The sequence below is a fragment of the Pan troglodytes genome, chromosome 3 (genome assembly GCF_028858775.2).
Source record: "Pan troglodytes isolate AG18354 chromosome 3, NHGRI_mPanTro3-v2.0_pri, whole genome shotgun sequence".
NCBI lineage: Eukaryota > Metazoa > Chordata > Mammalia > Primates > Hominidae > Pan > Pan troglodytes.
Window position 1 is genome coordinate 38912943 of NC_072401.2, and position 144179 is coordinate 39057121.

General features: G+C 43.0%; 3 protein-coding genes across 17 annotated transcripts; 1 reads left to right on the forward strand and 2 right to left on the reverse strand.

Moving 5' to 3' along the window:
- Positions 1-5393: 5393 nt before the first annotated feature.
- Positions 5394-81761, reverse strand: LOC134809783 (uncharacterized). Of its 15 annotated transcripts, none has more exons than XM_063808695.1 (11): positions 75482-81761; positions 41185-41266; positions 38719-38782; positions 36288-36448; positions 35137-35997; positions 30796-30886; positions 25370-25453; positions 22070-24004; positions 15649-15789; positions 13246-13430; positions 9127-12986 (listed from the first exon to the last, which is right to left on the reverse strand). In XM_063808695.1, the coding sequence occupies exons 1-4, from the start codon at positions 75901-75903 to the stop codon at positions 36396-36398; spliced, it is 621 nt and encodes a 206-aa protein (XP_063664765.1). In that variant the 5' UTR covers positions 75904-81761; the 3' UTR covers positions 9127-12986; positions 13246-13430; positions 15649-15789; positions 22070-24004; positions 25370-25453; positions 30796-30886; positions 35137-35997; positions 36288-36395. The 15 variants fall into 15 exon arrangements, with proteins under 15 accessions (XP_063664766.1, XP_063664767.1, XP_063664772.1 ...); XM_063808698.1 differs by having other exon boundaries at positions 9130-13430; positions 22070-22147; positions 23929-24004; XM_063808696.1 differs by lacking the exons at positions 9127-12986; positions 13246-13430; positions 15649-15789 and adding exons at positions 5394-5618; positions 6091-6240.
- LOC134809784 (putative uncharacterized protein FLJ13197) lies at positions 45956-75482 on the reverse strand. Its single transcript, XM_063808708.1, has 3 exons — positions 74863-75482; positions 46647-46749; positions 45956-46063 (listed from the first exon to the last, which is right to left on the reverse strand). The coding sequence occupies exons 1-2, from the start codon at positions 75221-75223 to the stop codon at positions 46703-46705; spliced, it is 408 nt and encodes a 135-aa protein (XP_063664778.1). The 5' UTR covers positions 75224-75482; the 3' UTR covers positions 45956-46063; positions 46647-46702.
- On the forward strand, positions 74708-111694 carry KLF3 (KLF transcription factor 3). Its single transcript, XM_016951446.3, has 6 exons — positions 74708-75148; positions 91288-91383; positions 99287-99773; positions 100433-100583; positions 105406-105566; positions 107732-111694. Exons 2-6 carry the CDS (start codon positions 91327-91329, stop codon positions 107911-107913), a joined length of 1038 nt encoding a protein of 345 aa, XP_016806935.1. The 5' UTR covers positions 74708-75148; positions 91288-91326; the 3' UTR covers positions 107914-111694.
- The last annotated feature ends 32485 nt before the right edge of the window (positions 111695-144179 follow it).

Below are 144179 nucleotides of genomic sequence, written 5' to 3' on the forward strand. Positions count from 1 at the left end.
GGTGATGAATGAAGCCTCTTGCCCATAGCCAGCACCAAGCTTGCCAATGGCCAGAGCCAACCTATCATGTTGAAAGTGATCGTCCAACCCTGGTCAAGGCTTCCGAAGACTGTAGCCTGCAGATTCATAAGAGACGTCAAGCCAGAACCACCCAGCCAAGTTGCTTCACAATCCCTGGCCCATAGAAACTATGAGATGATACATTTTATTATTGTTTTAAGCCATGAACAGTTGAAGTAATTTGTTACACAGCAATAGATAATGTATACAGGGAGCTTTGGATTGGATGAGGGAAGGCTTCAGTAAGCTTCATTAAACTTGGGTTATTGTGAGGATTAACTAAAAAAGTTAAAAAAGTCCTTAGCAAAGGGTCAGGTTTTTAGTCCATGTGTAGTAAACCTCAGCTATTGTAATTTTTATGCTTTGTGGTAAGATTAATCTTCATCCAACACCCTCATATTGCAGATGAGGACCTTGGGACCTAGGAACTTCAGACATTTGCCCATATCCTACAAAGCAAGTATTGGCCAAGCTAAGCTGGAGGCTAGGTCTCCTAGGTTCTCCTAGGCCCTAAGCCACACTTCTTTCTTATTCTACACTCTGTTGCTTCCCTCCTTGCATGAAAAGCTGCTGGAACAAGAATCTGACAAATCTGCACAGAGATTCAGACTCCGCTGAGTCTGCTCCATGCCCGTAGACATGGAGACAGAGCAAGCGACAGAGAGAAGATGGATGTGGTATATGTGGGTCCTCCGACTCCACAGTTGCCCTCAAGGACTTCTTCAGAAGCCAATAGCCATGGCCAGGAGAACATTTCTGGATTTCCATGGAATGCTCTCTTCCTTGCTAATTGCTGTTAGGAGCTCAACAGCTGTTTTTAATATTTTGATGCTAATCTCCTGAAGGGCCATGGAGAGAAGGAAAGAGAGAAAGGCAGATTGTCTGCAAAGCCTAGGATCCCATCAGTACCTCAGCTCCAAAGAGTTTAGCACAGGCTGGTTCCCATGTGCTGTTGTCCTCATTCTTCCCTGGGGTCAAGGATGCAGCCAGCTTTCCTCTCTTGGTGGCCGCCACACCCATTTTCTCCCTGGGCGTTCTGTCCTTCCCTCCACCCCTACGACCAGCTGTGGAGTTGTACGTGACCCATGCCCCTCCCTCCTTCCTTACATCCTCTCAAAGATGAGCTCACAGGCTCTGCTTGTTATAAGAGATTCATTGCTAGTCACTATAGAGAAACAGACAACAGACAATGAAAATAACTGAAGTGGGAAAAATTGCAAAACAGTAGAATCTTTTGATGTGACCATGCCACTCCCTTACTTAAAACCTCTGGGTCACTCCGTATCCCTACAGAGCAAATACAGAGATCTTCAAAGAGGCACAGAAAGTTCTTCGAGATCTTGCCTGAGTTCAAATCCTTACTCTGTGCTTGACAGCTGTGTGCCCATGAGCAAGTTATTTAATCTCTTTGTGCCTCATTTGCTTCTAATGTAAAAAGGTAATGATAATATAGGTTTGCTGTTAGAATTATTTAAATGAGTTAACATATAGAAAACCTTAGATCCACATTGGCATATATCAAGTGTTCAATAAATGGCATCTATCCCAATGATGATGATGATGATGACACCTCTGCAAACTTACCCATTACTTCCTGCTTTCACCTGCTTGAAAAGCCCTCACATATGTACCATGCTATTCATCACCTCCATGTTTTCTTGTTCTGTTTTCCTGTACCCAGACAGCCTCCACTTTCCCTCAAGCCTGGTTCACATCCAGGTCTATAGAAGTTTGCTACTCAAGCCAGCCTTCTTTGGAAAGCATTCAATGCCCATCCCATCATCACCACAGGCTGTCTCTGGGACCCCTCGTCTGTGCTCCTGTAGCATCCTATGTGTATCTCTATCATTATCTAAGAATATGTGTGTGTGTTTGAATGATCTATTAGCTGTGTCACAACCTACCCCAATACCTACTGGGTTCAGATGACAACCATTTTATTTGTTCACAATTCTATGGATCAAGAATTTAGGCAAGGCTTGGCTGGTCAGTTCTTCTGCCCCACAAGGCATTGGCTGAGGTTCATTCCCTCAGCTGCATTCAGCTAGAGTCTAGGTCCATGAAATGTTCACTCACATGCCCAGTGCCTCAGGTTCTTCTCACACTCTCACTCCATGTGGCTAGCTTGGGCTTCCTCACAGCATGGTGGCCTCCTTACAAGTCAGGCTCCTTACAGGGTGACAAATGCTCCTTACAAGCAGCATTTTAGGAGTGACAGAAGCAGAAGCCGTAGATCTCTTAAGTCCCAACCTCAGAAGTTGCACTTTTCTTCCACCACATTCTATTGGTCAAAGCTAGTGAGAGAGAGGGTCAGTCCAAATTCGAGGGAAGGATTAGAGAGAATGTGTGGCCATCTTGAAGCTACCACCACAGGTTCATCTCGTGTTAAGATTCTGAGCTCCTTGAAGGCAAGGACAGAATTTATTAGTCTTGGTATCCCCAGCACCTAACTGGGACTAGTGCCTGGTATGGAGTAGGTGCTTAACAAGTTGTTGAACTGAACTCCCACACAAACACAGGAAAGCTCTAGAGGAGGATGAGACATTCTAACAAAACCCCCGAGGAAGCTCCTCTGGGAGCTGCCAAAGCCTCCCCGCCCACAACCTCTGCTTCTTGTCAAATCCATCTTCAGTTCATTCCTGGCACAAGGTGTGTGAGCAATGCCAAAGTCACTAATTAAGTACCGGTGTCTCTAACTGGCTTTAACATGGATAAAGGACAGAAGCGAAAGACATGAGTGTAGTTGGAATGTTCTACAGGCCTATCCAAAGAACAGATAAAATGTGAAGTGCATTTGTATAAACATTTCCAACTCTAGCACTGTGCAGGTCAAGAGCATCCCCAACGAAGAGGACTTTCAGGTCTCCTTATTTGGGAAAACCCTCCCCCAGCCTCATGCAGTAAAAGCCAGTGGCTAGACCGTGAGACTCACTCCTGAATTCCCTAAAGAAAGTCCTGTTGTTTTTGCCTATGGCTCATGGTAGCAGCCCGAGATTGCTGCAAGAATGCAAACCTCCCAAGACCAGGCGCCAAGGGCAGAGCCATGTGAGGTGAGGGCGTGAGGGTGAGTCAGCTCAGACCACCAGCAAGTGTCTGCAGAGAGAATGTCCAGGCCTTGCCTAAGCCAGCATTGGCATAGGCACTTAATTTTTAATGAGCAAACCATTGGGAGAAAAACAAATACAACTTTAAACTGAGTATGCAGGTTTGCTTCTTTGTTCATCTTAGTGTCCACATGTCCTTGGCAATAAGATGGATTGGGTTCATTCCTAACCTAGGATCTCAAACAGCTAGAAGCACCAGGGGCAAACAACTGCAGACAGAGCCCACCTGACACCAACAGGCACGGGAAGCAGCTGTCCTTCCCTTGCTGTCACTGGGGACAACTTGACAGAGTCAAGCCAGACTGAAGAGAATCACTTACACAAGTTAGAACTGTTCCAGATGATGAAAAAGTAACCCATTTAGCAACTTTCTGGAATCCTGAGAGTGAAATGTATTGCCCAAGTCCCCATGTTGTCTTCTTATGAGGCAACCAAGGGCGTAGAAGATTCTGCAGGGAGAGGAAAAGTGCAAACCCCTTTCCTTCACACTGCAAGCTGGCAGAATCCTGGCAGCGGTGACACAGGTGAGGGCATGTGGGGTGCGTCCATATTCCCCAGGCTCCCATGTTCCTTTTTCAGTGTTCTTCATTTCCCTCCAAAACTAGGTTATAAAGTAGAGTCCCATGCCAGACACCCACGTTTGCAACCAACAGATACCTAGTTGAGCACATTCCACATACCAGGCCCCGATCCAGGTGCTGGAGACAGCAAAGAACCTAAGAGATGAGGTGTCTGTTATATTGGAATTTTCCAACAGGCAAATAAAAAGGCAATTTCAGATCACGATAGGTGATGGGAACAGACTAAACTAGGAGAGCAGGAAGCATCATAGAGAATGTCTTCTTCAGGTAGAAAACACCTCACTGGGCCTTCGATGATGACACAGAGAGAGCCATAATCTAAGACAGAAGAGGCTCAGGCAGAAGGAGCAGCAAGTGCACACAATCAGAGATAAGCCTGGTGTCTTTAAGGAGCAGAACAAAGGCCAAAGTGAATATAAGGAGTGCAGTGTGAGAAAAAGTAGGGCTACAGTGTGCAGGGCCTCGTATATTACAGTAAGGAATTTGGACTGATTTTACTCCACATTTTCCCTAAACATTGCTAGCCTTTTTTTTTTTTTTTTTGAGACGGAGTCTCACTCTGTTGCCCAGGCTGAAGTGCAATGGCATGATCTCGGCTCACGGCAACCTCCACCTCCTGGGTTCAAGTGATCTCCTGCCTCAACCTCCTAAGTAGCTGGGATTACAGCCACCCGCCACCATGCCTGGCTAATTTTTTGCATTTTTAATAGAGACGGGGTTTCAACATGTTGGCCATGGCTTGTCTCGAACTCCTGACCTCAGGTGATCCACCCGCCTTGGTCTCCCAAAGTGCTGGGATTACAGGCATGAGACACCACACCTGGCCTACTACTCTTAATTCTTTAGCACTATGAGGTTTCATTTGTCAGAGACTATGATGTTCCAAAGCAGTGGTCCTCAAAATGTGGTCTTCAGACCAGCAACATCAGCACCACTTAGGAATTGGTTAAAAACACAAACTCTCAGGTTCCGACATGGACCTGCTGAATCAAACACTCAGGAGGTGGGAGCCTGGCAATGCGCCTGTCATAAGCCCTCCACGTGATTCTGATTCATGGTGAAGTTTGAGAACCACTGTTCCAGAGAAAAAGGACTTCCTAGACTGTGGAAACATCCTTTAACACAAACACATTGTTAAGGAAGACAAAGATATGCGTATTATATGTTTTAGTGTGGTTTCTCTGTAAAAGAATGGAAATAAACAGTATAGTACATAGATTCTGATTGGCCTTTGCTGACTTATGACCCCCCACATGGCCTGTGATACAATGAGGCTCTTAGTATCGAGGAAAGCCCACAAAGCTAGTTGCCCCTAAACGTAATGGCCCAAGGTAGCTATTCTTTTGGGGTTTAGAGGCTTCCTTTTTATAGCTGCTCTATAGCTCTCTCTGTTCTTAAGCATTCACTTTACTTAATAATAAATATAATAAAAGTGAAGGTAGCTATATATTAAGAAGTTACTAAATATCAGGATGCTGCTTCAAGAGCACTGTAAGTAAATATTATTACCATTTTGAGAAAACAAAACAGGCTCCAAGAGATGAAGTCGTATGTTCAAGTACACACCTAGTAAAGGGCAATGATGGTATTCAAACCCAAGTGTATTATGTATCTATTGCCAAGTAACAAATGACTCCAAACTAAGTAGTTAAAACAGCAAACATTTATTACATAGTTGTGTAGCATCAGGGATCCAGGAGGGACTTCGCTTTGTGGTTCTGTCTCAGGGTCTCTCATGAGGTTGACGTCAAGCTACAGTCATCTGAAGGGTAGAACTGGATCTTCCAAACTCGTTCATGCAGCTATTGGCAGGAGGCTTCAGATCCTTGACAAACAGGCTTCTTCATAGAGCAGTTCATGACATAGCAACTGGCTTCCTCCAGAGCAAGTGATAGAAGAAAGAGAGATAGCAATCAAATTAGAAGCAACAGTGCCTTTTATAAGCCCATCTTATATATAACATGCCATCACTTCTGCTGTACTCTTTTGGTCGTGGAGACCAATCCTACTAGTGTGGGAAGGAACTACACAAATGGAAGAATATCAGGAGGTGGAGCCCTTGGGTGCCATCCTGGAGGAAGACTACCACACCATGTCTGTCTCACTTTGAAACATATAATCTGTTGAATTATTCCTTCAGTACATATCAAAGGATCAGTCATTTCCAGATGCTGTTCTAGGCTCTGGGTATTGTTGGCAAAAGAAACAAACGTAGGCCTGGCACGGTGGCTCATGCCTGTAATCCCAGCACTTTGGGAGGCCGAGGCAGGAAGATCATGAGGTCAGGAGATCGAGACCATCCTGGCTAACACGGTGAAACCCCATCTCTACTAAAAAATACATACAAAATTAGCCAAGCGTGATGGTGGGCGCCTGTAGTCCCAGCTACTCCAGAGGCTGAGGCAGGAGAATGTCATGAACCCGGGAGGCGGAGCTTGCAATGAGCCGAGTTTGCGCCACTGCACTCCAGCCTGGGCGACAGAGCGAGACTCCGTCTCAAAAAAAAAAAAAAGAAACAAACATAACCCTTACCATCCTGGAGCTCATAATCTAATAAATAAGTAAACAAACAAATACATATATAATTATAATTTGTGGTAAGTACTATGAACAATATAAACAGAGTTCAGTGGGAGGAAAATGGGGTGAGGGTAGCGGGTAGAGACCACTTATCCAAACTGGTAAAACTTAGAAGGCAACTTTCCAGAGGCAACCCTAAATAATGGTCACCAAATTTTTGGGACTAACCAATAAAAACTTTTGAGTAAGCATTCCTAAAATGTATATATTTTATTCAGTTTTAAATTTTATATATGTATATATAATATAGACATTGTACACTTAACATATAGAAAACACAGTATATATAATATATAGAAAAAGTAAAATGATGAAAGTTGAAATATAAAATATTTCACATTTTTATAATGTTATTAATGATGCAAAAACTATTTTGTGCTTACCTTTGAAATTCTCATTAATAATATTTTGATGAGAGCTGTGTGATTGAATATGCTTCACTATTTAAACCTCTATGAATAAAAGGTCTGATTTTACATTCATTTCTTTTGGTGCTTGGTTTCTTTTGTTTTTGTTTTTTTTGTTTTTTGTTTTTGAGAGAGTCTCACTGTCGCCAGGCCGGAATGCAGTGGTGTGATCTTGGCTCACTGCAACCTCCACCTCCCAAGTTCAAGCGATTCTCCTGCCTCAGCCTCCTGCGTAGCTGGGACTGCAGGCACGCACCACCACGCCCAGCTAATTTTTGTATTTTTAGTAGAGACGGGGTTTCACCATGTTGGCCAGGATAGTCTCTACCTCTTGACCTCTTGATCCGCCCGCCTCAGCCTCCCAAAGTGCTGGGATTATAGGCGTAAGCCACCACGCCTGGCCTGGTGCTTGGTTTTAATAGTTATCAGACATGGAAAAGATACTTCCAAAATACTTTAATTAAAACAAGAAAAGAACTTTATTGCTTATCTCACTAAAGTATGATACTTGTTTTTCAACCCTATCCATCAATTAAAGTTTCCAGTAAAAATTGGATAGTAAATTTTTATCTTCCCTAATGTCAACTACTTGTTAATACAAACTTTAAAAAAGTTGATTCAAAGTCCCCTAGAACTGTTTATTTATCATTTTTAAAAGGTTAAAAATTCCATTTCCAAGTATGTAGATACGAGAGTTTTTAAAGAGGCATATTCATTGCATTTTTGGCAATAAAAATACATAACTATTGGAGATTTCCCAAATATCCATTTTCAAAATGCTCTACTCATAGCATTAAACATGGTTACTTCCTCATTTATTGTTAAAAGATCACATTTATCTGAATAATTTCACAATTTTTTGGCCAAATTATTTTGTTCATGGCTTTCTCTGGTAACGTAACTAAAGAAGTACTTATATAAGGGGCTAGAAAAATGTCAGCCCTGCCCTTTCTTGTTGTTCAATTAAATTTGTATTATTAGGGAAATCTCCAGAATCAACCTCTTTTTAGAAATATTTTCATAATCACTTACTCATTAATGGAGATATTTGGTTAAACCTAGATTATATAAGACTTCCTGTTCTAGGAATGGAGAACTAGGTAATTCATACCATCCCACCTACTGAGGACAATCAGCAAAACAAAATATACTTTAAAAATCTACTCCAGTGTGCTAGACAGCTAACAAGATAGTGCAGAATTACTGGGTTAGTATCAGGTAAAGGACAGAGACCAAGGGAGTTGAGTCCGGCATGTAGGGCAATTTTCTCTACAATATATGCCAATACGGTATATGCCAATTTCTTTTTTCTTTTCTTTTCTTTTTTTTTTTTTTTTTGAGACAGGTCTCACTCTGTTGCCCAGGCTGGAATGCAGTGGCACGATCTCGGCTTACTGTAATCTCTGCCTACCAGGTTCAAGTGACCCTCCTGCCTCAGCCTCCCAAGCAGCTGGGATTATAGGCATGCACTACCGCACCCGGCTAATTTTTTGTATTTTTAGTAGAGACAGCCACCATGTTGGCCAGGCTGGTCTCGAGCTCCTGACCTCAAGTGATCCACCCGCCTCAGCCTCCCAAAGTGCTGAGGTTACAGGTGTGAGTCACTGTGCCTAGAAGCATATGCCAATTTCTAAAAGCAGGACTGAGAGGCCAAGTGGCTGAGCGGGAAGGTGGTTAAAAACTGTCTCACAGAGCTAAGGCCAATTTTGGGGCCCAGCATCACCAAGCCTGGATAGCTCTGGTGAATCTCTTTGCATTTGGATGGGCCACTGAAGGACAGTACCCTAAAAACAATGATAAACCAAAAGAAGGTTCTAGAAACTCAGGTTCACAGTACCTGGAATTGAATTAACATGATCCCATAATGCTAAGGCCCCAAGTACCTAGCAGAAGTAAATATAAATTCACTTTGGAGAATGACAACATCATTATAGAATTCTAATTATGTCTACAAATAATGTTTTAAGTACAAATATCTGAATACAATAAAAGAAAAACAGAAAAACAAGACAAGACCACACAAATGAAAACCAAGAAATCACAGACATAGATCACAAAGGCTCAGAAATTAGAGTTTTTCAACTTAAAAAAAAAAAGTGTATTGTCTTCAAATAATACTATATTTAATTTGCTCAGAGAGACAAAAGTCAACCTTGAGACTTTTGGCGGAGAACTGAAAACTAATTTTTTAAAAGAGCCAGTGAAAATGCTAGAATTAAAAAAATAACAATTAAAACACAATAGCTTTCACATTTAATTACAAACAGATGAAGAGAGAATTTGTAGTATGGAAGAAAATATCCATACAACAAAGCTAAAAGACAAAGCTAAAAAAAAAATTATAAGAAGGTTAAGGAAGCTGGTAAAGCACTTTCCAAACTTAAAAAAAAATCCAAAATGTCATAAAATGATATCTTTGTAAAATGTAATTTAAATGAATTATTAGAACAATGAAATAATAAAAAGACACTGAATATATGCCCAAATTTTTATTGGATTCAAAGGACATAAAATTACTCTGCCAGTTGGTTTCAGAATATTTATTCTCAATTTTGTACTTCTCTTTTTCCAAATCATGACACTGATATAAAAGATCCATGAAAAGTTCTGATATATATTTAACTGAAATACTAAACGAAGAGAGATAATGGAACAGAAACATAATTTACGAGTAATCAGCTGAATCATTTCTAAAACTAATTAAATACATCAATTGATGGATTCAGGAAATCAAAAACTAGTTAAATAAGGGAAAACCTAGGTGCACTTTATAGTAAAACTGCTAAAAACAAAAAAATGAACGAAGAAATTATCTTCAACACAACCAGAGAAAAAGATTGCCATCAATGGAACAATAATCAGACTCACAGCTTATTCCTCAACAGCAACATTCTGAGCCAAAAGACAATGGAACAACAGCTCCAAAATGCTGAAAAAAAATTACTGCCAACCCTGAATTCTGCTCTCAAGATATAAATATATGTCAAGAATGAAAGTAAAAAGAGACATGTTCAGACAAACCAAAACTGGGAGAGTTCATCCCCAATAGACTTGAATTTATTTATCTACATATATATAAATCTGTCTTCAGGCAAAAGGAAAAGGTTTCAAGTAGAAAGTCAGAAATGCAGAAAGGCATGATAACTACAAATGAATATTGACTATATAAAACCAAAAGTAAAATCTTGTGGAGAATTATATAGAAAATTATAATACACTGAAAAAGCATTAAGTCAGGAGAGACAGAGTGATAGTGTTTTATAGTACATACATTCCCCAGAAGAGAAAAAACAACCAAATGATATTTTATTTTTATGTCAGATATACATATTGCAATATTTGGTGTAATCACCACAAAAATTTATAGGACTCAAATAACTTTTAAAAATTTTCAATCAATGCAAATGAAGGCAAGAAATGAAAAAACTGGAACATAGAACAAGCAGTACAAATTGAAAAGCTGAGCAAAATGGTAGATTTAAACCCCAAAATATCAGAAATTACATAACATGTAAATATTTAAATTCAGTGATTAAAAGACAAAGGTTGTTATCTTGAATAACACTGAATTTGATATGCTACTTACAAAACACAAGACTAAAATATCAGAATTCTCAAAGATTTAACAATAATGTCAAACTAGACACTAAGGTTAAAAGCATTCCTAAAGACAAAGAAAGTGACCTCATGATGATGAAAATTAGATTTGTCAAGAAGATACAACAATTCTAAATTTACATGTAACTAATAGCATAGATTCAAATTTTATTACTCTCTCTGAGATCTAATAGAATAATAAGACAAAAATCAGTTTACATTTACAGGAGTATACATTTGTAAACTTGACTTAATCGGTCTTCATAGAATACTGCACCCAACATCTGCAGAATACACACTTAGTTCATACACCAAAATTACAAAATGCTGGGCCATTAAGCAAGTCTCAACAAATTTCAAGAACTGAAATCAGAGTATGTTACCTGACCACAGGGGAATTGAGCTAGAAATCAATAACAAAACTATATTCACAAAGTAGCCATATGTTTGGAAGTTTCAAAACATACTTCTAACTAAACCTATAGATTCAGAAGGAAATCACAATGGGAAGTTAGAAAACATTTTGAACAGAATAATCATGAAAATATGACAAATCAAAATTCGTTTGATGTAGCTAAAGCTGTGCTAAAAGAAACCGTATGGCCTTGACCATCTCTAATCTGAGAGACAATGTCTTCAAAAAACCTATGGAAAATATTATACTTATTAAAGTAGTGCTCATTCTCATTAATAATCAGGTAAATGTAATTAATGCCTCAATGATATTTTATTACAAACTCACCAGAATGGCTAAAATTCAAAAGACTGACAATACCAAATGTTGAAGAGGATAATTACTGCCTATGCTGCTGGTGGAAATGTAAACTGGTGCAATCACTTCGGAAAATTGTTTGGTGTATCTACTAAGCAGAAATATACGTGTGTGTGTGTATATATATGTCTGTGTGTGTGCATGCACGTACTTTTTCTATCAAAGGTCCTGCCCCTCATGTACCTCTAGGCTCACAAGGCAGAGATGTTGAGTGCCTTGTGAGTCTCTAGGTGCACAGGGGGAACAGGACATTTGATAGAAAAAGTGAAGAGATTGTAATACTACAAGGCAGTCTTTGTAGTGCTTTGTCTTTTCTCCCTGGAGACTTTGAATAGAAAAATGTTGTGACTGAGTGTTTTAGAGGTGATCATCTGGGAGCCTTTAAGGTTTTGGTAAATGTCTTAGTCCCTTCAGGTTGCTATTAACAAAATATCTTAGACTCCATCACTTATAAACAACAGAAATTTATTTATTTCTGACAGTTCTAGAGGCTGAGAAGTCCAAGGTCAAGGTGCCAACAGTGTCTGGTGAGGGCCACTTCCTCATAGACAGGGCTGTCTCACTGTGCCCTCACATGGTGAAAAGGAGCTAGCTAGCTCTCTGCAGTCTCTCCTATTTGACAGGGCACTAATCCCAATCATGCGGGCTGCACACTCATGACCCAATCGCATCTGAAAAGGTCCCACCTCCTAATAGTATCAACTTGGGGGTTAGGATTTCAACACATGAATCTGGAGGGAACACATTCAGACCACAGCAGTCGGTGCTTTGAATACTGGGTCTAAAATCAGGTACTCTGAATATTGGCTCTACATTCAATGTCCTGCTTTTGTCTTTTCTAGTTGTGTGAATTTGAACAAATTACTTAACTTCCCTGGGGCTCATTCACAAAACGAAACAATGTAAGGCTGAAATTAGACCATCAAGGGGCCTAATTAGTACATATATTAAGACATTTTCCCCTTCTCTCAAAGCAGGTATAGAGAAAAGGAGGTAGGATTTGCCTAAAAGAGGTTTAGGCAAGAGAGTCTCAAGGGATCTTTGAGGGTGCAAGAGGTATAAAAATAGAAAAGATGTCGAGGGTGCAAGAGGTATAAAAATAGAAAAGATGTCTAGGGTGCAAGAGGAGATGAGTCACAAAAGCAGAGTAAGAAACTAGGTATATGTGCTGAGGACAGAAGGGAAGGTTGACTGGGCAGTCCTCAGAGCTGCCAAATGAAGATTCTTTACATTATCCCTGACCAGCTATTACGGTCAAGTGGCTCTAGAAATAAGCAATGGAAATGTGCCAGGACAGGAAACCAGACAAGGCATTGCGTAACTCCTCCTGTGTGTGCACACACACCAGTAAGAGTGGGTTTTTCACTTCATCTGGCCTCCCATGGCATCCCGTATATTCCTCTATTTCAGCACCTGTCAGTGTCAGGCAATCAATAGTCAATGGCATTTCGGTCCACCTCCCACTACACTATGAATTTCTGAAAAACAAGGAAACAGCGTTTTATTCATCTTTGAGCCCTACCACCTAGCACAGTGAGTAGCATAAGAGACTCTCAATAAATGTTGACTTAACAAATAGATGAATAAAAGAATGAATGACATCATTCTGCTTACAGAAATCAGAGCCCTGGACTGCACAGGCACTATGAAAAACCTGCTAAATGGAGCACCCTGAACCTCCCTCCCACAGTTCTCACCCACCTGACCCATAATGTCTCTTCCATCTGACTTGCTCCCACTTTGCCTCCTCCAAATTTCTTCCCAACCTTGCAGGGAGAAGCCCAGAGCCTGACGGTACATGCCTTGGCTTCTCATACTTCATCTAAAATATTCCAACAGTTGACTGATGTTAATTCGAATGTTGCTTCTGTTTTCTTCTTCAGATCTAGGTGAAACAAGATTTTTTTTTCCTCAGACAGGTTCTTGCTGTGTCACTCAGGCTGGAGTGCAGTGGTGTGATCACAGCTCACTGCAGCCTTGACCTCCCAGGCCCAAGCAATCGTCCCATCTCAGCCTCCCGAGTAGCTGAGACCACAGGCATGCACCAACACACTCTGCTAATTTTTGCATTTTTTTGTAGAAATGGGCTTTCACCACGTTGCCCAGGCTGCTCTTGAGCTCCTGGGCTCCAGCGATCCACCCACCTCGGCTCCCAAAGTGCAGGGATTACAGGCGTGAGCCACAGCGCCCAGCCTGCAACTAGATTCTTGATGGCGACTGTGACAAAATGATGTTGCCCTCCTCAAGCTCTGCCCCGGCCTTCATTCGTTGCTTCCAGACCAATAACTGGGGTTAGCTCTCAGGGTAGTCCAGGTAGAGAAATACAGACCTGGATGCAGAAGAAAACACCTTATGTTCAGAAAGAGCTGCAGGGCTTGGCTTGGTATCAGCGTGAACTAGAGGGACACAGTGGGGACTGTTTGGAAGGATGATAAATAGGAGAGGGAGGGAACTACTGACTCAGGAACTGTCTTGGAGGTAGTATTAATTTGTTTCTGAATGGTTCCTTGAGGCTTGGACATGATAATGCCTTACAGTAAGTTACAGGAAGAGGCTGCAGTGCCTTGGCAGAAAATTGAGGAAGGGGTCAGAATGCTCAGGGAGATAGGATTGTTCGAACAAACTTATTATGTGACACCTGGACTTCCTGGGAGGGTTCAGGGACATTCCCTTCAAATATATAAGTGAGGGGCAAGAACATCTATCGGTGTAGGGGTGACAACATCTTTGGGAAGCTTAGTAATGATTGTCCACTGTAGGCCAGCGTAAGAATAGGTGATTCTGCCATTTAACTGGGCTCCCTAGCGTCAATGAAGATGCTAGGATTTCAAAATAACAAAGACCAGGTGTCTGCTCTTAACCATCAGAGTCAAGATGAATATAAACCATAACAGCCAGCAAGGCCAGAGTACTTCAGTCCACAGAGTTTTTGATGATGGCTAATAGAGCATGGTGTTCCTATGAGTGAGATAGACAAGCAGCCAATGAGGGTACTGCATGACTTGTATAACAATTTAAAAAATCAAGAGCTGTCAAGAAGGTTGATGGACCCACAGTTTTCAGATCCGAGCCAGTTCTCAGACCCCACAGGCTGCACCCTCTTGTGAAAGGATCCTGCAATGTCTCCCATACTAGTGAAGTGTTTAGGGGTTCAATGGTCTAAGGCATGTTGGGACATGCCCGGTAAGATAAAGAACAAGTTATTAGCCAGGTGCAGCGGCTCACGCCTGTAATCCCAGCACTTTGGGAGGCCAAGGCAGGCGGATCATGAGGTCAGGAGTTCGAGACCAGCCTGGCCACCATGGTGAAAACCCATGTCTACTAAAAATACAAAAAAAAAAAATTAGCCAGGCATGGTGGCACGTGCCTATAGTCCCAGCTACTCAGGAGCCTGAGGCAGGAGAATCACTTGAACCCGGGAGGCAGAGGTTGCAGTGAGCTGAGATCGCGCCACTGTACTCCCTCCTGGGAGACAGAGTGAGACTCCATCTCAAAATAAATAAATAAATAAAAATAAAACAAGTTATTACACCCTGTACTTACTAGGGCTGAGAAAGGGATACAGTGCTTAGTGAGCCTCTTTGGATTTTGGAGAACTATAAGCTGTATTGGGGAATACTTCTTCTACCAACGTGTTGAGTGACTTAAGAGGCTGTCAGTTTTGTGTGGGGCCCAGAACAGAGAGCTCTGGAGCAGATCCAAGCTGCCACACAAGATGCCCTAGCTCATACGATCTGCTGATCCAATGATGCTAGAGGGATTTGTGACAGATAGGGATGCCGTGTAGACTGTTTGGCAAGCCCATCGTAGAGTCATAGGCGAGGCTCCTAGAGTTCTTCGTAGCTACCTGCTTCAAAATAGAACAACCCACTGTTTGAAAACCAGCTGTCGCATTGCTATTGAGCCATTTTAGAGACTGGTCATTTCTCCCACCAGCAAATGCCTCCATTTATTTCTTCTCTTTATATAAAATTCCTTAAAAGAATTTCCATATTCACTATCTCCACCTATTCTTTTTCCATTCTGTTTTGAAACTACTTCATCTTTCATCCTCACAATTCCACTAATACCACTATTACAAACTCACCAATGACTTCCATGTTGTAAATGCAGTGACCAATTTTAAGTCTTCCTCCTACTTGATCTGTCAGCAGCATCTGACCTAATTGGACACTCCCTCATTGAAACAGCTTCTTCCCATGTTCCCCAAGACACCATTCTCTCTCAGTCCTCTTCCTGTCTCACTGGTTATCCTCATCCCCTTGGCTGGTTTCCTCTCATACCACAAACCACTAAATGTTAGAGGACCCAAGGCCAGTCACTGATTTCTTTTTTGCTTTTTCTTTCTACTTATACTTTCTTGTGAGGTGACCTTGTCCCATCCATAGCTTTAATTTTTGATGGACTGCCCACTTCCAAGTTTGTATCTATGGCCCCATCTTCCCTCCTGAACTCTAGATTCCTGTATCCAGCAGCCCATTAGACAGCTCCACTCTGTGAGGCATCTCAGGCTTAACAATTCCAAAACCAAATTTTGAATCCCCTACCTCCCAACCTGTTCCTCCACCCGCTTTCTCCATCTTAGTAAAGGACAGCGTCATCCCTCCGGCTGCTCAGACTGAAGATGTTGACTCATCTTTACTTCTTTCCTTCCAGTTCCATCCATCAGAAAATCTTGCCAGGTCTTCCTTCAAAATATTTAGAATCTGGTAAACCCTTAGTCTGAGGCACCATCATCTCTTGCTTAGATTATTGTATCCTGTTTCCTTCCACCCTTGCCCTCTTCAATTTGTTTAAAACAGCAGCCAGAATGATCCTGTCTTGCTTCTGAAAACCCTCCACAGGCTTCCCATCTCATAAAGAGAAAAAATTCAGATCCTCAGAGTGACCCATGAGGCCCACAAGGTCTACACGGCCTCTGCCTCTGATTCCCCTCTAACCTCACCTTCTGCCACTTTCCCTCCACCCTTTCCAGAACACCCCCTCTGCTTTGGACGGCTTCCTTCAGCGGGCAGCAGGCTCGCTCCCTCACTTCGGCTCCAATTGCCCTTCCCCAGAGATACCACCCCTCTCTCATATCCTCTTCATTTTTATTTTATTTTTCTGGTAGCAAGTCTTGCCAACTGACATATCATATGTTAATTTCATTGTTTGCCTCCCCCTAGCCCGGGTAGATTAAGTTCTGGAGACAGCAAGAGCTGATTTGTTCTGTACATATCTATGGCCCCAGGACTTAACACAGTGGCTGGAAGAAGATAAATACCCAGTCGATTTTTGCTGAGTGCATGCATGAATGTCAAATCCTTTGCTAAGCCGAAGGTAGGGGAGAGGAAATGCAGATCGAAAATGATCAAGACCTAGCCCCAACCTTTAGGACCTCCCAGCTTAGTACCCTTCCCCAGAGCACAGAGTGTGGTCTTTCATAGGCCACAACACACAGTTACAACCAGAAAAGTGTGATTAAGCATACCAAGTAACTGACTGTTTTGCTTTTGCCCCCTCTCAACTCGGGAAATTACTTTACTTCAGAGACTTGCCAGAGATCCGTTTGCTACAGCAAATTCAGATGTTAACACCCAAAACCACCTATATTTTCTGCCCTCCTGTCAACGTAAGGATTTCATGTGGCTGACCTGGTCTTAAAGATAGACCAGGTCAAGAGTTTCCTAGGTGTCTGAGTGACACCACCCATGCTTCTCCCACCAACCCCCTCAAAAGTCTCCTGACCCTGCATAGGCAGATCCTGAAATTACACAATTTACAATTCACTGACATCTGAAAGAGCAAGTCACGCTCCAAAGAGGGCTGCAGACAAAAGCGTTCCAAGCCAGATTCCTTGTTGACACTGGTCTCTGGTTACACCCTAGGCATAAAAAGCAAGGAAGTTCTTCAAAGCCAGCGAGTGCTTCCCTACCTTTGTCTGTCCCCAGCAGAACCTCTTCCCCCACTCCACCCTCCACAGAGGGACTCACTATAAGTTCAACAGTGCAAGTGGTGCAAGGGGAGGCATTTTCAGGTTACACACTATATATAGCTAACTTACAGTCTCATGTTATTCGCCTTGGCGAGGGTTGAAAGCCTTAATACCTCCCAAGCATGCCCTGTTGTGAGTCCCCTTTCCTTTCCAAAACCCTTCCTTGGCCCAAACCCTGGGAGTCACCTTTCTTCTTCCGGCCACTCCCCACTCATCCTCTTTCAGCCTCATCACAAAGCAGGGACTTTCCCATGAGTCTAGGTCTGCCCTGGAGTTGCAGGACCACACCACGGCCAAGCAAGGCCTCTCCTTGGACCCTTGGTAGTTTCCTGAACTGTGAGTGTCCTGTTTTTTCGAGGCTGGTGTCAGAGGGAACAAATGCAAGACCCGGATGAAGCATCTCCCCCACCACATGCCAACAGCCAGTTCCGCCCCTCCGCCCGGACACCTGCCCTGTTAGCCTTGCCATTCTTCTCAACACAACTTTCTGAAACAGGAAAAGTTCCCTTGTCCTCCTCAAAGGGTGTGCAAAGAGGGCGTGGCTCACTTCTTCGGTGCCTGCTACTCAGACCCCTAGTGGGAGCAGGCAGATGGGCAGGTCACGGGGAGCGTGGGTTCCAACCCCACAGCAGCATCTAGGGTTGAGTCTTTACAGCTCCTAAGCCCCAGTGGGCGTGTGTTACAGTGCGCTCTTTCAGCTTTGCTATCTGCCGGCAGCTTGTGTTCACCACCTCAGTTAGACCCTCTGCGTTATCACAAGGACAGAGGGCTTTCTGTATCCCGGGTTCTTGCCCTAGTGCACCGGAAAAATCGTATCATGTGTGGGCTTAGAGAATGAGTGCAAGGTTTTATTGAATGGTGGAGGTGGCTCTCAGCAGATAGATGGGGAGTCAGAAGGGGGATGGAGTGGGAAGGTGGTCTTCCCCTGGAGTCGGGCCGCTCAGCAGCCAGGCTCTCCTCCGACCACCCTCCGCGTCATTCTGCTGTTGATGGTCTGTCAGCGTCTATGTGTTCTTCTGCCAGTGTGTTCCTGTCGATGTCCAGCCACTTGTGTGTGCTTCTGCCGGTGTGTTCCTCTTGACGTCCAGCTGTTAGTGTATGTGCCCGCTAAGGTCTTGGGGTTTTTATAGGCACAGGATTGGGGGCGTGACGGGCCAGGGTGGTCTTGGAAAATGCAACATTTGGGCAAGGAAACAGGAGTGCCTGTCCTCACCTAGGTCCGTGGGCTCAGGCACAAGGGTGGAGCCCTTGTCAGGGACCCTGCCTTTCTCTACCCATCCCTGTACCCCTCCCATATCACTTCCACACAGCCCTGGACCTGGGCTAAGACATAGCAGTATTTGCCATTCCTAGTTGGTGCTGTGGGGTTCATCTAGGCCAACTTCATCATTTTCACAGAGGAGAAGACCAAAGCCCAGAAAGTGGAAGCCATGTGTTCAAAGTCAAAGAACCTGTTCAGGTCAGAGCTGGGGCAGGAATCCCTGACTTAGACACCCCAACCAGGGCTCCTCTGCAGCACCTACCTCTTCACTCATGTTCCTTGGAGTTTTTCCGTTCCTGGTTCTTGCTCTTCTTGTCCCACTTTTGAATCTTTCTTGGAGTTACTGCTTCCAGGGTTTCCATCCAGGCCCAACTTACAGGAGCAGCTCAGTAGCTTCCTCCTGTTAGGATTCAGCCCCCAACCCTGTTCCCTCCCAGCATCCTCAGCCCACGTTCTGGGTTCAGCCTCCTCCACTGCTCCCTGCTTGCTTTCCCATGCATCCTATTGTGAAGAACTTTTCGTCCTTACAGCACGTCTATGTACAGTACCTCACTGACGACTACAAAAAATCTCATGAAGTCATCCAGGGAGATGGATTATTTTCTTCACTTTTACAGACGCAGAGATTGAGATGCCAGGTGAGAGCGAATAAGTGGTGGGACCTGCCCTGGGATCTTCAAGCCCATCACGATTTTCAAAGGTCTTCTATTCCCAGTGTCCTCTCCTTCCGTGGAGTGGTCCCCAGGACACCAGCATCACCTGACTTCTTCCTCTACACATTCATTTCCTAAAGTCCATTATCATATGTCAATTTTCAAGTTTCCAAATGTATATGATACTTTTTCCCAGGCATCTCCATGCTCTCCTGGCACCTCAGGCATCTTAAGACCTCTCTGGGTATGCTTGCCTCCCTCACTAGGGCATGCGGTCAGAGTTTAAGGGTTAAGATTCTGAAATAAGGCCAGGCCCAGTGGCTCATGCCTGTAATCCTAGCTATGTAGGGGGTCTGAGGCGGGTGGATCACTTGAGGTCAGGAGTTCGAGACTGGCCTAGCCAACATGGTGAAACTCCATCTCTACTAAAAATACAAAAATTGGCCAGGTGTGGTGGCTCACACCTGTAATCCTAGCTACTCGGGGGGCTGCGGCAGGAGAATCACTTGAACCTAGGAGGCAGAGGTTGCAGTGAGCCAAGATCGCACCACTATACTCCAGCCTGGGCAACAGAGCAAGACTCAATCTCAAAAAAAAAAAAAACAAAAAAAAACTGAAATCATACAGACCCATATCCTGGCTCTGCCTCTTACCAGCAGTGTGACCTTGGACATGCTATTTCACCTCTGAGAACCTTAGTCTCTTCATTTGAAAGTTGAGAGTATGATTATCTATCTCTTCAGGCCATTGAGAGGATTAAATAAGAACAGAGTAGCACATAAGTTCCACTGTACGTAAGTGCTTAATTAAATATTCACTGTCATCATCAACATCATCGATATCTCTTGCCTTCTAACTTCTAACTGTGCCCCCACCCCCAAGCATGCCCTCCCACACACATAACTAATTTCCCAGGCCACCTACAAGTTACCTTTCACACATACACATATGCCTAGAAGAAAAATTTAGGAAATTTTAGGAAAAATTTTACTCCCATATAGAGATAAGCAAAAGAATTTTTTAAATCACTAAAGTTTCACTTGTACCCTCCCATCCCTCATTGGCCACCCACTCCAGAAACCCCAGTTGCAAAATTCTGATCAGGCTTGTGATTAGGAAATATATCACTTCCCAGGTAAAAATCCAACAATCTCCCACCTAGGAAGCAGGCTAGGCTCTAAGTTTACCAAGCTCCTTAATAGGGCCCAAACAGAGCAGATCCTTTCTGCAAAAACAGGTTAAGAGACTGGACTCTGAGATTCAAATCCTGGTTCTACCACTTACTAGCTGTGCAACTGAGGGTAAGTAGCATAGCCTTGCTCTGCCTTGATTTTCTCTGGATTAAAATGGGGATGAAATTGGACCCAAAGTTTTTTTGTTGTGAGAATTTAATGAGATCATCTATGTAAAATAGTTAGCAGAGCAGCTGCCTGTAATAAACTCTCAACAAGTGCTAGGCACTCTTATTATTATTAGTTTTCATATGCTTTTTCCCTTTGCCCAAACTAGTTCCACAGGATCCCGTCACCACCACTTCCTCCTCACTTCCTGTTTATCTAGTTATTTGCAAAACACCTCCTCAATGAAGCCTTTCTGGATTGGCTGCCCTAAGTGTGGCAGGTACACACCCTTTCCACAGCCCTTTCCACCCTGGGCTATCTGCATTTGTTTGTTTGGAGTCCTCCTTTACTCTCACACAAGCATCACGAAGAAGCCATATCTCAAACCACTGTAAAGGAGAAGAGGGATCAAAAAGAAATTCTGATGCCCGTGCTGAAAACTCCCTAGACCTTAACTCAAGCCTCAGTGTGATCAAGAAGCATCAGACTGACCCATGCCTCCTCAGTACTATCTTTCCAATAATTATTTTAGAATATTTAAGAACCCCTATTGATGTATTACATCTGCCTCCAGCTCCACCCCTCAATCAAGAATCTGTTTAAGGGTGGGTGCTGTTTTGGCCACATGTTTTTCTGCCATTCTCTTTTGAAATGGTTTTTTAAAGAAATTAAATTGTGGCTGGGTGCAGTGGCTCATGCCTGTAATCCCAGAACTTTGGGAAGCTGAGGCCAGAGGATCACTTGAGCTCAGGAGTTTGAGACCAGCCTGGGCAACATAGGGAGATGTGGATTCTACAAAAAATTTTAAAACTTAGCTAGGTGTGGTGATGCGCACCTGTAGTCCCAACTACTCGGGGGGCTGAGTGTGGGGTCCTGAGGTGTAAGGATTGCTTGAGCCCAGAGGTCAAGGCTGCAGTGAGCCGTGCTCGTGCCACTGTACTCCCGCCTCCGCAACAGAACAAGGCCCCATCTCAAAAAAAAAAAAAAATTAAAAAAATTAAATTATTGACTCCTATGAATTTGTTTATCTGCTCTATTCTGCTTTAGCCTGGTCTCTCAATGAGCCACAGTTGCCTTGGAAGAGCATACTGTACAGGCGGAAGAACCACAAAAGCTAAGGCTAAAGACAGCCGTAAAAGCATAAGCCTGCATCTAACAGTGACAGGCTTATAAAGCACACTCACACAACACAAATCTTGGCGCCGAAGACCAGGAAATTTTATTTGCCATTAACCGTGCTCTTTCCAGGAATTGGATCCTCACGGCAAAAGAGAGAGTTGTTTTCCCACAGCACCTCCTCCTCCCCACCCCCCACCCCCCCCAACCCCCGTCATTCCCACCGAATTCATACTTTCTCTCTGTCTCCTACAAACAGGGCCATAGTTCACATAAACAACTCAAGGCAAAGATGAAGGAAATGCAACGTCTCCTGGAATTGATACTTCTGCATTTTACCAAACAATAAATACATGTCATATCCTCTTTTGTTTGTCATGGCACTAAAAAGGGAGGAAAATCTCAATTCTGCTAGTTTCGATCTGGAATACAAACGACAGGCGCCAGGCTTCCCATCTCACAATGAGTGCCTTGGAGAGATGGTGGTGTGCTAGGGGTGGGGGAAGAGCTGTTTTTAAAGAACCCAAACAAAAATTGCAGAAACTGCAAAACCCAAATGTTTGCAGTATCTAAACTGGTGGAGAAACTGTGGGGTAGAAACTTACAGTCTGCACTAACAAGTACCTGAGTGGCCCGGAAGTACGGAGCTCTCCGAGCTGAATCCTGTGAACTGCAGGTGCAGGTTACAGACGGGAGGTTAGGCTGTGGGAATGTGCCAAAGACATAACAACACTCAGTTGAAAGGAACCAAGTTTACCATCACAGCCCAAACTTAAATACAGGAGGCGGCAAATTCCACAGGATTTAGGCATAAAAGAAGAATTGCCATGTTTTTCCATATGCGTTCATTCAAATACACATAATACCGTGTATGGAAAGGTGGCATGATGTTTGCTTTTCACTGAGTGCATTTTCATGATAGAGTTAACTCTTCAGAGACAAAATTCTGTGTATAATTTAGTTCTCCAAACATTATATCAGAATCAGTCTGATCTTCTTCAAAATAAAAACAGATCTGTTTTGTTTTAGGAATGTTTACAAAAACTTGTGTATTTAAAATACAAGCATAAAATGAAGCAGTCAGAAATAAACCACCACTCAAACAACCCCATCCTAACGTAGATCACAGTTTTGCCTATTTTAATCTCTAGATTGACTTGTAGTGGTGGAATGAATTGAGGAAGTTGAGAAAGGAACTAATATATTCATAAGCCTTTACAATATGTAGGCACCACTGAGATACTTTACAAACACCCACAGCAGCCCCATGAGCTAGGTATTATTATTTATTTATTTATTTATTTATTTACTTTTATTTATTTATTTATTTACCTATTTATTTGAGGCGGAGTCTCACTCTATTGCCCAGGCTGGAGTGCAGTGGCGAGATCTCAGCTCACTGCAACCTCCGCCTCCCAGGTTCAAGTGATTCTCCTGCCTCAGCCTCCTGAGTAGCTGGGATCACAGGCGCCTGCCACCATGCCTGGCTGTTTTTTTTTTTTTTTAAGTAGAGACGGGATTTCACCATCTTGGCCAGGCTGGTCTCAAACTCCTGACCTAGTGATCCACCTGCCTTGGCCTCCCAAAGTGCTGGGATTACAGGCGTGAGCCACCACGCCCGCCTCTGAGCTAGGTATTATTATTCCTGTTTTACAGATGACACTGAAACTCAGAGAAACCAGGTAACTTACCCAAGATCACACAGCTAGTGAATGGCAAAGACAAGATTTAAATCTTTATATTTGGAATTTTTCCTCCCCATGTTTAGAGAGAACCCTTGTACATCACTGGGTATCCCAGAGCATATGATGAGAATCTTGGTACTATTTAAACCCTTGTTAAAATGACATGGTTTTAGTCAGCTTTTACTATTCATTAGATAATAATTTCTGGGGAGATATTTATATATTGTATTTTTTATGTGTCCAATTTTAACCTTAGAATTTATCATTGAATTTGCAATACTTTAAAAATATCTGCTCTAATATAAAGACATTTTTACATTTTCCTTTTTTTTTATGGCATAGTTCTAGAATTGAAAGTGAAAAATTCTGTTTCAGCATGTTCTCTGCACCTCCAAATTTTCTTGGCTATTACCAGTAGTTCCTTATACGCAAACATATGAGAAATCTCTGAAGAGCAAATTCAGTTTCGAAAAACAGCTAATGATATCAAAGAAAAGTAGGCACTGGTGGATACTTTCTAGAAGACAGTATTAATATAGCAATACTTTAGGAATAATGATGAATCTGTTTAAAGGCAAAACATCACTAACCTAATCAGATCACTTACAGGAATAAGTGATTTTCTCTGTCTTATCCTGAGATCATATAGCCATTTAACCTATCTTCAAACAAACAAAAATTTTTAAACATTTTCTATCCTTTAAGAAAATCTTCTTTGCTTGGCTAAATGACAATGTTCAAGAAATGCCTGCCACAGAAGCATAAAAAATCCTTGGCAACATTCCAGAAGAAATTCACCCTGCATAATGTGTTCCAGCAAACGCTCAATAGCTTTCTGGTGAACCTGCTGGCTCAGTGTACACTTGAACAGGATCTAGAGAGAACAAAAGAAAAACTGATAGACATTTTCCTTTTTGTCAGTCTGGTGAAGTAGCCCTCAGCTCATTTTAGCAAACTTCCCCAGCTTGGAAAAATGAGCATGTGTATGGCTAACTTACGAACCCTGCCCTGGAGTCTGGTGCACACGCTGTTGTACTACTTTTGATTCCCTGAAATTCAAGTATAATTATGTTGTTTGTCTTTTCATCCAATAAAATGTGCATTAGCATTTGGTTCACTTTGGAGTGTATTTGTTGAGATGAATCTATTCTTTCAAATGACAAGTTAGCGCTTTCATAATGAGAACACTTTATATAAAACTCTTAATATTAAAAAGAGGTAGACTGGAGGGACAGACTTCTTTAAAACATCTCAAAAGTGTGTTCGTAATTGGCTGAAGCTATTAATTCTCTACATATTTATGCAAAAATGTCGCCAAGTACAGACATAAAGACTTTAAAACGAGATCCATTTCCCTTCTATAAAGTGAAATAGATGCATACTTTTAATATTTATGTCCCTTTGCAACTTTTTCTCAGGATGAACATTTCCTGCTCCAAAAATAAAATGGTTGGACATTTTACAGGTCTATTAAACTGTAGTGATACATTTGGCCCAAATTCTCTCCTTGGGCATGGTGGGAGGGAGAGTTGGGTGGAGCGGGCACAGTGTGTGTATTAAAAGCCTGTTTGACCTTAAATGCCCTGAATTGAGGGCGGGGAGGATGGTTAGGAAGGTAAAAAATTTTTCCATTCATTGTTGTAGAACAGCACATAGTTCTGAAATAAACCCATTTTGCAGGAGAGAAGTTCTAGATCCAACTGTCAGGCCTAGGAGTGAATTTACACCCTGGGGAAAGAGCTGAAGGCACTAGAACATGCCTCTATCACCCTCCCATCACCAGTCAGCCAGCCTGTTTTATACAAGGCCTTTTTCTGATTCCTTGGGGCCAGCAGCAGGGCCACTTGGAGGAGTGAGCGGGCCGACCATTGGCTCAAGGTATAAAATGTAGTCTTTGGATGGTCTCATACAGACATGCCAACAAGAGTCAAGGGGAAGGATTCATCACACAACTTTAACAGTTAAATATAAACATTAAAAATATACTGTGCCTGTGCTGGCTGTAACATTCTTTTGGCTTTCTTCATTTTTTACTATGCTGGAAACTTCAAAAAATGGAAAGACCCAGCTCTCTGGACCTCTGACTACCAGGAAGTCATGTGGTCTATTAGAAGAAGGCAGGATATTTACAAAATCCTCAACTGCTTTCTGCAGAAGAAAACTGGGTTTCCAGACTCCTAGTCACCAGAGTAAAACACCAAATACAAAACCAACACAAAACACGTCAAACTAAGGATACCTTCGACTGGCTCCTTCATCCTGGTCTCCTCTCTCTCTCCAAAGGTTAACCATGATCATGAATTCAATGTGTTTTCTTCCAGAGCTTTAAAAGGAAACACAGACACACATACTAAAAATAATATTATGTGTGGGTTTATAAAACATATTTTGTATAATGGTGTACATATCCTAAAAGTTGCTTTAGTCACTAAATAATTTTTGAGACCTATCCATGTAACTACACATAGATTTAGTTGATTACTTCTGAATGCTGAATAATATTCCACCATTTGAAACCACCACTTTCATCTAGCCATTCCTCCTATGGATGGACATTGGATATTTGTCTGTTGATGATCTGATGTATTCTTCTGACTTCCCCTTCTCTGATTGTACCGGATTACTCCTTAGTTGTTTCATGTAAGTGAGATCTGTCTCCCAGACCAGAAGGTAAACTTCCAGACCTCCATGTCCAACATGCATTACAGAATAATTTTTTGAATGAATGAACTTTGTGTTTTTGACTGCCTCGTAGACTAATAGTAGCTTTGGATTCAACAGAGGCTCAGCAAATTCTATTTATTTATTTATCTTTTTCCCTTTTTAAAAGAGAAGTTTTGACCGGGCGCGGTGGCTCATGCCTGTAATTCCAACACTTTGGGAGGCCAAGGCAGGCAGATCACCTGAAGTCAGGAGTTCGAGACCAGCCTGACCAACATGGAGAAACCTCGTCACTACTAAAAATATAAAACTAGCTGGGCGTGGTGGCACATGCCTGTAATCCCAGCTGGTTGGGAGGCTGAGGCAGGAGAATTGTTTGAATCCGAGAGGTGGAGGTTGCAGCGAGCCGAGATCGCGCCATTGCACTCCAGCCTGGGCAACAAGAGTGAACCTCCGTCTCAAAAAAAAAGAGAGAAGTTTTGTATTTTTAAATCAGGTTCATCTAAAATCCACTTCCTTTCCCAGTCTAGATTTATGATAGTCAACATCTCCTTAAGATGTTCCACATCCTGACACTAGGGATATAATAAAGGTTGTGCCTTTTATTATTATTTTTTTTTCATTTGAGACAGCATCTCACTCTGTCACCCAGGCTGGAGTGCAGTGGCCCAATCTCAGCTCACTGCAACCTCCACTTTTGGGTTCAAGCGATTCTCCTGCCTCAGCCTCCCAAGTTGCTGGGACTTCAGGTGCGTGCTACCACACCCAGCTAATTTTTGTATTTTTAGTAGAGACGGGGTTTCACCATGTTGATCAGGCTGGTCTCGAACTCCTGACCTCAAGGGATCCACCTGTCTTGGTCTCCCAAAGTGCTGGGATTACAGGCGTGAGCTATTGCGCCCAGCCCTGGTTGTGCCTTTTAAAGATGAGTGTGTGTGTGTGTGTGTATGTGTGTGTGTGCATGAGAGAGGGAGGAGGAGGAGGAGGAAAAAGGAGCAGGAAGAGAGTGAATGGAGCCAAAACCACATTAGGGTGTGGCCCTGGGGCCCCTGCTGGCCTTTAGGCAAAGCCAGACACAAAGGACTTATTCTCTTTGCAAATGAAACCTGGAAAACAAGCACTTTTCCTTCTTTCTTTTTTTTAATCTCTTCCTGCCACTTCTACTTTACACTTTTAGGTTGTTGGTGTCAAAATCAATTTTCTTTTTTTTTTTGCGGGGGGGGATGGAGTCTCTCTCTGTTATCAGGCTGGAGTGCAGTGGCGCAATCTCGGCTCACTGCAACCTCTGCCTCCCAGGTTCAAGCAATTCTCCTGCCTCAGCCACCTGAGTAGCTGGGACTACAGGCACATGCCACCATGCCCGGCTAATTTTTGTGTTTTTTTTAGTAGAGACGGAGTTTCACCACGTTGGCCAGGATGGTCTCGAGCTCTTGACCTTGTGATCCACCCATCTTGGCCTCCCAGAGTGCTGGGATTACAGGCGTGACCACTGCGCCCGGCCAATCAATTTTCATTTATTTCCCTGGAAACTTTACTCTCTGACACTTTAGGCTTCCTGTAAAACAGCAAAAGTGCCCTTTCTAGGGACAAAGGGAAACACGCAAAGTCTCCACATCCACTCACCAGTGATCCTCCAGACCATTCAACCAGACCCTGGGTTATGTCATAAAGAGCTATCTGAAACCGTGAAAACCTTGCCAAAGAGACTTAACCATTACGTTGTGTGTTAGAGGGAGCAGAATATGTGGAAGTTGTATGAAAGCTGCAGAAGTAGATGGGTACTTAGGGACCTCCCTGTGCCTGTGTTATGCCATCTTTCCATCTTGTGACATCATTTTTATTCTTCCCTAGTCTGGGACACTTTCAGCAGCAGTTCTTGGCTTTTTTGTGTGTCGTTGTTGTTGTTGTTTTGAGTCTTATCCCTTTTCTCTGGCCGGCATTCTTCCAAAATACAAATATGCTCATATACAAGCAATTCTGCAAAGAATTTCGAGGACATGAAACATCTCCTAGGAGAGAGCCCAGGTAAAGAAGATCTAAACTAAGGTAGGAGTCCAGATATTTGCAGAAACAATAAACTTGACGGGTGTAATAAACACTGATAGTAGCTGCAAAATAAAGCCAAACTTCATATTTGAGTATTGGAAAAAAGAACTGCTTATCCTGGGTTGGTCTTTTCAGATACATTCGTCTCTATATGGATAACAAAAGTAACCATATGTGATATCGTTTGGACATTTGTTCCCTTCAAATTTCATGTTGAAATCTGATCCCCAGTGTTTGGAGGTGGGGCCTGGTGGGAGGTGTTTGGGTCATGGGGCCCAAACGTGAATCTTGGCTTGGTGCCTTTCTCTTGGTAATGAATGACTTCTCCCTCTATTAGTTCCCTCCAGATCTGATTGTTAAAAAACAGTCTGGCAACTCCCTTCTCTCTCTCTTGCTCCTCCTCTTGCCATGTGATCTGCGCACTCCAGCTCCTCTTCACCTTCTTCCATGAGTGGAAGCTTCCTAAAGCCCTCATGAGAGCAGATACAGGTGCCATGCTTCTGATACAGCCTACAGAACCATGAGCCAAATAAACCTCTCTCTTTCTCTCTCTGTCTCTGTCTGTCTCTCTCTCTCTCTATATATATATACATTACCCAGCCTCAGATATTGAGTAGCAATGCAAAATGGACTGAGACAATATGTCATCAATATACCATCTTTTTTCAAAAAAAAAAAACACATAAAAAACAGTCTCACTGTCACCCAGGCTGGAGTGCAGTGGCACAATCATAGCTCATTGCAGCCTCAAACTTCTCGGCTCAAGTGATCCTCTTGCCTCTGCCTCCTGAGGAGCTGAGAGGATACAGGTGCATGCACATCAGCTAATTTTTTTTTTTTTTGAGACAGGGGTCTCACTATGTTGCCCAACTTGGTCTCCAACTCCTGGGCTCTAGCGGTCCCCCCATCTCAGCCTCCTAAAGTGCTGGGATTATAGGCATGAGCCACCATGCCTGGCCAATCACCATCATTGAATACAAAAAATGACTATATCCAGGAGATAAATCATGGACAAGGCACAAAACTGATAATGAGATTTTCTCATCAAAATATTGACACTATTACAAGTGTATACATGGGTAATAAATGAATAAATTATCTTGCCCATCAGAGCCCCTCAACTGAATTTTTTTTTTTTTTTTTGAGACAGAGTCTCAATCTGTCACCCAGGTTGGATTGCAATGGCGCAATCTTGGCTCACTGCAACCTCTGCCTCCCAGGTTCAAGTGATTCTCCTGCCTCAGCCTCCCAAGTAGCTGGGATTACAGGCACCCACCATCATGCCTGGCTAATTTTTGTATTTTTATAGAGATGGGGTTTCACCATGTTGGCCAGGCTGATCTCGAACTCCTGACCTCAGGTGATCCACCCACCTTGGCCTCCCAAAGTGCTAGAATTATAGGCGTGAGCCACCGTGCCCAGACTCTCATCTGAATTTTTAAAATCACATCCTTTGCATCATTTATTTCAGTAGCTGCTCTACCCTCAAAGTCATTCTCAGCCTTGCTTTAACTTCAAAGAATTCTGCATATGTCATCTTCCTTAGATCGCATCTATTTCAAACCCTTAGCTAGTCCAAAAACCATGTAGCCACAAGTAATCATAAGATTACTGTCATCCTAGTAACTTTTGCCATTTTCAGAATGACTGCTATGTGCCAGCTAGGCTTGTAGCACCTCAAATGTATTATGAACATGTACTAAATCTTTACAACAGTGCTGCTCTGTAGATAGCAGTATTTCCATTTTAAAGAGGGAATCCCAGCCAAGTGCCGTGTCTCATACCTATAATCCCAGCACTCTAGGAGGCCAAGGAGGACGGACCACTTGAGGTCAGGAGTTCAATACCAGCCTGGCCAACATGGCAAAAACCCATCTCTACTAAAAATACAAAAAAGTAGCCGGGCATGGTGGCGCGTGCCTGAAATCCCAGCTACTGGGGAGGCTGAAACATGAGAGTCACTTCAACCCAGGAGGCAGAGGTTGCAGTGAGCCCAGATCGCACCACTGCACTCCAGCCTGGGCGACAAAGCGAGACTCTGTCTCAAAAATAAATAAATAAATAAATAAAAAAGAGACAGAGAATCCCAAGGCTCAGACAGAAGTAATTTTCTAGGGGTTATGGAGCAAGGAACTGGCAGAACTGGGTTCAACCTTAATTTCATTTGACTGCAAACTCTCCATCTTAGTCCTGATGGCTGGTGCCAGGGTGCCATTTTTCCAGATGAATCTTAAAATTACAGAATTCTCAATTTATATGTGTTCTTAACCTTCTTTGGCTCAATGAATATTCGAGCAGAAAAGGATCTTGGAGGCAATTTTGCCTGACTCTCACACTTTACAGATGAGGAAACTGAGACTTGGCTGCGGTAGGTTACTGCTCCAGTTATGGCCTTCCCTTTTCTGGTTCTGAGGAGGCAGGACCCACTTCCTTTGGGAGGTGATTTCACGCTTCTGCTAGCATAGCTTTAAGTGCACCAAAAGTCTTTATGCAGACCTTTGAGGACCTTCCAAAAGGAGCATAAAAAGTCCAGAACATGTGAATGACCCAAGCAAAGGAGACCCATACTCAGATGGCATCTACTGCAAAGGGAATAGAGCAAGTTTATTCAATCCACAGCCCTCAGCCTGCATGTGGCCCAGGACAGCTTTGAATGTGGCCCAATACAACTTCATCAACTTTCTTAAAACATTATGAGATTTTGTTGCGATTTTTTTTTTAGCTCATCAGCTATTTTAGTGATAGTGTATTTTATGTGTAGCCCAAGACAATTCTTCTTCTTCCAATGTGGCCTAGGGAAGCCAAAAGGTTGGACATCCCTGGAATAGAGCAATCCAAGATGTGTCCCACCCCACTCCCCACAGGGCAAGCCAAGGATGTTGGCTGATCCACAAAGCTGGTACAACAACAAAACAAGACATGCAAAATTCCAGCAAAGGAGATCCAAGAAACCAGCACCTGCATCCCGGAGCAACTTCTAAGGACGGCAATGACATGCAGCCCAATTAAGCAGGAAATTTCAAAGCCCTCCACTTTAGGTCCATAGCAGCTGGAATGAGGAAGAAAAGGACAAATCAGTGCTCAATAGCTTGCCCTTAGATTTGTTATCGAGCTAGAATAACAAGCAATTGTCATATTTCAAGTGTGTTTTAAAAGTCCTGAATCAGATAACTATCATGCCTTGCATTGTTCTTGAAAATGCAAAAATAGAAAAAGGAAGAAATTATCTAAGAGCAATAAACCAAGGAAACAGAGACCAGGCAGGGGTGGGGCTGCAGATCATCACTACTGATGCTTATGAACATTTACTACATGACAATAGTTACTACATGACAGAGTTAGACACAGTTCCAATCTCTCTGTCCAAGAGAAAGAAAGAATAAGAGAATAAAAAATGTAGCTATTTAAAAGAATGTAACGAATTAATAACAATAGAATAAGAGAATAACGTAACTAATGAAAGAATGTCACATTTGTATTTTCTAAAGAAGGCAGTTTAGGGTGACCCTAATGTTTTTCAACATTAATTTTTTTACTTTATTATGTTGTTAGGGAACATCAAAAACACAAAGTACTGTACTAAATATATCACATGTCATAAAGACAGTACACATTGGGTGGGTCAATGACTGAGGCTTGCCTGAATTAGCTTTAATTGATTCACTTAACATCTCCAAGCTTTTCCGGGCTGTTTTGTAAGTAAGTATGATTATATACAAGGTGATACATAAATATTTAACATAAGCATATGTATATATCTATACATACACATGCATATGTATATATCTATATGTACACATGCATATCTATGTACACACACATATGTGTATGTATGTATATGCATGTGTGTGTATGTTTTTATATGTAATATATTGAGACCATTTGACATACCCAGGTACTGAGCCTACCATCCCACTGAATAAGTTAATTTACTGGGCTCTCAGAGTATGAATCCTTAGCCTTCTCAGAGCACATGCACTGTTTGCTCAATCTGAAAACACGTAATTATTTAACTTGCCTTCTAAAGTAACACCACACCCTGGATATGATGCAAGACCCAGCATTACAAGATAAGCTCTGTCTCAAGTTTCTGCTCGTTATAGTGCCTGAAGTATTTGCTCATATGCTCAGGGACTGAAGCAGAAGTAAACAGTCAGGCCAGTATTATAGGGACACCTGTGTTACAAAATTGACTTTCTTATATTGTGAAAGCAATGAATGAAGTTCAGCAGGCCTCCTGTAAGGATGCCGATTCAGCCCACATCACCTTGGTCAAACAGGACTTCAGCCTTATTGCCGCCCTCCCTAACACACCCAGGTCAGTCTACTTTCCTCAGGTATCTGATCCAAGCTACAAGTCATGGGTCTCCGCTGCAGCACCTCACCTCCTGTTTATCTTCTGTTTGCACCCGTCTTCGGGGAAGTTAACCTTGCTTTCTCTCAATGTGTGCTACCCCTGGATCTCCAAAGAGGTTTCTGCATGGTGTGTTTAACAGGCCTGGACTCTATCTTTACAATTCTACAAAATCAGGCCAGGCGCAGTGGCTCATGCCTGTAAACACCTAACACTTTGAGAGGCCAAGTCAGGCGGATCACCTGAGGTCAGAAGTTTGAGACCAGCCTGGCCAACATGGTGAAAACCCGTCTCTACTTAAAAATATAAAAATTAGCCAGTTGCAGTGGCGGGCACCTGTAGTCCCAGCTCCTCAGGAGGCTAAAGCGGGAGAATCGCTTGAACCCAGGAAGTGGAGGTTGCAGTGAGCCGAGATCATGCCACTGGACTCCACCCTGGGCGACAGAGCAAGACTCCATCTCAAAAAAAAAAAAAAAAAAAATTCTACAAAATCACTTCGTTTATGACTCCCTCTCTAATTAAACAGAACACGGTGTCCTGGAAAAGAGACTCAGGTACAAGTTTACATTTCTTTAGGCTTGATGCTTCATATCTTCCCCACAACAGGAGTACTGAGATTTGATATAGCTGAGTGATTAAGAGCAAGAACTTGGAGAACTAGTTAGCCAGGGTTTGAATCCCGGACCACCACACACTAACTGTGCCTCACTTTCCTTACCTTTATTTTTATTTATTTATTTATTGAGACAGAGTCTTACTCTGTCACCCAGGCTGGAGCGCAGTGGTGCAATCTTGGCTCACTGCAACCTCCACCTCCTGAGAATTGAGGCAATTCTCCTGCCTCAGCCTCCCAAGTAGCTGGAACCACAGGCACGTGCCACCACACCCGGCTAATTTTTCTATTTTTAGTAGACATAGGGTTTCACCATGTTGGTCAGGCTGGTCTCAAACTCCTGACCTCAGGTGATCCATCCAGCTTGGCCTTCCAAAGTGCTGGGATTATAGGCATGAGTCACCACACCCAGCCTATTTATTTTTTCTTTGAAACAAGTTCTTGCTCTGTTGGCCAGGCTGGTGTGCAGTGGCCTCAGCACAGCTCACTGCAGCCTTGATCTCCTAGGCTCAAGTGATCCTCCCACTTCAGCCTCCCAAGTAGCTGGGATTACAGGCATGTACCACCACACCTGGCTAATTTTTTGTGGTTTTTGTAAAGACACAGTTTTGCCATGTTGGCCAGGCTGCTGGAACTCCTGGACTCAAACAATCCACCCACCTGGCTTTCAGAAGTGCTCGGATTAAGGCGTGAGCTACCACACCCAGCCTTCCTTACCTTTAAGATAGATAGATAGGTAGGTAGCTAGGCAGACAGATGGAAGGATGGATGGATGGATGGATAGATAGATAGGTAGATAGACACAGAGATAGATACATACAAAGACAGATAGACAGATAGACGGATGGATGATAGTTAACCAAAGTGCTCAGACTAGTGCCTGGTATGCAATAAATGCTACCTAAGTGCAAGCATAACAAATGTGATGATAATGGCACTTCCTATCTGCCTTGGTGTTCAGGAGAGGATGAGGAGGGACGGGGCCACCCCCGTGGTAAGCAAGTGAGGGCATCCCTGAAGTGGCTGCAGCTGTGCTGCACTGTTCTGTTGTCTCCATGGAGGGCCTGACTTGGTGTGACCAGCTCTGCACATTTTCAAGAGAAAGCAAAATCCAAATTTCTGCATTTTAAATTGTTGGTTTACATTTTTAAAAATTAGTGTTTGAGCCAAAGAAAGCACGTCTAGAAGCAGATTTTTTCCCTTAAGTCACCATTTTGTGACCTCAGACACATATGAATCTATAATGTGTGGGTTTCCATTTTTCTTTGCTTATCATCCATACTTCTTTCTCAGCTGAACACCCCAGGGGCAAAAGAAAGCACACAGAAGGCACTCAATGAAACCCAGCTGAACAATGACTTGGTTTGTTAATAAACAAACACCAGTGGGCTTTTCTGCAAGAAAACAATGAGTAACAGTGTCAGCTACATTTAGGAACTTTTTTTTTTTTTGGTTGGAGTCTGAGTCTCACTGTCACCCAGGCTGGAGTGCAGTAGCTCAATCCCGGCTCACTGCAACCTCCACCTCTTGGGTTCAAGTGATTCTCCTGCCTCAGCCTCCCGAGTAGCTGGGATTACAGGCATGCAACACCACGCCCAGCTAATTCTGTGTATTTAGTAGAGACGGGGTTTCACCATGTTAGCCAGGCTGATCTCAAACTCCCCGCCTCTGGTGATCCGCCCGCCTCGGCCTCTCAAAGTGCTGGGATTACAGGCATGAGCCACTGCGCCCGGCCTAGGACCTTCTCTTAAAGTGCATCTTTAGGTCAAAAAACCAGGCCCTGGGAGCACACATCTGAACAAGATGCAGCCCCTGATTCTGAGGAACTTACAGACTTGTGGGGGACACGAAAGTGCAGACAACTGGCTAGGCGCAGTGGCTCATGCCTGTAATCCCAGTGCTTTGGGAGGCCAAGGAGGGCAGATCACGGGGTCAGGAGTTCGAGACCAGCCTGACCAACATGGTGAAACCCCGTCCCTACTAAAAATACAGAAATTAGCTGGGCGTGGTGGCACACACCTGTAATCCCAGCTACTCGGGAGGCTGAGGCAGGAGAATCACTTGAACCTGGAAGGCAGAGGTTGCAGTGAGCCGAGATCGTGCCACTGCACTCCAGCCTGGGCAACAAAGCGAGACTCCATCTCAAAAAAAAAAAAAAAAAAAAAAAGCGCAGACAATTGCAATGTTTACAAAACACATTGGCATACATTATGTCATTTCACATCATAAGAACCCACTGCAGTAGGTACCGCATGTGATTTTATACCCAATAGAAGAGAAACTGAGGCACAGAGAGGCTAAGTAACTTGTCCAAGGAGGCTAAGTAACTTACCCCACTAGTAAGAGGAGTTGTAACAAGAACCAGTTCTGCATACTCCAAGCCCAGGGCTCTTTCTGTTGCATTCTAATGCTCCAGCATAATGTGCATATTTTCCGGTGCCTGTGATACTAGCAACATCAGACTCATTAACATGGCCAATATCCTGTGAGCTGAAAGAAGGCACTGATAGCATCATGGAATGCAGCCCTTAAACACACCTGAGAATAGTTAGGAAAATTTTTTTCTTCTCACGAATTACAATTTCCCTTCTACCAAAAAGAATTTGAGGCCACTTGCAACAAAATGTAATGCTGTTTTTAAACAGTTAAAAGAACAGGTGATGAGGGGAAACGGAGATGAAATCGCTGCTTCAGGAAATCAAAGTTAAGAATAGGCAGCACGAGTGGGCACAAATCGTAGCTCTGAGCCTCCTGAATGACAAGACAAACTGGGAAGTGACAAAGTTCTTGTTGTCTATAAAAGGAGGCATACTAATTTTAAGTTTAGCATATATTATCACCATTTGTTCTCTAATTTCTAAAGCACATAGCAAAAATCCCTATTTTGGAAAACATTGATTAAAAAGTAGAGCATTTGGCCAGGCGCAGTGGCTCACGCCTATAATCCCAGCACTTTGGGAGGCTGAGGCAGTGGATCACTTGAGGTCAGGAGTTCAAGACCAGCCTGGCCAACATGGTGAAACTCTGTCTCTACTAAAAATACAAAATCAGCAGGGCAAGGTGGAGTATGCCTGTAATCCCTGTTACTCTGGAGGCTGAGGCAGGAAAACTGCTTGAATCCAGGAGGTAGAGGTTGCAGTGAGCCGAGATTGTGCCACTGCACTCCAGCCTGGGCAACAGAGTGAGACTCCGTCTAAAAAAAAAACAAAAACAAAAAGCAAATATATATATGGAGAGAGAGAGAGAGAGAGACAGAGAGGGAGTATTTTATTAAAAAATTGATTTGTTATATTTTTAAAGTCTATAGTTGATCAGAAGATTTTGTAAATTTATCAAGAACATACTCCCTAGCCCATGGTCACCAATATTAATAGTCTGGTACATCTTGCAAAGGAAAATGGGACAACTGTCATCCAATTTAGAAGGATTGTATAGGAAAATTTTAGAACTGTAATTTTGGGGAAAGGATAAGCGAAGTGTCACCTTTGTGCACACACTTCTTCAAATTCTTAACTGGATGAATGATAGCTGCAGGAGCACTTCAAACACAGGATGACACACAGCAGCTCTGAGCACATTTCCTCCACGCACTCATTTGGCCAGTAGATTCTGAGGGCTCACAGAGCAGGCATTCACACACGGTCCTTAAGGGTGGAAACAGCAGTGAACAAAAACCTGTGCCTTCACCATGCTCTCCCATGATAAAACACAGTACGTTGCACAAATTAAAGATGGTTGTTCTCATCCAAATCAGTTTTCCTAAAAAGGCAACTGTGTTTAGGACAGCCCTGTGTTACTGCAGACGTTGAGACAGATCCTTGGCTTTTGCCACAGCACTACCTAGAGCATAGGAATAGCTAGAAAAAAAGGAGGAGCAAACCTCAATCCATAAACAAGGCTGAGGCCTAGATCCCGCCCTTCTGAGATCACTACGGATGGAGGGTGGGCCTACCTTCTGCTGCAGAAGCAGCCAAGTACCTCTTTCAGTCTGAAGGTGTAGTTCTCTTCTAGAAATGGCTTTAAGAAGTAGCAAGAAGAAGAAAGAAAGCTACAACAGCCACAGAAGCTGTTAGCCAGGTTAAAAAAAAAAAAAGGAAGAGGGGAAAGACAGGTTTTTAAAACCCATACAGGCATTCATTCAACAAATATTTATGAAATCTTCACTGTATATACAAAAGGCCCTGGGGAAATAGTGGGAGAGAGGGAAAGACATGGTTCTGCCCTAGTGTCTCTTCCAATCTAGAGAATCAGATGTAGAACAAGTAATCAATTCTTTTCTTTTTTTTTTGAAACAGAGTCTCACTCTGCCGCCCAGGCTGAAGCACCGTGGTGCAATCTTGGCTTACCGCAACCTTCGCCTCCCGGGTTCAAGTGATTCTCCCACCTCAGTCTCTCAAGCAGCTGGGATTACAGGCACCTGCCACCATGCCTGGCAAATTTTTGTATTCTTAGTAGAGATGGAGTTTTGCCATGTTGGCCAGGCTGGTCTCGAATTCCTGACCTCAGGTGATCCACCCCCCTTGGCCTCCGGAAGTGCTGGGATTACAGGCGTGAGCTACCGTGCCCAGCCTAATTCTTTATTTAAAAGTAGGATAGCTACTAGTGAGAGGTGACAGCGTGCTGGCAGTCCTCAGAGCCCTCACTCGCTCTTGGTGCCTCCTCTGCCTGGGCTCCCACTTTGGCGGCACTTGAGGAGCCCTTCAGCCCACCGCTGCACTGTGGGAGCCCCTTTCTGGGCTTGCCAAGGCCAGAGCCGGCTCCCTCAGCTTGCAGGGAGGTGTGGAGGGAGAGGCGCGAGCGGGAACCAGGGCTGCACGCGACGCTTGCAGGCCAGCTGGAGTTCCGGGTGGGTGTGAGCTTGGCGGCCCGCACTCGGAGCAGCCGGCAGGCCCTGCCGGCCCCAGGCAATGAGGGGCTTAGCAGCCAGTGGCTGCGGAGGGTGTACTGGGTCCCCCAGCAGTGCCGACCCACCGGCGCTGTGCTCGATTTCTCCCGGGGCCTTAGCTGCCTTCCCAAGGGGCAGGGCTCCGGACCTGCAGCCCGCCATGCCTGAGCCTCCCACCCCCTCCGTGGGCACCTGTGCCGCAGAAGCCTCCCCAGCAAGCGCCACCTCCTGCTCCACAGCGCCCAGTCCCATCGACCACCCAAGGGCTGAGGAGTGCAGGCGCACCGCGAGGGACTGGCAGGCAGCTTCACCTGCAGCCGCAGTGTGGGATCCACTGGGTGAAGCCAGCTGGGCTCCTGAGTCTGGTGCAGACGTGGAGAACCTTTGTGTCTAGCTCAGGGATTGTAAATACACCAATCGGCATTCTGTCTCTAGCTCAAGGTTTGTAAACACACCAATCAACACCCTGTGTCTAGCTCAGGGTTTGTGAATGCACCAATAGACACTCTGTATCTAGCTAATCTAGTGGGGACCTGGAGAACCTTTGTGTCTGGCTCGGTGATTGTAAACGCACCAATCAGCGCCCTGTCAAAACAGACCACTGGGCTCTACCAATCACCAGGATGTGGGTGGGGGCCAAATAAGAGAATAAAAGCAGGCTGCCCAAGCCAGCAGTGGCAATCTGCTGGGGTCTCCTTCCACATTGTGGAAGCTTTGTTCTTTCGCTCTTCGCAATAAATCTTGCTACTTCTCACTCTTTGGGTCCACGCTGCCTTTATGAGTTGTAACACTCACCGCGAAGGTCTGCAGCTTCACTCCTGAGCCCAGGGAGACCACGAGCCCGCTGGGAGGAATGAACAACTCCAGAGGCGCTGCCTTAAGAGCTGTAACACTCACCGCGAAGGTCTGCAGCTTCACTCCTGAGCCAGCGAGACCACGAACCCACCAGAAGGAAGAAACTCCGAACACATCCACACATCAGTAGGAACAAACTCTGGACACACTGCCTTTAAGAACTGTAACACTCACCGCGAGGGTCCGCAGCTTCATTCTTGAAATCAGTGAGACCAAGAACCCACCAATTCCGGACACACTAGGAAGAACGATTGGAGATTGTGAGCTATAAAAAAGCAAACTAACCTAGTGCCAAAGATACCAGAAACTCCTTTACCCATTCCAACTCACCTTCCCTCCCTCTCTGGCACACACACAAGTGGGCACATACACAGGCATACACAGTCACAATATAATCAAGCTCCTACTATCTTCCTTTTTCAAGAAGACTACTTTGGGGCTGGAAATACTAAGGATGCTATTCTTTCTAGATTTTAGGCCAACAGGCTGCAAACCTAGAAAATCCCATGGCCAATATTCCTACTCTGAGCTAAGATGCAGTTGGGTCTAGAGAAAAAAAGAAATATTGGCTGGGCATGGTGTCTCACGCCTGTAATCCCAGCACTTTGGGAAGCCGAGACGGGCAGATCACCTGAAGTCGGGAGTTCGAAACCAGCCTGGCCAACACAGTGAAACCCCATCTCTACTAAAAATACAAAAATTAGCTGGGCGTGGTGGCGTGCGCCTGTAATCCCAGCTACTTGGGAGGCTGAGACAGGAGAATCACTTGAACCCACGAGGCGGAAGTTGCAGTGAGCTGAGATCATACCACTGCACTCTAGCCTGGGAGACAGAGTGAGACTCTATCTCAAAAAAAAAACAAAAGAAAGAAAGAAATATTTAGACAATTGCGTCTTCAAATGTCTTCTAGATCTTTGAGTTTATGGTGCTTGACCCTATTGATACTTAATTAGAACCTCCAATAAGAACTTGCAGGAGAGCACGATGCTGAAAGTGAAAATGACAGCTTCCCGTTGGACTATGTGCTGATTTACAGCAGTTCAGTCTCAGGAAAGGAAAACTACATAAAAATAGAAGATATAACAGTGAAATCAAAAAATTAAAACTTAGAATCTGCATATACTGAACTTTGATTGGCTGTCAAATTATATTAATCAACAATGTCAAGTTGAAAAAAGCAAATGAAAAACAAATAAGGAACATTATTTGTACAAAGCATTGAGCTAGTCGAATTTTATCACTTTTTAGTTATATAAGTACAATATAATTGTGGTAAATAAAATTAGAAAATTTAGACAAGAACATAAAAAATAAAAATGCAGTTGACCCTTGAACAGCACAGGGATTCGGGGTACCTATCCCGCACAAATCCCGCAGTCAGAATTCTCTAGATAACTTTCAATTTCCCAAAAACTTAATTACTGCCAGCCTACTGCTGACCAGTAGCCTTACCAATAACATAAACCATCAATTAATACATATTTTGTATGTTATATGTATTACATGCTGTATTCTTACAATAAAGTAAGCTAGAGAAAATGAAATGTTACAAAGAAAATCATAAAGAAGAGAATATATATTTACTATTCATTGAGTGGCAATGGATCAACATAAAAGTCTTCATCTTTGGCCGAGTGCGGTGGCCCGCGCCTGTAATCCCAGCACTTTGGGAGGCCAAGGTGGGTGGATCACGAGGTCAGGAGTTTGAGACCAGCCTGGCCAACATGTCGAAACCCCATCTCTACTAAAAATACAAAAATTAGCTAGGTGTGGTGGCACGCGCCTGTAGTCCCAGCTACTCAGGAGGCTGAGGTTGCAGTGAGCCAAGACCACTTCATTGCACTCCAGCCTAGGAGATAGAGTGAGACTCCGCTCAAAAAATAAAATTAAAAAAAACTCGTCATCTTCATAGTCTTGATGTTGAACAGGCTGAGGAAAAGGAAGAAGTGGGGTTGGTCTTGCTGCCTCAAGGGCAACAGAGGAGGAAGAAAATCCATGCGTAAGTGGGCCTGCAGAGTTCAAACCCATGTTGCTCAAGGGTCCACTGTACAGCCATTTTAATAACCAAAGTACTTTTCATTAAGTTACTGTAACAAAATGTATTTAACCAATTTCCTGTTATTGGACATTTATTTCTGATGTTTAACACAAATGCTTTAATGAACAGCTTTATACATACATCTCTGCATAATGTATCTCTCATTATTTTCTTATGATAAGCTCTTAGAAGTGGAATTTCTCAGTTGAACAGTATTCAGATGTTAAAAAGCAGAATTACAGCAATAGCCAAATTCAGTCATTTAAATTCTTTTTTAAGGTGCTTACAGCATCTTCAAACTTAGTAAGCATTCAAAAATTGAAAGAGAACAGTCTTTATTTTCATATCAAAGTCAATAATAACATTACATATATTTAATATATAACTTCAGAACTCTGACATTTCTTAAAACCTCACCAAATACTGACAGACAGTAATACCATATGGTTACAGACGCTTCTGAGAGAGCAAGACTGTTTCCAATTGCAATACAACAAATATGTTAACTGACTGGTTCATTTCTGAATTTAAAATGCTGAACAGAAAACCAATCACACCAAATATAGACAATATTTTTTAAAGTACACAACTGCACTACATACCATAGCAGGAGGACACAGGACTGAAACATGTATTTCTTTGTTTGGTCTATGGGCAAAGTCATCATCTCTCTGGATCTCAGTTCTGAGGGTAAAGACACAAGAGCTAGGGTTTCCAGACTTTTAGATTTAATAGACCAATTAAACTAAAAAAAAAAAAAAAAATCAAGAAGGAACTAACAACTAATGCAGGGTTACCAAGGAAATAAAAACACAACACCACCACATACTAGCATATCATCTATAAATAACCTTAAAATGGGAGGAGGGCAACATACTCTCTGAATAAGAAACCATCATTAAATGTAATGCATTTATCCTGATTTTTATTTTTTTGTCTGCTCCATTGCTCATGTTTTTCTCATTTTGCCCTGGAGTGTGAAAACTGTGCCTCAGACTTGTACTAGTCCACCAACTCTTGATTGAAAACAACCTCCCTAGATAACTTCTAAATCCTTTCCAGATTATAAAATGCTGTGTTTTGTGATTCCAAATTTTAATTTAGGTTCTATGTAAAGAAGTCATTTGCAAGGCCTTTTTTTTTTTTTTTCTTTGAAATGGAGTCTCGCTCTGTCGCCCAGGCTGGAGTGCAGTGGCACGATCTCGGCTCACTGCAACCTCTGCCTCCCAGGTTCAAGCCATTCTCCTGCCTCAGCCTCCCGAGTAGATGGGACTACAGGCGCCTGCAACCACCCTCGGCTAATTTTTTGTATTTTTAGTACAGACGGGGTTTCACCATGTTAGCCAGGATGATCTCGATCTCCTGACCCGGTGATCGGCCCGCCTTGGCCTCCCAAAGTGCTGGGATTACAGGCGTGAGCCACCACACCCAGCCTTTGCAAGGACTTTTAAATTCAGTCTCTCTTACTTCTTTGAGGCTGCCAATGAGTGGATCCCATGAAGTGGGGATCGGGGGTGGATGCTTTCTGAGGGAGGGCCTCCTGGGGCCAGGCAGTGAGCCATGCATGCAATAAGGGCACAGAGACACAAAGCACAGCCTCTGCCTTCAGGGGGCTGTCACCTAGGGAGCAACAGGAGACTAATACCCAGGAGGACACAAGTGATAGAACACACAAGGTACGCCTGGGGTACCTGGGAGCATTTAGGAGCAGCACTGTACCCAAACAGGTAGAGAAGGTGAGTGGGCCAGATCTTCTGGATAAGGTGACACTTACACTGAGGCTTGGCAGCTGAGGATGCCACTACAGGCCACGAGCATCCTTTGTAAAAGCTAAAGCGTGTCAGAAGTCATGGAGAATCCTGGCCGGGCGCGGTGGCTCATGCCTGTAATCCCAGCACTTTGGGAGGTCGGGGCAGGCGGATCACTTAAGGCTAGGAGTTCAAGACCAGCCTGACCAACATGGCAATACTCCATCTCTACTAAAAAACTAGCTGGGTCTGGTGGCGCACACCTGTCCTCCCAGCTACTCGGGAGGCTGAGGCACAAGAATCACTTAAACCCAGGAGGAGGAGGTTGCAGTGAGCCGAGATGGCACCACTGCACTCCAGCCTGGGCGACAGAGCACCTGGAGAACCCCACAACCTAGTGAGTTCCAGTGAGAACACAGTCTATGGGTTGGAGGGTTGCAGAAGATACTGAAGAGACAGACACATTGCCAGATCAAGAAAACCTGCAGTGCCACATTCAGGAGTTTGGACTTGATCACCAAAACACTGGGATGTCACTGAACTATTTTAATCAGGGGAGGAGACTGAGGCACATCTCACAGTTTGCCTCTTCCCCCAGCTCAAATTTTAAAATAGAGCTTTATAGCAGAAAAGAATCTCAAGGTCAGAAACTCCTATGTTATCTTTGTTTTTTAAGAAAAAAAGGTTATGCAGTAAACCCTGTTAAAATAAGTTCAAACTGTACAGAAGTGCATAAAATTAAAATAAGAATATTTCGATCCCCTCAACCAAATCCTACTCCCCAGAGTTAATCCTCATTATGAGTTTCAGGGAAATCCACGTATATTTTATCTAAGCATATACAAATATATACAAAAGCATTTATGGGCCCGGTGCGGTAGCTCACGCCTGTAATCCCAGCACTTTGGGAGGCCGAGGCTGGCAGATCACGAGGTCAGGAGATCGAGACCATCCCGGCTAACGCGGTGAAACCCCGTCTCTACTAAAAATACAAAAAATTAGCCAGGCATGGTGGCAGGCGCCTGTAGTCCCAGCTACTCGGGAGGCTGAGGCAGGAGAATGGTGTGAACCCAGGAGGCGGAGATTGCAGTGAGCCGAGGTTGTGCCACTGCCCTCCAGCCTGGGCGACAGAGCGAGACTCCGTCTGAAAAATAAATAAATAAATAAAAAGCATTTATGTCCAACACAAATAATGTTTTGTGAGTTCTCTAATACAGAATATATTGTGCCACATATGTTGGTCTGCAACTTGCCTTTTTCACTTAATTATCAGTACAGATAGATCTCATTCTTTTTGGCTACACAGCATTCCACTGTATGGATGGGTATGTTTAAAAATTAATTGAACCATTTCTTTGTTGGTGGTCATTCAAGCAGTTCCTAATTTTCTAGTTGTTGCTGCAATGAACATCCTTGACTATTTGGATATCTATGTTTGCTTTCCTAAACGATAGTTTCTTAGACTTTGAATTAGTAGGTTAAAGAAACTATGCATTAAAAATTTTGAAAACTACTGCCTAATTGCTCTCTAAAAAGTTGTTTCATTTTATATTCGCCCAGGGTTATACAAGAGTGCTCATCTCTGCCCACAAAGGCCAAAGGTGGGGATTATCAAGCCTTGGAAACTTTGCCAATCTGAGAGATGAAAAATGCTATCTCATGATTGGTTCTGTTGGCTTTTTGTTGTTGTTGTTGTTAATGCACTTGACCAGCTTTTCACATATTTATTGACTAAATGTATTTTTGTCTATGAATTGCCTTTTTATAAACTCTGCTGTCCCGAGATTCTCAATCTGTGGTCCCAAGGCCCCTGACATGTAATATAAAATGTTCTATGCTTATTGGTTGTGCATTATTCTCAGGATAGAGGACAAGGAACATTAAGAACCACTGATTTTTGACTTCCTGCTGGCAAGGATAAAAATAAATAAAATAATAAATAAATAAATAAATAAATAAATAAATAAAACATAAAGAACCACTGATTTTAACGGGTATACGCTGAAAAGTATATGCTGAAAGAAAGAAGCAGGCCTAGAAGAAAGGGCGTAAAAGAGGTGAGGCAGGCGTCTATGATTCCAAACCAGAGTGTGCGCACACACACACCCTTTTATTATCTCTCCCTCAATTACACTAGGACTTCCCGATAGTATTTTCTCATTTTCCTTCCCAGAAGGCCCACCAGCCATAGGCAGGCTCCTAGATCTACTGCAGATTGGGCTTATTTCTTTACCAATATCTTTGACATATCACAGAGAATAAGGACAAACAAGTCAAGATGCTGCTTTATTTACATTTTGGTTTATAGACACATTCAAAACTTTATACAGACAAGCTGTCACCTATTTTTTTTTTTTGGAATCAGGACAGCCATTAACTTCAATTCTAACTCCTAAATATTTCTCTAATCTGCCCATTTCTCTTCATTTCCACTCCAACTATCGCATCTTGCTTTGACCATGGCAGCACTCTCCTACCTGGCTTCCCTATATCCTCTCTGCCATACTCTCCAATCCACTGTCCATGCTTTAACCAAAACTATCCCTTCACTCACCAGCTCTCAACCTGCCCATGGCTGCTCTTTGCTCTCTGGCTAAAAGGCCAACCTCTTGGTGCATGTGTCCAACTGTGCGGTCTGCCTGACCTACCTCCTCTATGATGCTGAGCCCCTCTTCCCTCACCCTGGCTCCCACCACACCTGGGACACTCAGCCATTCTCTCTCCCATACCATGACCTTTGTCATTCTATTTCTTCTGCCTGAATGCTCTCTCTCCCACTCTTTTCTCTCACTGAGTTGACTTCTACTCAGCTTAAAAATAACTTCCCTGACTTCCCAGGCCAAGTCATGTGCTGCTATTTCATGCTTTCATAACAAAAGCATAAAATATTCCACTTGTTTTCTTTAGCAGTTATCCCAAATTTTCAATAATATAGTTCATTAACATCTACTTCCACTCTGGCAGGAGACGTCCATGAAAATAGGATGGGATCTGTTTTGCTCTTCTTGAAATCCCAGAGCAGAGCTAACCCAGAGCAGATGACCAATAAGTACTGTTGAAGCGGGGAGAGGAAAAGGATGCTTTTAGAAATGATCCTTTGTAGGCCTTTATTTTTCTTTACACTTTCCTTCCAACCTGAGAGGATAGTAACTATGTCCTGGATATGGAAATTTGCTAACCCTTTCAAGGCATTCCCGGCATTTATCAGGAACCTACTATGTACGTACTAGACACCTTTCTAGGAACCGGGAGACACCACAGTAGAAAAAAAAAAAATCCAGACCAATCTTCTCCTTACATTCTGGAAGAAACAGATAGTCAACATCACAGTTAAGTCAATTATATAGTATACTTAGAAGACGAAAAGTGCTGTGAAGAAAAAGAGAGCTGGATAAGTTGGGTGAAAGAAGAAAGAAGACGGAACTCACACCAATTCGCTGTATGTTAAAAAACCAGGTTGGGGAGGCCGGGTGCGGTGGCTCACGCCTGTAATCCCAGCACTTTGGGAGGCCGAGGCGGGCGGATCACGAGGTCAGGAGTTCGAGACCAGCGTGACCAACATAGTGAAACCCCATCTCTACTAAAAATACAAAAATTAGCTGACCATGGTGATGGGCGCCTGTAATCCCAGCTGCTCGGGAGGCTGAGGCAGGAGAATCATTTGAACCTGGGAGGTGGTTGCAGTAAGCCAAGATCGCGCCGTTGCACTCCAGACTGGGCAACAAGAGTGAAACTGTCTCAAAAAAAAAAAAAAAAAAAAACCAACTAGGTTGGGGAGATAGACATAGAGGGGGTGTCATGAAGTGACATAAGCTCATGAAGTTTAAACTAAGTTTGAGAAAAACAACAGAAATAGATACACATACATACTAACTCTAGTAGTAAAATATCGTGTACACCGGCTTGTGAGCTGCCTTGAGCAGCGTGCTGGCCGGTTTGAGTAGCTCCTCTCACTCCCCGAGTCCATCCACATCTTGCTCAAGAACTTCAATTTCAATGTTAACTCTATTCCTCAGAACCCATTCCTTCTCCCTGGCATGGCTGGTGGATCTTTCGTCCATGTTCCTAAGGCCTTTTGTTCACCTTTAAGGTGTCACTCATCTCCCTGTCCTATGATTATTTTTGTGTCAGCCCCACTAGAACACAGGAACTCCTCAAGGGCAGAAACTATGTCCCAGCACCCAGTGTCTGATAGCTCCCAGCATTTGGTAACACAGCATGTGCTCAAAGCATTTGACAAATCAGTGAATGAAAGAATGGGTAGAGAATGAATGAAGGGAGTTAGAATGAGTGTAGCTCTGGCAATTGGAATGCACCTTGTTCTGAGCAGCTGAATTCTCCAGAAATTCTCCGTACGTGTGTGTGCTCATCTTCAGCACTTCTGCATCCAAGAATACTGGTAGTCAGACAAGTTATTCTCTAGAGGTAATCAGAAATGCTTGGTTTAGACTCATTAGTGGGTTACAAAATTAATGTAATAAGTCCTGAAAAGCATTTTTTAAATGAGCTAGAATACAAGAAAACAGAATGTATCCAAATACATAAGGTCAAGTGATTTGGGGACATGTGGCCCAATTTGCCCAGAACACCCTGCTTTATTCTTATTGGCCCAGCATGGTTGCTACCTTCAAAATAATAACTTTCCCAGTGTGTACTGTAAATTGGGTGATCATGTTCATTATACGTACATTTGTGTATAATGTATATACTGGTTTATGAAGTAAAGCATGTTTCTTACAGTGGACAATGGTCAAAACAACTTTGAAATTATGTAAGATAAGGTGAATATAGAAAATAAAAATTAAAAAATTAAAAGTTTGATAAACACTTTTCTTGAGAGACTCAAACTTCTGAGACTCCGGGGAAGCAGCATCGAGGAGAAAAAGCCAGGGAAAAGCAGAGGAAAGAAAAGAAAATTGAAGTGTGGCTGGATAGCTTTCTAATCCTCACACTATCCTGTGTGGAAGGCAGAACCTTACAAATGGGGAATGAAGCTCACCGGGCTTAAATAACTTGCCCAGGTCTGGTCTATATGCCATCAAGCCACAGTGCCAGCATTGAAATCTAGGTCTACACACACTGAAAAGTAAAAGCATTTTGTTCTACACATAGCAGGGGAAAGGATTTTTTTCCACTTCTTGGACACCACAATATTTGTAACCACATCAAAATTGAGGAGGGGATAATGGAACATATCTCCCAGTGTCCTGTTATGACTTTTGTAATTTAAGAAACATACTTTTATTTTGGAAATATTCTGCATTTGAAAGTAGTTAGCATTTTGATTCAGAGATCAGTTCTTAATTATGGACCAAAAAAGTGGGTAAGTGTTTCAGATTGATGAAATAAGCCTTGCTAGGCAAAAGCAAAGAAAATGAGTAGTTCTGTGCAAAGTGTCACATTAATAAAGAGTGCAGGGTCTGAAGTCAGACAAGCATCGGTCCAAATCTTAAAAGCCAGGGGACTGCAGACAGGTTCTCAAGTTTCTCTGTGCCTTAGTTTACTCATCTATAAAATGCCCACTACAACAGTACCTACCTCATGGGGTTCTAATAAAGACTAAACAAAAGAATCCACATAAAGCTCTGAACATGTTTCCTGGAATGTGGTAAATGCTTGGTAATGTTGACCACAGTCAAAATAGAAATCAAGACGATTGGAGCCAAAGGTGCTCTCTTCTTACTTTTATTTGTTCTTCTATCATCATACACCCCCACCTTCGATGGTCTTCCTCTAGCTGCTCATACATTCCTGCAATAGCCCCCACTTGGCCATGACACATTATTTCTTTAAGAGAGTGTTGCACACAATTTGCTAGTATTTTGCTAAGGATTTTTACGTCTGTGTTTATGAAGTTTTTTCCCCTTGTAATATCTATCAGATTTCATACCAAGATGACGCTAGCCTCATAAGATGAACTGGGCAGTATTTCATCCTCCTAGTTTCTAAGAGTTTGTAAAACATTGGTATATTTCTTTCTTAAAAGTTTGATAGAATTCACAACCGAAGCCATCTGGGCCTCAAGGTTTTTTTGTGGGAGGTTTTTAAACTACACATTTAATTTCTTTACTAAATATAGGGCTATTCAACTTCTTCAGTCACACACAGTATGTTGTATTTTCTAAGGAACTGTCCATTCATCTAGGTTGTTGAATTTATTGACATGAAGTTATTCATAATATTCATGTATTTTCCTTGTGATGTTTGTAGCATCTGTCCTACTCTCATTTCTAGTATGATATTTTGTGTCTTCTCCCTTTTTTTCTTAACAAATCTGGCTACAAGTTTATAAACTTTGTTGAAATTTTCCAAGAACCAGCTTTAGGTTTCATTGATTTTCTGTATTATTTTTGTTTTATCTTTTATTGATTTCTGCTTTTGTCTTTGTTATTTTCTCCCTTCTGTTTCCTTTGGGTTTAATTTGTCTTCCGTGTCTTGATTTTTTAAGGCAGTATCTTAGATTGCTAATTTTAGACCTTTCTTATTTTCTAATATAAACATTTAATATTTTACATTTCCCTTGAGACACTGCTGTAGCTACATCTACATCCCACACTTTTGATATGTTTTCATTTTTATTCAGTTCAAAATATTTTTTAAGTTCTCTTGTGATTTCTTCTCTGACCCATGTGTTGTTTAGTCGTCTATTGCTTAATTCCTAAATATTTGGAGATTTCTCAAATAGCTGTTATTTATTTCTAATTTAATTTCATTATGGGTGGAGGACATACTCTATGATTTCAATACTTTTAAATTTGTTGGAACTTGTTTATGATTAACATTTAGTCTCTTTTGGTTAATGTTCCATGTGAACTTGAAAAGAATGTATTCTGCTGTCATTGGACAGAGTCCAGTTAGGTCCAGTTGACTGGTGCTGTCTTCTATATCCTTGCTGATTTTCTGTCTTACTTCTTTATCGATTGCTAAGTGAAGAGTATTGAAATCTGTAACTGTAACTGTGGGGTTTTTTAAAATTTCCTTTCAGTTCTGTCAAGTTTTGCTACATGTATTTTGAAGCTCTAGTACATTTAGGATTGTCATATCATCCTGATGAATTGACGCCTTTATCATTATGAAAAGTTCCTCCTTATTCCTAGTAATATTCCTTTTTATATTGTCTGCTCTAACATAACCAGTCTAGCTTTCTTGTAATTCATGTTTGCATAGTACCTCTTTTTCCATCCTTTTAATTCTAACTTTCTGTTCTAGAAAGTGGTTTTCTTGTACACAGCACATAATAGGATCTTACTTTTTGTAACCAGTCTGACAATCTCTGACTTTTAATTCGAGTGTTTAGACCACTTACATTTAACATAATTATCGGTATGGCTGAATTTAAATCTATTATTTGCTATTGGTTTTCTATTAGACTCATCTCTCCTTGTTATTGTTTGTTTCTTTTTTTCTGCTTCTTTTGATTTAATTAGTGCTTTTTAATATTTCATTTTATCTCTATTGCTGGATATATATATGTATATACACAAACACACATATATGTTTTATATATAAAACTTATTTTATTTTTCATAATTTTCCTACTTTTTATAATACACATTTCTAACTCATTATACATGTTCAACTAATATTATGCTACTTAATATGTAATGTAAAACTCTTATAGCTACAGGCTTACCATGGTTTGACTTTATGATGGTAGGAAAGCAATACACATTCAGTAGAAATCATACTTTGGATTTTAAATTTTGATCTTTTCCTTGGCTAGCAATATGCAGTGTGATAGTCTCTTGCAATGCTGGGCAGTGGCAGTAAGCCACAGTTGCCAGCCAGCCATGCAGTCACGAAGGTAAACAACAGATACTCTACAGTGTACTGTGTTGCCAGTGTTTTTTGATACTGTGTTTTATGGTTTTGCATCCCATGGTGTCCCTAAAATGCCAATTTTGACTTACGATATTTTCTACTTACGATGCGTTTATCAGGATGTAACCCCATCATAAATTAAGGGGCATCTATATAGACTTCCATTTCTCCCTATCCTGTCCTTAAAGCTGTGGTCAAATATTTTACTTCTATTAATACATATTTGATATATCTCAAAAATACATTGTTACTATTTTTGCTTCATGCAGTCAATTAGCTTTCCAAGAAATTTAAAAATAAGGACACAAAGTCTTTTCTATTTGTCCACATATTTACTATTTCTGAAATAGTGTCTTTCAAGTTTCCATCTGGTATCATTTTGCTTTGGCCTGAATAATTTCCTTTAAACATTTCTTGTTGCATATATCTGCCGACAACAAATTCCCTCAAGTTATGTCTGATAAACTTTATTTCATCTTTGTTTTTGAAGATGTTTTCATTAAATATAGAATTCAAGGCTGCCTTTTCCTTTGAGCACTCTAAAGATGTTATTTCATTGTCTTCAGGCTTGCAAAGTTGGAAGTGAAATGAAGTCTGTGATCCTTCCATTGTCTGTTTTGTATATAATGTGTATTCTTCTCTGATTGCCTTTAAGATTTTCTGTGCAACATTGGTCTTCAGCAACTTAATTACGTGCCTTTGTTTCTTTATTTCATTTTATTTTTGGAGATGGGGTCTTGTTATGTTGCCCCAGCTGGTCTCAAACCCTAGGCTCAAACAATATTCCCACCTTAGCCTCTCTAGTACCTGGGACTACAAAAGTGCATGCCACCATACCTAGACCTTAATTTTTTTTGATGAAACTATTTCAGCTCCTGGTTCATTAAGCTTCTTAGATTTATGAAATACAGTTTTCATCAAATTTTGAAATATTTCAGCTATTATTTCTTCAAATACTTTTTCTGTCCCTTATCCTTTTCTCCATGTATGATAGACTGCTTGATATTATCCCACAGATCACTGGGTCTCTGTTCACTATTTTTTTTTCAGTTTTTTATTTCTCTCTGTGATTCATCTTGCATAGGTAACGTTGCTGTATTTGTAGGTTCACTAATCCATTGCCTAATCTATTAATCCCATCTAGTGAAATTTTCATTTCAGATGTTGTATTTTTTTCATCATGGTTCTTTTGTATCTTTCATTGTTTTCTGATTATTATTGTGTTTTTGTTTATTTTTATTTTATTTTATTTTATTTAGAGACAGGGTCTCACTCTGTCACTCGGGCTGGAGCGCAGTGGCACAATCACAGCTCACTACAACCTCAACCTCATGATCCTCCCACCTTAGCCTCCCAAGTAGCTGGGACCACAGGCATGCACCACCACGCCCAACTAATTTTTAAATTATCTTTGGTAGAGATGGAGTATCACTTAGTTGCCCAGACTGGTCTTGAACGTCTGAGCTCAAGCAATCCTCCCACTCTAACTTCCCAAATTGCTGGGATCATCCGCATGAGCCACCATACCCAACTGTTTTTGTGTTTTCCTTTAAATATTGATACACACTAATAAAATTTGTTGTAACATCCTTGTCTGCTAATTCCATTACCTTGTTACTTCCAGTTCTGTTTCTCTTAACTGATTCTTCTTCTTGTTACAGGTATTTTTTTCTGCTTTTTAGCATATCTAGTGATTGTGTTTGATGCTGGCATTGTTATCATTACATTATTAAGTGTCTGCATTATGTTGTCTTCCTTTAAATAGTATTGGACTTTCTTTTGCTAGGCAGTGAAGTTAAGTGCTAATCTTCAAGATCCGTTTTTAAGCTTTACTAGAGAGAGGCTAGGGCTGTGCTGTCCAATAAGGTAGTCACTAGCTACATGTGGCTACTGAAATGTGGCTAATCTGAATTGAGATGTGATAAAGGCATAAAATACACACTGGATTTGGAAGACCTAGTATGAGAATAAGAATGCAAAGTATCTCATTAATAATTTTATATTGATTACATATTGATGACACTTTGGATATACTGTGTTAAGTAAAATATATTACTAAAATTAATTTTATCTATTTCTTTTTACTATATATGTGGCATGCATTATATTTCTACTAGACAGCATTGTTCTAGAACAGAGGTCTGCAAACTACAGCCTACAGGATAGCCACCTATTTTTGTTAATAAAGTTTTATGGGAACTCAGCCATCCCTACTGATTTATCTATTGTCTATGGCTGCCTTCACACTAAAATGGATTAGTTGTGACAGAGAATATATGACCCACAAGCCTAAAATGTTTGCTCTCTGAAAATTTAACAAAAAATGTCCACCCCCGGTCTAGAGTACCCTTCACTCCAAGGATAGTTCAGCCCTATTTTCTAACTTGTGATGCCTCCAAGGTCTCCACTGAATGCTTCAGGGCTGAATGAGGACTCCCCTTTGGCTAGTCAGACAAAAAACACTTTCCCATTTCATGTGTGCTCTGGGTTTATTCAGCTTACAACTAAAAAGTCTTTTCTTGCCCAGACTTGTAGAGCATCATTCTACATACTTGTATCCTAACACTCAACAAAAATTCAAGAGATTCCTATGCATATTTCTGGAGCTCTTTTTCTGCATAGCTTCCTCCTTCTCAGAACTCTGCCCCAGTACCTCTCACCACCTCAGCCTCCCCAAACTCTGATCTTCATCTCATCAATTCAGCGAGGCTACTAGGATCTGCTCATATCCCTCCTTCCTGGATCCATGGTCTAGAAATTGCTTTCAGACAGAAAACCAGGGCAGTCATTGAATTCACTTTGTTTCTCTTCTCTTAGGGATCACAGTCATATATAGACTGTTGCTCAATGTCCAAAAGCAGTTATTAATTACAATAATTTATAATGGGCAGTTAGGTCAGGCTATTATTATTCCATCATGACTATAAGGTGATGTCCCCTCTACTTATCATTTGATAGGTAGAACTTACTATGTAGTATACTCTGGGTCTTCAGACTTTCCAAAGATTTGGTAAATTTGACTGACTTGTATGTAGCTAGAGAACAAAGTGTAGAACTTTTCCTGCGGTTTGCCTAAATAGTTGATAAGCTATATAATCATTGACCACAATTTCTCATGTTCAGGTTATGACAGAGAAGACAAAGAGAACTTGATAGAAGAAGCTGAAAGAAGGGTAGCTTGGAGCTATGCATTTCTGAATCTATTTGTACATTTATATCAGAGGTAGAACAAGCATATTAGCAGGCCTAGAAAAGATGATAGTGCAATGGCATGATCTTGGCTCACTGCAACCTCTGCCTCCCAGGTTCAAGTGATTCTCCTGCCTCAGCCTCCCGAGTAGCTGGGAATACAGGCATGTGCCACCATGCCCGGCTGATTTTGTATTTTCAGTAAAGACGGGGTTTCTCCATGTTGGTCAGGCTGGTCTCAAACTCCCGACCTCAGGTGATCTGCCCACCTTGGCCTCTCAAAGTGCTGGGATTACAGGCATGAGCCACCGTGCCCGGCCATGATGTACCTCTTTTTAAAGCATGTGAAAAGTTTAGGAAGCAATTATCATTAGCTCCAGATGCTATATTATGTGAAACAAATAGAGCTGTATACCTCCATGTATTTATAGTGAAAAAAAAGAACTGATCCAAAATACAGATAAATGATAGAGATAGATAGATGGATATCCCCCAAAAAGTTTGTTTTATATTAGTGGCATTTCTTTATTAAGAGATAGAAACTACAATCAGCCGATAAAACCAAAAAGGAAATTAAAAGTAAAAACAAACAAGCATCTATTTTCTCGCACCTGATTAGAAAAATATTTATTTCATAAAAATGTGAAGAACCCACTTGTTGAAAATAGAATGAGTAGTTATACTTTTAGTCAAGGTGGAGGAGATGGAAGAGAACTGGGAAGAGAATAACATCAAAGATGGGTGTCAAAAATAGAAGATTCAAGAATCATATAAGGGGGTAGATAAAAAAAAGAAGTCAAAAAGAAAAAAGGAGAAGAGACAGGAAAAAATAAAGAACTTGGGGTGAAACAGTGCCAGGCTTATATTAGGTGCTCAAGGAAAGTTTATTAGATAGCTAATGGATGGATGGATGGATGGATGGATGGATGGATGGACAGACAGTAGGAACAATATAATAGAAGAGAATAAACGTGATCCCTGAAAGTGAGCATTTGATCTTGTAGAACAGAGAAGAAATCTAATGGAGATAGACAGAATTGTCATGAAGGGTTTTGTAGGATGGTAATTTGTAACTATTTTAAGTGCAAATAAGTTTTCCCCCAGTTAATTCATGATTGAAACTTCATCTCAAAGGTCAACTTTCTGAAAGAGACCTTGAGCATCAGTCTAGATTAATTCACCTGTTTTATTCGTCTTCTGGTACCATGTATTTTTCCTTTATAACTCTTATTACAGTTTTGAAAAATGTTTTGGTAACTATTTGTTGAATATCTGTTCTCCCACTAGAATGCAGGCTCCATGAGGGAATGAGCTATGCCTTCATTGCTACCCCCTTGTCATCAGGGTCTGGAATAAAGTGTGGCCCAAATTTACCTCCCAATAAATATTTGTTGAGTAAAGTGTAAGTAAGTGCATGAATTCATGAATGAAGGAGGGTGGTACTTGTGGAAATGCAGAGCTGTGAGACCTACCCAGCCCCATGAGGACTGAGCCTATTCATCCAAGGAGTGGCTTTAGTGCAATAGAAAATGCCCTGGAATTACAGCCAGGAAGCTTCACATCTGCCTCTGCTATTTACTTACTGTATTAACTAAGACAAGATAATTTATCTCAGCTTCTGTTTTCTGATCTCTTGAATGAGGATTATACACCTCATATGGTTGTTATGAAACTTGGATGAATAAAGTGTTCAAACTGGGTGTGGTGGTGCATGCCTGTAGTCCCAGCTACTCGAGAGGCTGAGACAGGGGTATCACTTGAGCCCAGGAGGTCAAGGCTGCAGTGAGCTATGATTGCACCATTGCACTCCAGCCTGAACAACAGAGTAAGAACCCATCTCTAAAAAAAAAAAAAAAAAAAAGTGCTTAGAACTTCTCCAGTGTTTTCTCCCAAGAACCCTTCTGGAAAAAGCAGGCATTCACATCTGTGTTGAACTCAAGGTACACTAAAAACAAAAGCAACTTCTTTGAAACAGATTTTAGCTAAAAAGTTCATGCAAATGCTTCATTTTATACCATAATATATATCTACATTGTTTCAATGTTGAAATTCTGTTTTAAATTATTCATCAGTTAATTTAGATTTTTATTTCATAAAATAATGGAATAAAATGGATGTTTATAGAACATGCACCATATTATCCTTTGCTTTTCCATATTTTTGAGAAACATGGATTGATGTAAAATGACCTGCTACATGGTGGGCAGGACCTCCATAAGTGTTTGCTGAATCCGAATCTGCCCACCAGAGGAGCTGCAGGGTTGAATCAAAAGCAAAGCTTTTGATTGATGCAAAGAGGATTTCTCCCACAGGAGGAGTGCCCAGGCAGGCTCCTAATCTGGGGATAAATCAAAAGGTACAGGTCAAAAATGACCTATAAACTTATTTGAATCTAGATAATCAAAAGGAAATGATCAGTACTATATAAAATGTAGGCTATATGTAAAATGATTATATATTTACCATAAATTATTAGAATTATCATTATAAATTTGTATAATAATGTTTTATTATATATAAAAATGTTATTATATAATATACTGGACTGTCTACAGAGAAAAAAACATACTTAATTGTAAAGATTACTCCTGGCCAGATGTGTGGCTCATGCCTGTAATCCCAGCACTTTGGGAGGCCAAGGCGGGCAGATCACTTGAAGTCAGGAGTTGAAGACCAGCCTCGTCAACATGGCGAAACCCCGTCTCTACTAAAAATACAAAAATAAATTAGCCAGACATGGTGGTGTGCACCTGTAATTCCAGCTACTTGGGAGGCTGAGGCAGGAGAATAGCTTGAACCTGGGAGGTGGCGGTTGCAGTGAGCTGAGATTGTGCCACTGCACTCCAGCCTGGACGACACAGCGAGACTCTGTCTCGAAACAAAAACAAAAACAACAACAACAAAAACCTCCTATCTTTGGTTTTATTCTTAGAACCTAATGTAAAACAAACAAACAAACCTTCCCCACCCCCAGCTCTATTTTAACATCCAGACTTTGGTCTGCTCTGAATCTGAATTCACCATGAATTCAGCTACACATTTAGCTGTAGCTCAATTTCTATTTCCAAGGCTTTGACCCAATGAAAGCATTAAACATACTATCACAAAAGCAAACCTCCCTATGAACAAATGTGGTCTGCCCTCAGTTTCCTCACTGTAAAGTGGAGATAACAACACCTGTCTCACAGGTTGGTTACAAGCATTCAATGAAATGATGCACACGAACATGCCTGGTACAGTGCCTGCCACATTGCAAACGACCACCCAACTTCTAGGGTTTATTCACTGCTTTATCACCAATTTCCACTTGTTACAGGCAGAACTGTGTCCCTAGCCACAATTCATGTTGAAGTCCTAACCCTTCATATCCAAGAATATGACTGCATTTGGGTTGTGTTTGTTTGCTTGTTTTTTGAGACAAGGTCTCACTCCATCACCCAGGCTGGAGTGCAGTGGTGTGATCACGGCTCACTGCAGCCTCGACTGTCCAGTCTCAGATGATCCTTCCACCTCAGCCTCCTGGGCAGCTGGGACTACAGGCACACGCCACCACACCTGGCTAGTTTTTTGTAGAGATGAAGTTTCGCCACATTGTCCAAGCTGGTCTCAACCTCCCAGGGTCAAGCAATCCTCCCACCTCAGCCTCCCAAGAAGCTGGGACTACAGACACACACCACCATGCTTGGCTAATTTTTGTATTTTTTGTAGAGACAACGTCTTGCTGTGTTGCCCAGGCTGGTCTCAAACTCCCAGGCTCAAGTGATCCGCCCATCTAAGCCTCCCAAAGTGCTGGGATTACAGGTGTGAGACACCATGCCCAGCCCAATGTGACTGTATTTGGAGATAGGGTCTTTACATAAGTAATTAAGTTCAAATGAGGTCATTAGAGTAGGACCTAATGTAATATGACCGATGTTCTTTAAGAGAAAATCTGGATGCAGACAGAGGGAAGACAATGTGAAGACAAAGGGAGAAGAGGGCCATCTACAAGTCAACAAGAAGAAGTCTGGAGCAGATCCTTCCCGCACAGCTCCCCTGAAGAAACCAGCCCTGCCAACACCACCTTGATCATGAACTTCCAACCTACAGAACTGCAGGAAAATAAACATCTGTTGTTTAAGCCACCCAGCTATGGCAGCCCTAGCAAACTAACATACCACTAGAATAAAAGCTCCATGAGGGCAAGTGTTTTTCTTTTTGCTCTATACTGTACCCTAAGTGCCTAGGACACAGCCTGGCCCATAGTAAGCACCTAATAAATAATTGTTGACCTATTCCATAAATGTCCAATCCTGAGCCTGGCACAGATATTTAGCAAATATTTGAAGACTGGATAAATGATTCTATTTCCAAATACCAAATTAGAACACAGTCTGAAAAAAAATATGTATTACCTGATTTTTAAATATATATATATATAAGCTTTGTTAAACTTTAAATATTGTCACACTTAAATCACCTTAATTGGAAAGGGCAAAATGTCATGAAATCCATGCTGGTCTTGGAAAATCCAATTTTGGTAGAGTACATCCTTAATTGTTTAACATCCAAACTCCTTGGCCTAAATTTAAGCACTGCATAGCTCTCTCTCTTGCCAGTCCAACCTCATTTCCCCAAGTCCCCCACAGGATCCATCTGCTGAAACCACACTGGTCTCTGCATCACTTCCAGAAATACCATCCTGCTAGGCTCAGCTCAAACCCCTCTTCTCACATGAAGCCTTCTTCATCCTCTGAAGCCAAAGTAATAAAGTAATACCACTTTCTTTAGGGACTTTTTTTTTTTAATGTATCACTTACTTCCTCATACCATTAGTTATATTTGTGTGAGTTTATCTGGTTTCTATTCTAGGTTAAACACTCCTTGAGGACAGGAACTTTTAAAAAGACTTAATTCTACCCTATCTAGGTTGGAGTCCAGCAAATATTATAAAGAGATTTTAATTAAATCACTGGAAAATACACAGTCAGCATTTACACACAACCCCAGCCTTGAAAGCACAGAGAGCCAGAGAAGGCACTGGCAAATCAAAGTCTGTTAACATTAACAACTTGAGCACAAGTTCTACTCAAAGTGGGAAATAGAGAAGAACTACAATAACATAGTTGAAAGTGATGCTGTCGCTTCCAAAAGGTATCGCTTTACCGTTAACACCAGTATAATAAATATCCATCATGCCCTACTTTTGAATAATATCTATTTGATTAATGCTGGGCATTTCCTTCCCAAGGCTTCATACTATTCCTCTTGCCACTTGTTCTTTTTCTTGTTTTTGAGACTGGGTCTTACTCTCTTGCCCAGGCTGGAATGCAATGGCACAATCATGGTTCACTGCAGCCTCAACCTCTCAGGCTCAAGGGATCCTCCCACTTCAGCCTCCTGAGTAGCTGGGACTACAGGCACGCACCACCACACCTGGCTAATTTTTCTATTTTTTGTAGAGACAGGGTTTCACTATGTTGTCCAGGTTGGTCTTGAACACCTGGGCTCAAGCGATTCTCCTGCCTCTGCTTCCCAAAGTGCTGGTATTACAGGCGTGAGCCACCTTAGCTGGCTCCCCTCTTGCTGTTTTTTTGATTAAGTAGGCATTTGCCTCAGATAACCAGATCAGCAGCAGGACCAAGAAATACACTTCAGCTGTTTTGTGGGCTTTGGCAAACAGTTAATGTGTGTTTGTGCAATCATAGGTAGAAGGAATACCATAAAGAATTAATTACTTTTTAAAAAAATATCTGATTCTTCTGATTCACTTGATATGAAACATGAGCCAATGTCAAACAAATTCTTTTCTCTTGGCCAGGCACAGTGGCTCACGCCTGTAATCCCAGCACTTTGGGAGGCCAAGGCAGCTCAAGAGTTCAGAGACCAGCCTGGGCACCATGGTGAAAATACAAAAAATTAGCCAGTCACGGTGGCGTGTGACTGTAGTCCCAACGACCTGGAAGGCTGAGGTGAGAGGATCACTTGAGCCTGGACGGTCAAGGCTGCAGTGACCTGAGATTGTGCCACTGCACTCCAGCCTGGGTGACAGAGGGAGACCCTGTCTCCAAAAAAAAAAAAATTATTTTCTCTGATTTAATGGGAAAAGGCAGTGTAATATTCCTCAAGTGGCTTTCTAGCTGCTTGATCCCATCTTCATATGACCTTTAAAAATCTTGTTGCTATATTTCTTTTCATATAATTGCATCCAAGCAATATGATAAATAAAGGTAGTTAGGATGAGGCAGGAGAGTGGTTCCTAACCTCACACATAAGCACGTATGTCAGTCCTTGGCTATTTCAGTAAGCATTCTTCATTTAACCCCCAGTCTAATATTTTTATGTGACATAACAGTGATACTAGAGGAGGGCAGGGAAGTGTAGGGAAGGGAAGGGAAGGGTGTGGTCCCTGGCTAGAGCTCCACCCGTGAGCCTGTGCCCACGGACCTATGTGAGGACAGGCATTTCTGTTTTCCTGCCTAAATGTTGCATTTCCCAAGACCACTCCAGCCTGCCATGCCCCCATCCTGTGCCTATAAAAACCCTGAGACCCTAGCAGGCAGAGACACAAGCGGCTGGACGTTAAGAGGAACACATCAGCGGAAGAACACAAGCAGAGGAACGCACTGGCATAAGAGTACACCGACAGACACTGGCAGGCCGTCAACCGGGGGAACAACACAGTTTGGCCAGAGTGGTCGGAGGAGGGCCCAGGCTGCTGAGTGGCTGGACTCCAGGGGAAAACCACCTTCTCACTCTATCCCCCTTCTGGCTCCCCCACCTGCCGAGAGCTATTTTAACTCAATAAAATCTTGCACTCAGGCCGGGCGTGGTGGCTCACACCTGTAATCTCAGCACTTTGGGAGGCTGAGGCAAGTAGATCACTTGAGATCAGGAGTTCGAGACCAGCCTGGCCAACACGGTAAAACCCATCTCTACCAAAAATACAAAAATGAGCTGGGTGTGGTGGCACATGCCTGTAGTCCCAACTATTTGAGAGGCTGAGGCAGGAGAATCACTTAAACCCAGGAGGCAGAGGTTGCAGTGAGCCAAGATGGTGCCACTGCACTCCAGCCTGAGCAACAGAGTGAGACTCTGTCTCAAAACAAAAAACCAAAAACCTTGCACTCATTCTCCAAGCCCATGTGTGATCCAATTTTTCTAGTACACCAAGGCAAGAAACCCCAAGATGCAGAAAGTCCTCTGTCCTTGCAATAACACAGGGGGTCTCATTGAGCTGACTGACACAAGCCACCTACGGATGGCTAAACTAAAAGAGCACATGGTAACACACGCCCACTGGGGCTTCAGGAGCGGTAAACATTCACCCCTAGACGCTGCCATGGGGCTGGAGTCCACACTCCCCATGACCTGCCCATCTGCCTCCTCCCCCTAGGGTTTTTTGTTTTTTGTTTTTTTGTTTTTTTTCTTGAGACAGTCTTGCTTTGTTGCCAAGGCTGGAGTGCAGTGGTGTGATCTCAGCTCACTGCAACCTCCACCTCCCAGGTTCAGGCAATTCTCCTCCATCAGCTTCCTGAGTAGCTGGGATACAGGCGTGTGCCACCACGCCCAGCTAATTTTGGTATTTATAGTAGAGACAGGGTTTCACCATCTTGGCCAGGCTGGTCTCGAGCTCCTGACCTCAAGCGATCTGCCCAGCTCAGCCTCCCAAAGTGCTGGGATTACAGGCATGAGCTACCGCGCCCAGCCACCCCTAGGGGTTTTGAGGAGCAGGGCACCGAAGAAGCGAGTCCAAGCCACACCCCATCGCATGCCCTACAAGGGGGACAAGAGAATTTTTCTCCTTTCAATAGGACATCCATTTTTATGTGATATAAAAGGACGTTTTATATGAAACTCTTAATTATAATACTTTAAATATAATATGTAATTATTAAATATTATAATTAAATTTAATTATATTTAATATTTTCCTTGAGAAATGGCTTTAAATTATACTATTTTGAGTAAAGTTTATACTTTCAAGAATATAACAGAGGTACTAAAGCAAGTGATAAGCCATAAGGTATAAGATATAAAAATACAAATCAATACTAGATAAATAATTGTATAAGCATCCTATTTATGGAGAAATAAATTCAAATTTTAAAAGTCATGTATATGTCCGGGCACAGTGGCTCACGCCTATAATCCCAGCATTTTGGGAGGCCAAGGCGGGTGGATCACGAGGTCAGGAGTTCGAGATCAGCCTGGCCAACATGGTGAAACCTCGTCTCTACTAAAAATACTAAACTTAGCCAGACGCGACAGCAGGCACCTGTAATCCCAGCTACTTGGGAGGCTGAGGCAGGAGAATGGCTTGAACCCAGGCAGCAGGGGTTACAGTGAGCTGAGATTGCGCCACTTCACTCCAGCCTGGGTGACAGTGAGACTCTGTCTCAAAAAAAAAATAAAAGAAAAGAAAAGAATAAGAAAAGTTATTTTTATGGCCAAGGAAATTAGTTGTTAGAAAAATATAGAACTGTCTGTTAAGTATAAAAATTGTAACAGAAACTATAAAAAAGACAAAGCCCTTGCTCTAAGTAGCTTATAAACAACTGCAAGAGTTCAAGCAAACTAGAAATGTATTTGGGTTTGTGTTTGTTTTTGTTTTTGTTTTTGAGACAGTCTTGCTGTCACCTAGGCTGGAGTGCAGTGGTGCGATCTCAGCTCACTGCAACGATTCTCCTGCCTCAGCCTCCTGAGTAGCTTGGGAATACAGGCATGCGTCACTGCACCCGGCTAATTTTTGTATTTTTACTAGAGACAGGGTTTCACCATGTTGGCCAGAGTAGTCTCGAACTGCTGACCTTAAGTGATCCGCCCCCTGCTCAGCCTCCCAAAGTGCTGGGATCACAGGTGTGTGCCACTGCACCCAGCTAATTTTTGTATTTTTAGTAGAGACAGGATTTCACCATGTTGGCCAGGCTGGTCTCCAACTCCTGGCCTCCAATGATCCACCTGCCTCAGCCTCCCAAAGTGCTGGGATTATAGGCATGAGCCACCGTGCCCAGCTGCTAACTAGAAATGTAAAGTGCACAGAGTGGTAGTGCTGGTAATAATTCTAGAGTATAAAAACAATTTAAAATTTTTTGGAGAATTTGTTTTTCAGATTTGAAAAGAAAAGGTGAATGATACACATATCTGTTTAAAACAATGATACAGGAAAGGTTTTCTTTAAAACAGGCTAAAAATTTTTGCCTTCCTTTCCTAATTTCTAAAGATGATGGAATAGAAAGGCCATTATCTGGGCCAGGTGCGGTGGCTCACGCCTGTAACCCCAGCACTTTGGGAGGCCGAGGTGGGCAGATCACTGGAGGTCAGGAGTTTGAGACCAGCCTGGCTAACATGGTGAAATCCCCATCTCTACTAAAAATATAAAAATCAGCTGGGCATGGTGGCGTGCACTTATAATCCCAGCTACTTGGGAGGCTTAGGCAGGAGAATAGCTTGAACTCGGGAGGCAGAAGTTGTAGTGAGCCTAGATCACACCACTGTACTCCAGCCTGGGAGACAGAGCAAGACTCCGTATGAAAGAAAGAGAGAAAGAGAAAAAAAGAGAGAGAGAGACAGAAATTAAGACTGTTATCTGGAATTGAAATAATAACATAATCAACAGTGTTGGCAGGGTGCAGTGGTTTACACCTGTAATCCCAACACTTTAGGAGGCCGAGGCAGGTGGATCACGAGATGAGGGGTTCGAGACCAGACTGGCCAACATGTGAAACCCCATCTCTACTAAAAATACAAAAATTAGCCGGGTGTGGTGGTGGACACCTGTAATCCCATCTACTCGGGAGGCTGAGGCAGGAGAATTGCCTGAACCTGGGAGGTGGAGGTCGCAGTGAGCCGAGATCTCAGACACAGCAATTGCTGTGTCTGAATTATACAATGCATCTTTGTCAGTCATCTGTACCAAATGGTCTAGATTAACTGGGTTTTTTTTTTTTTTGGAGGGGGGGGCGTTGTTGTTTGTTTGTTTGTTTGTTTGTTTGGATCTAAGGGTACTTCTGCAGGTACAGAAGAAAGTTAAGGGAAATACATTAATAAATGTGACTAATTTTGTCATTATCCAAACTACACTACTCATTTGATAACTACCACCTAATGAAAATTGAAAAGTCCTGAGGACTGGACTTCAGACAGGTACTTTCAAATGCATCACAACTGGGAACACCTTGAGATATGTGGTTCGAGAAAGTAAGCTGATATCCTACCAAGAGTGTCTCTCCTGGGAGGTGGTGATAAATGCTCCTCAAGACTTCTCCTGTTTCCTCCTAAATCTTGGGAACTCCTTTAAGACGCCCTCATCTTCATAGTACCAAATGAAAGAAAATCAATTGCATTTGAAACAATTTGCCACATAAGAAAATAAACAAACATGGAAAAGGAGACACATTCGTGTGAATCTGAGGGGAAATCTTATTTTTCAGATATTTGATGAAATAGCAAAAGAAACAAGATATTGATATGAGTTTAGAATACCGTCATCCATTCCTGCTTCTTTTGAATCCATTTCCCTTATCTTTAGTGCAGAAAAGGAAACTGATTAGATACATTACTGTGTAGCAAAAGTTGTACTCAAATTTTGAAAGTGTTTCCCTCCTTTTTAAAAAACTAAATGTTTCTCTTTTTTAGAAAGTGAATTTTCTCTATTGTGAAGATACCATGACTACTAGGCAGAATTATATATTTAGTTGTGCTAGAGCACTGATGACTTCTTTTATGATGATTTTTTAAAATGTTTAAATATTCCTCATAAACCTGCAAAACTTAAGTGCTAGACTCTATAACGTTTCATAGTTAACAGACCCATTTGCAACAGCAATGAGAAAAATTTAAATGTAAGTCCAGACACTTCACATAAAATTATTGACTGGCTGGGCTATGCACACTGGCTCACGCCTGTAATCCCAGCACTTTGGGAGGCCGAGGCAGGCAGATCATGAGGTCAGGAGATCGAGACCATCCTAGCTAACACGGTGAAAACCCATCTCTACTAAAAATACAAAAAATTAGCCAGGCATGATGGCACGCGCCTATAGCCCCAGCTACTAGGGAGGCTGAAGCAGGAGAATCTGTTGAACCCAGGAGGCGGAGGTTGCAGTGAGCCGACATCGCACCACTACACTCAGCCTGGGTGACAGAGCAAGACTCTGTCTGAAAAAACAAACAAAAAAACCCCAAAAATTATTGACTGGCTAAAATATTCTGGAAAATCTAATAAACTAAACATATTGATGTGAGCATGAACACAATATATATTGTAGATTTCTTGTTCCTATCATAAGCAAGTAACTTTAAGGGCAAAGCACACCAAAAAAAAAAGCCTTTTACATAATTCAAAGCTGTCCATACTTTCTTTTATCCTCTTCCACTCTTTTTTTTATTTTTTATTTTTTTTTAAATTTTTATTTATTTATTTTTTATTATACTTTAAGTTTCTAGGGTACATGTGCACAACATGCAGGTTTGTTACATATGTATACATGTGCCATGTTGGTGTGCTGCATCCATTAACTCGTCATTTACATTAGGTATATAACAGGATCTTCAAGACAAGGGGAGGAAGGGAAGACACACTGCAATATACATCTGGACATATTTTAAAGATATTCACGATAGAAGAAAGCACAAATTAATGAATAAACAATTGGATAGATTACGTGCCTTGTTTGATGTGAGAACACTTAATAAAAGGTTAAAATTAATGAGCTAAGGGAAGAAAACATGGCTAAAAGGGCTGGTAGCTCTGTAAGGGTGGGGACAGGGCGGGGAACAGAGTCAGGGAGACAAACAGGATGCTGGGAGGTGAGAAATAAGGGTGGGGAGTAGTGGGCAATCTCAAGAGGAACTAACAAGGCCGTTGCTTATAGTTACCCAGAAAACCTATGAACAATAACAGACAAGCAGATGCAGCTCAGAAAGAAACAGCGGAGCAGCTAGAAGCCCCTCCTGCTGAGACAACGCACTAGACACGTTAATGGTGTTTGGGGGCTGCAGGTCATCTCTCACATACTCACATCCACAACTGCTGACACCTCTGTTTCCCGTCGAATCAACAGATCCTGGCAAAAGACCCCCAGAGAGGATGAATGGACCTTGATCCAGGAGTTTTAATATATTCCTATCTCTTCAGAAATAGGAACTTCGGCTCTACTCATTCTAGTTTGCTGGCTTTTCTATTTTTGGTTTTGGTGGTTTTTTGTTTTGTTTTGTTTTGTTTTTTGTGTTTGTTTTTAGCTTTTCTTCTTTGGAAAGGTTTGTCAAGTAAATACTGTTATGTGTCATTTTGAAGAAGAAATTCCAGTTCCAAGAACCAGCACAGGTCCAACTATCCAAGCAGTCTTTAAAAAGCCAAAGAGTCGGCCGGGTGCAGTGCCTGCAATCCCAGCACTTTGGGAGGCCGAGGCAGGCGGATCACAAGGTCAGGAGTTGGAGACCAGCCTGGTTAACATAGTGAAACCCTGTCTCTACTAAAAACACAAAAACTAGCCGGGTGTGGTGGGACATGCCCATAATCCCAGCTATTCGGGAGGCTGAGGCAGGAGAATCACTTGAAGCCGGGAGGAGGAGGTTGCAGTGAGCTGAGATCATGCCACTGCACTCCAGCCTGGGCGACAGAGCTAGACTTCATCTCAAAAAAAAAAAAAAAAAAAAAACCCACAGTCAATAAAAGACGTTTGCCTTCTCTCACTGCCCTTGATTCCTAGAGCCTCCCTCTTCACCACCTCCTGCCCCGCTAGACTCAGCCCCCTTCAAAATCCCAATCAAAGGACTGCACCTCTGGCTCTGAGGTGCTTTCAAAGGGCCAACTGGCAAAACTGTGCTTCAGATCTGACACTTAATCATACACAACTTGCCCGTTTCTTTCTTAGCGGTTTTTTTTTTTTTTTTTTGAGACAGTCACTCTGTCGCCCAGACTGGAGTGCAGTGGCACAATCTCGGCTCACTGCAAAGTCGCCTCGCAGGTTCAAGTGATTCTTCTCCCTCAGCCTCCGGAGTAGCTAGGATTACAGACACGTGCCACCACGCCCAGCTAATTTTTGTATTTTTAGTAGAGACAGGGTTTTACCATGTTAGCTAGGCTGGCCTCGAACTCCTGACCTCAAGTGATCCACCACCTCAGCCTCCCAAAATGCTGGGATTACAGGCGTGAGCCACCATGCCTGGCATTTTAGCTATTTTTTAAAACACACTTGTTTCTTATTACAAAAGGAATACATGCTCATTAAAGAAAAAAACCCAGAATATTGAAAGGCAAAGAAAAAATATCCCCCCTGCTCCTATCACTTGGATATGAGCATTATTATCATTTTCATGTTTTTGTGTATTAGCAAATCTTTTTTAATTGCCAGGGTGATGAAGAACTCTCCACTGTTCATGTGGGAGAACCATGTGCTTAATTTTTTCTAGGACAGATCAGCAAAACTTCCAAAGCATTTGTGAATGCAGAATGGCTTGCCAGGTTGGGAGACCAAGGAATAAAAGGCTGAAGTCCTCTTCCCAGCCAAGTACCAGGGGAGCCTGTGCAACTGAGCTTTTACACGGAGGGAAATGCTTCAAACTTCAGGGTTTTCGAAGTGTGGGCATGCAATGCACTTGGAATGAGCAGAAAAGAAAAGGTGGCAAGACCACTTCCCTAGAGCACAGTGTACACACTGCCTCTTTGCTGGCTTAGTCACTAAGGTAGAAAAATGCTCACACGTGCACATGTACATGTGCATGTGTGTACAGGGTGAGACAGAGATGACATATGTATATATACATGAATAGATGTATGCACCCTTTGCTTGCTGCCTTCTGCTCTGCACTGTTGGAGCTTTATATTGACATTAAACTTCATGTCATTTTTATATGCTATCATGCCACTCACCTGCTTAAAAACCTTCTGTGGTTTCCCGATGTCAAATTCCAATTTTCTCCACAACATGGCCTTGACTGACCTCTCCTGCCTTATCTCACTCCACTCCTAAGTGACCCAGGTTCCTGTTGGACCCTTTGCCTCCATGCCCTTTCCAGATCCTAAAATGTGATTTCTAGCCCCTTCTGCAGCCATGAAGTTCTAACACAGATATCACCTCCTCCATGAAGATTTTGAGGATTTCCTGACCAGATGTGATTTCTTTTGCAAGACTGTAAGCTCCTTGAAGACAAAAACCAAACCACACATTACTACTCATATTTTGGACAAATAAATTTACCTTTTTATCCATTTAATTCTCATAACATTGTCCTTTTCTAAATTTTATTCATTATATTCTTGGCCGGGCACAGTGGCTCACACCTGTAATCCCAGCACTTTGGGAGGCCAAGACAGGAGCATCACTTGAGATCAGGAGTTCAAGACCAGCCTGGCCAACATAGTGAAACCCCGTCTCTACTAAAAATACAGAAATTAGCCGAGGGTGGCACACACCTATAATCCCAGCTACTTGGGAGGCTGAGGCAGGAGAATCGCTGGAACCCAGGAGGCAGAGGTTGTTGCACTGAGTTGAGATTGTGCCACTGCACTCCAGCCTGGGTAACAGAATGAGATTCTATCTCAAAAATAAAATAAAATAAAATAAAATAAAATAAATAAATTGTATTCATTATATTATTATTTCTGCATTGTGTAATAATTAAGCAGAATAATACATATATTCTCTCTAATTCCTTGAATGCAGGGATTATGTCATACATATTTCTTGCACTATCACCCCCACCCAAGACCTATGGTAAATGTTCAAGCAATACTAACTGAAGTAGATTAAATTCAAGATTTAAATGCCAATAATTATTCCTTAACATAGACGAGAGGGCTGGAAACATAAAGAGTCCACTTTACTCCAAAATAGTTGAAAAACAGCCTCATTCCAAAACAAGGGAGGTAGTTTTTCTTACTTTGTGGGTCTCCCATTCTTTACTTACTCTGACTACCAGCACAGGAAAAATCTAGGTAGTCTCCAACTCAGCAATAAGTTGCAGTCTCTTTGTATGTGTAGGACATTGATTTGGAAATTATAAATCATTTCGCTTTGAAGTCATAGTATAAATAATGTTTTAAGGTCTCTGACAGGTCTCCAAAAGTTGATTGAAACTCTTAATAAAGCAGAAATAATATATTTTCAATAAAAAGTAGAAAATAAAACTACTGACATATTTTACTTGCAAAATAACCAATAAACAATGAAATACACGTGATTTTTTTTTTTTTTTTTTTTTGAGCTGGAGTCTTGCTCTGTCGCCCCGGCTGGAGTGCAGTGATGCAATCTCGGCTCACTGCAAGCTCCGCCTCCCGGGTTCAAGTAATTCTTCTGCCTCAGCCTCCAGAGTAGCTGGGATTACAGGCGCATGCCACAGCGCCCGGCTAATGCTTATATTTTTAGTAGAGACAGGGTTTCACCATGTTGGCCAGGTTGGTCTCAAACTCCTGACCTCAGATGATCTGTCTGCCTCAGCCTCTCAAAGTGCTGGGATTACAGGCGTGAGCCACCATGCCCAGCCCAAGTGATTATTTTTAATTTGAATAATCATGATTCAAGGAAAGCAGATTTAACTATAGAGAAAGGATATCTTCTAACCATTCTCTCCTGGTGGCTATCTTCCATGTTTCTCAGACAATTTTATTTATTTATTTTTTTTTTTATGGAATTAAGACATGACTTGAGGGCCTAAGTCTTACTCTGGCCATAGCTCTGAGTAATTTCAGGATCCACAAGGGACTATGTTTAACACCCCAGTCACTCTTTTCACTCATCTCTTCATCTTCAGGGATCTTCTCCACTCCCTTCTAGTTCTCCCACTTCCGCAGGCACTCCCTGGACCGCACCATCCCCTAGGACTGCTTCACCTCTAAATACTAAACTTACAGGTAGGTCTCCATTCTCTGACAACTCACCTCCTAACCTTCCAGGTCACTCACTCCATTATTCCCAAGACACCCACTCTTCAACCTATTTGGAATGTCCAGTTCACCAATCCCTTGGCTATTTCTCTACAGCCTTATTCTGTTTTACCTCTCTGAGTTAGATCCCAAGAACCAACATTTCCACTGTGCCACTGTCCTTGGATTGCACTGTCCTGCCAAACACAATCAAAGACAACTGTCCACCTGCACTAGAAATGCTGAGAGCTTCTGGAGGTGGGAGTGGATCATACATCCAGTCTGATCTTCACCAGAACTCATGGTCACCTAACTCAACCTCGGTATTTCCTGGCAATTCTAAATTAGATGGATGGATAGATAATAAAGGTGGAAACTTGCAGAGATGATGCAGAGAATCTCCACACCTTTTGTAATGTTTTAGAGATGGATAATTCTTAGACTAGCATTTCTAATTTTACTTCAAATCATATAGCTTTGTTTTCCTTTAAGGTAAATGTATCTGTGCTGCTCGTAAATTCACAAGCACATGACACTTTTCTGCCTTGGTAGCTTTGTCTGTCATCACACGAGGAGGAGAAATGCCCTGGGAAGAAATAGAAAAGCTCTAAAGTAGATTGGAAAAGAAATAAGAAATCTCAAGAAAATGTATTTGTGTAGCAGGAAGAGACTGCCTGAGATGGGATATATTGTGATGTAAGTCACAAAAGAGAAAGTGGAGGTTTGTAGTGGCTTGTGTCCACTAGCCCCTGAATCCATTTCAACATGGTGTTATTGTCCTGGGGTAGCTTAGCTGTCATACATTAATTAACAAATACTTATGGAACACCTTCTACTTCTGTTTGTCAGACACTGTTCTAGAAGCTTGAGAAAAAGTGAATAAAACAATGTCCCTGCTCTCACAGAGCTCACATCCTAATAAGAAAAAAAGGTAGCAAATAAAAAAAGAAAGGGGGTTTTTAGTTAACGATATACAAAAAAAGAAAAGAAAATAGGACAATGACTAAACAATGAATGGGCATATTAGTCCATTTTGTGTTGCTGTAAAGGAAATACCTGAGGCTGGGTAACTTATAAAGAAAACACATTTATTTGGCTCACTGTTCTGCTGGTTGGAAGGCTCCTTCCTTGCATGGCAGAAGGTGAAGGGGAGCCAGTGTGTGCAGAGATCACAGGGCAAGAGAGAAACAAGAGAGCCAGGAGGGAAGTGCCAGGCTCGGTTTTTTTTTGTTGTTGTTTTTTTTTTTTTGAGACGGAGTTTTGCCCTTGTTGCCCAGGCAGAAGTGCAACAGTGCAGTCTCAGCTCACTGCAACCTCCGCCTCCCAGGTTCAAGCGATTCTTCTGCCTCAGCCTCCCAAGTAGCTGGGATTACAGGCTTCTATCTTTTTTTGTATTTGTAGTAGAGATGGGGTTTCATCACGTTGGCCAGGCTGGTCTCAAACTCCTAACCTCAGGTGATCTGCCCACCTCGGCCTCCCAAAGTGCTGAGATTACAGGCGTGAGCCACCACGCCTAGCCCAGGCTCTTTTTAAGAATCAGCTTTCTCCGAAACTAACATAGGAAGTGTTCACTTATTCCCCATCCTCAGGGAGAGTGTTCATCTATCCATGAAGGATCCATTCCCATGACCCGAACACCTCCCATCAGGCCCCATCTCCAACGCTGAGGATCAAATTTTGACACGAGATTTGGAAAGGACAAATATCTGAACCATAGCAAAGAGGAAGGGGGGTATGTTTTAAATTGTGTGGTCAAGGAAGTCATTCCTGAGGAGGTAACATTTGAGCTGAAAACAGAATGACTTGAAAAAAAAACTATACACATGGAAACGGAAACGTTGGCTTTCTCTCACGAATACAAGATGGCTACCACAGCTTCAAGTATCACATCCTCACCTAACAGCTTCCAAAGCAGGTCTGGGGATTTCCTTGTATCAGGAAAAAACCCCCAGCACACTTCCCTTCATGTCCCACTTGCTAGAACTAGGTTGCATACCTACCCTCCAACCAGTCACTGGCAAAAGACACTGGGATTGGCTGGGAGTAACCAGGGTTCCTCTGCTGGGACCAGGCATGGGTATCCTCCACTGAGGATAGGCTTCCCACACCTAAACCAGACTGGCCTGCTGTCAGCAAGGAAAAAGCGCAAAGCAGCTACCACAAAGATCACACTTGAGATTGTCATGTAGGATTTACTGAACACCTGACCATGTTCCAGGCACTGTGCTAGTGTTAGGAATTTTAAAAAGACCCAGGCATCGCTTTTACTATCTCACTCTGTTGCTTAAACGCACTCGGGGGGGTAACTCCCTCTTCCCTCCTCTTCACCATTTCAAAGCCCCTGGACTGATGGAGGTATAGTTCACTGCCACTTGCCTCCCTATAGCCCCCACTCACCTCTTCAGCTCAGAATGACTCCTCCCTCCTCGCAACTCATAAACCACATTTATTCCTTTGACAAATATTCATTGAACATCTGGGCCCTGGGAATACATTTTTGCTGAAAAGACAAGGTCCCTGCCCTCATAGAGTTTCCAGTCTAGTGCCACAGAGAGATCATTAAATAGCCAACTACAAGAACGGAAAGTGTTACAAGAGAGGAAATAGGAGGATCCACTCCCATGACCCAAACATCTCCCATCACGCCCCACTAGATGTTACCAGAGCACCTCAACTTGTCCAAAGGTGCAGTGAGAGAATACATATTTGGAGAAAATGTCATTTAAGTCAAGACTGAAACGATGTATAGAATTTAGGGAAATGGGAGTAGAGGTCAGGTTGAGAAGACAAGGCTTTTCTACCTAGAAAAATGAGCATGTGCAAAGGGCCAGAGGTGGGAAGAGAGAGTTGGAAGAAAGGAACGGAAAGAAGTTCAGCGTTGCTGGAAAAGAGTAGGAAGAGAGAAGAGGAAGAAGTGTCTGTAATGACAGGCAGAGGCCAGGCCAGCAGGGGTGGAAAGTTTAGGACTTCATCCTATGGGAAGCCATTGAAGGGACTGACACGATCAGGCTTGCATTTTGGAAAGGGCACTCTTACTCCCGTGCTCCAATGCCTTTTTCATGCTTCAGCCCATACTACAAACAGGATGACAGGATGACCAACAAGACATGGTGGCAACAGGTTGGGCCAGCATAGTGGCCAGAGAGTGGGTAGTGACCAAGGAGGTCCAGGACTCAGTGAAACATGGGCTATGCCCTGCTAGCGAGAAGAAAGGCTTAGGTGCTTCTGTTGGGGTTTTTTGTTTTGTTTTGTTTTGTTTTGTTTTGTTTTGTTTTTGACAGAGTCTCACTCTGTTCAGTGGTGACATGATCTCAGCTCACTACAACCTCCACCTCTTGAATTCAAGCAATTACCCTGTCTCAGCCTCCCTACATAGCTAGGATTACAGGCGTGCGCCGCCATGCCTAATTTTTGTAATTTCCGTAGAGACGATGTTTCGCCAACTTGGCCACACTGGTCTCGAACTCCTGGCCTCAAGTGATCCACCCAACTCGGCCTCCCAAAGTGCTGGGATTACAGGCGTGAGCGACCGCGCCCCACCCTGTTGGGCACTTTGAAGAATGATGGTGTCCTTCACTGAGCTACCCAGCACTAGATAGATTCATTTCCGACAAGTTGCATTTGAGCAGCTTCCCACAGGGCACCGAACACAGTGTTCACTAATTAACTTTTTAAAATGGCTTTTCTTCTCCTTTGCCGCCTGCCCCTTCCATATCAAAACCACTCCCTTCTTATCTTGGGTCACACTTTTCTCCGACAGGCCTATTTCGCTCTTCCCCTTTGCGTCCACACCCACATGAACAAGGTAAAAAACATGGTTTATGTGCTTCAAGTTCTCGTCCCTGTGTCCCTGGAGAAAAAAACGTACTTTTTTGAGCACCTACTATGAGCCAGTTTCACCAGCCATTCCTAGCACGGTGTTCCGCTAATGCAAACCTTAAGGCAGCCAATCAGACATTTAATGATGTCAGTGATCAATAAATGGCAATTAGTAATTGACACGAATCCAACTCCTTTTTTTTCTGGAATGTCTTTTATTCATTATGAAGAAAAAAAAAACTCACACCCTTTACATTTTAAAGATGAAGCTTATGGGATAGCACGACGTCCCATGAGCCGGCGTCGGTTCTGGGTATCCTCCACGTGGCCTTTCCCGGACTTGCGTTATTTACAATATGCGATTTCACTACTTGAGGTTACCGAGTACTAATTTTACGATACTGTGTAGCTACATGAAGCGGCTCGAAATATACTATTATCACTCCGTTTTAAGCAGCACGATGTCTGGATGAAGCATCAAAGCGAGATGGGTCAACTTAAAGGGCCTTTAAAACATCTTGAAGCAATAATAAGCCATACACTGAAGCAGGGGCGGTTTTAAACATTACACAGAACTTAAAACAATCGAAGGAATTCGTCCTTTGTTCTTTTTATTACATTAATTATTACATTAATACTGTTTAAAAAGAAACTCAAAAGGCATTAAACTTAGGTACCAATCTACAAAGTCCTCGAAGGGGCCTGGCTTGGACCGAACGCGCTTTTGTGCCGCCCCGCTCGCTCGCAGCACCCTGAAGGCCACTGAGCTTAGGGCGCTCGGTCCCTAGAAGCGACTTGAAACGAGGGGGTCGCCAGGCCAGGCCCTCGTTCTGCAGGGGAGGATCCGACCAAAGTTTGCCAAGTTTCCAGGCAAGCCCGACTGCGCAAATGCCGCTTTTTAGCTCCAGCGGCAGGCCTGGCCCGTGGGAGGTTTGCCCCAAGGGTCTCCGGGCCTTCAAAGAAAAGTCCCACGAGGCGGGGGGCGCCGCCTGGGCCGCCGGCCAGGGGGACCCGTCGCCCCAGGGCACAAAGAAAGAGCGCGCCTACAGGGTGTCCCCTGACCCCGGCGACTCGGGGCCAGGGAGGCTCGGCGCGCCCCAGCGGCCGCTCTTCCCCTCCCGAACCCGCCCGGCCCACTCGCTCCTGCACCGCGGCCGCCTCGGCTCGGCTTTTCTCTTGCAGTGAGCTGAGTGCGCTCAGCCGAGGAGGGGCCGCGCCGGCCGCGGGGCCCAGCCCTTCCCGCCGCGCCCGGGGCCGCCCTTCCCGCTGGAGCCGGCTGATCGATGGCCCTGGCCGCCCGCGCCCCCCGCCTCGGCTCGCCCGCGAGCCCGGCTGTGTGTTTTGGAAGCAGCGCAGCGGGCCGCAGCCGTGTGACGCCCGGAGCGGGCAGCGCCGCCCTTCCTTCCCCCCGGGCTCGGGCGGCGGCGCGGCGGCGGGGCTGGGCGGGAGGGCTGGCGGGGCGCGGACTCCGGGGAGGAGGGCGCGGGGAGGGGACGCGGGCGGGGGCGCGGGGCCGGGCGGGGGGCGGAGGCCGCGCCGCGCACGCCCAGCCCCACGGCCGCGCCGCGCCTCGTGGGACAGGTTGGGCCGGCGGGGCGGCGCCCGACTCCGGGGAATAATGAGTGTCTGTCAGGCCGTCCCCGGGTGACTGGGCGGGGCGGGGCGGAGGCGGCGCGGGAGGCGGGGGTGGCGGGGGAAGGGCGCAGGGCGGGGTGCGTGTTTGCGCGAGTGACTCGGCCGACCCCTCCGGCGGCTGCCTCCACCCAAGTGGGTGGGGACCCGCCCAGCCCGGGCGGCCGCGGCGGCTCCCTCTCCCCTCCCTGACCCTCCCACCCCGGGTCCCAGCCTCTACTTACCCCGCCAGCCCCGGGAGGCTCGCAGAGCGAGCGGCGCCGGCGTCATGTGACTGCCCGGAGTTGGTGCCAGGAGCCAGAGGGGAGCCAGGAGCGGAGCCGCGCGGAGCCGGGGCCCGAGCCGGAGCGCAGCGAGAGCGCCCGCCGCACGCGCGCCCGTCCCCGTCCCCTGCGGCCGCCAACGCCGCCCGGACTGGAGCCCTGACATTGCTGCGCTCGGGGGACTCCAGGCAGCCCGTATCGGGGCCTTTATTTCTCGTCGGCGGCGCCCTGCACCGCGCCTCGCAAAGTAAGTCCCGTCTCCCTCACCTTTGCTCCGCACCCTGGTCCCTGCCGCCCCCCTCCTCGGCCAGTCTGGTTTCATTTTTTCTTCTGGAGGGGGCCGCGGGGAATGGGTCGGGGGTGCAGCGCTGGTGTTGGGGGGGGGCGCCTGCGGGCTTGGGAAAGTGCGGCGGCTTCACTTAGCCGGGGTGGGGGCGGAGAGCAAGCAAGGAGGAGGGGGTCACGGGTTCGCGGTGAAAAGTGAGGGGTTGAGGCGAGGCACCCTGCGGACCCCGGGTGCGGGGGAGCGGGGCTGGCAGCGCCCGCCGCCGTCCCGGGCAGGGCGCGGGCGGGGGCTCACCTGTGTGGTCCCCGGCCTCCTCCCGCCCGCTCACGATTCCCTCCAAAGCCCCAGAAATCTCCGTGCTCTCCGCGTGTGGCAACGTTGTTTGGAGAAAGGTAGCGCCGCGGCCGCGCGCTCCTGCTCCTCCCCCTCCCGGTGCCCCCCCACCACCACCACAACCCAGGCTCCCGCGTCCTTCCCCTCCCCGCCCTCCGCCCGCGCCCCCCGCCGCCCCCCTCCCAGGACACGGCGCGCGGCCGCTCGCCCGCCACAGCAAACTTGGAGCAGTCTCCCGGCCCTCTGGAAAGAAACTTAGGGCAATTGGGATTGGAGGCAGCATCCCATTCTCGGTTCTGGAGCCCAGGAGCTGCCAGGGCGTCTGGATCCTCCGGGGCAGGAGAAATGAGCTGGCCGGGTTTGGAGAGTCTTCCTGGGGGCATGGAGAGAACCTGCCGCAGTGCCTGGAGCAAGGATTGCAGCGTGGCTGAAGGCGGAGGACGCCTTAGGCAACTGCCTGCAGCCGAGCCTGATGGGGACCCAGGGACAGATCCCTGGATCAGGACCCATGGGACCTACCTAACATTTCCAAGTGGCTTTCTTAGAGATGGCAGATAAGATCTGGAATTGTCATATTCATTTTTTTGGGCAGATAGCCACTGACAAGGAGAAGCACTTTTCTGGTTTAAATTTTATAGCAGTATACAATAATACTAGAAGAATGTGAATGAGACTTATTTTTAATAAGTCAAGTTAAACGGAAATTGGAAATTGCTCACCTTCTTGTATTTCACTAAAATAAACATTTTACACTTAACCACTGAATTTCTTACTCAGAATTTATGTTTCCATTAATATCACCCAAGACATTTTAAATATATTGATTATATTCTCACAAGAGTCTGGTATATGGGAAAAAGTATGAAGTGGTATTCTGACAAGTACCTGAAATATGCCAGCAAAATCAAGTGGGGAATAGGCCAGTTGTTCATTATAGGTTTTTCCACACAGCAGTTTTGTGCTATCCTTTTCTGTATGAATTTGAGGAGCATTTTTATAAGAGAAATTCATCTGGATGATCTGCCTCACCCTAGGGAAGAAGACTTGCTTTTAGGGGAAAAAACAATCTGCTAGCATTAATATCTACAAATTTTTTGGAGTTAGTAATAGTGTTTAAGGAAAGTGTCCACGAGTGATTTCTTCTGGTTTGAAAAGAGGTATGTTAGTTGACCTTAGGCTGTTAATAGAGACCTGAAATTAGATGTTCGATTAAATTAAACTCCCTAGAGAAACTGGTATCTTCATTTCTGCAGTCAGTGGGCTTTGCTGCAGAACTATTTATTAGAAGAAAAAAACCTAATGTACTATCGGTAAGTTCAATGATGATACATTGTAAAGAACATTTAGCTTGCATGAAAGAGAACGCAAGTACAAAAATCTCAACATGGGAATAACAAAGAAAAGTAACTGCTTAGACCACAAAACCTTGTCAGGTACAAAACGACAACAGAGTTTTGCAGAAAGCTATTGTTTTATTCACTGCAAAGTTTCTAAATTAAAACCCAATCTTCTTGTTGCTATGGGCACAGTGATGCTCTTTTTTTTCCTTTTTTTTTTCTTTTTTTTTTTCCTTACCTGTACTTAGTCTGCACACACCACATTCTTAAATCTCTGATAACGTAAGCTTGAGTTAAACAGTCCTGGCTAACAAAGTAAAGAGAAATAATGGGAAAGGAACTGTGAATGGATTTTACTATCTTAAAAATAACCCAAAGGGAAAATAGACATTTTAGAATGACTTCTAGAAATTAGTACTCTGGTGTACAGATTGTATAATAATTTTTAGATAAATGTCAGGAACAGAATCACATTCTTAAAAGGCGAATTTCTGTAAACGTGTGTATATGTTGAACAGATGAGCAGCTCTGCAAAAATGTGTATAACTGCATTTGAAAAAGACAGTGAAAATTTTGGGTTACTGTAGATGTCCCACAGTCTGTCTTGGAATTTAGTTCTGTGACTAAAGGAGGCTTACAATTGCTCCAATTTTGGTTCTGTGGGGTACCCCAATTGTAATCTGAATTCCTAACAGCAGTGCTCTATCTTTTTTCCTCTTGATGCACTGAGGCTGAACCATAATCATTACCCTAACTCGGAATTTGATCAGAGCTAGGGACTAGCCATTGGAATGGGGCAGAAAGGGACAAAAGAAATCAGGAGGGAGGCTAGTGTTCATTAGGAAGGTCTCTGCTGCTTGAATATGATAAAATCACATTTCACTTATGATGTTTACTGTATGTGGCAGCTCTTATTTGTAAATAGGGCAGGTCCCCTGTATAAAGCTGGTGTTATTATTCACACCCATAGAACAAACACCTCCACCCCCCTGTTGTTGTCTTAAAAAACTCCAGCTGCTCATGAATATAGGGTCAGGGAGGGCCGGCTAAATGTTTCTCTGTGCTTTCTCTCCAGCACAGCCAGCAGAGCTGTTTCCTGTTCTTTGTTTCAAGGCTGGGGTTTGCGTCATACATTCCAAGTGGCATATGTGTGCTCTTTCCTGTTTCAGGCTGTTTTCTGGTAGATCAGTAGCCCAGACCAGGCTGAGGTCCCTGCCCCTAAACTCCGTATCCCCACCCATGGAGTTATCATGTCTCTACACACTTGATATTGCTTAAGACGCCTGTGTTATGTCATAATGAGAAGTCAGTTAACCTTTTTACGTACACCCTTTGCTCCACTGCATTTGTCTGGGTGAATAAATGCTTTTACCTTTTTAAATTTTTTATTGCTAGATTGTGATTTGGGGAAATGTGGGTCCATCTTGGCAAAGAAACCTAAAGGAGTTTTGTTTGTATTTGTTTGTAATTCTTGTGTTGAAGTGGTTAGGGCGTTTGTTTTAAGATAGGCATTTTGCCCTGAAGCTGTCAATTTTGGATCAGGATTAACACCTTACAGTTTAGAAGACCTAGCATTATCTGAAAGATGTGGCCCACCCTCGTTCACGTTTAACCCAGGCTGCTCCAGGTGGCTTCCGTGGATGGAGAATTTAAGCAATGTTGGCAGCCTGGCCTTAGTTTAAGTCTTGCTTATGTTTGGAAGGAGAAATCTTTAGAAAAATCATTGAAGCAAAGCCTAAGACATGGAGAAAATCCTAGGATTATTTCTTTTTAAGGACAAAGATTTAAATATCAGGATAATGTTTTAAGGACAAAGATTTCACTGTGCAATATTCTACACCTCATTTCCAACCCGTTTTTAAGAATTAAAAAGCTCAAAGGAGAACTGGCATTAACAAATTCATGTAATGCTAGATTGTTTGGAAAATTTTAATCTTCTATTTTGAAAACAAGAAGAATGCTCTTCTCATTTTTGTTTTACAATAATATTTTTCATTATTTTTTAAATATTCTATCAGTTGTGGGTTAATGAATTTCTAGGATAACTATTTAAGACCTGCCTTAATATTAGTTTTCTGTTGGTTCTTGAGAAACTAAGATTTAAGGAAATATTTGCTTGAAAAAGAAAAGTTTTGGAAAGTGCTTTTGTAAACTTACTTGGGGATTTTTTTTTTTTTTAATCAAAAGGAATCATCTACAGCATCTCCGTGGAATTAATTTAAAGAGTTGCTGAAGCAGCAAATCAGGCTCTCTTCTCCCCAAAATTGATGATAATGGTGCGTTTTAAATGTCACATTCCACCACATTCTTTATGTATAAATGGAAAGTATAAAATATGATATTAAGAGAGTTATTAGTATCAAATAGTTGGCTGCTGATAACCTTCTATGAAAAAAGCTGGGAGTTTTAGAAGTCCCAATAAGTTCTTTCTCCTTTGGGAAAAGCAGCTGGAAATACTTAGCTGACCTGTAGGACAAGAGACTTTTAAGCTTAAAATTCATAAGTAACTCCAATCGAAGCAGGTTTTTTTGTTTGTTTGTTTTGGTTCCAAAGTTGTTAACAATCTAACTAGGTTTGGTAAACAGAGTCTTTATTTGGCTTTCCCCAAATTCTTTCTTCTCTCTTTTGCAGGGAGATGAAGTGGTTAATAGATATAATTAGGGTCTAATATATTCTATCAGAAAAAAATTCTGCAAGCTTCTAAATGCTAAGCTGAATAGTTGGGGAAAATTATCGTATCTTATAGTTGCTATGATTACCAAAAAGATGGGAACAAGAGTTTTATTTCTTAACCATATAAATCATGATTCCTAATTTAATTTCATTGTGTCTCCATCCCCCCTTGAGATACTTGCCTTCTTAATATTTTCAAATCAACATTTTTGCTATAAAACGACAGATTTCTTAGGCAGCATTTCTTGTTCTCTGTTTTCACACCCAGTTGAGTTTAAGAAAAATAAAATACACACAACCTCATTCTTTAAGGTACTAGGAATTACAATTACGTTATTCTGGAACTTGGATTCTTTCTGAAGTGCATCATTTATCATTGGTTCTAGCTTTTTAAAAAAACAAATCCCTAGAATCTTAAAACAATTGATATCTAGTTTGCTAGTATGTGATGTTCTAGTCAGAATTCCTCTTGGGAGTGAGTTGGAAGAGGGTTATGGTGGTCGCTAGCATTCTCATTTTCAAGACCACTCTGTTCCTTTCTTAGACCATGTTTCTCATCTTAAGCAGTCATGCCCGAGCTGGAGACAGGAAACCAGACAGCAGTCTGCCCTGATAAGGGACAGCATTGTCTGAAGGCGGGGATAGCCCTGCTTTTCCCCCCAACTCAGCTCTCTTTGCTTGAAATTTAGTAGTCATAGAAGAGGCACAATGCTGTTGACAGTTTCTGAACCAGAACTAGGATTCATTTCTTCCAAAGCAAAAAAATAGTGTCCTCGGCCGGGCGCGGTGGCTCACACCTGTAATTTCAGCACTTTGGGAGGCCGAAGTGGGTGGATCACCTGAGGTCAGGAGTTCGAGACCAGCCTAGCCAACATGGCAAAACCCCATCTTTACTAAAAGTACAAAAATTATCCGGGCGTGGTGGTGGGCGCCTGTAATCCCAGCTACTCAGGAGGCTGAGGCAGGAGAATCACTTGAACCTGGGAGGTGGAGGTTGCAGTGAGCCGAGATTGTGCCACTGCACTGCAGCCTGGGCAACAAGAGTGAGACTCTGTCTCAAAAAAAAAAAAAAAAAAAAAAAAAAAAAAAAAAGATGTCCTCTTAACTGGCCTTGTCCTAATTCTGTAATGTGACCATATTCTCTGGAACAGTAAGAAAATAAAAAAATGATCTGTGCATTTTGTATCCGTTGGCCAGAGAGTTTGTAGTAAAATTCTTTCTTTAGCAAAACAGGCTCCTGGAGGTTTTTGAAACTCACTCCATTGTGTCGGCAGGCTGAATTCATTATCATTTCTCCATCTAATTATTTAGAAGGGCTGGAGACAGAAGAGAGCAAGTTAAGTGGCCCTCTAGCCCATGCATTTCATGTAACCCCTGGGTCTGGCTCTTACTTACCCTGTTTCCTGTAAGGGGGCGCTCCCTGAGGCAGACCCTTTGCAGGAGGACCCAGAATTGCCCTGCTTAGTCTGGGACATCCTCAAGATGGTTGCCAGTCTCTGGAAGGCTTGTGGATCCTGCCAGGGATGGCCCAGAGCTAGTCTCAACCCAAATCAGTGGAGTTTGGCCAAATCTGGACATAAGAGATCAAATGAGTATTGAGGTCAGCGGATTCTGCCCTGGAGAGCGACCTGCAAATCAAGTGTGGGGTTTTTTCTCCTCTGGCCTATATGCTGTTCTTTCTACTACCACTGTTATTTAAGTGTAATCACTGAAATCCACTCCTTTATCTGTTCCTGTACTTTGCATCCCTGGTACCTTCCAAAGCTTCACACTCCAAAGCCTCTTTCATTTGTAAGATCGAGTTCCTGTTCCGCTGAGTTTCCAAACCAGGGAGTTTTTCTCTCCCAGGCTCCCAAAGTTTTCACATTTACTTTGCATTTTAGAAGATGAGGTTTCAGGCTGGCTTCACCAGCCGCTGGACAGAGTTTCCATGTAGGACACCTGGTGTACCATCATTCCAGGGCCCTTGCCCTTAATTTATCCTAGCATGTGAGAAGTATAGTTTGACATCCATTCATTTATTCATCTCACAAGTATTTATTGAGTACCTACTTATTAGAGCTAATCTCAAATTATGTGCAATCATTACTCTGAGTTATGCCATAGGATGGAGTAGATCTACAGTGATCTAACCTGAAAAGGCATTTTGAAATCTTAATTGCCTGCTGGAACCTCCCCCTGGCACTGCTTCCCATGGGCCAGTGTGGCTGTGCACACCCACACCCTCCCTACTGGGGAAAGACCCCAGCATTAGGCAATTTTACCTAAAAGTCGGTCCCACAGCACAGGCTCTGAAGCAGAACAGAAAGTGCCCGGGTCTGCAGGCAGACACGCTTCTGTTCCTGGCTGCAGCTCCAACCAGCTCTGTGAAATTGGGCGAGTCATTTCACCTCTGTTCCTCCATTTCCTCATTTCTAAAATGGGGATGAGGACCTGACCCTTCCACCTTTGTACAGTTATTATGAGGATTTCCGTATTTACTTGGGTCAAGCTGCCAATTTTTCTCAGCAGTTATATCGACAATGCAGGTGCACTGGCTAGGAAGAATAATTGCCTAATTTGGGGCCTTCAGAATGTGTCTTTTGATCTTGCATCCAAGTGTGCGTACTGAGACAGGGTGGGCAGCAGGGGCCAGTTGGAAGGAGTGGAAACTGTCACTGATGTAAACAGACTGTCCCCACGTTCTGTCTTCTCCGGGGACCAACCTGTTCACAGAAATCACTATCATGTACTTACTGTTGGTGGTGTAATGTTGTCCTCTGCCTGGGGAGGTGGAAGAGTGGTGTGCCAAGGCCACCAGTCTTAAGTCAGACTACCTTGGGTTCAAGTTCTGGCTCTACGAGTTAGCAGCTGTGTGATGTTAGGCAGGTTACTTGACCTCTCTGTTTCAGTGTTCTTTTCAGTAAAATGGGAAGGTAGTAACCACCTCGTTGACATTAAACAGCGCCTGGGGATTACCAATCACGAAGGTGGTGGTGATTGGCAGGAAACCTGTGACATCACTTAGCCCCTTGCCTTCCTTGATCCCTTTTCAAAAACCTGTGTTTGTGCGCACACCCCTTCCCCATGCAGTTCCCCCCCACCTGCCTCCTCTCCTCCCTTTCTCGCTTTCTTTTTTCTATTTTAGATTTTAAACTACAGTAGAGACCTCGACACTAGACTTGTTTAGAAGACCTCACTGAGTGGATAATAATAAATTATTTGAAGATGGTACTAATAAGGTCTCTGGAGTACACATGATGGGCCAGGCTAAGGTTAGGGGCAATAACTTTTCCTTAGGAAGTTTGGTTTACTAGGTCTCCCTTAGAGTTAGGCCCTTCATCCCTATTACTTGTTTAAGGGAGATTTCAAGTGCATTCAGAGGGAAAGGGAGATGATTGTGGAACTCCTACCATGAGCTAAGTGCTCTTATGTTAGCTCCTTAGGCTTGACATAAAAACTTCATTCAGGGAACAAGCCCGATCTCCTGTGGGGAGTGGGGAGGGAGCCCTCTCAGGAAGGCTGAGGCCTGCCTGTCTGTCCTTCCCAGTACTGGTGGCGGTGTGGGACGCACCACTGGGAAAGCTAAAAGGCCTAGACTATCTAGGTAAGAAGAGGCGGCCTTGGATCCCCCAGGGAGCAATCAGCTGGCTGCACAGAGTGGGGAGGGCCTTGAGCTGGTCTTTGAAGAATTAGGGGGATTTAGATAAGCCGGAAGGGGAGGGGGCATTCCATTGCCGGTTGCCCAGCATCAGGGCCAAAAATGAACAAAGGCCTGGGGGTGGGCAGGGCAGCCGGCATGAAGGGCACTTGTTGGAGCGGGGGGCAGCTGGTGGGGAACGGGGTGCCAAGCATGGGTGCCTGAGCCCACTGTCAGACCCGGGGAGTGCACGGGAGGGAAGCTTGTGAGCTGGAGAAGGATGGGATGAGAAGAGATCTGTGAAAAACGTGGGTGGCAAGGGGCGAGGGCTGGACTGGAGAGGCTGAGGGAGACCAGTGGCGGAAAAGCTGCAGCAACGCAGGTGGGAGGCGCTGAGGGCCTGGCCCCCAAGGCAGGAGGGGAGAGCAAAGGAGGTGAGGAAGGCTTCAGAGATGGCCTCTAGGTTTCCATGGTGAAGGACCAGAAAATAAGGCCAGTGGGAGGCGGGGAGGGGGCAGCCTTAGAGGCAGGAACAAGGAGGGGTAGGGTTGGTTTGGGCCACGTTGATAGCAGTGGTTCAAAATGCTTTTCTCTTTCTTTTCTGCTTATTTTTAAAGGGAGAGGGTAGGCTTCGCTCATGGTTTTGTATCCAAAGTTTCAGTGGCTCTCTGGGAGGAACTTCAGTGGAGAATCCTCAGGAGCAGAGGAATGATCACAGCCCTACGGTTCCTTCTGGTTATTTTTAAGATTCTAACCATCCCTGTTCAGGCCGGAATTTCCAGGAACTGGCTGCTGCCCAGCGCCAACTGGTCCCTCCCAACCTCCCACTCCCTGCAGGGTGGGGCCCTATGGGTGGAGGCTCCTTAGGGTGGAGTTGGGTGGGTCTCCAGTGATAGGGAGGGCACTGAGCAGAGGCAGATGAGAGGCAGTGTGGCCTCACGCAGCCCTTCTGGATTTGATTATATAACACTTGACAGAGGAGAATTGTGAGGGCTTAGGCGAGGCCTTGTGAGATATGTACACAGCAGGATTAGACATTATGGGTATTTTTCAATTTATCTTGGGTTGCCTGCCCTTAAAACTAAAACACAAAATTGTCAGAGAGCATAAACAAGTGTGTAACCCTAGTAGGGAAAATGATTCGAGTTTGCTGCAGTTTCTGTAAGAAGGGTGTGGAATGCCACTAGCCAGATGGCCTTGAACTTAGAGGGTAGCATGGGTGTGGGTGTCCCTGCCCCCAGCCCTGCTTTGCTAGGCCTCAGTTTGGAAACTTGTCAGGCTTCTGCTTGGTTGTTACCTTTGCACCTGTCCTTATTGACATGCAAAATCAATTGCTTCACTTGGTCTTTCCGAAGTACAGGGTGTGGGCAGAATCTTATCTGAAGCCATGTCCTGTTTGGACAAGTTGGACTTGCCTTGGCAACTCTCCATAGGGTGGAGCAGATGGGTGGAGGCAGGAAAGTAAAATTGGGTGGCTTGTTAGCAGAGAGAGGAGAGAGGGTGGGTTGTTTGCTCACTGGATCATTATATTTCATCTGAAACGAAATAATTAACTTCTTTCCCATTTATAATACACATTAATGCAAAATAACTAATTCATGAGGGGCAAAGATTTAGAAACACCCCATGGAATTTTTCTCCTTTTCAAACCAGTCATAGAAGAGTAAGACAGGTGAAAATCACAGAGTGGCATGAAAATTTCCAAGAATGTCTAGGTAGGAAATTCCAGGTAGGTGCCAGTGCTTAGCTTTGTTTCAGGGAGCCTCCAGCTTAAAAATGCCTGCTGACATCTGTTGCCTGTCCCCTGTATTTCTGGCTAGGGCAACTGTCCTTAAATAATACTTGAGCCATTGGGGGATTTTGAAGAATTTGGGTAAAGAAACGAAGAGAGAAAAGTTTCTCTGGAAAGGAAGTTTAGCTACAGGGATGTTGCTTGCCTGCCCAGTTTTCCTAGCCAAGAATTACACACATGCACACACAGCCTTTTTTTTTTTTTTCTTTTTTTGCCTTAAGTTCCTTTGGGGAGTAAGGGTGGGGGAAGATAACATGTTTTCTCTTTTAAAAATCCAAAAACTTAGAAGAGTTGAAAGGGAGGCTTAGCGATGGTGTGTTAGTGTATTGCTCCGTATGCCTAGCCGAGGTCAGCTGGGAGACGGAAGTTTGCTTGGAGGAAGGCAGGTGATTTGGAGCCTCGGGGTCAGTCCTGGGTTGGGGAAGATAATGCAGGCACCCTTTGAGGATCTGTGGGAAGAAATGAGGGCATGGAGAAAGGAAGAAATAGGGAGATGAGAAGGGAGAACGTCAGAGGCAGGTCTTGCTCTAACCCCAAGAAACAGGAAAGAAACTGCTCCTGATAGGTACACATTCTCTTTCCACCTTCCTCCTCCCTCAGGAAGGGGCAGGCAGTTGTCTGTAAGGTCGTTTCTGTAATAAATCATGCTCTAGCCTCCAGGCAAGCTGCTTTCAGAGGAGGTTTAGTAACCCCCTAACCTCGTCTTCCATGAAGGACTGTGTGTGTGTTTCTAAGCCCTGCAGCTCACCTGCAGCCCCGCCCCCCACCCCATAAAGCCATTGTGCATAGGCCTCAGACACCACTGGATAGGGCTCCAAAGCAGGACTGCATTACTTCTGAAACTTCATGTCAATGATTCACCAACCCTTTTAATCTATAATCACGCAGTCTTGCATTTTGACAGAAATTTGACCCTTATTTTAACATCTGAAAAGTCAGAAGTGTAGGTGGAAAGAGCATGAAGGGAAATCTGTTTCTCCTTTTTGAGGACCATTCATTTTTATTGGCCTTTCTCTGCAGAATAACACAGCTGGGGAAGATGGCATTTGCTCCAGTTATGGAAAATTATTTTGGCGGTGGTGATGTTCCTGTATATTTTTGCTTTTAAGCACCTCAATAACTTAGAATTTTTCATAAAAACAATTTTGCCCTCCCCCCCCCCCTTTTGGATGCAGTTTTGTTATCCTGGTATTGCTTAGTTTAGCATTAGAATGTATTTCTAAGACTAGCTAATGTATTTCTAAAGCTAGCTAAGCTAGTTAAATATAATGAAGATGTAAATGTGTTTATGATTGGAAAATAGTCGTCAGAAAAAAATAGAACCACATTTAGAGCCTCCTCTTCTCTGTGATACCCACATAAAATGATTAATAGAATTCCTGAGCCTGGTTAAAACCCACTAGGTTTAAAGACCCCGAGGTTGGCCAACTGAATTGATTTACTGCCGGTGTCCTGGTCTCTAATGCCTGTTTTAGTGCGCCACCTACTGGTTCTGCTTCAGATTGCCGTCAGTACTGTATGATAGATTTTCTAAGCATTTGTGGTTTACTTAGCATTCTTTCAGAATGGTAATAACCCCAGTGCACTGAGCCGCCCATGGGTACCAAAGACTGCCAAGTTTAGGGACCCTAATTCTTCCAGGGCTTAAGTTACTTCTCAGTTATGTGGAAGGCACTTTGAAGACTGTACAGTCACTCTTTTATGATTGTAGATCAGAACCTGTAAACAAATCAGTGCCAATGACAAAAGTGGTCCCTGTAGTCAGAGATATGGGTGCAAAGTATAGAAATTTTTTGCAAATACATAAACAGAAGCCTCATTTCTGTTCATGTGTTTGATTCTGTTTCTAAATTTAGTTCCTTCCTAGCTTGGCTTCCCTATCTTGTCTTTGTTAAAAGTTTTGATTATGGAAATAATAAACTTGGCCGGGTGTAGTGGCTTACACCTGTAATCCCAGCACTTTGGGAGGCTGAGGCAGGCAGATCACTTGAGGTCAGGAGTTCGAGACCAGCCTAGCCAACATGGTGAAACCCCGTCTCTACTAAAAGTATAAAACTAAGCCAGGAGTGGTGGTGCATGCCTGTAATCCCAGCTACTCGGGAGGCTGAGGCAGAAGAATCGCTTGAACCCAGGAGGCAGAGGTTGCAGTGAGCCGAGATCGTTCCACTGCACTCCAGCCTGGGTGACAGAGTGGGACTCCATCTCAAAATAAAAATACATCTAAATAATAAACTTTAAAAATAGAACACAGATGTGTAGAAAGCTGTCCCACCCACCGCCACTCCCAAGAAGCTCCTGTTAACAGTTTCGGGTGTGTGGTTCCAGACATTTTCTTTGCATGTCCTTTATCTTCTTGTTTTATATCCTGTGACTATCACTAAAAGCATCATCATTTAAAAGCTATTATGAGAAGCTACCAAATTGGAAACAAAGTGCTTGTAGACATGTGAAATAGTGAGTTTGATTCTATTCTTTGTGATATTTGAATTTTGCACGGACTTTTTTTTAATGTCCAGGGATGCATTATTTAGTTAGGAATTTCAAAAATAGGTATTCTAATCCTATCATTCCTTCTTTGTTTATTAACTTAAATACTTCTGTAATGAGAACATCCCTTCATCAACATTTGGATTACTTTGAGGTACATTTCTGGGCAAATAAACATACTCTTGTAATTATTTTTTAGTAAAAGCAAATCAGATTTTGTTAGTGCCAGTGTGTTTGTTTGTTTGTTTGTTTGTTTGTTTGTTTTGAGACCAGAGTTTCGCTTTTGTTGCCCAAGCTGGAGTGCAGTGGCGCTATTTGGGCTCACTGCAACCTCCGCCTGCTGGGTTCAAGCGATTATACTGCCTCAGCCTCCCGAATAGCTGGGATTGCAGGCGTGCGCCACCACACCTGGCTAATTTGTTGTATGTTTAGTAGAAACGGGGTTTCACCACGTCGGCAAGGCTGGTCTCAATCTCCTATCCTCAATGATCCACCTGCCTCGGCCTCCCAAAGTGCTGGAATTACAGGCATGAGCCACCACGCCCAGTCAGTGCCAGCATTTTATACTAGACTATGTTTCTCTTAGGATTACAAGTCTTGCATTTCCTTAAACTTAGATAAAACAAAAAATTAAAGAACAATAGTGATTTAAATAATGTCTTAATGATAAAAAGATGTAGCACATTAATGTGTAATTCATTTCTAAAAGGATTCAGTAGTCGTTGCTGTGGCCATTAGACAAACTCATTGAAAGCTATGTGAGCTAAATGGTAGACTTAGAATTTGAACGAAAAGGAACTCCAGAGCCCATCATCTTAATTTATTCTGCTGTGCTGCAATTAGTGGTCGTAAAGAGTGCAGGATGACATGAAGTGTGGAGATGCTGGCCTCGCTCAGAAGCTGTTGTTGCAGTGGTACAGTTGTGAAGTGACAAGGCCTTATATGAGACCTCATACAGGATGTAGGCAGCTGTTAACTTTGAAACTGAATCTAGTCTGAGTTTTATTTAAGGGTGGGGGATAGACCTCTAAGGCTAGTGTATGTTAGCAAAGAGGCAAACACCAGACATTTTTGCTCCGGAAGTTGGAACCAACACATTTAGTGTTGTGTGTGCAGAATATACATCCAGATTTTATGTGCATATGGATATAAATGAGGGCAAAAGCAGTGTGTGTGTGTGTGTGTGTGTGTGTGTGTGTGTGTGTGTTTTAATCTCACTTGATAGACCTAAATCCTTGAGAAGCAGATAGGGAGCCATGCTCTGCATTTTACAAATGATCACTCTTGCCCCATGGCTGCGTTAGTTTGCAGCCTGCTTGAGTCTCAAAACCATGGCTCCTTCCTTATACACCTGAGAATGTGAATGCTTTAATTTAGAAGCATTTGCATCAAGATACTCTCTAGTGGGATAGATGAGTCTGGAAGAGTGAATTCAGTGTAAAAAGCTGGGGGTGAGGAGGTGGGAGGCTGCCACAGGGTGACCAGCCGTTGAGTCAGGGCTGCTAAATGATCTGACCTCATTGATGTAAGCAGGAGATCTCACATCTTTTGTTTATGGTCCACTGTGAGGCACTGGACAACAATTCTTAGAACCATGTTCATCCGTACAGCTGCTAGGCTGGGAACTGGTTAATAATAGATCCCAAGACACAAAAGCGTTTTCATCCCTCATTATGAAATCATCTATTTTTCACTGGCTGTTGCGGTTAGTTCTTGCTGGAATACATAAGAGGGTAGTAGCACCATTGATTTGAGCAGCTTGGTATCAAATTGTGTTTGCAGATTACAATACACCCTGTGATGGAGGAAAATATAATTTTGAAGTCAAGGCCTTATGTCGAGTTATTGATGAAATTCATGTGTTGTCATGAGAGTCAAAACAGGCTTTCTTCAATGAATCAACGAAGCACAAGAACGACATAGTATCACTTCCATAATTGTATATGAAGATATCTTAGTATAACCCGTAGAGCACCAACACAACAAATTATAGGATTGCTATCAGGGAGGTGGGGATGGGGGTTTTTAACACTGAAATACAAGAAGTAATCCAGAACCCGGGATTCCTGCAGCTTCTTCAGCTGGAACTCACTCTAGAACTTGTTCACTTTGCCACTCAAACCAGGGTGATCTATGAAGACCTTACCTCTAACCAAAGCACTGAGCACTTAAACCAAATTTGGCTAATGAGTGCCTGAAGTCGATTTCTGAAAGTGTGTCTAGTAGCAGGACAGTGTTTCTGTAACTGAGGAGACACATTTGAACATTGAGCAGACTGAATATTTCGTCCTGTGAAGAAGCAGTTGGCTTGATGTAGATTAGTGTTAGAAGTGGACTATACAGAACACAGAAGAAAATAGAAGGGATGGCAAGCAGAGAACAACAGAAGAAAAAGACAGGACAGGATCAAGGTGGACATTTCCTTTACAATAGGCTCATTTCCTAATGAGGAGAAATCTGAGTGAAAACAAGCTAATATTCTTCATATGTGAAAAGTGCTTAGAAAACAATAAGAAGTGGTGGAGGCTGTCAAGCCCTAAGTAGGCATTTCTCAAAAGAAGAAATCCAAATGGTCAATAAAGCTGAAAAAAAATAACTTCAATAATCACATCAATTTAGAATAAAAATCATTTGCCATCTTGAGACTTAACAAGTTGGCAAGGTGTTTATCTTTTATAACACAAGTGATAACACATGTTGCTGGTGGAGATTTGGGGAAACACGTTGTATTTTATTAATGAAAATAATAGTTCATCTTTGCCAGATGATGCATCAGGCGCTTTGGGAAATGTATATACTTCTCACCCAGGAATTCCCCTACAGAAAACTTATCCTAAAAATTAATGGTGTGCAGAAGGATGTATTTAAAGAGGCTCATTGCTGTTTGTAATGGCGAAAACTTAGAAGCAACCCTAAGTGCCTAATAAAGAGGAAGAAGTTAAGTAAACTGATGTGTTCACACAGTGGCACGAGGGATTTGATGGTGCAGAACCATACTTACTGTAAAAGAAACATTTTCACATAAATTGTGCAGTGAAATGATAGGTACTAAATACCATGTACACTGTGAGCCCAGTTTTAAAGAGGGTTTGTTAGAATAAAAATGAAATTTTAATGATGGTTGGTTCTAGGTTTTCTTTTTGCTTGTCTTTTTTTCCCCTAATTTTTCTGCGAACAACATCGGGGAAAAGGGAAGGTGTTTAACAAACTTATGTAATCTGAACCCCTAAAGAGTTGCACGGCAATCCCAAGCAAGCTTTGGCACTCAGAAGGGGCTGTACATAGTGTTCCAGAAAAGTCAGGGTTTCTGTATTGAGTTAGAAATGCTGGTTGGCTCTCATCTGGTTATGACCATGGAGTCTGGTTTTAATTATGTAAATGGCATCTTTCATAGGTAAGGGAAACAAATTCCAGCCATTCCAGGGGTAGGGGAGAAAAAGGAGTAGAGAAGTGGGGTGAGGTATTATATTTCATTTTATTATTTATTTATTTATGTTTTTTTTTGAGGTAGTGCCTCGCTCCATCACCCAGGCTGGAGTGCAGCGGTGCCATTTCGGCTCACTGCAACCTCCGCCTCCTGGGTTCAAGCGATTCTCCTGCCTCAGCCTTCCGAGTAGCTGGGATTATAGACGAGTGCCATCACGCCCAGCTAATTTTTGCATTTTTAGTGGAGACGGGGTTTCACCATGTTGACCAGGCTGGTCTCGAACTCCTGACCTCAGGCGATCTGTCTGCCTCAGCCTCTCAAAGTGCTGGGATTACAGGGGTGAGCCACCTTGCCGAGGCTATATTTTATTTTTACTAGTTTGTATTTAAAGTAACCTTGAGACTTAGATGGATACCTTGTTTTGTTTTCTAGGCTGAACACCAGAGCACCCTAGAAGGTTTAACTAAAAGAATGCTCATGTTTGACCCAGTTCCTGTCAAGCAAGAGGCCATGGACCCTGTCTCAGTGGTAAGTTTTCCAAGATTGAACACCTCGCCTTATTTTTTCCAAGTGATGATAACATTATTGTGTGTTGAATTATTCCTTGAAATCATGGCCGGGCGTGGTGGCTCACGCCTGTAATCCCAGCACTTTGGGAGACCGAGGCGGGAGGATCACCTGAGGTCGGGAGTTTGAGACCAGCCTGACCAACATGAAGAAACCCCGTCTCTACTAAAAATACCAAATTAGCCGGGCGTGGTGGCGCATGCCTGTAATCCCAGCTACTCGGGAGGCTGAGGCAGGAGAGTCGCTTGAACCCGGGAGGCGGAGGTTACGGTGAGCCGAGATAGCAGAGATCGCACCATTGCACTCCAGCCTGGGCAACAAGAGCGAAAGTCCGTCTCAAAAAAAAAAAAAGATCACTCATTGCTTGACAGGCATTTCATAGGCAAACTTTTCTCAACGCCACCAGGTATGAGTGAGCTAAATACTGTCCTAGCAGCTGTGGATTCTTTAAATGGGATCTGCACTTCCTTAAGACCCGTGCCCGGTGTCCCCCTAAGATATGATCAGCATAGAACTTAGGCCACAGGTGAATCCTCTCATGACAGAAGTAAGTTTACAAAAATTCCTCAGCCCTTTTGTGTGTAAAAATATATTAAGAATAGGATGATTTGCTTAAAAACCAATGACAACAGCCATATGGAGCTGTAACTATATGAGATGACTGAGGGAAGCCAGCGAGAGAAAGACTTGGCAGTGAGGACGGAATCTCGTTTACTTGGAAGAGTCTGGCTGGGTAGGAATTACGTTCATTGTCCTTTTCAGCACCTTAGTGCTAAGCCAGCCCCTCATGGGAGCCAGGCCACTGGCTGCTTTTAGGCCTCCAGGGACTAGTGAGGAGTCTGGGGTTTCTGCAGGTACAACACCAGTGCCATGAAGGTGAGACATGGTGACAGAGGAAGGTGTCTGACTTCAGAGCAGGGAGTGGTTTCAACTTGAGGATTCTGGTTGAGTGAATATTGAATAACAAGGCAATGCTCCCACTCTGTCTTGCTCTTTTCTTCCACGGGCTTGGAAAATATTCACAAGGGGGAAATCTTGGCCCGAGTTGTGTATCTGAAGGTTGGTAATGACACGCTTGCAAAATTAGATCATCTTTATGCATGGGCTCTGGAGGTTCCTGCCAAAAATGTTTATACAAGACACGGGGGTCACGCCGAGGCCCTTGGAGCTGAGTTGCCATGGATATTACTAAGCCAGTAAAGTGTTTACCAGTATCTATAATGCAAGTTAAGTCGGAGGGGCTTTAAGGAAATAACATTTACATTCCAGCATGATAACTGAATAACCAAGTGTCTGAATATGGTAGCAACTGAGCAATAAGGATTTTATTAATCAAAAAACTAAATTACCTTTTGAGATGGAGTCTCACTCTGTCGCCTAGGCGGGAGTGCAGTGGTGTGACCTCAGCTCACTGCAACCTTCGCCTCCCAGGTTCAAGTGATTCTCCTGCCTCAGCCCCCATAGTAGCTGGGATTACAGGCGCCCGCCACCACGCCCGGCTAATTTTTGTATTTTCAGTAGAGGCCAGGTTTCACCATGTTGGCCAGGCTGGTCTTGAACTCCTGACCTCAGATAATCCACCCACCTCAGCCTCCCAAAGTGCTGGGATTACAGGCATGAGCCACCACTCCTGGCCAAAAAACTAAATTACTTCGAATGTTATTCAGTGCTGTCATTGTATTCATCAAATCCCCCTCCCCAGCATCACTACATGATCACGTTAGAGGAAAATGAAGGTATAAAATTTCCCCATTAATTATATTCTTGAAATAGGAATAGGTTTTTAGCACTGGAGAATATGATTCATTTTACAATTGGTGCAGAGCCATCAGTGAGGCATTTTACTGTTCAATGTACTTCCAGTGCTTTTAATCAAGCATGAACATAAGGCTCAAGAGTCTAATATAAAGCTAAAATGAAGATCCACATTGCTAAATTGGTGTGATATATATAATTAAGTGCAAGGAAATGCACTTAACCGAAAAAAAAATGTGGAATAAAATGAATTTGAAGCAACTGTTAAACTTGTATTGTTGTAACGTATTAATACCTGAAGTTAAAATATGTAGAACTGATTTTGCAGTTAATGGTCTTTTTCTCTTTCATGTGCTAGATTTCAACTGCAGCTGACACTTTTAGAATTTAGTTTCACCAAAAGTTACTGTCAGTCCTTTAAAATGAAGGTTTTTTTTTCTTTTTCTTTTTTTGGTTTTAACTTTCTTCAGCAGGAAGTATTTTTTTCTTAATTCAGTGCAACCTCAGTTAACAGAAACATTTGAGCAGTGGGGTGTTAAAATGATTTTACTTAAACAAATTAAAAAGCTTTTGTTTCCACTCTTAAGTGTTCAAATTTCGTCTTTCCTGCCTTCATAGGTGAAGTATATTGAACCTGATTTATTATTCCTTTTTCTTTTTAATTCAGTCTTTGACCTGAAGGTCAAAGTCTTTGGCTATTCAAGTCAACGTTGTAAACATTAAGGCACAATAGGACATTTGTAAAAGTATTTTTAATTTCTATAAATGAATAAAAATATTTTATGGTAACTTATTTCTCCCCCTCTTCCCACCCCCTAAAAGGATAGCACAGTAGAAACAATCGCTTGTTTGTGCTTTTGCTATAGGTTAGAGAAAGTGAGGACATGTCATTTCCCTCTTAGTCAAATATAAGCCCTCATACTGTTCTCCACTAGCCTTTTGCTTTGAGGCTTGGGGTCACCCTGTTAAAATTTGCTAGAATGAGGAACAGAGGAGACTCTCCCTCCCCAAGTCTGTGCCTTCAGTCTCTGCTACTTACATCCACCCAATGTTGGCAAAATCACCAGCAGCTCCCTGAGCTTCTGTTTTTTTTTTTTTTAAATTATAAAATATGAAACTGTGTGTAAAAAAATGCGCATGTACATAAATTTTTTTTTACCATTTCCCAAAAGATTGAAAATTAAAGGATTTAATTCAGGAAGTGAGCAAGGAAACAAATTGTAAAAAAACAAAACAAATCAAAAAATAAACTTTAAAAGTATTCTTCTATTCCTGTGGAAAGATTACTTTTGAAGAAAGGATTAATAATATTCTGTTATCTTCGGTCATCTAACAGACTCCTTATAGATAGGAAAGTATGTCACATCAGTAATTTCCTCTGCTCTTTTCTAACAGAAACTTTTCATGGCTTTTTCAAGCCTGGTGGAAAGAGAGCTTTCTACCTCTGTTTGCATGGAGGTGCATGCCATTTGCTGTTCCCAGAGTGTGTGTTTATACACGCACCATGCCTTCCTGTGCCTGGAACCCTCTCTTGGGTGAAGATTCTTTTGACTTGACCTGTAATGGACATTGACTTTTTTTCATGTTGAGGAATAGTGAAATAGAGGTTTCATCCGTGTTTCCATCATTCCATCCACTGAAACTGTCTTATAATGGAAAGCTCGCCAAAACTATTCCTCATAAAATGAGAAACTATTGCAATTATCACCTTAGCATAAAGTGATAGAGCTTTGGGAAATTATCCAAACGTGGTACCTCTTTCCCTGTTGCAATTAAAATCATTTTTTCAAAGTTCAAAATAATTAGTATATTATTCTTCACCTTATCAGTAATAGAAACCTGCTAAGAGAGTGTGTCAATGTACTACACATTCATGAAGTATTAATTGAGCACCTATTGCAGGCCCTCATCACCTCACAGTGCAGTGAGAAGCAGCAGTCAATAAGTAAATGCACACTGTGCAGGGGTGTGAACATCTGAGTACATGTTACAGACGGAAATAACTCTTATAGCAGATCAGTGGTTTTGTGGGGTTTTTTTTGTTTTGGTTTTTTGTGTTTTTTTTTGTTTTTTTTTTTTTTTTTTTGGTTTGGTTTTGGTTTTGAGACAAGGTATTGCTCTGTTGCCCAGGCTGGAATGCAGTAGCAAGATCACTGCAACCTCAAACGCCTGGGTTCAAGCAATCCTCCTCCCTCAGCCTCCCAAGTAGCTGGGACTACAAGCAAGCACCACTATGCCCCGCTACATTTTTGTTTTTTTCTGTAGAGACAGGATCTCATTATGTTGCCCAGGCTGGTCTCAAACTCTCGGCCTTAAGATATCCTCCTGCCTCAGCCTCTCCAAGTGCTGGAGTTAAAAGTGTGAGCCACCATGCCTGGCCCAGCCCATTGTTTTAAGCCCTTAAGATCCCTAGTGGGGGCCAGAGGCAGAAGCGGGAAAGACCCATGTCTGTGTCTTGTCTTTGGACTGCTCTGTTCCAGGACACAGGGTCTCTTGGACTAAGCAGCATGCACAGAGGGCACTGGAGGTCCGTCCGTGGCCAGAGGCACATTTTTTGCTTCATCGACATTTGTCTCTGATTTGGATATGGGGCCAGTACAGCCGTGCTTGTATGCCTTGCTTTGATAGAACATAGGAACTGTCTGGAACAGAGCGGGGAAGACTGTTACCAGGTTGTACCTGCCCAGAGCACACACCCTGCCGTGTCAGTCCCTACACGGCACCAGATTGTTGGAAGCTGATTGCAAAAGCTTGTGTGCGCCACCCAAATAAAGTGAACCAGCTTGAGGGACCACATGTCTTCACCCTTTTGTGAGGCAGTTGGGCTGGAAACAGTTAATTATCTGCCCAGAGTTGGGTGTCTGTGTCCAAATGTGTCTCTCCCCACTGTTAGTCTTGTACCTTACAATAATCGCACATCCAATAGAGGGAATGAGGGCATTCATTTGAGAACAGACTTATCAGCAAACTGCATAATGTTGATAAAGCTTAGCTTTATGTGTGGCTTTTTCTGTCTTAATGGCTTGAGAAACCTGAGAATATTATTAGATTTGCAAGTCTGGAGGTTCTAAATTCCTACTCTCCCAAAACTCACCCCATGCATAGAAAAATCCAGCAATGACAGCAATAAAACTGTGTCCTCATTTTGCTTCCCATTTAGCTGCCAATAACTATTGGCATTAAAATCTAGGTCATAGGGAGGTCTTGGAAGAACAGGGCTGAAAATAAGGGAGAAGCTACATTTTCGTCAATAGAAACAATGCTGCCTCCCATTTCCTAAAGTTTTTTCCTAGTACCAGAACCATTGCCCTTTGGAGAATTATATAAAGCACATTAGACTTTAGGACTAGGCGAAATCATTCTCCTTCCTATATTTAATTACTCCCTGAAACCCTCCAGTGTACATGATTTATAATGGATTTATTTTGTTGTTGTTGTTAATGAACCTTGTGCCTCTTTTAATAATACCCATCTTAATATTTAAATTTAAATCTATTTAATACTTAATGTTGCTATCTTTTGGACCTCTTGCGTTGGTACTGTGCGTGCCTGGCTTTAAAGAAAGGTAGAGAATCTTTTCTTCATTTGATCCTTGATCTATAACTCAAAGCCGTTTTTATGCATTTTGTGTTTTCTGATTTTATATCCTTCATGTTCTTGTTTTTAAGCAGTGTTAGTAGTGAAAACTGGCTGCGCGTGGTGGCTCATGTCTGTAATCCTAGAACTTTGGGAGGTTGAGGCAGGCAGATCACTTGAGCCCAAGAGTTCGAGACCAGCCTGGACAACATGACAAAACCCAGTCTCTACAAAAAAATACAAAAATTAGCCAGGCGTGGTGTCATGTGCCTGTAGTTCCACTTCCTCCGGAGGCTGAGTTGGGAGAATCATATGAGCCCAGGAGGTCGAGGCTGCAGTGAGCTATGATCATACCACTGCACTCCAGCCTGAGTAACAGTGAGACCCTATCTCAAAAAAAAAAAAAAGAAAAGAAAAGAAAATTCTTTTTCCCTCCTTTAAATAGACCTTTAGTATCTTTATTTTTTATCTCTGTCATTTAGAGCATTGCTATTCAAAAGGTAGCCTAAGTTCCCTTGGTCCACTCCCTGGTAATTCAAAATTTGCATTTTAACGAGTGCTCCAGGGAGATGGATGTGCACAGTAAAGTTTGAGAAACTCTGGTTGGGAGCAGTAGAGCCCGTGACAGTGAGCATCTCTTGTATAAGCAGGGACAAGAAGGGATTTCCAGGATGGCATGTGTATAAGCTCATTGTGTAGGTTATCCCATAACCTTGATCTTAACCATGAGGACCTGACATCCAAACCAGATAAAGATAAACACAGTTATGTGATAAAGTTTCACTGACTGACTCCTCCCTAACAGGCTGCTCTGCAGGCCTGGAGCAGGGACTGGGCATCTGGAATTTTAAAAACAACACAGATGATTCCAATGCATAACCAGCCGAGGATTCGCCCAGACCAAGCCCAGAGAGGAAAGAGGGTGGTCTCAGTAGGAATCCCTATCAAAACCACTGCTGCCCCACAGTCATAACTCACAATAGTGGCCACCAGAGGGGCCAAGGAGACCCAAAAATTAATAGTGCGTTTACGCTGTTTAATTACAAGGCACCATTGGGTTTTCTTGGTTGCATCCCAAGTTAGTATTGCCTCTAACTCTTAAACACATAGGGTTTTAGAGCCGGAAGAGAAGCACAATATGTTGTTTATCACTGTCACTGTCAGACATTCAAGTACAAAGAATTTTCTGCAGGTAAGCAGGCTTGACATGCAAAATTTCAGTTTCCCTAAAATGCCTAGTAAAGATAATGGTTTATGTTGAGTTTAATTTTTTTAAATTAAAAATTAGGTTGCATTCTACAAAGAAAATTTACAACAAAATGTTAGTTAAGGAATAGAAGTAATTTAGGTGAACTCCATGGTCAAGGATAGTGCCCATTGTGTGAAATTATGATGACTGGTTTGTATTTAAAGCTGGCAGATGAAAGTTAGGTTATCCTGATATTTAAAGAGAGAAAGGTGCTTGAAGATAAATGAGGTCAGTTGTGGACCAGATCTTGGGAAGGAAACAGACTCTTTTGTCTCTTCTGCACTCCCTTGTTTGTGCCCCAGCCTCATTTGATGAGTGGGTAGCAGGGTATAGAGGAGAGAACACAGGGCCTCAGCTTGTGTGAATGACTTTGAGCACCGCATTTCCTTATGTGAGTCATATCACGTTAGCTGTTTCTTATAGTTCCGTGTCATCCACAGACTTGCCATTCAAGTCTACAGCTTCATTCAGATTCTGAATAAGAACACTGAGCAAGTTAGGGCCAAGGACATCATTGCCGCAGTGAGGGTGGCCTTCAGTACAAAGGTGTGTATGGTGACTGACCCCCTCCTGGTTTGTCTGAGACTGTAGAGTTTCATGGGGTGTGGGACTTTCAGTGCTGAAACTAGCACAGTTCCAGGCTGACTAGGATTGTTGGCCAGTCCTAGGCATGGATTGTACAGCTGCTGAAGCCCATCAAATGAAAGGTACTGCCTATCATGCAGCCCCATTCTTGCTTATTATACACAAGTATGATGAGAAATCAATGTCCTGCTGAAGTTGAAGACACTACTTATCCTGAGAAAGAACTGTCCTGCCGAAGTTAGACATCAAAGCTAGAGAGCATTTCCTGCTCATCAAGAAACCCCACCAGAAAAGCAACCAGGTTGGTTTGGCTTGACTGGTTCTTGTGATCCCCAGCTCTGACTCCTAATGATAATGGCCCCCAAGCCTGTGCTATCACCTGTCTTAGAATTTTGCCAGGTATCGGCCTTAATGTTTGACACAGGAATCATCTTAGGATTAAATTTCAGATTTTTCATCTGCAGCAGTGACCACATTGATCTTAGTTTTAATATTTTGGAGACCGCCTCTCATAGCATTTTTAATGTTGAGACCACCACTCTGAGCATTTTCTTAAGGTCACATATATATCGAAATCTAAACTATTTTGTAAAGCCCATGTAATTTTTAAGTGCCTTGTTAGCATATTTTTCTTAATTCATGTTTCAAGTAAATGGACTTATTTGGCTGTTGACACATTTTCCTTTTCTTTTCTAATAGTCATACCCATCTAATTACATGGAATCCATGAAGCCTAACAAGTATGGGGTCATCTACTCCACACCATTGCCTGAGAAGTTCTTTCAGACCCCAGAAGGTCTGTCGCACGGAATACAGATGGAGCCAGTGGACCTCACGGTGAACAAGCGGAGTTCACCCCCTTCGGCTGGGAATTCGCCCTCCTCTCTGAAGTTCCCGTCCTCACACCGGAGAGCCTCGCCTGGGTTGAGCATGCCTTCTTCCAGCCCACCGATAAAAAAATACTCACCCCCTTCTCCAGGCGTGCAGCCCTTTGGCGTGCCGCTGTCCATGCCACCAGTGATGGCAGCTGCCCTCTCGCGGCATGGAATACGGAGCCCGGGGATCCTGCCCGTCATCCAGCCGGTGGTGGTGCAGCCCGTCCCCTTTATGTACACAAGTCACCTCCAGCAGCCTCTCATGGTCTCCTTATCGGAGGAGATGGAAAATTCCAGTAGTAGCATGCAAGGTAAATTCCGCCACTGCTCCCTGCTGCTGCACTTGCTTAGCGTACTGGCGCTTCACCAGATGGGGTGGGTGAGGAAGCATGGGGGCAAGAGCTGTTGAACTCTTCAAAGGAAATACTCATCTGCCTAAGGCATTTCCTTCCCCCCCCCCCAAAGTGTTGATACTGGAAGAGATCCCAAGAATCAGGCTGTCTGTTTGATACCATGAGATGATTACTTTCACTATGTAATAGTCAACTTGGGGATAGAAAGAATCTTGACTTTATGTTGCTTTCTTGAATACCAACATGGTTCTAGGTACAAAAGGCATTTAATAAATCCTTTTTGATCGCGGTGAAAACTAATGGTGATCAAAAGCTACCTTGTTTATCAGCTGGTCATAGACAGAGGACTAAGGGGTTGAAAGGAAATAATCCAGAATTATAAGAACGAATCATTTCAGGGCTGGTGTCATAGAATCCAGGTCCCTATATTTGCTGCTTACTGGCAAAATAATGGTCAGGAGAGGCGAGAATCTCCCACAGATTTGTTCCTGCTATAGTCTGCCAAAGGCAAATAAACCTGTCATATCTGTGTTGTAGGTAGGAGCTATGCAGTAAGCTTTTAAAAGCTGAAATTGGTCAACTGTACGTGAAGTGACTTTTCTATTTTTATTTTTTAGTACCTGTAATTGAATCATATGAGAAGCCTATATCACAGAAAAAAATTAAAATAGAACCTGGGATCGAACCACAGAGGACAGATTATTATCCTGAAGAAATGTCACCCCCCTTAATGAACTCAGTGTCCCCCCCGCAAGCATTGTTGCAAGAGTAAGTATATTTAGGTCTACCCAGCATTTGCATAGTAGCGTGCATCTTGGAACCTGGAGCAGAAGCACAAGATTTCACACGTGTAATGTGGTGTGGATGACCAGGAACGGCTTGTGATCTGTGGCCGCCACTGGTCCAGTACCACTGGTCAAGATGGGAGAATCTCTCCAAAAACAATATGCTGTTACACTGACAACGTTATGACAAAAGTTACATCAAGTTTTCATGGAATCAGTCATCCATGATTTTGCACCTTACCACATGAATTATTTTTGTTTTTTTTCCATTCTTCCAGGCTATGTATACTTAGTTTTTCCATGATGAGAATCCTTGTATAGATTAAACTTGGTGTTCTGTGGATCATGTAAAGTTTTCATGTGGACACACATAGTCCTTACAGAGTGTATAGTATCCTGTAGAATTGCTATCCAGTAGGAAGGCTGTGCAGTGTTGGTCAGCATCCAAGCACCTGAATGGTGGTTTCTTGTAGGTCTAACATGGTATAATGTGGTAGTTGCCACACACAGCTTCAGTAACCTCATTTGTGGGATCCTGCTATAGATAACCTTGACCTCCACCAGTGATTACACTGAAGACTGGGTTTTAGTTGCTAAGAAGATGGTTTTCGGGTCCAACAAGGATCCCACCTCTGCTCTCTGCCATATGTATGATCTTGGACTAGTCACTTAATCTTGCTGCCCCCATTTCTGTTTTCATTATTGATTGTAGTTGTGATTGTCTTGTGTTATGGTGCTTCAACATTGGATTCAGCAGCCAGCTTCCTAGTACAAAGGCAACGATTACCTCCACAGGGTCCCTTCCATTGTCCTCCTGCATCATTTTCCTCCAACTTGAATAAATGTTCTACCCACCTTTCTCCTTTATCTTCTCTACCCCCTGTACCCCGCTCCCTCTCATAATTAACTCTACAGCAGAATGTGAATTCTCTGATTTTAGAATAACTACTTTATGGTAACTTCAAATATATCCTAGTTGTATCCACATTCAGCTTGGGTAGGTACCTTCATAGTAGCTCATGGATTAATTGTCCACTGCACCCAATCATAGTCATTTTTGGTTTGGGTTGTCATATGCTCCCCAATAGATGAAGAAGAGAATAACTCTTAGCCGACTTCGTCAGCAGGTAGGGAGAGAGTCTCTGATGGAATTATATTTCATTATTCCTCACAATTGCATAGTGCCCTCTTCCCTCAAAAAAAACCTTCCCAGGTGTTTTCAAAGGAATTATTTTATTCCTCCACAACAAGCATGTGGGAGTCGGAGCAAAAGGCGAAGTGATTACCTGAGACATTAGATAACTCGCCAGTATTCACACTGCTAACAACTGAGGGGCCTTGGGCTTGATCTCCTGCTTCCGAATCAGGGCTTTTCCTGCCATCTTGTCATATCCAACCCATTGCATCTGCTCATGCACTCAAGTGAAAGGAGAAAATGACTAGGCAAAATGGACACATCTTAGAGGTGGAATTAACTCTTTTTTTATGTTGAGGGATGTTTCTGGCAAGGTAACTAGCAACATGGCCTGCACTTATAGTTGTTCCTGCATGGGTGATGAAAGAGATGCTGTAAAACTAAATAAAACCAACTGCCTCCAAGGGAGGGATCCGTTGACTGGACAAGTGTTATTCCAAAGTCTGGGTTATTATGAGTTGCAATGTAAAACATTACATAAGAAGATTTGAAGGCAATATTCTGTGCTCTGAATGCTGCTCAAAAGAAAATACTTTTCTCTTATTTTAAGTAATATTCTTTTGATGATCTCAAGCTCAGTGGCTTTTAATGATTAATGAGTAATATGCTTATTTTAATGCTGACCTAAGAATGCATTCTGCTTCTCAAAAAAATGCAACAGATTAGCCACAGCTGGGACATGTACTCTTTAAGTAATGTTCTCACAGATGTGATTAAGTAACGTCTTGGAGTATGCCCAGTAGCAGCCCACGTAGGAAACCAGCTAGCCAGGAAAGAATCACTTGAAACTAGGCACCCAGTACCACTGCAGTGAGGCAGCCCCAATAATATTTGCCTTAAGAAACGCTTCCTTTCCAGAGGCAGACTTAAAAGTACAGCTTTGAAATCCATTTGCTCGATTGTGGTGTTGCAACTTTAGGATTATTTATAAAGGCACTCAAAGGTACATCAAATTCTATTTGTTACAGATTTACAAAAAGATTTCTTTGTTCTAAATATACAAAACTATATTTAGTACAAAAAGCATAAGGATCAGATTTCCCTATTGAGTTGTGTATGCGAATTATAGCAAACTTAAGAGGGGCTGTCTCAGCTCAAAACAGTGGACAGATATCTTATATGTATTAGCTCTGTAACTTCTTGGTTATAATAATCCCAAACCATCTCTTTGAAAATGGGAGTGGAGACCAAAAAGTGTGAGATCCCAAGACTCTTAATCTAGCCTTGGCCTGAACCAACATCAGCGTCTTCAGAGATGCGGCAGGTAACTGTGCTCAGAATGTTTGAGGGACACAGCTCAAGCAGAGATATCCTGGTTTGGGGACATCCTCAAAAAACTCATGAAATTAAACAACCGTAGGGTACAAAGTTACAAATAGACTATTTTGAACCTGAAAATATTCATGGCTACCATTTATAGCTTTATCTTGGGAACAGACATTGTTCCGAGATATAACCTTCTGAGATAACATTATTATCATCCCCAGTTTACAGAGAGGAAACTAAGACACAGAGAGGGCGAGATCTTGGCCCAGGATCACAGAGACTGTCAGTGACAGAGCTGGGATTTGTAACTGGAGCCCACAGCCTTTCGGTGCACCTTTATGTGTAAAATAAACAACTGGAAAGGGCAATCAGAATTACTGCACAGAAACGATTAGATTCCCAACCCATAAAATCCAATAATTGGGAGAGATTTCTAAAGTTATCTGAGAAAGATAGTCTCCCAGTATCCCAAAGACATATAAAAGTTTTATAGTTAATAATGAAATTTCTACCCCAGCACTTTATTTCCTGAATTTCTTTTAATGGAGATGAAACATTTTCATTAGATGGCATTAAAGCTGAAAGTTAAAAATAAACTAAACTGTTTTCTTTCTATTGAAGGATTTTAAATGAATAATTCAGCCTTATAAAAACTCTGTCTGTAAACCTCTCACTTTGCTGTGTTCTCTGCTGTTTGCACACACACACACACACACACACACACACATATATATAATTGAAGTCCTTGTTCTTTTCTCCCTCCTCACTACTTTATGTTCACTTTTCCATGTATCTAAACTTGGCCTATTTTATCCATCTCTACCACCCTTCCAGGTATTAGAGTAGGAAGGTGAGAGTCAAAACTGACAGTTTCCTTTGCTCATAATAAAGCATGAGCAGTAAATAAATAAATAAATAATGTTTTTTTTTTTAAAAAGCATGAGAAGTAAGGTCACTTAAGAAACACACCTTAAGTAAGGTCACTTAAGAAACACACCTTTTATTCTTTTTCTAGTCACTTCTTAGCATGCCTGAAAAAGTGATTGACAAGGGATGTGTATTCAAATATTTACCAAGACAAGTTTTATACCAAGAGACTCCCTTTTGATTTTTATGGATACATTTCTTTTATTCTTTTTTTAAGCTCACGCGTTAGAGTGTTTACTCTCATCAAATTCTTTTTTTCCTTTTCACACACCTTTTTTCTCCTCAAACACTTAGGCAAAATATTCCTGTATTATATGGAACATTTTAGGAGCTATAGATTCAAATACGAAAGAGAAAGAAGTCTTTCATTACAGTTAGAGGCCAACGACATACACTTGTGATATATCAAGTAATTAGTCATTAGGAAAGTGAACGAGCAGATTAGAACATTATAATTACTTACATTAATCAGCAGGGGAAGCCTGAGGAACTTAACAGACTTTTCCAGCTCTTCCTCCATCTCCCTTTTCTCTCCACCACCTTCTTGCTGAAAAAAAGCTTAGATTATAAGATTTTTAACAGGATTTGGTTTCTAATCCACCCAGAGAAGGTGCAAACTCAGGAATGAGAGAGAAATCAGGAAGGTAGGGAGAACGTCAGGCATGCCATGGGGGAGCTGGCACCACGTGAGCCAGCATCATGGGTGACCACAACACTACATTGAAATTCTCCCTCATACAGGAATCACAGTGACAGTGGAGGTTTGAGTTTGTGAAGACAGCAATGCCAACTTTTTTGTTGTTTTTTGGAAGAGCCGGCATTTGAAAATTGCACATGAATTGGCAGTCTCTAAGGGACTCCAATTAAATGCCGATTACATAAAGGATAAAAACGTAGATATACCCTACAATGTGGTTTCCTGAGACTTAGGAGTTTGATCTTTTCCATTTTTCCCTAGCCAACAATAATGAAAATCAGAGCAGCCTGTGAAAAAATATAGTGTTCAGCATTGCCTAGAACCACAAGATTCTATAAGTAGGCAAAAGTTGACTGAGGGAAAGAGCCTCCCCAGCACTCGGCGCCTGCCTCTAGCATAGCACTTAACCCTTCTTACTGTCATTACTTATCTCCATGTCTGTCTCCCCCTAGAGTGTGAGCTCCTCGAGGGCAGGAACCCTGTTTTTATTCATCTTTGTGTCCCGGTGCCAAGCACAGTGCCTGGCTCATGGTAGGTGCTCACTCAATGTTTGTTGAATGAATATAGCAGTGCTTCTTGGGTTGATCAGCTAATTTCTTTTTGTTTATTTTTTTGGGATTTTTTGTTTGTTTTTGCCCAGTGTTGTTAATGCTTTTAGTAGACTGATGAAAAAGGAAGAGCATGCTCTCAACATTTGGCCTGTAACCTTGGCTTTCACAGGAATCACCCTTCGGTCATCGTGCAGCCTGGGAAGAGACCTTTACCTGTGGAATCCCCGGATACTCAAAGGAAGCGGAGGATACACAGATGTGATTATGATGGATGCAACAAAGTGTACACTAAAAGCTCCCACTTGAAAGCACACAGAAGAACACACACAGGTAATAGAAACACCAGACCCACTTCATCTTTCTTCTTAAGAAGTATTAGAATGGAATGCAAAGGTTGTTACGATGAAAGTTTTCAGGCATCTTGAAAGTTACCACAGTCATCTCCAGATGTGTCTTCTCCAGATTAGTTGTGCAGAATGAAGATATTGCTAATGATTTGCCTTTGTAATAAGTTAGAATAGATTCAAAGTAATCCCCAAAACAAGGCCGCTCACAATCACTTGCAGTTCTGTGCTCTCTAGCAAAGGAGGGAGAAAGGGTTGGAGCCTTTGCCGCTGGAATGGGGGAAGTGCTTTCACAGTCAAGGATGTGGCCTTCCTGTGAGCTATTTCACATACCTGCATTGTAAATTCATGAGAGCTAACAGTCTTTGTGCAGCACAAATTAATGCAACAGTTTAACACAAACAATTCAAATAGAAGACTGTCCTTCAAGGAAAGAAAAGTGAAGAAATGTGGTTAATATTTGTCTTCTAAACTTGAGGGAACTCTTATGCCGTTGCCTACCATATTTGTTCTAGGATTTATTCCATCTCGCCCAATACTGAATATAGAGCATGAGCAGCCAGATCATATAAAAGTCATTACATGGCTGAGAAAAATGTGAAATTGGTCACAGTGCCAAACATTTTGGTAGTAAAACATCTTAAGGAAATAATACAAAAATGTTTTAACAGCCAGGTGCAGTGACGTGCACCTGTGGTCCCAGCTCCTTGGGAGGTGGAAGCAGGAGGATTGTTTGAGCCCAGGAGTTCAAGTCCAGCCTGGGCAACATAGGGAGGCCATGTCTCTAAAAAAATTAAAAATGACATCTTTTAACAGCCTGATTGACCATTAGTAGTGGTGATGTATGTACAGTAAGACTCATCTCACCTCAAACTCTTTGATGTGAAATTCTAGTTTGACAGCAGTTTGCATCTGTGTACATTTTCCTTAGCAGTGTAGGTTGCTTTTCTGAGTCTTGCAAATCATTTTTACTCAGAAAATTTACAAAGAGGAATCTGAGGTTTGGAAGAGAAAAGGGAAGGAAAGTGGCAAAATGGAAGTGAAGTTTTTAAGTGAATCCTGGGAGGAGGCAGAGGAAGCTAACACCCACAGAGAGAGCTGAGGGTGATAGCCTTGTATCTAGAGCAATGCCCAAACAGCAGTGCAAATCGATGATTACTGAGGGCATCGTTGAGGCATTAGTGGGACCCAAGAGGTGGATGTTACCCATTTCCAGCCTAAAATTAAAAGGACATTGAATATTTGGGTGACAGTTTAGATGTAGGAAAAAAAAAAATGCCTCTTTGTGTGTGTATTCTGTACCAGGAAGCAGATAATAGAAATCCTGCATATCTCTTTCAAACGCCAAGGAATGGTAATCCCTCAAGGCTTCTAGAGAACAAAGGGTGTTAAATGGGAGTTAATTTTGTCATACTCATGACCCTTATGACTAATTTAAAATGTAAGATTGCCATAACAGCCTTTTTATTTGTGAGGGTCTCCCTTCATGCTGGTTCTCCCCATCATTTTCTCACAAGGAGCTTTTGTTCCTCATCTGTAAATGATCCTTATCCTACAGGAGGGGGTTGTGAAAACCTGGCTCAGGACAGATGGGGAAGAATTCGTATATTTTAGTACCCCTGAATTAAAGCATTATACTTAGGCATAATTGTTATTGACTAAACAAGAAAATAAGATGTTAATCCCTAACAGATACTTCAGTTGTTAGAGACTTCATATTTTTGGAAAACTATTGAAAAGTTTAAGAAAATCCCACAAACTTTCAATTTGGAGTTCTCATTATCTCATTAAATGAATAGCACTGCATATAATTAAGCTCCCAAGCAGGTTTAAGCTTTGGGAGATGTGCAAATACAGATCACCATGTGTTCATTCACTATTTGGTAGTCCCTCAGAATGGATTTCAGTGACTCTGTGTTTTAAGAACTCTTAAAATTCTCCTCCCGTTTTTTTGGCAGAGAGCCAATGAAACATTACGGTATTAGTTCATTTTTTTCTTGCTTGTCTTGCAGTAGTTTATAATGCACTGTGTTTTTGAAGAACAAATGTAGTATGAACATATCTTGGAAATAATATTTGTCAAGCATTAGCTCAAAGATCTTTACTACCTTTACAGAAAAAAAAATAGCTCTTTTCTTTTTCCTTTTGCAGGAGAAAAACCCTACAAATGTACATGGGAAGGGTGCACATGGAAGTTTGCTCGGTCTGATGAACTAACAAGACATTTCCGAAAACATACTGGAATCAAACCTTTCCAGTGCCCGGACTGTGACCGCAGCTTCTCCCGTTCTGACCATCTTGCCCTCCATAGGAAACGCCACATGCTAGTCTGATTGCCTCTGTGTCCTGCCTCAGCGTGACTCCCCACTCACCTGGCTCTCTCTCTGTCCTGCCTCCCATTATCTAACACATTTTTTACATGTACATTTTAATTTGATTCAGCTGGTCTGAATCTCTGAATTTATATCATCCAAAACTTCCATATGGTCAGTAGTAGATGTTCTCTAATTCTCCCTCTCCTTACCACGGGTCAGACCTAAAGAATGTGAACACTTTTTTTTTTTTTTCTGGGGATGCTAAGCAAACCCTTCTTACAGATACGTTTAATGTAATAAGAACAAGGGAACATGTAAACTAACATAACCAATTGTCAGTTCTCCATGTATTCCTCAAAAGAATGTCAGAGTAAATGTATTAGAAATACAGTATCCAGACTGCTAGTCCTTGCCAGAGACATTCTTACCTCTGCCCTGTGATAATATTTTATATGCTTGACAGTGAAAACAAGTGTGGCCCCTTGCACCGGTTGGCTAGAAGTACAGCCAGATTTCAAGCTAGTGCAGTCACCTCTTCCGTCATTCTTCACAAATCTTGTCAACCTGGATCTTAGACTTCATCTGAATCGAGTTCTTTGCCCTCCTTTGTGCCTGCAGCTCATATGGAGGTCTTTGCCACCAATGGGAGATGAGCCCAAACTTTCGATGTAGGTGGGTGATGTGTAGCAGTTCAAGGGAAGGGTGCTGTGTTTTCATAGCATGGAGTCGGAGGAGAGGGCCATTTAGCAGGGGGAGCAGAAGAGGCAATTCCTCCTGGGCTAGGGGTTGTCAGTGAGGTTTCAACATTTTGTTAGCTGTGTGCAGCATTCCCAGAGCTTCAGTCTCTGTGCATACTCAGCTTTGTAGAACCATGCTGCAAAGCCATATACCGATGGGGTTATCCATGCAACTATCTCCATTCCTACAATGTCCTTAATATGAGATCATCAAACATTGATAGTAGGGACTCCATGGAATATTTGCCCAGTAATGGTAAGAAATCTTTTGGGTAAGAGTATGGATGGCTCTTCTTTTACCCAATCTGCTTATAGCTTTTTTTGTAAACAGGGAAATGTTGAGTGGTACTTGTATTCCCTTATCAAATTAATCACATAGCTTTTATACAGAAACTCTTCCTGTGTGAGCTGTTAAGGTGCCAAATTGGCTGTTATTTGTATTCATGACACATACCATAAAGCATCTGCTAATGCTTTAATGGATTGATTCAATTAAGACCTGAGTGACACTATTTGTAAATATAACTAGTTGTGAAGCACACATACCTTTATTTTGGGAATTTATGAAAAAATATAGAAAACCACAGATCAGGGATTCATATATGTAGCTCAAAAATTCCCAAAAGTTTACTGTTAGAGTTGGCAATTTCCTATCACTATTTCAGTGTCAGAACAAACTGAAAATAATGGCTCGTGTTTATGTTGAAGATAAATAGCACCATTATTGGGGGAAGTTATTCAAAAGCAGGCTTTTGAGCACCATAGTCTAAATGCCAATAAAAATAATTCATACATAGAAATGTCATTGGTCCTGAATCTGAAGAAAGTGAGCAACAGTAGTTAAATGTGGGTGCATATAACCAAATTCCCCTTCATCAAGAATGGAGGAGAAGAGAGAAGAATGAAATCCTGAAGATTCATCCCAGCCGCAACTCAGGATCCAACACAACTTTAACTGGGAGGAATACATTGTTTGATCATTTTTAAAACGTCTGTGAATGAGTGATTCCGGAGGCCTGTGAATTGTGTGGGGAGCTTACTTTGATGGCACTGTGTTAATAGAAGTTGTAGGGACTGTGCACCTAAGAGGCTAAGAGGTCCCACTCATCCGCCCTGTGACCCAGCTGTAAAGAAATGTAGTTAAGAAATGCAAAGAAATGTGTTATCTTGGCACTTGGGTTTGATTTTCCTTTTTTTAAAGCACTGCAAAACTTCTTTAGGATACTAAAACATCCTAATTGGGCTGTTTTTTTGTTTTGTTTTGTTTTTCAGCTAAAGGCAAAGAGAATTTTTTTTTTTCAGCTGAAGTTTTTCTTTTTTGCAACTATGACATGAATTGAGTGATAAAATGGCTCTTTGAAAAGTAGATATTGTCTGTATTGTAAATGCTTAGTCATATTCATGGCAAAGTGTTCATTTCTTGAGATGGTTCTTTCACGACACACAAGAATCAAGATGGAACGCAAGGAAAATCTTTTTGTTTTGACCGAGGTAACCAGTTTATGTGTGTTCCAATCCATAGAGAAGTGGGGAAAGGGCGAGAAAGGATCAGATTGATCTGGGATCAGCTTTGAGCCTGAGTTCAGTGAATAGCCTCATGGGCATCTCATGGAATTGATGCATTTGCTGTGGCATATTTAAATTTTGTTCAAAAGATTTTAAGCAAGACCTTGCGAAGACTCTTAACGTTACTGTTCAGCTTGCTTAGGTTGTGTTAACAGTTCATTTAACAAAGACCCGTTTTAACTCTGAACAAAAGCAACCCAGAGCAGCCATTCTCTATTCCCATGCTGGTCAATACACTTTCATTACCAATTGGCCCTTACCAAACTTTTCTTATATATATATTTGTATTTTACTATGATAGTTGAGAAATTTAGCCTCTTAGTCATTTTTAGCTGTTATTGTGGAAGACCTCAAATACAAGATTAGATGCCCTTGAACATGTTTTAATGATGTGTGTCATGTTACTATCAATGGTGATTTCAATCGCAATATTTTAAATTGATGAGAATGATTTGTAAACATGAAGTTGCTATTACGTAAATTCTGTTTGTTATAGAGTTTCTTCAGTTGTTACCCAGGTGTCATCCTAGAGAAGTCAGAAGAATCAGAATCCATCGTATTTTAGAGTTATGTGAATCTACATCATAAATGGGCATTAACATTCTAAATTGCTTGGTTTGGAGAATGTGTTAGCAGCATAGCTATATTCAACTAGGGAGATGCTAAATACACAGGAGTTTCAAGAGCCTTGGAACAGAATTACAGGGGAACTATATATGTATATGTATATTTTATTAAACACCCATCTGCACTATCAGTATTGCACTAATGTGGAATTTGAAAGACTATTTTGCTGATACTGTATATATGCGCATCATTCCTGATTAGATTGTTGTAAAGACAATCTGAAAGATCTAAGGTTTTAAAATAATTTGGTTTGAAAATATACAGTTGTCTTGAAGGAATTGCTGTCATACATGAAGTTGCTCCGAGCTGTCTTTATTCTCTTCTTGGTCAAGGTTAACAATTGCTAAATGATCGCAAATTCACCTAAACAATACATTTACAAAGCCATCTTTACATGCATTAAACGAGGGCTACAACAATATTGTTTTACAAATACTAGCACTTTTTTTCTGTTATGTACTTAGTGTTAGAGGGTCAAAATAATCTTTCTGCTTAGCATCTCTTAAACCATACCTGCAAATATAGCAGGATTATTACATTTACAGTACTTTAATACTTGTATAAACTATGCAGAAATTTTTAATAAAGTGTAATATATTTTATAAGCTAATAAGACTGAATGGGTAAAGGTTTTTAGCATGCATTAGTATACTTGCAGATACTGAAACATTTTGGTAATCTTTCTTACTAAAGATGTGAATGTTTAATGTACCTTCTCTGTTTCTACTCTGTAGTCCAATGGGAATTCAGTAATGACATTTTGTCATGTCAAACTGTGAACATAAATTTGTACTGTACAGTCCTCATATACTATATACAGTATGCAATATATATTATATACTTGTTAATAAAACCATCAGAATATTAAATGTGATCATGTGATTACTTCATATTGCAGTGATCACTAGAGCAAAACTTACAGAGCAATGTAAGAACCCTTGCTTACAACTTTACTTACTCTGATGGGCAGTTATTGTTGATGGAGGGACAGAAAAATAGATCTAACTGGAAGATGAACTAACGGAATTAACTCAGCCCTCAAGCTATGTCCCTGGTTTTCTGAAAATAGCCAACAGGAAGTCTTCTAGGCTGAAATCATAAAACTGCAGACAATCCAACAAAAATCTACAAACTCACCTAGTTCATTCTTGAAATACTATTTGTTATTTATGACCCCCTGCCTGCTTCCAAAAAGAACTTGCAGCTTTTTGTATTAAAAGACACATGAGTGTAATACTTTAAACTTTTATAGTAAAATATCAAGACTCATGTTGGGGAGTGGGGAACGAGGAACAGAACAATAACGCATTAAAGTAAATAATTCTGGATAAAAGTAATTATTTTTCAAGCCTTTAGTAACCATGTTCATGGACACTGCATTCTCCAGCATCACATGAAGAAGAAGTAGTTTCCGATAGGGATTTAGAGTTGAGTTTTATTTTGTTTTGTTTTTGTTTTTGTTTTGAGACAGTCTTGCTGTGTTGCCCAGCCTGGAGTGCAATGTTGTGATCTCACTGCAACCTCTGCCTCTTGGGTTCAAGCGATTCTCCTGCCTCAGCCTCTTGAGTAGGCGGGACTACAGGCGCACGCCACTGTGCCCAGCTAATTTTTGTAATTTTAGTAGAGATGGGTTTTCACCTTGTTGGCCAGGCTGGTCTCAAACTCCCGACCTCAAGTGATCCACCCGCCTTGGCCTCAGAAAGTGCTGGTATTACAGGCATGAGCCACTGCACCCAGCCAAGGATTTAGAGTTCTTTTGTTTAAGGCAAAATGTAATTACCTCTCCTCTTCCCTCTGCATCCCTGCAATGTAATTGAAACTGAGGCTAGCTTGTTAGATCTCAGCAGTTTCCTCCAGCCTGGACTTCATCTTAGCAAAACACAAGATAATGTCTGGCCAGCACGTCCCACATGACTTACTTTCACAGGTTGGAGATGAAAGGAGGTTGGGAGAAGGCTAAGTTCAGCCTTTGGGGCACTCTCCAGCCTTCTCTGGGGAACTTCTCTGTTTTTATACCAAGATAGTTGACTGCAAGATCAAAAGCAAGTGTATATGACTATAAATCCTAATGGAATATTGGCTTGAATTAGTCCAGTTGACTGGCTGTAATCCTTCCACTATATTTCTTTTTTGTTTGTTTGTTTGTTTTTGAGACAGAGTCTAGCTCTGTTGCCCAGGCCGGAGTGCAATGGCACGTTCTTGGCTCATTGCAACCTCCACCTCCCAGGTTCAAGCGATCCTCCTGCCTCAGCCCCCGCAGTTGCTGGAATTACAGGCACGCGCCACCATGCCCAGCTAATTTTTGTATTTTTAGTAGAGACGGGGTTTCGCCATGTTGGCCAGGCTGGTCTCAAACTCCTGACCTCAGGTGATCCACCCACCTCAGCCTCCTAAAGTGCTGGGATTATCGGCGTGAGTCACCGTGCCCAGCCAATCCTTTCATTATATTTCTTATGCATGACTTGACACTTGCTGAGTTCAAAGTAAGATCTATCCTTCTAGGAAGAATTGTTACAAGCTGGATTCTGCCCGGGTGAATGATCAGGATGGTAACAAATGTGGATTCTATGAGAAACTAAATTCTTTGGGGAAAATGGTTGAACAAAGTTAAGATGTTCCAAACAAAAATATATATATAACCATTTCCCATTACAGTCAGCCCTCTGTGTCCATGGGTTCCACAATACAGATTCAACCTAGGGCGAATAGAAAATATTCAGGAAAAATAAAAAAAAAAAAACACTACAATAATAATACAAATAAAAAGAACACAGTATAATAGCTATTTACATTGCATTACATTGTATTAGGTATAAAATCCAAAGAGAATTTAAAATATACAGGAAGATGTGCATCAGTTGTGCAAATACTATGCCATTTTATGTAAGGGACTTTAGCATTTGAGGATTTTGGTGTCCCTGGGGGTCCATGCATACCGAGGGATGACTATATTTTAAATGCTATCAGGTTAAGAAAGCAGGATTAGGAGGCTTACTGGGGGCCAAGTAAGATTATCAATTCTAATCTGAAAGAGAAGAAATGGCTGTGTTCAGGGACGATGCTGCTAAAAGATAAACTTGGGCACATTAAAATCTTAAAAGAGTTTATTTGAGCAGACAGCAATTCATGAATCTGGCAGTACCAGTTGCAAACAGTTGCCTGATTCCAGGAGACTGAATAAGCTGTTCTCAGAAGCAAAACAAATTATTTGATGGTTGAAGTCGAAAGTTTGTAGTTAGAGGTTAGTTGGCAGTTTCTGATTGGTTAAGATTTTTTCCCTAGGCTATGATCATTCACTCTGATTTGGGCTTTGGTTTGCTTACACAGGAAACCAAGGCATGGGAGCGGTCTCTGCCTGATGATCTCCCAATTCAATTATCAAAACAATGGATTGAGATGGAAGTAAATACATACACATATACATGTAAAAGTTAAACTACTAGAGACCTGACTTACCGGTGTGTATGCATAAAACTCAACAATGAATTTTCCTTCAAGTGTACATTCATTTTAAGAATGTAAACGGAACCTGTTACCATTTCCTATTGTCTGAGCAGATCATAGTCACACTAGTTAGTAATAGCGCAGTATGTAGAGAGAGTGACTCCGAAATTAGAATAACATGTGCTGTAAATTAGAATTATTTTTAAACTTATGGGGAAGTGGGAGGTTGATTCTCACCAAGTCCAGATATGCTTATTGGTTTGAGAGCTTCTGCTCATTATATCTCTGGTTTTGCATTCCCTACAGGCACCCTGAGTGGTGGGGTTAAGAATAGAAAACGGAAGCTGGATCTTCAGGCTCCTGGATCATGGCTGTTTCACACTGCATACACTTAATGAATTCGATGTTTCTTCCTTTTCTCATGATTCAGGAACTCCATCAGTCTAAGAACTTGGTGTTTAAAGAACTCAGAGAGGTGGCTCTTGGGGACTTTCAAGCCTTGCTGATCTGCTCCAGAAGAGGTATCACCTCCTGCTGCAAAGTACAAGAGCTTGCCTGTCAGTTACACATCTCCAAAGCTATGTTCATGTGTTCCCTCAACTAAAATAATATCCCACCCACACATTCACCACCAGAATGAGATCCTCATGGCTGAGCTGGGACTTGCTCGTCTTTATGAAGACATTGCTAGATGGTAGTTTGTTTCCAAACCAAGCTAGAGTCCACTAGTCCAGTACAGTAAGACCAAACATCCACACCAAGGTTTTGCAGCAGGAGAAAGGAGGGCATTTATTTGCAGGGCACCAAGCAAGGAGAACTGGGCAGCTCATGCTTAAAACCCAACCTTCCCCGTGACTTTTAATTAAGCAAGGGTTTTAAAGGCAAAGGTAAATTTCAGGAAAGCAAAAGTTACAAGCAAAATCTTAAATGTATCCATGGAGTTTATACATTGGGTTGGCCTAAAAAGATGGGATATCTTGCAGTGGGGCTGTACAGGTCATAGGGAGATTCAAAGATTTTCTGATTTGCAATTGATTAAGGAGGGGAAGATTTATCTGAAGACTTGGGGTCAGCAGAAACGAATATTAGGTCTGGCCCATGGGTGTGACTTCCTCCAGGATCCTCAGGAAGAACTTTAGAACAAAGAGCTGTGGTCAGAGCTTGGTCCTTAGTTCCCCCTTATCTGAGGTCTACATGCCAGCAGATGGCATTTTCCATTTGGTGGAGTTCTGGGTTTCTGAAAAGCAACTGAGGGACATGAGTTAAAATGTTATCTTTAGTTTCTACAGGGAACCAAACATCTTGTAACTCTAACTTCCTTGGCTATTGTTTAATGCTACTATTACCTTCTTGCTTATCAAGTTGCTCATTTACTTCTCATGGCTAGCTAGGTGCCTGGAATTCCCCTTAAAGGAACTCAAGAATTTCTTTTATTTCCATTCTTGGGGGCCCAACAGGCCCCTCAGAGAAGTTGGTGATCCATCTCAGTTTAAGGAATAGGTGAGCCTGAGTTCTGCTCCTACCTCTGACCCTAACCTCTCTCTCACCCCTTCACAGCCAGCTAATCGCTTCTGAGGCCACTTCTGGGTCTTTTCTCTTCTGTCCATTGTCACTGAGCTCCTGTGTTTCTCACTGGGGCTAGAACAGAAGTGTCTTCACTCTCCCACTTCAATCATTCTCCACCAGACACCAAAGCCATCTTTCCCAAACTAAGAGCTGACCATGTTATGCCCCTCTGCTTAGAATCCTTCCATGGTCCTCACTGTACTGAAGCTGGTTCTTCTTAATTCAGCCCTACCCCCATTAAAGCCTCATCATTTATCATTAAACTTTTGTTTTCATTTCCCTGTTTTTTTCTAAGAACCTTCAAACACTTCCCATACTCAGTGAGTTTGATAGGTGCACAAGGCATTCAGGGAGATACAAAACTCTTACTCATTTGTCAAAATCCCACTCAAAAGTTACCTATTCTTTGAGCTTTCCTTGAATGAACTCCACTCACCCTCTCTGCAGATACTTTCTCCCTACTTCTTCTTTTTTTTTTTTTTTTTTTCTTTTTGAGACGGAGTCTTGCTGTCACCCAGGCTGGAGTGTAGTGCCGTGACCTCGGCTCACTGCAACCTCCACCTCCCAGGTTCAAGCGATTCCTCAGCCTCCTGAGTAGCTGGGATTACAGGTGCACACCACCATGCCCGGCGATTTTTTTTTTTTTTTTTTTTTTGTATTTTTAGTAGAGACAGGGTTTCACCATGTTGGTCAGGCTGGTCTTGAACTCCTGACCTCGTGATCCGCCTGCCTCGGCCTCCCAAAGTGCTGGGATTACAGGCGTGAGCCACTGCGCCTGGCCCTCTCTCCCTACTTCTTTCTGTAACCACATAATCCTTGAGTTTCCCTCAATTTTCAGCACTTATCACCCTGCATGGTCAGTCTGTCCATCTGTCTCCTTCCCTCCCTAGATCTCAGATCACCCTAATATGATTCTATTCTGGGTGTCCAGTATCCAATCCCCAGCACCAGGCACAAAGCATGCCTGGGTGTGTGTTGGAAAGTGTGCTGGGGAAGGTGTGTTGAATGAGCGAATGGGTACTAATAGCTAACATTAAGTGAACACTTACTATATATTTTGCACTATTCTAAGCAATTTGCAGGCAATAATTAGTTTAAGTCTCAACACTGTAAAGCATGTAACTATTATCATTTTCTTTTTACAGATGGAAATTGGGGCACAGACAGATTAAGTAATTTACCCAAGGTCACAAAGATAGGAAGCGGAAGAACCAGCTTCAAATTCAGGCCTCCTATGTCCAGAACCTGCTGTCTTAACTATTATATGGGTCTCTGGCCTTGGTGGCCCTCAGGCCATTTCGTGCTTCCTCTCAAATTTCAACCCAGGTGTGCCATGGGTTGAATTTTTTTCATACTTTTACTGTACTGAGCCATCTGCTGGGATACCCTCCCCCTCCATCCCAGGCCGCACTCATCCACCCCTTCACTAGAAAAATACTGCTAATTCTTCAGTACTTGCAAAGCCAGAAATCCCCAATGGGTAAAGGAAGGGGGAAATTTGCTGGTTTCTATAAATAAGAGGTTTGAGATATACAAATACATATACTTGTCTATATGTATACATACATATATACTTGTCTATATGTATACATACATATATACTTGTCTATATGTATTCATACATATAGACAAGTATATATGTATGCATACATATATATATGGGATTACACCTGTAATATACAAAATATACAAAAATTAGCTGGGCATCCCATACATATATATATGCTTATATGTATATGAATATATATCTACATATGTATATGTATATATGTGTATGTGTATATACATATATATATATTTAAAAAATTATTTTTTCTGAGACACCGTCTCATTCTGTTGCCCAGGCTGGAGGGCAGTGGTGTCATCTCAGCTCACTGCAACCTCTGCCTCCTGGGCTCAAGTGATCTTCCCACCTTAGCCTCCTGAGTAGCTAGGACTACAGCCACGTGCCACCATGCCCAGCTAATTTTTGTATATTTTGTAGAGATGGGGTTTCGCCATGTTGCTCAGGCTGACCTTGAACCCCTGGACTCAAGAAATCCACCCACCTTGGCCTCCCAAAGTGCTCGATTACAGATGTGAGCCACTGTGCCTGGTCTCGATTTATTTTTTTTATGTCAGGTGAAGTGTATCTTTAGATAAAAATCATTCTTTTTAGTGTACATTCAGTCATATCATTACAATGAAGACATAGAACAATTCCATCCCTTCTTAAAATTCCCTCAGGCTCCTTTATATTACCCGTCCTCCAGGCCTATTTATTTCCCTGTACTTTCACCTCTTACATATGTGTGTGTCACCTTTTTGAGTCTGGTGTCTATTGTTTCACATTACATATTTGAGATTCAACTATGTGGTTACATGTATCAGTAAGTTTTTCCTTTTAATTATTGAATAAGGATATACAACAATATGCTTATACATTTACCAGTGGAAGAATATCTGGATTATCTTCAATTTGAGGCAATTATGAATAAAGCCACCATAAATATTCATGTGCAGGTATTATTAACTTTTTTGTTCAATTTTTGGGTTTTGTGTTCCTTACTCTTGGGTAAGTACTTAACAGTGGGATTGCTAGATTGCGTGCTAAGTAAATATTTAGCTCTTTAACAAATTGCCCTACTCTTTTCCAGAGCAGCTATGCCATTTTGCATTTCCACCAGCAATGTATGAGAATTCCAAGGTATTCTACAACCTCACCCACACTTGGTATTGTCAAGTGTTTTGTTTTGTTTTATCCATCCGAATAGGTGGGGCAGTATCTCATTGTGGTTTTAATTTGCATTTCCTTCATGACTTATGATGAGCATCTTTTCATGTGCCTATTTGCCAGCCTTGTATCTTCTTTAGTGGAGAATCTCTTAAAATCTTTTGCACATTTTGTATTGGGTTGTTTGTTTTCTTATTATTACATTCTGAGAAGTCTCTGCACATTCTAGATATGCATCATGTTTTGCTAATATTTTCTCCTAGTCTGTGGTTTGTCTTTTCATTTTCTTAACAGTGGTTTTTAAATAGAAGATATTTTTAATTTTGATAAAGTTTAATTTATCAATTTTTTTCTTTTATGAATCATAATTTTTGTGTTCTAAGAAATCTTTCCCTAACCCAAGGCCACATACGTTTTCTCCTATTTTCTCCTTCTAGATTTCTTATGGTTTTAGGCTTTACATGTACATCTATGATCTATTTGGGCTTAATCTTTGCACATAGACATAATTTATGAATTAAGGTTCATATGTATGTCCAATTGTCCCAGCACCATTTATTGAAAAGACTTTCCTTCTCCATTAAATTGATTTTGCATGTTTGTCAAAAATCAACTAACCATACATGTGTGGGTCAGTTTCTGGATTCTCTGTTGCGTTCCATTAATCTATGTGTCTATCTTTTCACCGAGACCACACTATTTTAATTACAGTAGCTTTACAACAAGTCTTCAAATTAGTATGAATTCGCTAACTTCGTTATTCTTTTTAAAAATTATTTTGGTTGTTCTAGCTCCTTTGGGCTTCCATTTAAATTTTAGGACCAGTTTATCAGTCTTTCAAAACAAAAGCCTGCTGGGATTTTGCTTGGGATTACATTGAATTTATAGAACAAATGAATCTTTCCATGTAAAAACATGGTCTATTACTCCATTTATTTAAGTCTTCTTTGATTTCTTTCATCAGTGTTTTATAGGTTTTGCGTACAGGTTATGGACATATTTAATTAGATTTATACTTAAGGTTTCTGTTGTTGTTCTGTGCAAGGGATTGAGTTTAGCAGTCATAGAGGGACAGATGACAAGTCCTGGCTTTGGGTGAGATGGACAGTTAAAACTGAGACCCTCTACATAAATCTCTGAACATAAGCAAACACAAAACACTGCTGGAAGAACATACTTAACCCATGACACAGAGAGTTTTCACAGAGAAAGCTCTACTTTAAGTTCACAAGCCAAGCTAACAAAACTCATAAAGAAACATATATTATAAGCAAAAGCACGATGCTGCAAAGACCACAACACCAGAATTTCCTATGGTAGAACTGTCAGAACACTGTAAGTATGTTTAAAGACATAACAGGATTAATCAAAGCCCTAAGAAAATGGGTATCTGGAAAAGGGTTCCCGTCACAATATTAATAAATGGATTCATTCCACACTATTCCTTCTGCTAATTACCTCCCAAAGTGCTGGGATTCTGGGCATGAGCCACTGCACCTGGCTGACTATAACAGTTATATCAAAGGGGTCCAGCCTACAGAGCCATTCTCTTCCTGGTCTTTTGAGCAATGGGTGAGGGGGGTGCTGCACCTCTTACAGTGTTTACCTGGAGTATAAAAGTGGTTTTTTTTGTTTTGTTTTGTTTTTTAGATGGAGTCTCGCCCTGTCCCCCAGACTGGAGTGCAGTGGCGCGATCTCGGCTCACTGCAACTTCTGCCTCCAGGATTCAAGTGATTCTTCTGCTTCAGTCTCCCTAGTAGCTAGGACTACAGGCACCCGCCACCATGCCCAGCTAATTTTTGTATTTTTAATAGAGACGGGTTTTCACCATATTGGCCAGGCTGGTCTTGAATTCCTGACGTCGTGATCCGCCCACCTCGGCCTCCCAAAGTGCTGGGATTACAGGCCTGAGCCACCGTACCCAGCCAACAGTGTTTTTAAAAATTTTTTTTAATTAGAGATGAAGGGTCTTGCTATGTTGCTCAGGCTGGTCTCGCACTCCTGGACTTAAGCCATCCACCTGCCTTGGCCTCCCAAAGTGCTGGGATTACTGCACATAAGCCACCACATTGGCTTTCAATTATAGAATGAGGGAGAGGATTATAGAGAGCAGGGAGCAGAAGGAAAAGATATTTTAAACCCACGTCTGAAGTCCCTGGCTCATCTGTGGGTAGCCCAAGCATCAAACTGACCAGAATCAACAGAGAAGAAGCTTTGAGAATTGAACTGCAGCATGGAATATCACCGTTTCAAACTGGCCTCTGTGCACACTGTGGCTGACCAGAATCATACTACAAAGCTTCAAAATTTAAGTTAACATTCAAACCACAGCCCACAGAAGTGGGCCAGGATGTGTGCTCTAAATCTAAATGGGTGGATGGCCAGCTAAAACAGAAGATTTAAACAGGAACCAGAGTCTCATAACAGTACACACAGAGTTTCTAAGACATAATCCAAAATTACTCAGCATAGCCAAGAACCAGGAAAATCTTACCTTGCATGAGAAAAGAAATCAACAGACACTAACACTCAAAGGACAGAAACGTTGGAATTATCTGAAAAGGGTTTTAAAGTAACTATTATAAAAATTCTCCTAAAAGCAATTATGAACACTCCTGGAATAACTGGAAAACTAGAAAATCTGAGCAAGAAATACAAGACACAAAAAAGAATCAAAAGGAGATTTTAGAACCAAAAAGTATAATATTCAAAATAAAAAACCCACTGGATGGGCTTAATGACAGAATGGAGGTTACAGAGGAAAGAGTGATCAATGCAAATTATCCAATCTGAACAACAGAGAGAAAAGTAGATTGAAAAATTAATGAACACAGGCTAGGGACCTGCAGCACAATATCAAAAGATCTAACATTCGGAATTCCAAAGAGGGAGAAGAAAGTTCAGGGCTAAAAAAATTTTGAAGAAATAATGTCTGAAAATTCCTCACATTTGTTGAAAGATAAAAAAAAATGACAGGTTCAAGAAGGTCAGCAAACTCCCAAAAGATTAAACCCAAAGAAATCTCTACCCAGATATATTATAATCAAACTGCTGAAAACTAGACAAATAAAAAAATGAGGGGTCAGGCATAACCTGCATGAAGCACGGTATTGAATTTTTACATCGACAACTAGATAGATACTAAATACTAGAATTGTAAGTGGTTTTATTTGTATTAAAACATTTAATATTTTATTTTTGCCAAAAAATAAATAAAACTTCTTAGCTTCTCCCTCTGCCCAATCCTGTTCCCCTCACTTTCATGCAAGACTTATTTATTGCAGATGTTTTTCCCCCCCTTTAAACCACCTGCATGCAAATCTCTGTCTCAGAATGTATTTCCAGGGAACCTGACCTAGACATGTGCCAACTGGCACAGAGGTAGAAAGAAATGGCCCCCTGCCTCCTCTTTCAGATGTTGGTATAGTGAGACAAGCAAATGGTTAGCTTGCTGATAGATACTATTATTAAATGTACAAACGTGTAAATAAATTTATAATTTATTTTAAATATCTTTGATTTCAAATTGTAGATATTTAAATACATAATGGTATTTTCCCTTGTATTCTTGCCCCAGGTCCCACAAATATTTAGAGTAAGTCTGCCCTTCCTTCTTGATTTCTAATATATTTTCTAGTTTCTGGTATAGAGGAACATTATTGGTTTTATAATATCATCTTGTATCTGGCAAACAGGCTGAGCTGGCTAATTAATTCTATTACTTTGCCTGATGATGCTATTGGTTTGCTGTTATTGTTTTTAACACCTGTAATAACTACAGTAATAACTATTTAATTTTCCCCCAACCCCCCCCATCTTCATTTCTTTTATACTTTTCTCATTTCTCATGGTATTGGCTAAATTATGCAACACCATATTAAGCATTAGTAGCGACCATCTGGCATCCTTGTCTTATAGTGATCTTCATGGAAGTGTGTCTAAAATGGCTCCAATAAGCATGATTTCTGTTACAGGATTTTTGTCATATAACATTTACCTGGGTAAAACTGGTTCCTTTCTTTTTCTAGTTTTCTGAGTGTTTTCATGTAAATAGGTATTGAACTTTAACAAATGCTCTTTCTGCATCTATTTAGATATAGGATTTTTCTCCTTTAGACCATTAATATGATAAATGACAGTGATAGATCTTTTTAATGTAGAACCATCCTTGCATTTCTTGTATAAAGCTTGCTTGTTCACAGGATATATAAATATGTAGTTTTAATAAAATGTAAAATTTGGCTAGCTGATGTTTTATTTAGGATTTTATATCCATGGGAATAACTGAAATGAGCTTGTAATTACTTGATCAAGGTTTCATTAGCTTCATAAACCGTGTGCAAATGAATGAAGACCAACCAAACGAGAACAGACAAAGGCAATTAATTCAGAGCTTGCTAGTAAGGGAGTCTGCCACCAGCATTTGCATTTTGACAGAGATTTAAAGGCAGGGAAAAGAGGGAGAAAGCTTCAGAGCAGAAAAAGGGAAGGCTACAGGTAAGCCCTTATTGGAGGCTGTTAGCCTTTGGAAGCAGGTTAACTCGAAGCAGCGTATCCTATGTGATTGGTTAGGGTGCATGTTTAACTTTCTCTGGTTGGTCGTAGGTTGGAAGCAGAAACAAAAATCAGGGATGTTGGCTGGGCATGGTGACTCACACCTGTAATCCTAGCACTTTGGGAGGCCAAGGCGGGCAGATAACCTGAGGTCAAGAGTTCAAGACCAGCCTGGCCAACATGGTGAAACCCCATCTCTACAAAAATACAAAAATTAGCCAGGCGTGATGGTGGGTGCCTGTACTCTGAGCTACTCAGGATGCTGAGGCAGGAGAATCTCTGGAACCCAGGAGGCAGAGGTTGCAGTGAGCCGAGATCGTGCCATTGCACTCCAGCTTGGGTGACAGAGTGAGACTCTGTCTCAAAAAAAAAAAGAGAGCTCCCTCTCCCCTCTCCCCTCTCTCCTCTCCCCTCTCCCCTCTCCCCTCTCCCCTCCCCCCTCTCCCCTCTCCCCTCTCCCCTCTCCCCTCTCCCCTCTTTCCACGGTCTCCCTCTGATGCCGAGCCGAAGCTGGACGGTACTGCTGCCATCTCAGCTCACTGCAACCTCCCTGCCCGATTCTCCTGCCTCAGCCTGCCGAGTGCCTGCGATTGCAGGCGTGCGCCGCCACGCCTGACTGGTTTTCGTATTTTTTTGGTGGAGACGGGGTTTCGATGTGTCGGCTGGGCTGGTCTCCAGCTCCTAACCGCAAGTGATCCGCCAGCCTCGGCCTCCCGAGGTGCCGGGATTGCAGACGGAGTCTCGTTAACTCAGTGCTCAATGGCGCCCAGGCTGGAGTGCAGTGGCGTGATCTCGGCTCGCTACAACCACCTCCCAGCCGCCTGCCTTGGCCTCCCTAAGTGCCGAGATTGCAGCCTCTGCCTGGCAGCCACCCCGTCTGGGAAGTGAGGAGCGTCTCCGCCTGACTGCCCATCGTCTGGGATGTGAGGAGCCCCTCTGCCTGGCTGCCCAGTCTGGAAAGTGAGGAGCGTCTCTGCCCGGCCGCCATCCCATCTAGGAAGTGAGGAGCGCCTCTTCCCGGCCGCCATCACATCTGGGAAGTGAGGAGCGTCTCTGCCCGGCCGCCCATCGTCTGAGATGTGGGGAGCACCTCTGCCCTGCCGCCCCGTCCGGGATGTGAGGAGTGTCTCTGCCCGGCCGCCCTGTCTGAGAAGTGAGGAGACCCTCTGCCTGGCAACCGCCCCGTCTGAGAAGTGAGGAGCCCCTCCGCCCGGCAGCCACCCTGTCTGAGAAGTGAGGAGCGTCCTCCCTCCTCGTCTGGGAGGGAGGTAGGGGGGTCAGCCCCCCGCCCGGCCAGCCACCCCGTCCGGGAGGTGAGGGGCACCTCTGCCCGGCCACCCCTACCGGGAAGTGAGGAGCCCCTCTGCCCGGCCAGCCGCCTCGTCCGGGAGGGAGGTGGGGGGGTCAGCCCCCCGCCTGGCCAGCCGCCCCGTCCGGGAGGCGAGGGGTGCCTCTGCCCGGCCGCCCCTACTGGGAAGTGAGGAGCCCCTCTGCCCGGCCAGCCGCCCCGTCTGGGAGGGAGGTGGGGGGATCAGCCCCCCGCCTGGCCAGCCGCCCCGTCCGGGAGGGAGGTGGGGGGATCAGCCCCCTGCCCGGCCAGCCGCCCTGTCCAGGAGGTGGGGGGGGCACCTCTGCCCGGCCGCCCCTACTGGGAAGTGAGGAGCCCCTCTGCCCGGCCAGCCGCTCTGTCTGGGAGGGAGGTGGGGGGGTCAGCCCCCGGCCCGGCCAGCCGCCCCGTCCGGGAGGGAGGTGGGGGGGTCAGCCCCCCGCCCGGCCAGCCGCCCCGTCCGGGAGGGAGGTGGGGGGGTCAGCCCCCCGCCCGGCCAGCCGCCCCGTCCGGAAGGGAGGTGGGGGGTCAGCCCTCCACCCGGCCAGCCGCCCCGTCCGGGAGGGAGGTGGGGGGTCAGCCCCCTGCCCGGCCAGCCGCCCCGTCCGGGAGGGAGGTGGGGGGGTCAGCCCCCCGCCCGGCCAGCCGCCCTGTCTGGGAGGTGAGGGGCGCCTCTGCCCGGCCGCCCCTACCGGGAAGTGAGGAGCCCCTCTGCCCGGCCAGCCGCCCTGTCCGGGAGGGAGGTGGCGGGGGTCAGCCCCCCGCCTGGCCAGCCGCCCCGTCCGGGAGGTGAGGGGCGCTTCTGCCCGGCCGCCCCTACTGGGAAGTGAGGAGCTCCTCTGCCCGGCCACCACCCCATCTGGGAGGTGTACTCAACAGCTCATTGAGAACGGGCCATGAAGACAATGGCGGTTTTGTGGAATAGAAAGGGGGGAAAGGTGGAGAAAAGATTGAGAAATCGGATGGTTGCTGTGTCTGTGTAGAAAGAGGTAGACATGGGAGACTTTTCATTTTGTTCTGTACTAAGAAAAATTCTTCTGCCTTGGGATCCTGTTGATCTGTGACCTTACCCCCAACCCTGTGCTCTCTGAAACATGTGCTGTATCCACTCAGGGTTGAATGGATTAAGGGCGGTGCAAGATGTGCTTTGTTAAACAGATGCTTGAAGGCAGCATGTTCGTTAAGAGTCATCACCACTCCTTAATCTCAAGTACCCAGGGACACAAACACTGCGGAAGGCCGCAGGGTCCTCTGCCTAGGAAAACCAGAGAACTTTGTTCACTTGTTTATCTGCTGACCTTCCCTCCACTATTGTCCTGTGACCCTGCCAAATCCCCCTCTGCGAGAAACACCCAAGAATGATCAATAAAAAAGAAAAAAAAAAAAAAAAGACTACTTTAATGCTGGAAAAAAAAAAAAAATTAGGGATGCTGTCAATTATTAATCAAGTCCTGGCTATTTTGGACTGATTGTTACAAGGGTTATTGTTTGGCTTCCTGGATTGTTTGCTAGAGATAGTGGTCTGACTTCCTCCAAGTCTAATTTGTAGATTGCAAGCTGGTTTTCTAGGCTAGTTACTGTAGGTAACGGGTTAGCTTCCTGGGCTAGTTGCTGCAGATTGTGGGGCAGGGTTCTATTTTTATATATACCCTGGCCATTGTCTGTTTATATAGACCATTTCAACTGAGTTGGACAACTTTCACTCTTTCAGTTTTCTGGAACATCTTATAAAAGACACATATTCTTCCTTGAAAGTTTGGTAAGATTCCTCTGAAAAACTGCCTGGGCCAAATTCTGGGCAGAGGGGGTGCTTGCTTACCCTTTGAGGTTTTAAAATAATCATTACTCTATTGAAATATTCTACTTATTCTTCTACCAATTGTTGCCCTTTATATTTTTCCAGAAATTTTTCTGGTTCATCTAAGTTATCATATTTATTATAAAACAGTCATAATAGCATTTTACAATTCTTTTAATATCTAGGTCTATAGCTGTTTTCCTTTTTATTACATATTTTGTGTACTTATGTCTTCCTTCTTTTCTTGATCAGTTTCGCCAGAAGTCTATCTTCCTAATTTTTTTCAAACAACCACATGTTTTCTTAATTAATATCCTAAAGTGCTTTATGTTTGTTTGTTGGTATCTAATACATTAATTTATATTTTCTTTCTTCTTGTTTGAGTTTGCATTGTTGTTATATATTTTAATTTCTTGAGATAATTCCTAACTCATTTGTTTTCAGTCTTCCTTGGGTTATTTATTTATTTATTTTTCAGACAACACCCGGTTCATGAGGTTTTTTTAAGAAATGTATTTAGAATTTTTGTTTTTTTTTGTTTTTTTTAATTATACTTTAAGTTTTAGGGTACATGTGCAAATGTGCAGGTTTGTTACATATGTATACATGTGCCATGTTGGTGTGCTGCACCAAATGTATTTAAATTTACTGTGTGAGTCTGTTCTCACGTTGCTAATAAGGACATACCCTAGACTGGGTAATGTATAAAGAAAAAGAGGTTTAATGGACTCACAGTTTCACATGGCTGAGGAGGCTTCACAATCATGGCAGAAGATGAATGAGGGGCAAAGTCACTTATTACATGGAAGCAGGCAAGAGAGCTGGTGCAGGGGAACTCCTGTGTATAAAACCATCAGATCTCGTGAGACTTATTCACTATCATGAGAACGGTATGGGGGAAACAGCCCCCATGATTCAATTATCTCCACCTGGCCCCACTCTTGACGCGTGGGGATTATGACAATTCAAGGTGAGATTTGGGTGGGGACACAGAGCCAAACCATATCAAGTTATAAATGTCTTTCTAAGCTCTGCTTTTATTTGGCGCCCTAAATTTTGTCATTCATGCAGGCAGAACAGCCACACAGAGTGAACCATTTTGCTCACTGCATAAGGTCTGGATGAGCTGGTGAGAAGAGCTCTCTGTCGAAAGGAAGAAATGCTTTTTCTTTGCAGAAAAGGACCTCTAGCTCTCTCCTTATAGGGCTTCAAGGTTGTGACTGTCCAAAGCAGGTGCCTCTGTCTGATTCAAACAGAGATGCCGTGTAGGATAGTGAGAGTCCTGAGGTGGGGCTGCTGCTCAGCCCTAGGTATTTTATTTGTCTTACGATTTTGTTAACCCAGGAGTTACTTAGTAGCATTTTATCCAGTTTCCGTGTGTCTGAGATTTTGTTTGAGTAATATACTAGATAGGGGCAAATAGACCAATAGGACTGAGTAGACAACTGAGAAATACTGTGCACCCTTGCACCTCTGGGCTCTTGAGATGTAAGAGAGGTGGTGCCAAACATTAATGGAGAAAAACAGAAGTGCTTTAGGAAATGACGTGAAAAGAACTGGATCACTATTTAGGGAAAAACAAAGCTGGATTTGCTCCCTTATCTCCTATGCAAAGATGGATGTCTGGTGTAAAAGAAATAAACTGAAACCTAGCTGAAGAAAATGTAGGCATTCATCCTTGTGAGCTCCAAGTGGGGAGAGATATCCACAAGGCTGAAAAGGTATAAACCACATAGCAAAATGTTGATAGGTTTGACTATATCAAAATTAATTTATTTCAGCAGAAAAAGTTAGCAGGAGCTAACAGAGTAGGAGAAGATGTTTCCAATATCTATTCAAGGACTGTCCTAAGAACACAAGTAAATCAACATCAATGACCTCAAAAACAGCATTGAGTAAGAAAACAGAAAAAAATACAATAGTTTCCCCTTATCCACAGTTTCGTGCTTTCCACAATTCCAGTTACCATGGCCCAAAAATATTTCATGGAAAATTCCAGAAATAAGCAATTCATAAATTTTACATTGCATGCCATGTTGAGTAGCATGATGAAACCTCATACCACCCTGCTCTGTCCTGCCTGGGACATGAATCATCCCTTTGTTCAGCCTATCCATGCTGTCTACACTACCCACCCGTTATTAATTTAGTAGCCCTCTAGGCTATCAGATCAAAAAAACATAAAAGCAAACAAACAAACAAACAAACGAACAGCATAGTATGTATAGGGTTTGGTGCTTTCTGAGGTTTCAGGTATCCATGGGAGATCTTGGAACATATCCCCCAGAGACAATGGGGGACTATTGTGTTAATATCACACATCATTCATATAAATTGGAAACACATATATGTACAAAGCTACATGCTTTACAAGAACACAGGCATATTTAAGGTTACAGCTTAAACACATTAAAGCTGGTGTGCATGGGGGTAAGAAAAAGGGAATAGAGACTAAGAAAGAAGGGAACAAAGAAAATAAGAGAGACTTACACCTCAGCTCAGAGCGTAAGGTCATCATCCGTCTATCCATGAGTAACTCAGTTCTCAGCAGAAAAAACAATTTAGACCAGAAAACATTTGTAAAATGTCTATCTAGTACCATCACATGCTAGTCATATAGTTATGTTAGTTGCTTTTCTACACTTCTACACTACTGTGAAAATCCATGTCACATTATGCAACCCAGCCTAGACCTGTTTTTTTGTTTTGTTTTGTTTTGTTTTTGTTTTTTTGAGACAGAGTCTCACTCTGTTGCCCAGGCTGGAGTGCAGTGGCGCGATCTCTGCTCACTGCAAACTCCGCCTCCCAGGTTCACACCATTCTCCTGCCTCAGCCTCCTGAGTAGCTGGGACTACAGGCACCCACCACCATGCCCGGCTAATTTTTTTTATATTTAGTGGAGACGGGGCTTCACCACGTTAGCCAGGATGGTCTCGATCTCCTAACTTCCTGATCCACCCGCCTCGGCCTCCCAAAGTGCTGGGATTACACGCATGAGCCACCGCGCCCAGTCGATCTGTTGTATTTTTTTTAATAAGCAAAAGCTTTCAACCTTACCAGTCAGAATTTCCTTGTTATTAAAAATAAAATGGTTGAGCAAAATGCTGAATTGAGTATTTGAAATGAGACAGGCGTCATCTGGCTAATTTCTTTTAAAGAATGGAGTGAACAATTGCTTGTATTTGAGCTTTTAATTAGACCCAATATAATATGCTTACAAGTATTTTGCCTGCCAGGCATCGCAAAAATCACTCCGCTGATTTTACAAGAATTTAATACATGGGAACACAAGTTGGCTGGGATTCAATAAGAGATTATCTTGCTAAGTGAGAATAATGAAAAAATCAAGGAGAAACACAACTTTATTGGAAGGGGTGGGAGGAAAGGAGATGGGTGGGAAGTCACACTGGAAATGAGTTTCAGAAGTACAGAGTAATTTACTTAGGGACAGGTCCTGGTTTTGTGGGGCCTGACGCCTACATATTTGGTGGAGGCAGGTGAGAGGAGTAAAAGATTTAAGGAAAAGAATATTAAAATATGAATATGAAACCAGTTATGATTATATTTATATCAAATGAGAAAAAAGTCTTAATAAACTACAAATTTTAAAAGATGATAGATATGTTAAATATAACAAAATCTAGACAAATCTCATAATGTTTCTTAATGACTTGTCTGATCATCTCTACAATATTTGTTTTCTACATATTTTTTGGCTGTGTAGCCTTTATAGCCTTTTTCTGTGACAACAATTTTATAATGTTTTTTATATGGAGAGAATACAAAGACAAGTTAATCTTTCCCTAGCATGGATTATTAAAATTTATTTTTTATTACTTTTTATTTTTGAGATGGACTCTCATTCTATCGCCCAGGCTGGAGTGCCGTGGTGTGATCTCGGCTCACTGCAGCCTCTACCTCCCGGGTTCAGGCTATTCTCCTGCCTCAGCCTCCCAAGTAGCTGGGATTACACGCACGCCACCATACTCGGCTGGTTTTTGTATTTTTAGTAGAGATGGGGTTTCGCCATGTTGGCCAGGCTGGTCTCGAACTCCTCACCTCAGGTGATCTGCCCACCTCAGCCTCCCAAAGTGCTGGGATTACAGGTGTGAGCCAGCACACCCAACCTTGTTACTCTTTCTTTTAATTTTTTTGTGTGTGTGTGTTTTGTAGAAACAGAGTCTTGCTATATTGCCCAGCTTGGTCTCAAACTCCTGGCCTCAAGCAATCCTCCCACCTTGGCCTCCCAAATTTCATGCCAGTAGGATGAACACCAAAGTTTATACCAGGCATGAACACCACATCTGGCGTACACTTTCTTGTTATTAATAATCAGATTCATAAAATACATGATTTCACACATAGATTTACTCACTTTTGTAGAACTGCTACAGGTTTGTGCCCTGTAAATATAGAAATGCTGATAAAATCTATTTCATATGATTCATTTCTAATTATATGTGTTGCATTATTGAGTAGATTCTTGACAGGAAAGAACATCTGCATGAATCAGATGCTGATGAGAACTGAGTGCCCTGCTTACCACTGTACGTGCCTAATGCCTGGCAGAGTGTTCTCTGGGTTGGCCTCTGTCCCTGCATGTTTTAATCCTTGTTTCTCTTCCACTGGCACATCTGGGTGAGGTGTCACAGGACACATTCTTATCACCATACCACCTCTGGTCCTCCAGCTTCATGTCTCCAATCAGGTCAGGTCAACCCAGTGGGCGATGAAAGTATTCCCTGGACATTATTCCCACACCAGGATGAACTGACAAGAACTCAGCATGGAAGTGACGTGAAACACACGAATATATCCTGCGAAACCCAAACGAAATGAAATTTCCAGGTTAATATTCCCTTAGATGACCTCCCCAAACTGCCCACAGCTGTTCCAGGCCTCGTCACACTTGGGGAAGTCAGAACGGAAAGAGAGGGCAGTCGTAACCAATGTGCAGTTTCAATATCGAACAGCAGGTCCTCAAATAACACCATTTCATTCAACGTTGTTTCCATATCACTTTGAGAGAAAAAAATGGATTTCTGGCTGGGACCACTGCCTGTGTGGAGGAGTTGCACATCTCCCTGCATCAGCATGGGTTTCCTTCGAACACGCTGCTTGCCCACCACATCCCGAAGCTGTGCACACTGGGTTAACTGGCATCTACATGGTCCCAGATCAAGTGAGTGTCGGGGCTTGTGAGTTGCCCTGCCATGGGATGGCCTCCTGTCCAGCCCTGGTTCCCACCGTGTGTGCCCTACCCTCCCGGGACCAGCTTCAACCACCTGCAACTCAGAGCTGGAATAATAAGGTAAATAATTATTTCACTTGTTTTATTCGTTTTTTGTTTTTTGTTTTTGAGACGGAGTCTGGCTCTGTCGCCCAGGCTGGAGTGCAGTGGCGTCATCTCGGCTCACTGCAAGCTCCGCCTCCCGGGTTCACGCCATTCTCCTGCCTCAGCCTCCCGAGTAGCTGGGACTACAGGTGCCGGTCACCACACCGGACTAATTTTTTTGTATTTTTAGTAGAGGCGGGGTTTCACCGTGTTAGCCAGGATGATCTTGGTTTCCTGACCTCGTGATCTGCCCGCCTAGGCCTCCCAAAGTGCTGGGATTACAGGCGTGAGCCACCGCGCCCGGCCGGTTTTATTCATATTTCTTAAATGCATGTATAGCTCACATTTATTTCAGTGTTTAATATTAGAGGTGTTTTGGTCTTTATTTAGAAGTTTGATGATGTTCTTCTAACCAGACATATGCCATGGGAACTTAATTCTTGTTTTTATCTATGAGCTTATGGGAAAATCGGTTTCATTATAAGTCGTTTCACTTAAGGTCGCAGTTTCCAAGAACCTATTGATGACATTAAGTGAGGACTTGCTGTACTTCCATAGATTTCACAAACCTCAGTGGCAAAGGAACACAGCATGGGAGCTCGTGCCAGGACTTGGAAAGCCCCAAAGCTGCAGATGCATTAGCTTCAGGGTAAATCCGCCTCTGACCCAAGAGGCGGGCAAACCTGGCTGATAATCAAACTCATCTGCAGGCCCTATTAGAGAAATACGGACCCAAAGGCCCCACCTCTGGAGATTTTGCTTCAATAGTGAAAAGGGAAGTGGTGCTTTTGGAAGCTAAGAGGGTTGGGTAAGGTGTGCATGGAGGTGGGAGGGAGGAGAGTACAGATGGAACTTACTGAGCCTTCTAAAATCATTCTCTTTATAGCTGGTCCTGGTACCCTGTGAACTGTCCATCATCTTTTTTTTTTTTTTTTTTTGAGACAGAGTCTCGCTCTGTCGCCCAGCTTGGAGTGCAATGGCGCGATCTCAGCTCACTGCAACCTCCACCTCTTGGGTTCCAGCAATTCTCCTGCCTCAGCCTCCCAAGTAGCTGTGACTACAGGTGCATATGCCACCATGCCCGGCTTTTTTGTATTTTTAGTAGAAACAGGCTTTCACCCATGTTGGCCAGGCTGGTCTAGAATTCCTGACCTCAAGTGATCTGCCTGCCTCGGCCTTCCGAAGTGCTGGGATTACAGGCGTGAGCCACCACCCCCGGCCTGTCCATCATCTTTCAAAGCAAGCTTGTTCAACCTGTGGCCCGCCGGCCTAATGCAGCCCAGGATGGCTTGAATGCAGCCCAAAACAAATTTGTAAACTTTCTTAAAACATTATGAGATGTTTTTGGATTTTTTTTTTTCTCATCAGGTTTTGTTAGTGTCAGTGTATTTCATGTGTGGCCCAAGATAATTCTTCTTCCAATGTGGCCAAGGAAAGCCAAAAAATTGAGCACCCCTGTTTTAAAGTCTCCTGGTATTTCAAGAAATGATGGCCAGGGCCAACTTCTCCAAATTGCTATTGCTGCCCTTCCATCACAAGCACACACATCCTGCCTCTCTCTTTGCACTCCTATTCTGACTGTTTTGTTTTTGTTTTTGTTTTAAGACAGAGTCTTGCTCTGTCGCCCAGGCGAGAGCACAATGGCGCGACCTCGGCTCACTGCAACCTCTGCCTCTCAGGTTCAAGCAATTCTCTGCCTCAGCCTCCCGAGTAGCTGGGATTATAGGCGCCCGCCACCACGCCTGGCTAATTTTTGTATTTTTAGTAGAGACGGGGTTTCACCATCTTGGCCAGGCTGGTCTTGAACTCCTGACCTCGTGATCCACCTGCATCGGTCTCCCAAAGTGCTGAGATTACAGGTGTGAGCCACTGCGCCTGGCCTTAATGAAAAAAAATTTCTTCCCCCCAGAGGGAGTATTGCTCTGTCGCTCAGGCTGGAGTGCAGTGGCGCGATCTCGGCTCACTGCAACCTGCGCCTCCTAGGTTCAAGTGATTCTCCTGCCTCAGCCTCCCGAGTAGCTGGGATTATAGGTACATGCCACCATGCCCAACTAATTTTTGCATTCTTAGTAGAGACAGGGTTTCACCATGTTGGCCAGGCTGGTCTCAAACTCTGGACCTCATGATCCGTCCGCCTCAGCGGACGGATCCCAAAGTGCTGGGATTAAAGGCGTGAGCCACCACACCCGGCCCTGACTGTATTTAAATAAGGGACATGAGTATGTGTATGTGTCACACACACACATACACACACACACACACCTGTGTCTTCCTCTAAATTACTACCATCAGGGCAAATATTAAATCAGGAGCTGAACCTGTTGATTGGAATCTGGAACTGGTCACTTGGAAGCTGGGAATCATTGGTCTTCTCTTTGTGTTCTAGAACGGAGGCAATCATACTTCCACTTATCTCCCATGCAGACAGTTCAGGTTAGAAGTTAAACCAATCCACTCCACCCAGAGTTCACAGGAAGCTCCTTAAATCCTAAGAATAACTTTCCATTTAAAAAAATACGTATTTCTGCACAGCTGGAGGGTAAGACTCTGTAATTATAAGCCTGAGATACCATTTGAACAGTCAAATACTAACTAAATAATATTCTAAAAACAATAGCAGCCCTTGTCATGAAATCTTTTTTTTTTTTGAGACAGAGTCGATTTGTCACCCCAGCTGGAGTGCAGTGGCGTGATCTCAGCTCACTGCAACCTCCACCTCAAGTGATTCTCCTGCCTCAGCCTCTCAAGTAGCTGCGATTACAGGAACCCACCACGCCTGGCTGATTTTTTTGTACTTTCAGTCGAGACGGGTTTTCGCCACGTTGGCCAGGCTGTTCTCGAACTCCTAACCTCAGGTCATCCACCCGCCTCAGCCTCCCAAAGTGCTGGGATTACAGCCTGGCCCCTTGTCATTAAATCTGTCTCTCTTTTTGACATCTTTGTGCCTAAGTGTACAGGCTTCAGAACGGACTGCCTTTGTCCACGTTCCTGTTTTATTCCTTACCATTATGCCCCCTGTGCAAGCTATGTAAGCTCTCTGAGCTTCAGTTACCTGGTCTGCAAAAAAGGAGCAATTCATAACTAGCTGATAGGGCTGTTAGGATTGGATGAAATTGTGTTTGTAAAATGCCTAGTGTAATATTTGAAATTTGCTCAACAAATCAGTTAATATTTTCACTACGTTACTATTTGTACTTTCAGAATGAATGAGAAGGACGTGCAAATGAGAAGAAGAAAGAGAGCCCACAGTTGTTGAGCCTACAGGACATTCTCAAACACTGAGAATAGGAAGACTGACAAAGATCATTTAGGAAGTAAGTTGATAGTGTTTATCCAAAATTTAATCCGTACATATCTAATTTCTAGGAACCTGTTACAGACGGATCTAAACTAATTTGACTGGGCAACGACTGTCAGATTCTCTTGGTAAAATTCAGCTGACTGCAGTGACTAGAGGTAGGTGATACAACCTTAACACGAAGAGCCACACACCTCAACTGTGGGCTCCTGATTAGGCCACTTCAAATACTAACTGCCCCTACGGTGTAGAGATGAAAGATAAACTATCATACATACTACTAATGCTCATGGCGGATATGATGAATTGGGTACCTCTTTCTTTTTTTCTTTTTCTTTCTTTCTTTCTTTTTTTTTTTTTTTTTTTTGTTTTTGAGACATAGTCTCACTCTGCCACCCAGGCTAGAGTGCAGTGGTGTGATCTCAGCTCACTACAACCTTTGCCTCCTGGGTTCAAGTGAGTCTTCTGCCTCAGCCTCCCAAGTAGCTGGTATTACAGGTGCGCACCACTGTGCCTGGCTAATTTTTGTATTTTTAGTAGAGATGGGATTTCACCATGTTGGCCAGGCTGGTCTCGAACTCCTGACTCAAGTGATTCGCCTGCCTCCACCTCCCAAAGTGCTGGGATTACAGGTATGAGCCACTATGCTCAGCCAAACTACTGTTTCTAAATATACCTTTGTCGAGGAGGAAAAAATCATTTTCCTTCTACCCTTTTATGTTCTCAGCTGAGGCTCTGACAGGTGAACAGGAGAGAAACAACAGAGGTTTATTAAGATGTGCATACACATGGGAGAAATTCAGGGATGAGTAACCCAAACAGGTGGCTAGAACTTGGACTTAATAGCACCTTTAAAAAAAAAAACAATAAATTTCAAAGGCATAACAAGACAAAGCAGAAAAACTTTGAGTTTCTAGGGCAGCAAATTGTGGACAGGTAAATATATGGAAGGTCAGCACCAGTCAGTAAAATTTGTTATATGAATGTTCTGATGCTGTCTTTTCACTGATAAGGTTCTAGGATTGTCAGTGATTAACTGTTGTTCAAATTTATGTCCTGATTTTAGGCAAATAGGGATAAGGATGACAGCTTTTCATGTATCTTCTTCTCAGTTGTCTTTAGCTCAAAAGAATCCTTATGCCCAAGTGGCATATTTTGGGGTGGCAAATTCTGCTATCCTTTACCTTCCTGTACTGCAAAGTCTAGAAAACTAAAAATTACATTCCCTAGCTTCTTTGAAGCTGAGATTTGGAGGGAGAATTCGGTCCCACCGAAGTCACATCAGATAATTTCCAAAATATTCCCCTTTTTTATTGATAAAGGCTAAGATGAAGGACGTGCTTAGTGTGAGGTCCAGATGGCCTACTGTTAATAACCGAGGCCCAGGATCTAGCCAGGCTACCTGTCCCCAGTCAGGGCAGCATAGGACTGGCAGTGGCCTTCCCTACTGGGGGTTGGGGAATTGGGGCTGAGCTGGTAACATTTAGGGAGGGCCCGTAGAGGCTGAGGAACATTTGTGTTTTTTGCAGACAGCTCACTCCCAGGAGGAAGAAAGGGAAACCCTGGGCTGAGCACACCTAGTATTTTTCCCAAATTTGCCAACCAGGTTAAACCACCTTTTTCCTCTCTCGGCCACTGCAGAAAGTCAGAGAGAGAGGCCAGGGTGTCACAACTCCACACTAGGGAGAATCACCAAGGAGGGTGAAAGGGTTTAGTTACCTATATTGGCAGGAAGTCTGGTGAAAAGGGAGAAAAAGAACTGTCACAATTTACTGTATATACTCCTGTTTAAAATTAATTTTTGCAAAAATCCTGTATTCAAGTACAATTTGTATAGTTAAAATAGAAAGAAAAAGAAACCTACCACTTTGGTGTAGGATGGAGTAACCTACAGCAAATGAAAGATCCTGCCAAGAAAAACTGGAAAATCTAGATTACGGTAATTTAAAAAGAAAAAAATATTTTAAATGCATCAGAGGGCTGGGCGAAGCAAAAAGGATTAGAAAGGGCCCCACTCTGGAGAAAGGAGAACTGCAGAGAGGTGAGTTGCTAACTAGCAGCCACTTATCCCCTGGGGGCCCCTCATCCTGCCACTGGGCAGAGGAAAAGTCACTTCCTGGGATGACCGCATCTAAGGCCAGCTTTCCTCTTTTATTCTTCATCACAACTGTCTCAGGGCTTGCACTGCAATTTGTCATTAAATGTCAGCTTCATTGCATTTTCATTTGTCTCTGCGTATGCTATAACCTTTATGTGGGCAGGAAGAGTCTGTCCATCTTGTTCATTGTTGCATTCCCAGGCCTGGTATATGGTAGATGCTTAGTAAATATGTGTTGGGTTGGATTGGAATGAATGGAATGGAATATGAACAGTGAAAGCTTTCCAGCTCTTTCAGATTTCCTGGATTCTAGAGGCCCCTTTTCTCCCCAGAGGCTCTGTTCCCTTAAGGCTTTGTCAATAGGACCAAACCTAAGCTCCTTTCTGATAGAATGGCATCCTCTGAGTCCTGCTCTAACACCTCCAGGGCTTGGAAGTGGGTGGGGTTGCGAGCCTTATCAGCAACCCTCTAATCTCCCAGGCCACACCCAAACTAGCACCTCCAGGCCCTTCTCTCCCTAACCACAGAATGCCTTGCAGCTCTAACAGAAAAAGTGTAAGAACTCCTGACCTGGCATCCAGTTTCTGTTTAACTCAACCCATTTCTCAATCTCTCCAAAGCTCTGCAGGTTCCTCAAGTCCACATGCTCTCAAACCCCTGCCCCAGATTCTAAAACCAGGCCTGTCCACTCTCAGTCTTATTGCCTGGCCTCTGGGCCCACCTTCCCCATTCTCACTAGACCCTGGACCACCCACCCTCTCTGGGGTCCCATCCATGGAGAGCCCACATCCCATGAGTGAAGACCGTATAGAGAGAAAAAATCTAAATGGAAGTCCGCAGTTGCTGGGTACTTTAAAAATGTCTTTCTAAGGCCGGGCGCGGTGGCTCACGTCTGTAATCCCAGCACTTTGGGAGGCCGAGGCAGGTAGATCATGAGGTCAGGAGTTTGAGATCAGCCTGCCCAATATGGTAAAACCCTGTCTTTAAGGAAAATACAAAAATTAGCCCAGAGTGGTGGCACACGCCTGTTTTCCCAGCAACTCAGGAGGCTGAGGCAGGAGAATCACTTGAACCCGGGAGATGGAGGTTGCAGTGAGCCGAGATCGTGCCACTGCACTCCAGCTTGGCAACAAAGCGAGACTGTTTCAAATAAAATAAAATAAAATAAAATAAAATAAATAAAATGAGTCTTTCTAAGTGCAGCTTGACATTCTCGAAACTTTATTCTTGTGCATTGGAAGTATTTTATTTTCTTTTCCAGGTGTAAAAAGCCCAAGACTGAAGCCAGGAAAAATGAATTCTGGTCCTGGTTCTGCTGCTATGTGATATTGGACCATCCGTTTTCTGATGGAAACCTGGGTCATTTGCTTTGGGGGTTGGTCCTCTGATGTCCTAGCAGGGACTTTGATCTTCTTGTGCGCACACAGAAGCTGTCAGGCTCAGGGAAACCTACATACATGGTCCACGTTGAAATGAGGGTCTAAAGCCTTGATGTAAGCACGAAAGTGTGTGGGCAGCATGCAGCCCTACAAGCAGGCATTGATCCTCAGTGGGTCTATGGGTCAAGGTTTATCCAGCCCCAGCTGGCCAGAGAAACCCCTTTAGGCTTGTGTATTAGCCCTTTTTCATACTGCTGATAAAAACACACCGGAGACTGGGCAATTTACAAAAGAAAGACGTTTAATGGACTTACAGTTCCACACGGCTAGGGAGACCTCACAATCATGGTGGAAGGCGAAAGGCATTTCTTGCAGCAGCGAGAGAGCAGATGAGGAAGAAACGAAAGCGGAAACCCCTTATAAAACCATCAGATCTCATGAGACTTATTCACCACCATGAGAATGGTATGGGGGAGCCGCCCCCATGATTCAATGACTTCCCACCAGGTCCCTCCCACAACACATGGGAATTATAGGAGTACAGTTCAAGATGAGATTTGGGTGGGGACACAACCAAACCATATCAGCTTGTTACACCTCTCCAGAAATGGGGATTTTTTTTTTTTTTTTAATCACTTTGGTACTTATAGAGGCTTCCTATGTGCCAGGTCTGTTCTAAGCACTTTACACCTGATGGCCCATTTCATCCTCATGACAAATCTATGGAGTAGATGTACTTTACCCCCCGCCGCCCCAAGAGCTCCAAAATGTGAGGCCTTGGGAGGGTAAAGCATTTATTCAAGGTGAGCATTTCCTACAGTAAGAGGCAATCTGGCTGCCGGGTCCGTGTTCTTACCCACAGTGCTAGTGATTTTTCTACAGGCACCAGAAGAGCCTCCTCATTCGTGGTTTGGGTTCCCTGGTCACTAGATCCCAGGTGGACAGTGCTAAATTTGGGCATGCCACTCACTGCAGTTTAGTCACATCTTAGTCTCACGGTTTGGTTTTTCTGGAGAACCCTAACTAACACAGTACCTACAGGGTGTTCTGTAAATATACATGTTTCATCAGTGCATGGATTTGATTTTGGTATTTTGAGTCTCCTCTGGGCATCAGTCTACAACTCATCTTGGGGGTGGTTTATACCTGCAAATAGTCCACCTCATTAACTGCTTTCTTCCTAGTTTCTCAGTGAGTGACATTTTCCTGACCTCTTTTCCAGAATCTAGAAGCAATTTTCCAAAGCCCGTTTCCTAAAGGAGGCCCTTACACAGAGCAGTATATACCCAATAAGGGTCTTTCCTTTCCTTTCCTTGAACCCTTATCAAATCTTTCTAGTCTTTTTTTTTTTTTTTTTTTTTTTTTTTTTTTGAGATGGAGTTTTGCTCTTGTTACCCAGGCTGGAGTGCAATAACGCGATCTTGGCTCACCGCAACCTCCGCCTCCCGGCTTCAAGCTATTCTCCTGCCTCAGCCCCCTGAGTAGCTGGGATTACAGGCACGCACCACCACGCCCAGCTGATTTTGTATTTTTAGTAGAGATGGGGTTAGTCAGGCTGGTCTCAAACTCCCGATCTCAGGTGATCCGCTTGCCTTGGCCTCCTAAAGTGCTGGGATTACAGGTGTGAGCCACTGTGCCCAGCCAAATCTTTCTAGTCTTTCAAGGGTAAACTGATACACAGCTCTCCAGTTTCTTTATTTGTGTCATTTCATTTAATGGTTCATTTTATTTTATTTTATTTTTTGAGATAAGATCTGGCTCTATCACCCAGGCTGGAGTTCAGTGGCACAATCTCAACTCACTGCAACCTCTGCCTCCCGGGCTCAAGCCATCCTCCCACCTCAGCCTTCTGAGCAGCTGGGACTACAGGTGCACACCACCATACGCAGCTAATTTTTGCATTTTTTGTAGAGACAGAGTCTTGCAATGTTACCCACGCTGGTCTCCAACTCGTGAGCTCATAAGATTTGCCTGCCTCAGCCTTCCAAAGTGCTGGGATTAAAGGCGTGAGCCACCATGCCTGGCCTTCACAGTTCTTTTTTTTTTTTTTTTTTTTGAGACTAAGTCTCGCTCTGTCTCCCAGGCTGGAGTGCAGTGGCGCGATCTCAGCTCACTGCAAGCTCCGCCTCCCGGGTTCACGCCATTCTCCTGCCTCAGCCTCCAGCGTAGCTGGGACTACAGGCACCCGCCACCACGCCCGGCTAATTTTTTGTATTTTTAGTAGAGACGGGGTTTCACCATGTTAGCCAGGATGATCTCGATCTCCTGACCTCGTGATCCACCCACCTCAGCCTCCCAAAGTGCTGGGATTACAGGCGTGAGCCACCACGCCCAGCCCACAGTTCATTTTAAACTTCAATCTAGAAATGGGAATCTCAAGCAAAAGAAAGTAGATGTTTTTATTTAAGGCCCTCAAAGGAGATAAGGAAGTTCAAGAAATTTTCCAAATGGAGTTGCAAGCAGAGAGAATCATGGAGACTTACAAAGGTGCTCGATCTCAACAGGAGCTGTTATTTGTTTGCAGATTTGCCTGGGATCTTCTTGTGGGCCTACATACTCCCCATTGTCACTGCAATAGAGTCAGGACCCAGCCCAGTGCCTGGTCAGAAGAAGCTCCATTAGTGCTTAAGAACTGTATTCAATTGGAACTTTCAACCAATTCAATATGGTCACAACGGGTTGGCTCCTAGTAAGCTGCTCAGTAAGTGTTTCTTCAGGTGACGTTGGCAAATGAAAGGCAGTAAGGCCCAGTGATTTCAGATCCAGAGTGTGGTACTCAGAACCATATAATCCTGGGGTCAAATCTCAGCCTTGCTTGCTTCTTTCTGCGTGCCCTGAGCCTCTCCCCTGTAGAGAACCTATTTCACATTGTTGCTATGAAAATGACATGAGATCATGAATGTGAAATTTATCATAGTATTGCTCATACTACTACCTTGGGCTGGGAACTATTCCTGGGCTTTCTCATTTAATCCTCTTGCAATTCAAAGAGGAAGGCGCTCTTAACTGCCCCACTTCTTACAGATTAAGAAGTTGAGGAACAAGGGCTGGATCGGTGTCTCCAAGGTCACGAAGCTAGTAAGAGTGGGTATAGATCGCAGATGCAGTGGCTGGTCTTAACCGTTAAGGGAGAGCTACGAAGTCCCACGTGTGGACAGTAAGTACTCAGTAAAAGTACACTGTTACTGGTACTGCTGCTGCCATTGTGCTGGACAGCCGGGGAAAGTGAGGGGCAGAAAACTTGAGTCCCCATAGCTACTCCATAACAGAGCCAGAACCACGGGTGGCTCCAACATTCAGATCTGGGGTACCAAGCCTTGTTGCTTGTTTCTTAACTGCTTTCTCCAAGGCCTGCCCTGGGCAGCCACACCCAGAGTCCTCACCACACCCTGGAGCTCTTGCCACCCAGAAGTTCTTGCCACACCCTGCCTGCTCCCGGAAGGTAACAGGGCCACTGAAGAAGGGCTGCATTGTTGTGGCCTTAGCCCTGGCCCTGAAGGCCAGGAGGACAAACACTTTGGCTTGTAAGTACTGCAAATCAATAAACAGTAAAAGTCAGAATAAACGCCCTCTTGAACTTCAACTGACCTCAACTCCAAGCTGGCTGGTCCTGAGGACAAATACCCAGGAACGTGATTCCAGGAGAGAATACTTCTGCATGGCATCCAGTTGCTACCTGGCAGGAGGGTGTTCGCCTTTCAGAGAGGTGGGGGCAGGGGTATCAAATTCTCCTGGGGAAGACAGGAAGTGTGCCAGCGCCACCCAGAGCAGAAAAAAAGTGTGACAGTATCAATAAAGATGACAATAGCAAGAGATTTCCTTTTTTCCTCAGAGTCCTGGCCTGCATGAATAGGTGAAATCACAACAGCTAAGATTCAGTGAGTGCTTCCTGTGTAGGCCGCGCGCTGCACTTAGGACCACACGCATGGGTTCGTTGAATGCACTCAACAACCCGGTGGCATGGATTTTATTATTTTCATTTTTCAGGTGAGAAAACCATGGTACAGAGAAAAGTAAATCGCTTCCACAAGGGCTGCTCAGCCCCCAGGAGGCAGAACCAGAGTCTGAACCCAAGCGATCTTCTATGGCCCTCCCCTGCAAGCTGGCAACGGAGTATTTCTCTTTATGGTCCCTCTCATTTAATTTTGAATCAGATGTCTTATGCCAAAGTATATACAGAAAGGACACCACTTTGGAAGGTATCTTTGTCCATTCTGGCTACTATAACAAAATACCATAAACTGGGTGTCTTTTTTTTTCTTTCTTTCTTTTTTTTTTGACGGAGTCTCGCTCTGTCGCCCAGGCTGGAGTGCAGTGGTGCGATCTCAGGCTCACTGCAAGCTCCGCCTCCTGGGTTTGGGTTCACGCCATTCTCCTGCCTCAGCCTCCTGAGTAGCTGGGAATACAGGCGCCCGCCACCATGCCCGGCTAATTTTTTGTATTTTTTTTTAAGTAGAGATGAAGTTTCACCGTGTTAGCCAGGATGGTCTCGATCTCCTGACCTCATGATCCTCCCACCTCAGCCTCCCAAAGTGCTGAGATTACAGGCGTGAGCCACCGCACCCGGCCAACTGGATGTCTTATAAACAACAGAAATTCATTTCTGACAGTTGCGGAGGCTGGAACTCCAAAATCAAGGCACAGGCAGAGCTGGCATCTGGCGAGGTTCTGCCCTCTAGTTCATAGATGGTGCCTTCTCACCGTGTCCTCCCAAGGTGGAAGGGGTGGGAGGTCTCTCTTGGGCATCTTTGATGAGGGCACTCTTCCCATTCAGGAGGCCTCTGCCTTCATGACCTAATCACCTCCCAAAGACCCAGCTCCCCATACCATCACCTTAGGGGGTAGGATTTCAACATACGGATTTTAGGGAAACACAAACATTCAGACCATAGCAGAGGGGATGAGAGCCCCCTGAAGCCTGCTAAGGCTCCTGAGAGCAGCTGACAAATGTATAGGATTTTGAAGAAACTTTTAAAGTCCCAGGGCAATCAACTTTGTTCCTGCTCTGAGTCTGAAAGGTCCCCATTCAAAGTTAGCCTCCTCATTCAGTCTTTTTTTTTTTTTTTTTCTTAAATTTTGAGACAGGATCTTACCCAGGCTAGAGTGCAGTGGCACAATCACTGCTCACGGCAGCCTCCACCTCCCAGACTCAAGGGATCCTCCCACCTCAGCCTCCTGAGTAGCTGAGACTACAGGTACACACCACCGTGCTTGGCTAATTTTTGTATTTTTTATAGTGACAGGGTTTTGCCATGTAGCCCAGGCTGGTGTGGAACTCCTGGGCTCAAGCAGTCCACCCACCTTGACTTCCCAAAATGCTGGGATTACAGGCCTGAGCCCCTAACTCAGTCTTTATTGCACAGCATTAAAAGGGTGCAAGGAGCGCTTCACAGAGCCATTCTCCTCCTCCCACCACCATGAGAGGTACAAATTCTACCAAACCTCGTCTCCTGTCTGCCTCTGGTGCAGGTTGAGATTTGGCCTTCAGGGATTGCTCCTCTGAGCTAATTTCTTGCAAAGGATGTGACAAAGGTCACTAGAGAGAAAACACCTCAGCACGTGTTCCAAAGGGCCAATGCGGTGAGTTCAGCACAGCCCCATCAGCACACAGACCATGTGAGAGGACTCATGCATGGGAGGCCACCCACGAGCAGGGCTATTTTAATAGAATGTCTTCGGGGTGTGGTGAGAAAAACCCCGGCTTGGAGTGTTTGTGGTTCATCTGGAATCAGGCAGCGCTGTTATAAGCTTGGGGCCTATACAGGCTTCCCGGGTTTCTGCTTATTGATACACATTGTAGGTCCTCCAAGAACGGTCCTGAATCATTCCCTTGGTTATGTCC

Coding starts and splice junctions, on each gene's coding strand:
- LOC134809783 (XM_063808703.1), bottom strand. CDS start 75,903: ATGCCCCCAGGAAGACTCTCCAAACCCGGCCAGCTCATTTCTCCTGCC. Junction 41,267..75,481: donor GGAGGCCGGGGACCACACAG/GTGAGCCCCCGC, acceptor CTTTACCCTCAG/AACTGAGATCCAGAGAGATG. Junction 36,449..38,718: donor TGAAGCTGCGGACCCTCGCG/GTGAGTGTTACA, acceptor TCCACCCTTAAG/GACCGTGTGTGAATGCCTGC.
- KLF3 (XM_016951446.3), top strand. CDS start 91,327: ATGCTCATGTTTGACCCAGTTCCTGTCAAGCAAGAGGCCATGGACCCT. Junction 99,774..100,432: donor TTCCAGTAGTAGCATGCAAG/GTAAATTCCGCC, acceptor TTTATTTTTTAG/TACCTGTAATTGAATCATAT. Junction 105,567..107,731: donor ACACAGAAGAACACACACAG/GTAATAGAAACA, acceptor TTCCTTTTGCAG/GAGAAAAACCCTACAAATGT.
- LOC134809784 (XM_063808708.1), bottom strand. CDS start 75,223: ATGAAACCAGACTGGCCGAGGAGGGGGGCGGCAGGGACCAGGGTGCGG. Junction 46,750..74,862: donor AGCCTCCCGGGGCTGGCGGG/GTAAGTAGAGGC, acceptor GATTACCTCTAG/AGAATAACTTGTCTGACTAC.